At 42.1% G+C, this 103,176-nt stretch overlaps 3 protein-coding genes across 5 annotated transcripts in view; all 3 read right to left on the bottom strand.

The window, feature by feature from the left end:
• LOC142970076 (tropomyosin alpha-1 chain-like) overlaps positions 1-9,711 on the bottom strand; it is a 9,976-nt gene extending 265 nt beyond the window's left edge. The window contains exons 1-10 of one of the 3 annotated variants that reach the window (XM_076110239.1): positions 9,598-9,711; positions 9,096-9,221; positions 6,118-6,251; positions 4,900-5,017; positions 4,733-4,803; positions 4,516-4,591; positions 4,335-4,397; positions 4,038-4,107; positions 3,269-3,347; positions 1,606-1,627 (exon numbers count right to left, since the gene is read on the bottom strand). In XM_076110239.1, coding sequence (XP_075966354.1) covers positions 1,606-1,627; positions 3,269-3,347; positions 4,038-4,107; positions 4,335-4,397; positions 4,516-4,591; positions 4,733-4,803; positions 4,900-5,017; positions 6,118-6,251; positions 9,096-9,221; positions 9,598-9,711 — 873 coding nt within the window. Of the gene's footprint in view, positions 425-1,605; positions 1,628-2,318; positions 2,855-3,268; positions 3,348-4,037; positions 4,108-4,334; positions 4,398-4,515; positions 4,592-4,732; positions 4,804-4,899; positions 5,018-6,117; positions 6,252-9,095; positions 9,222-9,597 lie in introns of those variants that run through there. The other 2 variants (XM_076110238.1, XM_076110237.1) reach the window with 2 other exon arrangements.
• Positions 9,712-15,093: 5,382 nt separating this feature from the next.
• LOC142970058 (talin-2) lies at positions 15,094-74,756 on the bottom strand. Its single transcript, XM_076110208.1, has 57 exons — positions 74,711-74,756; positions 59,646-59,817; positions 59,002-59,099; positions 57,196-57,325; positions 56,699-56,851; positions 55,760-55,902; positions 55,369-55,496; positions 55,063-55,126; positions 54,800-54,904; positions 51,551-51,706; positions 50,543-50,644; positions 49,893-49,969; positions 47,954-48,134; positions 47,566-47,679; positions 47,208-47,316; positions 46,251-46,459; positions 45,381-45,479; positions 44,546-44,713; positions 43,651-43,785; positions 43,157-43,316; positions 41,423-41,589; positions 38,579-38,707; positions 37,814-37,927; positions 37,438-37,551; positions 36,850-36,984; positions 36,343-36,471; positions 36,033-36,135; positions 35,127-35,335; positions 34,716-34,835; positions 34,242-34,439; positions 33,976-34,115; positions 33,507-33,600; positions 33,319-33,408; positions 33,071-33,193; positions 32,842-32,985; positions 32,037-32,198; positions 31,611-31,751; positions 31,263-31,444; positions 29,834-29,966; positions 29,135-29,236; positions 28,624-28,794; positions 28,281-28,427; positions 26,807-26,908; positions 26,418-26,537; positions 25,995-26,141; positions 24,669-24,835; positions 23,597-23,780; positions 23,291-23,416; positions 21,738-21,854; positions 21,431-21,616; positions 21,164-21,271; positions 20,564-20,669; positions 19,791-19,915; positions 18,339-18,527; positions 18,064-18,246; positions 17,826-17,951; positions 15,094-17,181 (listed from the first exon to the last, which is right to left on the bottom strand). Exons 2-57 carry the CDS (start codon positions 59,779-59,781, stop codon positions 17,053-17,055), a joined length of 7,629 nt encoding a protein of 2,542 aa, XP_075966323.1. The 5' UTR covers positions 59,782-59,817; positions 74,711-74,756; the 3' UTR covers positions 15,094-17,052.
• A 22,609-nt stretch (positions 74,757-97,365) lies between these two features.
• ddx28 (DEAD (Asp-Glu-Ala-Asp) box polypeptide 28) lies at positions 97,366-100,159 on the bottom strand. The gene has a single exon (XM_076110236.1). The coding sequence runs from the start codon at positions 99,764-99,766 to the stop codon at positions 98,066-98,068; it is 1,701 nt and encodes a 566-aa protein (XP_075966351.1). The 5' UTR covers positions 99,767-100,159; the 3' UTR covers positions 97,366-98,065.
• Between the last annotated feature and the right edge of the window lie 3,017 nt (positions 100,160-103,176).

Genomic DNA, 103,176 nt, shown 5'->3' with positions numbered 1-103,176 from the left:
AATAAAAGTCCTTTTATATAACCGTGGCTTAATTTATGCTTTGATGACAACGATTATGTTCCAAAAAAATGCAAATTCTCCCAAAATATACATGTAAACTTTAAAGCTATGCAATGAATTATAACTGACCTTTGATCACAGTGTGTAATGCAAACAGTGTAGTTGAACTGGAGCTCACTGAAGCAGCGTGTGCTACCTTCTGTAGAGCTCGTTTCTTCAGGGTGAGAAGTTCAGAGGACACTTATAAACACAAGGCCAAACATTATCTGTAGCAGCCGTATATGGCAGCCATCCATAGCCAGAGTAGAGGAGGCAATGTGGGGGGGAGGAACAGAGCTCGGTCAAAAGTTAACCAGCTCCATAAGAGTCTGATCCAGCATCTGCTTTACGTTCAGGCTGTCTTCTTCAGCATGTGTGAGTTTATCTGTCAATACAGCATTGCATTGGTTAAAAATCATAAAAAAACAAACAGCCCAAAGATGCACAGGATATAAAAACAGAAAAAAAGCTATGGTCCAGGATAACAAACAGCGTAGTTAGCACTCATTAAGTACGTACACATTCTCAACTACAATACTGTAAGCCAACTCACTGTGAATAAGCTATAGACAGGGCTGTAGCTAGGTTTAGTACAAAAGAATGTCCCTTTGCCAGGATTTAAATGATGCTCATGACCGACAGTATCAAGCCCAAGCACCCTCTCCAACCACTTTCAGGTCAACCAAAAAATTTGAGCACCGATTTAACCCAAAATTGGAGACATCCTCCGTGGAAAAACCTCCCCCACTTCTGCCACAAATTATCTCCCTCCGCAACTATTGTTTTACCTCTCTTTATCATCATTATCACAGCTTTTATTCTTTCTTTATCATTTCAATTTGACTCTAAAGCCTAAAAGTCGTACCATTACATTGCATGATTTTTTCCATTTGGTTTTATTTAATAGGCACATTCTCCACATATACCCTCCAACCACATATGACTACAACATAATCTCCATCAACTAGTATGCTCATATTAACAGACAGGGTGTGACTTCTCTGGACATGTACAGTGGTCAGCACTGCATCCTTCCTGCATTAAACCAAAGCATACTCCCTCCTGCTGTGTTACTATTTAGACTTAAGTGAATTCAGAAAAACATGTCCTTTCAGTTTAGTGGGGGGGGGGATGTACAAGGAATTCTGGACCCCTTGCGGCATTTTATGAGCCTCCCCTCAGATGTCGGCCACGAGCATCCTCACCAACCTTCACCTCATGAGCAACAGCACCGTGCAGAGTTCAACTGAAGCGCTACAGCCCTGTCGATAACCGAGTAGTAAACATAAAATTCATTCTGCAACTTCTCATAGTTTGTCCGCCCTCCCACCTGTAGCCACAGTTTTAGCATGCAGAATGTGAAAAATCTCCCGTTTGTTGAACGCATTACTTGGTTGAAGCCATGTGTCATAGACACAGGTGTCTAATACCCTTTTTATATATCACAGCATTAGACAATGTGCCTGGACGGTTGAGATTCAGAAGAATGAAAGCGTACGAGAGCCCATTCCAGTTTACGCCTCGTTTAGGGCTACTCTCAGTTCATTGGTCAGGACTCGGTTTTTCTCAAGCTGCTTGTATAGATGGTCTGGACAATCAGAAAGCAGGTTAGAGAAAAGGGAAAGAGAAGGCAGGTTAGTACAGAAGACAAAGAGTTAGTGCTTTGAAGCTAAACACAGAACAAGTGTCCGTTTGTATTCAAGCTGTTGAACTGCCGACCTCGTGATCTTATGAAGCAAAGTTCCATACGACTAAATACTGAACCTGGACTGCCCACTTCATGAACACAGACTAAAGTAATAGCTTACTCTATTTGATATTCACAGTTCCGTACGGTCTCACAAGCAGTCACTAACTATCTGTCCTGGCTTCCCATGGCAACATCTCCTACTCATTGCTCCTTTTGTAGTCGCTGTAGCCTTTACTGAGAAGTTGGGTTTTTAACACAGTGATGTTGAGGATAGCCTGGAAGAAGCCTACATATAAAGACCAAAAGCGTAATCCACATTCAGAGTCAATGATTGTTGGTGCAGGGGCCGAGGCTAAGCCAATAGTACTGGACAAAACTATTTCTAAGAGGTATACTTATCTCACGTTAGAAATCCATTCCTTAAAAAAAGGAGAATGCAGACACTAAAGATCATTAAGCGCTTTAAGTCAGTACCTAATATGTTAAATCCCTGGTGGTGCAGTTGATCCTTTAGCCACTAAAGTGTGCTAAAGACACCAGGCTTTGGAAACACATTTTACTCCAAACTTGCCCAGAAAGCAGCCGCACAATGGGCCAACTAAACCGCTTATCAAAGCAGGTAACCGGTCACGACTGAAACAGCGGAAAACGGTCGTATTTCACGTGACCACTAGTATTTCACGTGAACACTAGTATTTCACAGGTAAGGAGAATGAATCAACACCCCAACTGCATCATAACAAAGAGTCCTCTCAAACAGAAAAGGGAACAGTAAATGTGAGAGGAGCTTCAGAGTTTATTCAAAAGCTACTCAACAGAACAAAGTAAAAGAGAGACAAATTAAGAAAAAGAAGAAGAAGAACATGGGACAAATAGAAATGAAGAAACAGCGCAAGAGAAAAAGGGAAAGGGCTGACGTAGCTGGAAGAATGTTTATTTTACAGAAAGCAACTCGGCTCAAAGGTCTGTGTGAAAGATGAACAAATGGATGGCAGCAGCTACAGCCCAATGTGCCCAGGAGTAGCGGGGCAGTAAGGAAACACAGACAGGAAGTTGGGCTGTGCTGCACAGGAGAGAGATGATGACGTTCAACCAGCTTCTTGAGTGAGGGGTGCAAAAGTTTAGCTGTGAAAGAAGAAACAAAGAACAAAAGTGTTGGAGGTATAAAAAAAATTTAAAAAGGGAGGTATGGAAGATAAATGACATGCAGAAAGAGGGAAAAAGGATGCAGAGCAGAAAGAAAATGAAGCTTATGAGGAAATGTGGCTAAGCTATGGAGAGACTAGCACCACTACTAAATGCAGTAGAAGCTAACCTAAAGGTTTGGGAAATCTAGCCTAAGAATCTAGTCAAAAACACCTTTAGTTCACGCACACATCAGGGTTAGGCAAGCAGTGAAATCCACCCATCTACAATAGAGCTGAATAACAACCACTGCACTCAAACATGCCACAAGAGGGAGCTATTGTATCTGGTAACCGTGGTTAGTGGTGTCCAGATCCAAGGCACAAAGCAGAAACAAGCAGTGTGGTGAATTACATGGAAGTCATGTCGTTGAGGGCGTGGTCCAGCTCCTCGCTGATGGCCTTGTACTTCAGTTTCTGGGCATACAGCTCATCTATTGTGTCGTAAGTATTTTTTTTGAAGGATTTGCAATAAAATCAGAAGACAAAAGAAACAAATAATAGAGTCAGAGAACAGAAGTCAAAAAGGACAACGCAAATAGAGAAACCGGAACAAAAGAAAAGGCAGGACAGAAATAGGAAGTGCACATGGAACAGCTGCTGATGTGTCCGATTCCTGAGGAGTCACTGAGAAACGGCATCACGTGCTCAATGACCCTGAGGAGGAGTGCTTGGGACACGCTGGCCTTCATCCGTCACTACACCAGAATGCCAAATGGCATTGTGGTGAGAAATGCTGTTGTCCACATGAATAATATCAGGCAGGCCTCTGTGGGGCGCCGCTTTGTTGCTTCCCTCCATGACAGACAACCCGACAGTGCAGCTATTTGTGCCGAGACCTATTTAACTGCCCAGATAAATAACCTCACACTGCACCAACCTTTACAAAAGAGGCACCGCTTCTGAGAGTATGCCTTTGAGAAATTACCAAAAAAAAAACAGAGTATATTTTATGATATTAGAAGAAAGCTCACTCAACAGGGAAACCTAATTAAGACGCAAGAAGGTTACTATTTTGGGCTGGCTTGTTCATCACAATTGTACTGTCACAGGCACCCCTACATTTTGTTAAAAAATAAATAACTTGTCCAAATGTCTAAAAATGAAGTTGAAAAGACTCATACCCTCCAGGTCATCAATGGTCTTCTCAAGCTTGGCGACCGATCTCTCAGCGAACTCGGCACGGGTCTCAGCCTGAGGAGAGGAATACAGTCAAACATTAGCAGCTCACATTAAGAGCACTTCAATATATATATATATATACATAGTCAGCATACTCCATTTAAGAAACTATTGATTCAACATTCAAATCACCACAGTTTGAAAGAAGCTTTCCAAAAACACCTATGAAAAAAACTACAGACGCAGGATGGATTGACTATTTTCTCGCTAGTGAATTATGCTAAATTAATTTAACTCGCCTCCTTCAACTTGTCTGTAAGAATCTTGATCTCCTCCTCGTACTTGTCCTCCTTCTGAGAGTACTGTGGTTGCACACAAAAAGGCCAGAGTCAGGCAAATATATACGAGATGATGTTAAACACATTTCCCGGGTTGATGCTGGGTTATTTGCAATGCTGCGTCTTGGGTCAGCCATCCTACCTTCTCTGCCTGGGCCTCCCGAGACTTCAGGTTGTTCTGCACCGTTTTCAGCTCGTCCTCTAGCTCAGAGCATTTGCTATTGGTTCATGGTTCGGTTGAACAAGTAGGATGATGCCACAAACAAAACAAAAAAGAAAAATCCTAAATTGAATTTGTCTGAAACGTTATTTAAAGTGTCAACTTGAAGGAAGAGAGGGAGGGAGAAGGAAGTAGTTACCTCTCAGACAGCTCAGCGCGCTCCTCTGTACGTTCCAAGTCACTCTCAATGATCACCAGCTTACGGGCCACCTGAAGGCACAGCGTACAGAGTTGAGATCAAGACAGATTTACATTTATTGCAAAAATGCAAAGTTCAGAGTGCAGTGAACAGCTGAGAAAACATGCCTCCTCGTATTTGCGGTCGGCCTCCTCTGCAATGTGTTTGGCCTCCTTCAGCTGGATCTCCTGCAGCTCCATCTTCTCCTCGTCCTTCATTGCCCTGTTCTCAATGACCTTCATGCCTCTGAATGAAAGAAAACAGTGTGGCGGGTAAGTCCTGGGCACCACAGGCTTAACAAAAGGCCAATATGATTTGATAATTCCCTCAGGAACGACCGACAAAGAGATGGGTATTTTATCTTAAAAGAACCCAGGAAGTTAAAGCAAATGGTTCCTACTGATGTCTCGTCTTGGTGAAGGACTACACAGACATTCACACACACATCGTATTACTACAAAAACGTATTTTTTTATCATTTATATTGTCTCGTATATTGGTCTCAAATACAGAATATAATTGTTTGTCTTTTTTCACCATCCACACTTGTTCTGTCTTTTTTTTCAGCTCGTCAGATATCTGTGGCGCACTTTGAACTGCACTTACCTGCATGAAAGGTGCTATAGAAATACAGTTGGATTGATTGAGAGCATGACACACACACACACACACACACACACACACACACACACACACACACACACACACACACACCTATGGCGAGGAGTGCGACTTCATTATCCTTGCTGTCGATACCAGCATCAGAATGCTAAAGGCCGCTTCCACTATTGCTCTGGAGTTATTTTGCATCAATATAAAAGACATTTGTAAACGCAACAACGACGATTCATTTTGCTATTTTGCAAAGAATCATCTAAACATAGTACTTTTCTATCCCTGTGTTTTAAGTTAGTACACACTTTACATCAGTGCAATGTGACTTCCAGCCACCAGTGGCAGCACTGAGCGAAATGTTAGGCATGGTACTCAAACAGCATGAGTCAGGTGCAATCTGTGATTTTTAGTACACTGAGGTTTAACAGCAACATCTCAGTGCTAAAGTACTAAAACTTGTTTCCCCATTTGTCTTGAAAGACAAATGGGCAGACCCAGACCTGATACTTTGTCCATTGAAGCGATTCAGTCAAAATCTAAATGTATTTTTTCATAAAGAGTATATTGCACCAAAACAAATATTACATTAGGTGATACAGGAATTATAAACCTTACAGAATATGAAGAGTACAGCTGTGCATTTCCTGTATAGTACCAAGGACTAAGCGAGGGTCTTATGAGTGGATTGTGTTGACCAATTTGAGTCTGATTTGCAGGTGCAAGGTACCCACCTCTCGCTCTCATCAGCAGCCTTCTCAGCCTCCTCCAGCTTGGTCAGTGCTGTGGCCAGACGCTCCTGAGCACGGTCCAACTCCTCCTCAACCAGCTGAATACGTCTGTTCAGGGAAGCTACATCACTCTCAGCCTAGGAGGGCACAACACCACAAAAACAGTCAGATCAAGTGCATGTGCATGGCCTAACGTCATGCATGTTTCAGGTGTTTTTGCAGGCTTACAACATCCAACCCACATCCCATGCTCTCCCAGGAAAGCTTGGGCTGGGTCAGGACTCAAGAGCCCAAGGGAGGGCTGCAGGATCTAATGTGCACATTATATTCGCAGGCAGAGGGGTGGATGCCATTTCTCTTCTTTTAATACAAATTTCAAACCTACCACACGTTAACAGTACCTTTACAGACAATTCTAGACTAATTTAGGCACCCTTCCTTCCCCATTTCCTGTGAAGTCTGCAATTTCCTGGGTCACTGTGATTTGGTTCTTTTTGTCCCATAAATAGCAACAAAACATGGCTACAATTCAATATTTTTGAAAAGGGGGAAAAGCAGCTCCCCTGTGTTCCAACTAGCTATCCTGCAGGAGTTTCACAAAGGACAGTATTTTATCTCGGAGGACCTGTGCTGCTGCTGCTGCTGCTGCTGCTGCAACGTTAGCCGGCTCGTTACAGGGCTGTTTATGTGTCCGGGACGTGCAGGGGTGGTGTCCCTTCATCCACCCGTCGTTTGCTCACATCCTACCGTGGGCTAATTTCAAGCATGTCCACCTGATACTTGACTGCATTCGAGCTTAAACCGTCGCTGTCTGGGCCTAGCAGCCACGCTTTTTTGACCAGATTTACGGCTAATGCCGTCTGCAGCCTGGAGACTAATTGCCTTAAATAATTAGGTGCGGCTTACTGATTCCCTCGCACTCCTCTCCTGGTTCAACTCCCGCTGTAATAACGCTGCCCGGTCCTCCGCCGCATCGGCCTGGTCCTGCAACGACTTGATTTTCTTCTTCACAGCTTCCAGAGAGCTCCCACCGGCCATTTCTGCTGCTTTTGTTCTTGTCGGGTCTCAGCTAAGCTAGTTGTCTCTCAGCTCTGTGCGGGCTGCCTCAATGCAGACACACACTCACACACAGACTGGGAGATGCGGCGCGTTTGATCCCTGCCCCCACCGCCTTTAATCAACCGCTGATGAGGATTGGGACGTGCCGCCAAACCCCGGAAGTACCCGATTTTACAAGCAAGGAATAAAAAAAATATTATCAAATAAATAAAACGTGAACAAATTGCAAGGATTTCCAATGTGTGTTGCTTTTCAATTAAATTCATGTCGTTTTTCTACTTTTTGTCAATTAGGCCAGAGGTCTTCAACAGGGGGTCCGCGACCCCTAGGGGGTCCGCGGAGGTACTGCAGGGGGTCCGCGAAAGTTTTGGGTTTTAGACAGTTAAAAATAAAATAAAAATGTTTAATTTTTTTTTTCCAAACATGAATCTGTCCATTATTTTAATAGTTCAGTATTGTATGAAAGATAACAGGTATGTTTATGCATGGCAGTGGCACTATAGGCCATCACTCATTTTCGTTTCCACATTTATGTTTAAAATAAAAACATCAATTTGAAGCTTGTATGCATGATTATCATGCAATTGACAGACAATGTTGATATTGGCATTGGTATCAGTTGACAAGGCCACCCTACTCACTGTACCTTCCACATGTTTAAAATAAAAACATGAATATATGAACCTGTGTATTATTTGAATAGCTTAGTATTGAATGCACAATAAAGAGGTATGTTTATACATGGCACGAGGCCCAGTTTAATATAAAACACAATTGTATACAATATATATAGTCGGGGGTCCCTGCTCCATCTCTCTATCAGTTTGGGGAACTGCGCTGTTGAATTGAGCTAACCCTATCAAAATCTCCACACAATAGACACTGAGTCAGTCATGGTCATGACCTAAATTACTATTGTAGCCTACTGTACATATAATTAATTGTCTAATTAACACAACATAAATCATATTGTTATTACTATTATTCATAGTATAATTGTTAATATTTTTATATTCCTCAGCTATTTGCCCTCTGTCCTACCGTCTTTGTGCTAATTAGACCACAAACACTTTTATTTTCTTACTATAAGCACAATAGTGTATTTCTCTCTGCTATGCAGACACAATAAACTTAACTTGCCATCCTACTGCATTCCAGTGTAGTTAAAAAATATATGTTTTATGTATTTATTGATTGCAACTGTATGTCCTGATTTAAGCTGTGACTCCATGGGATGTTTGGTGTATTGAGGAAGGGCACTTCTATTTTAATTCATCATCATGCTTCATATTGTAGTAGATGTATAGTAGTTCTAGTTTTAAGTCTATTCTCGTATCTGTGGTATGCATCTGTGTTTGTACTATTTAAGTTTAATTAATCGTAATCAATCAATCAATAAAGTATGTCTTTGTTATCTCAATAATATTGTAGTTGTGTTGTTTTTGTTGTTTTTGTTGTGGCAGATTGTGATGTAATCAATTAAGCGTAATTGGTGTAACATTAAACTCAGTCAATAAACAGGTAATTTCATCAGGGTTGGACATAACTGTAAAGTGCCAGCTGAAACTAGAACAACCACAAATCTGTCGAGGATTAGACATATGCTTGTAAAAGGCCCCACTGAAACCTTACACTGGACCTCAGAGTTGTCCAAATGGCTGTGAAATGCACCGGCCAGTTAGCTGTGACCTTACCAGATACAGCACAAGAGCTAAATTTAACTATCCATATTTTTATACAACCCATAGATCTAATATAATGAATCATTGCATAACTTAATCATTAGACAAAATCTGTATGGGGGCTGGTAATCTTAGTTTCCTAAAGGGGGCCCAAAGGGTGGTTCAAGGGCAAACCGTTAGGCAGTGGGTGACCCACTGGGGCTTCTCCACCAGTCAGTGGTACTGTCAGCCCATACTCACATCCATGGCTTTCTTCTCAGCGACCTCCAGTTTCTCCTGGGCATCCTTCAGGGCTTCAGAGTACTTGTCCAACTCATCCTCAGTTGACTTCAGCTTCTTCAGCAGTGCTATCAGGTCTTCATCGAGCTTGATTACAGAAAAACAGGAGGACAGTTACTAACTTGTAGACAGACGCCATTACTCTCATACTAAATCACGTGACATCTCATAGTGTCTGTGAATATTTGCTCTAAATAACAAACATAAATAAACATTATAGCTGAATCATAAGGAATCTAAGAGTAAATGTAAAACATTCCCTTTGTCAATTTCATGTAGCCCAAATAACGAAGTGCAACAATAAAAAAAACATGTATTATGATTTTCAAAACTGTATTTAATCCTATAAAGACATATATCAATCCTAAATCACAGGACACTGGCCATGCAGGAACCATGCAGCACCGTGCCATTGGTGCCTGTGCGTAAAAGCACCACTGCGGGTTCCACTTTGGGTGCCAACCTGTTTGCTCCTCTCCTCAGCTGCTTTCTTGTCTGACTCGGCCTGCTCAGCTCGGTCCAAGGCGGTCTCCTTGTCGAGCTTGAGCATCTGCATCTTCTTCTTGATGGCATCCATGGCTGCTTATTGTCGGTGGTGTCCGCGCACAACTAAGAAGAAACTGAATGGAAGGATCGGAGCGTCGGAACCGCACTGAACGCCCAGCTGGAGTGCGAGCTCTCCTGAGTTTGTAGTGAGTCAAATATGTCGTTTGGCCAGGCAGTTAATGGATACCCAATACAACTGCAGCTGTTTGTCAAAGCGGGACCTGTCTTTTTTTTCTGGATCTCCTCGGTGATTCGCTCTTCCAAGACATTTGACCACTGCTATGACTACACATGGGGTGTAGACGTCAGGAGCAGGAGGAGGGCACCCCGTCACACCAAGACTTTTCAGTCCACTCCTATGTCTAACACCCCCCAAGTGACAGGTATGAGCAGAGTGTGAAGAATCAAATGAGTAGTGGTTCCTCTGAGGGGAGAAACTTGCTGATATTAGTTATCGCCCAGGAAAATAACCCATAAACTGCAAATGAGAAGATGCAAATTAGAAATAATTGAATCATATGTATTACAATTTGTTATACTTTTAATTCCGTATTTGCCAAAATAAAGGATGTCAGACCTTAAATGAATGATGTACATTTCAACATTTCAACAGAGAATGCTACTAGAATTAATTGTATTAGAGCTATTCATGCATAACAAATATGTATGATTGGATAAGGCCCTGTGGAAGTTCCTCTTACAATACAGAAGCTTTGGCATTTCCACAGCCCCCCTCACTGTGCCTCTGTGATAGTTCACAGGGCCCCTGGCACAGCCGCAGCTGTCACACACAACCTGTGGCCTGGACGAGTAGATTGTTGAGTAATAATAGTTTACTGTCAACTACAGTAATTCATTTTTGTTCATGTTGGGGGGATTGGATCTTGACAAAGAAGAATCAAGTTCCAAATGTGGCTAAATATAAGTTAATGGGTGAAATGAAGATGTATGCTGCACGCACATTAACTAGTGTTATGTAAAACTTTAAGAACAGCAGTGTTTTATTGTCCATGAGGCATAAAAACCCACACTGACAGTATGTTGTTGTTTGGAGCCTTTAGTTTTAAGTATCCTTCCTTTCTTGCTTGTGTTTTGTTGAGTGCATATTTGTGTGATCCTCCAACTAGGAAAGCACCTGTTTGACCCATGGCCCTCACATCCACTCTGACACTTACAGAACCTGACTTTAACAAAAGGGGCATTAGTAGCTTTCTGTCAAATCAGATCATTGTGGTTCCTTTGTTAAGTAATTGGGAGAAAAATAGGAAAAAATAACAAGCAGCCTAAATGAAAAGTCATTCCACAATCAATCACACATAGAACTGGATAAATCTTGACTCAATAATGCATGTTCCTAGTTTGAACACCTGAGGAAGTTTTGATGGTGAATTTTTAACTTTTCTAAGGAATATTTCCTTCAGTTATTTGTCCCTTTTCTTCTGTTTTATTTACTCCATATATTGTATCTCTTTGGTGGTCCAGGCATGGACATGGAGCTTTTTTACGGCAGTCAGCTGTCACTGTGTTGTCATTCCGCCATGTGTTTTGTGGACTGTTAAGCAGCCACCAGGCATGCCAGTCATATACAGAGATCAGAGAGGCTGATGACGCAATCCATGTCACCCTAGCACACTGGATAGATAGAGAGATGAGCATCGACGCATTGTACCTGTCCAACAGTTAATGATTTACTCCGATTAAAGCTTAGGGTTTTGATTGTCTGTAAATAATTCTAAAATACTTGGGCTCAGAGTTATCAACAGTGCAGACAGAAGTCTTTTTAATGTAACTCACTTTGGGATTTTTATACTCTCTTCCCAGGGCCATGATACATGAACAACACGTTTTCGGTATTTTTGCCTGCAGCAAAAGACCAAGTGGTCATCTTCACAGTTTCTTTAGAGCCTTTTATCACATTGTTTTATTCAGGCTAAAGCCAATCCATAATCTAAAGTCTATTTAAATGATTCCCTTTTTTTAACTGACCATTTCCAGATTAAAAGTAAAATGGATGTATTGGCTACTAGGTCTGAAATGGCATTTTTCCTCATTGTTGCACACTATAGAGATCATTTCTTGAGTGTTGCTCTACTTGAAAAAGAGTTGACTTTCAAGTGATCTGTTCAACAAAAAGTTTCACTGTGATGGGTAGTATAATTGAACCTACCCTCAGTATTCCCTTAATTCCCATCATGCAGGAATGTCGCCCCATATGTCCCTTTGAAGAGCCACATGTGAAGTTCAAAGACCGTTGAAATTGTATTTAATGAGGTGACTATTGAATGTTGGTGGCCGTGTCTGCATTACTCATTTATTGTTGTGAACAACTCACATCGCAGCTCTTTTGTGAGTATTTTTAAAGGGGTTTAACAGTTTGCAGTTAGTGAAAGTAAAACCTTGATGCTGATGTGTCAAACCAAAAATGAAGGCCAGAGCTGTTTGAGTGGTTCATGATAGATGTGTTGAGACAGCTGGGTGAGCAGCTCCCAGACAAAAAATGTGAGTACTGTGATGATTTCATTGTTAATAATGTCTGACTGGAATGTCTCACTTACTCTTCAATAATTAAAAGTATCGAGGCGGAACAGTTTTGGTGTTCCACCCAATCCTTCTGAGTCAAACTTCACTTCTTGCATGTGATTCAACCCGATCAGGCTCATCAGAACGGTTCAGACACGAGGGGCTGATATGTGAGGTCATGTAAAAATATCAGTGTGATGAGTGGCTTTATCCACTGTGAACGCTTGTTACAGCGTGTCATTGATGTGTCATTTTACACCATCGGAGTAACACAGCCAACAACCTGATGTGACAATCTTTTTTTTATTGAAATTAAACTGTTAAAAATGAAGCAGCGACTTCGAGGCAATTGTGGCTGAGAAGGTACTCTTTGTGCCTGTGGCGCCTACAAGTCGGGGCAGGTCATCTTATATTGAATACAACTGTCTTTAGTGGATGAAGCCTATAACCTTGATATGTAGCACGCAGCAGTCATCAGTAACCATATCCGCTTTCTGACTTTTAATATAATTCGATTTAGGGCGTAAAAATAATTGATGAGCTATATCTTCTATCAGCTGCTTGTCCACATTAAATTCAATGCCCTCGTCCTTCTAGCCAGGGTTTTTGGCGTCTTCCCCTCAAGTCAATGTAACAGGGCCTCTTGTTAAAAGTCAGATCCAGCAGGAACTGGAAAATATTAAAAGCATTAGAGAGAGTTAGATGTCTGTCAGTAGGAGAGCGTATGCATTAGTAGCCTAAAGAAACTACTTTAGGTGAAAACATCAAAAAAGGATTCCAGATTTAAGAGCAGTGTTCAAAGCAGCTGTGCCACAGTAATTGACATTGCCGCCTCAAATTTTAGCGCCGGGCAAATTTAGCACGGCTCTCACTTCATACCGTGGATTGGATTTAGCTTCAGGTTTAGCACCGACACAGAAATACCATCATGTCCTGAGACACGTAAAGGGACCTTGTTCGCCTGCCATCTCTCCATTCTCTGTTATTCACCTGTTGTGGTTCTGCATCCCGTCAGTGCTGCTGCTGAGACACTGCAAGACGATGTAACAGAAACACATGGAGAGTCAGATCTATCTAGCAAACTCTTAAATCTCACTTTCTGTAAACTGTATTTCTCAAGATAAAGGTCTAAATAATGTTTTTTCTGGCGGAGAAGTGATTCCTTCAGGTCTGGGTGTTGATCCTCGATACATTTTGAGTACCAAGCAAAAGGAATATTTTGGGATCAAGGACTGAAAACTGAAGTGTCAAAAGTGGGATGGAGAATGAAGGATTCTTTGATCAGATATTTTCTGATGTAAATATTCTTAGTTAAGACTTTTATTGAGACCAAATCTTTTATTTAACACTCAAGCAAATGGATATACTTTGCTTAATGAGAAAAAAGGTAAAAGAAAGTCAAAATAAGTTTATTTTACTCAAAGAAAGGTATTTTTTGGTATAGTTTGTTTTTTTCGGTTTCCTAAAAGTAGTCAAATTTAGATACATCAAGTCTGAATAGCCAGGAATTAGCCTGCAAAATGACCAAAATGAGCACAATTTTAAATTGTCGAGTGTAAAACCTCACAAATTTAGACAGAAACCACGTTCAGGGTTGTAGCTACCATTGAGGACACGGGGGTCGTGTCCTCAATGGTAGCTACAACCCTGAACGTGGTTTCTGATATTTGAGCTTAGGAGGGAAGTGACTGTACTTCAAACTTATTTGGAGCACAGTCAAGCATGCTTCTTTGTTTTGTTTTGATTATATTTACTCGTATAAAAAGGTGGGATTTTTTGTGTGTTTTTATTTTTAAAGAATCTTAAAATGTTCCGGTTAGATGCAGTATTGGTAAAGTTATATTATTGGGGGGGGGGGGGGGGGGGGACTTAAGATATTTCCAAGTTAAAATTTACATTCAGACAATCAAAAGCATTACACCCCAAACACCCCAAACTGGAAGATCAGCAAAATGAGGGAACGCCGAGTACACATGGTGGAAAGCATGTTATGCAGGTCTCAAATTTGAAAACAAATGTGTTTTCATAAACCAGAGAGTAAGGATATGATAGCAAACTATAAATGATACCTGCTGTAAAATGCATGTACATATCTGGCTTTGCTCCACAAAAGAAATAACCACCAAAGTAAATTTGACACACAAAGTTACATTGAAATGCTTTATTTTCAGTGAATACAAAAAAATAGTTTTATTGAGGCCGGATAAATATTTATTATATTGTATGTTATCACTTATCTTTATTGTAGCAACTTCTTAATTTGATTCTGTTCTGAGGGGGAAAAAACGTACAGGACACTTCAATTACTCCACATCATTGAAATGCGGCACAACATGTTAACGGTGACAGATATATCAACATGTTCTTATCACATTCACCTTTCATAGAGGCTTAAAAGCACGAGGAGAAAAAGCCAATTCATAGAATATCAGTGACTTCATAACACACAATAAAGCAGTTGACAAACTAAAATCTCCAGTCTGTCGTAGTTTAGAAGCACTGTGGTACATGCCCATGGAATGCAGTACAAAAATGTGTCCATATATATAATATACATACTTATATATATATATATGCTGATGGTACATCTACAGCAACACATTTTGTTGACTGGTGGACAGTTCCTCTGTCATCCCCAAAAAGGCCTTACATGTGGCAGCGTTCAGCACTTAAAGGAACAGTACGTTAAGAAGTGAGACAATAAATGTTAGGAAACCCCGACGGACATGAACCTACATTCCCAAACAATCGACCAGCACCTTCGACTGACCGATGAGGTGAAGCGGTCACTCAAGCTGACCAGACACTGTATGGGCTACGGACTAAGGCACTAATAATAACACTACAGACTTGACTGATGAGTAGTGGACCCCATTCCCCCCCCCCCACACAAAATACAATGCCAGACAACACCTCTGAATTCAGACCCCAACTGTTAAAAAAAACTAACTGTAATGTGACGGTCTGTCTTGAGCCATTAGCTGTGGTATACGGTCTTGTATGTGGAGGTCAGAATCACTCAGTGCATCCTTCAAAAGGTAAACTCTGTCACTGTATCAACAAAGAGATGCATCTGAAGCACAAAGCCATGCATTTTCACAGCAGGACCTAATCTTACGATTTACTGTAGTTTAATATAGAAACACAGCCCATAAAGTAAGACGAGGGAACCAAACACTACAATCAAACTCGGTAAACAAAAGGTTCTTCTATTGCAGCAAGTAGTATATTCAGTATAGTCACACAAAGCACCCTGCAATTCACAGAGTGATGGAGCAAAAAAAAGGAGATGAACTGCAGTGATTAGTGTTGCAGTCACTTCACTTTCAATCCACTTATTTTAACAGCAATTCTAACCAGTTTTATTTGATACAATTAAGCTTATTGCCACATTTTTTTGTGCTGCTTTCTGAATTTACAGAATTGGGAGTTGAATGGAGTCAAATCAATCCCTGGCAGTGGTTGACAGTGGGATAGAAAATCACCAAGGGAAGGGCCAAAGTAAATCTGCAGGCAGTAGTAACCGCCAGACGAAGCACAGAAGTGGCACTGCACGGCACTCCATCGATTCAAGACGTCTGAGGCATTTACAGGTATTCTTCATTTGCAAGATGTTGTAGCCAATCAACCTGCCTGGTTACTCCAACCACATATTATATACTTAAAACAAGCACTCCATTATACAATATCATCTCCTATATTATTACTTGAAGTTTGCATGGTGTAAGGGAAACCAACGCTGCCTCCTAGAGCACCATCCATGTTATTGCATGATGATCAAATTCAGTTGACGGCGTTTGTAGGTCTCAATACCCTTAAGATGTATGAAGGATATCTGACCACAGGCTCTGCTAGTTGCGGTAAATAAGTGAGACCATTTCTGACCCCTCTTCGCTAAAAAACAACAACTACAGGAGTAATAAATATTCCTTCAACGGTAATATGTGGTCCTGTGTAGAAAAGCATTCACATGGTAAGGTAATGTAAAACATTCTACTCGAGTCTGAGCGGCTGCACACGATGACACCTATATTCAAGAGCTCAGACAAACATGTAGAATTTGTTGCACCTTAGAAAGACATTTTGCATGTAGAGCCCAACAATATTTGCATAAAAAAAATGAAACCAAAGACGCTTACATCACGGTCTACTTTAAAAGGCAGATTCCCCAAAAACAACTGTCTGTTATTGAAATTTACACTGTGGTCCAAGAAACACCAAATATGCGTCTTACCTTCCATATAGGGTTAATGACCACTGAATCAAAGTCAAGACACGTCACATGATTGAAACAGATATTAAGGTGCCAACATTGGAGCATAAAAGACAACATTCAAACAATATCAGAGTACCGAGCTGAAATCGTGGTGTTGCAGTGAAACGGCTATATCACATGAACGGCAATACAATCTTTTTTCTTCAGATTTAGAGCTGCAATTTGCGAAATAAAAAAAAGAAAAAAAAGGAACTGTAGCTTAAGGGCAAACATGAGAGCATGTGAGCTGTGCCGTTTGTCCAGAGCGTGTCACATTCTGGTTCAGATCGGATCAGTCAGAGTAGTTATGCTATACATCAGGACAATGAGCAGTTCTTCAGTCGTTTTTTTTTTTTTGAAAGTAGTCAGTTCCATACAGTAGTAATTCAAACATGCGAGTTTGAGATCTTTCCATGTGAGGTGGACTCACTGCAGACTCGGGCATTACTGGTTTGTAAAAACAGTCACAACATATGTGAAGTCGCTGTAGGCCACATAGCTGCTCAAGTGTGCCGTTAAAAAGGACACAACTCGCAACACAAACACAGATGTGCTCTTCACGCGGCTTAGAGCGTATGCAGATGCGAGTTTGAATATTTAGTTGTCGTCCTCTCGTAGTTCGCTGGGCAGGAACTTGTACTGCTGCTGCCTGATTTGAGCCAGTTTCTTTCGAGCTTCTTCCAGCTCTCTCTCCTTTCTCAGCATCTCCTCCTGCGCTGCAATGATCTAGACGGACAAAAACACATTTTAACTGCTACAGAACTCTGTAAAACATATTTTGAGACAGCAGCCTCATTTTCACTCAGCCCGCTTTTGGTTCACATAAGACACATACGCTTAAATATTAACAAATCTGTTTGATGAGTGTGTTTGTGTGCGTACGCACAGGTGTACTGAGCTTCAATTCCCACATTTCGAAAATCAAAAATACAGTCTTGGTATGAGTACTGGATGAAAGAAGATTAACAATTTTTTGAGGAGGAAGGAATTAATCTAGAAACTGAGTGCGTTTAAAAACTTGGTCTACATTGTTAAAGGCATTAAGTTAATGCAGCCAAATGTCAGTGCCCAGCTACGTGTGACAGTGTAGCAAAGAGAATTCAAGAATGTGATAATATTGTAATAACTACAGGAAACTATTTGAGCCTATATGTAAGTGAGGACAGACAGTATTTCTTACGTTTTGGATGTTTAAATAAAAGCAATCTAGTGCTAATATGTCCAAATCTTCACTTGTCAAAAATGATTAAATAAGTATAAAATTGCCAATTAACAAATGAACTATCACATGTGTGTATCACATGTTCCCCACTCAGGTTAGCAAGTGAAACCAACTTCCAAAAGCTCCCTCCACTGCTCTGCGTTCTTACCTGTGCTATTCCCCCCACGAACTTCGTCTTGACCACCACGTTGGCTTCATCTGCTTTGTCAAACGCTGCCTTCTGAGCGGCCCGCACCAAGTTGTCGGAGGCCTTCTTTACTGCATTCCCAGCAATCTGTGAGAGAAAGAGATCAGTTGAGAGCAGCTAACGGCAGCATAAAGAGACAGTGAACAACAACACTGAACCTGCTCCATGTCATGAGAACAAATTGGGAGTTGAGCTGCACCTGTAGTCTCCTCATGGCCTCGGAGTCCTGGTCAGCCTTCACCTTACAGGCCACCAGCAGCTGGGCGGTGGAGGCAGCCACCTGCTTGGCTGAAGAGATGAGCTTCTCCTCACTTGCATGGCCTTGCACGGAGGCGTTGGCTGCCTCACACAGGTTGCTGGTCGCTGCTGCTACCATACGTGCCTGGAAGAGAAAAGCAGAGACGGAAAATGTTGCTGGCAAAATTGTGCCTCAGATTGTAAACTGCAGAAAATGGCCCCTTACTGCAGACTTACAGCGGAGATGAGCCCCTGGGACCACTGTCCGTCGTCCACAGCGTTGGCAGGGATGAGGCCCACTTTGCCCTGAGCCACCAGCTCTCTCTGGGCAGCCGAGGCCGATTTGACCAAAGCGCTGGTCGCTGCAGCGATGGACTTGGCTGCCTCCAGGATCTGCTCCTCAAAGTTCAGCGTCTCGTCTGCTTGCTGAGGGTTAAGGAAAGAAATCAGTCGGACAGGATCCTTCAAGAGGCCGGAGTTTCCTACCTTCAGTACCACTGGGATTATAAGTGAAATACCAAGTCAAATCATCGCAGATCGCTCCCAAATGTAACTCTTTTCAACTTGGAGATGAAGAAAGTTACATCCGACTGATGATTTTTGGTGACTAAGAGAAACAAAAGATGTCTTTAAGCAGCCAGATACAAAGCATCTTTTTTTAACAGCTGATAAGGAGCTAGATGCAACCGAAGAAGAAACAAGGCTCTGCACGACGATTATCTGTCAGTGTTACACATCCGATCATACTCCGCCTGTTTAGAACACACACATTCACACCACAAGTCTGTAGACAGGGCGGGACACTGTAGGAATATGTTTGATATATAGTTGGAACGGAATAACAACCTAATATATCAAACATATCAGACAGAGCCCTGCAGAGAAGGCCTCCGGTGGTGGGGGCAGGCAGGGAAGGGTTAACTGGGAGCCAGAGGACATATACTGGGACAAGCTTTAGCAACAGCTAGCACAGGACGGATGATGGGAGGACGACGGGGAAACACGGCAGAAGGGAATATGGCTGAAGATAATATATAATGTATGAGTTGTCACGGATATCCAATAATGGGTAAAACTTGAATGTCCGTGATAGTTATGGAAAGTTCAAATGAAGAGATTCTGGTGAAGTTCTGATCTTAAATCCAGGTCAAGGAAAGTTTGATCGGAACATTTCAGAGGGAGGAGACGGCACAAGACACTGAGCAACATTCTGTAAATGTCAACAAAAACTAAATGTGTCATTTTGTTCCTGTGAAATCTCAAACTCCCAACATTGAAACTTGAATACAAACCACAAAAAAACAACAGAGATGTTTACTGAGAAGCAGAGAACATTGATGAAGGTATAAGGGGTCATGCTTCAAAGCATTGCTGCAAAGGAAATGTGTCTAATATAGATTATATACTTCTGTATTTTTACTTGAGCAAACTTTTGAATGCAGGACTTTTACTTGTATTGGAGTATTTTTACACTGTGGTATTAATACTCTCACTAAAAGATCTGATAACTTCTTCCACTACCGCCTACAACCTATATATTTATACTAAGCATTGTAATGAAAGCTTGCGTTTTATGAGTCATAACCTTTCACTTTTTTTCTACTGCTCTGCAACTCTTTCAGGACCAACTCTGTCTCTCCACACACCGACGACGTCACAGTGAGTTATGTCATGTGGTAACTAACCCACCTTGGGCTTGGCTCGGGGTTTGAGCTGCTCCAGCTTCTTAGCTGCTGCTTCAATGGACGCTGCCGCTCCGAGCAGCTCTGTCTCTGCAATCACTGTTGGATCCTCGGGGTCCACCCACTCTGAACCTAAGGCACGAAATGCACACACACACACACACACACACACACACACACACACAATTAAAAAAAAAAACAGGATTTTAAAAACGTACTTCTGGAAGCAGTGAGTCAAAAGATCCATGCCACACAACAACAACACCGTGATTACACACATCACTGCATCCCATGCATAGCTGATGGAGGCCACAGACTGCCGTTCACTGAAATGAAGATGGAGTGATTGATTTAAAATGAGATGAAACGAAAATGAAAACGAAGCGCGATGGTTTGAACTGACTCAATGTACTTGAGAAGCCTGAGAGCAGCTGGATTTCAAAAGGAGATTAAATGAATCAATGTTAGCGGAGAGGAGAGGAGGTGTCGAACAGCTCGCAACTGGTGAAATAAGTCACAGAACAAAAAAACAATCCGAACTTACCTCCATCTGTGGCAAGAAACAGAGGACAGGGGTATTACCAAAAGATTGTCTAAAAGGAATGTTTCGCTGTTATTTGGGAAATGAAAAGCTTATTCCCTTGTAGATGTAGTAGCCTCCTACTGGGGATTATAAACATGGCAGATTTTGTTGTAAGCTTCATTAGTAAAGAAATAAAAGTTATTTGAGTTCATCCCAAATAACACTGCCGAAGGTGTGTGAAGAGTGTGTGCCCTTACCTTTCATGGCCTCTGCAGTCTGGATGAGCTCTGTGACAGCTCCTGCCACTCGTTTGGAGCAAGCTGCCAACTGCTGCTTCTGATCTGCAGTAGGCCTCTGCAGAACCTACACACACACACACACACACAAAAACACACATTTAACAAACACTATTCTGCTTGAAAAAAGACGGAGACAACATTCTTCTGGTTGTGTGCAAACAATGAGGAATGGTCTCCACTGGATTAATAAAAGTAATGGCTTTTTTTTCCTTTCAGAGCTAAATTACATTTGATTTTTTTGACCCCTAAAACTCTATTAGACCCACAGTTGGCTCAAACCTTACAAACTCCATGTGGCCAAGTATCATTTAAAACCACAACACTTTACTAAAATTTAAATTAATGTCCAAGAAATCAAACTGGTCAATTTTTCTTCTATATTTGGGGAAAAACATTTATTTTTTAATGGTGAAAATCAGTCTAATGTATTTCGACATAAGCCATGATGAGAGCATCTTTCTACTCCTAAAACTGCCATTTGCCACAAACCTTCATCGTCTTACTTGTGAATGCAAACCACTAAATATCTCTCACTCTCCGTCTTCCTGACTGACTTACAAATAGCACTTGTTCCAGTAAATCGATGTATCCAGTTGTGCACTCTGATCCGAACATCAGCGCCCTGTTCTTCACCTCCTCGCTGACCTCTGGATGGTAGGCCGCTTGCTGAAAAACAGATTCAACAGGACTGTGTAACTTTCCTTTATATATATATGTGTGTATATATACACACATATATATAAAAGGAAAGTTATAGTAACAACATGACATTAAGTCATAAGACATGTATGAATCTGTCTACTAGTAAGGGAAACAAAAAAGAACCTTGCAGGTGGTGAGCATGTCTGAAATAGCCTTGCGGCTGAGGTTGGCTGTATGGATGACGTCCTCCTGCCGGCCAGAGTTCCCAGCAGCCACTGCTTTAGCGGTGGCCTTGGTGATGCCCTTAGTCATGCGAATGAACTCCTCAGGTGTGGTCGTCTTGTTGGGAGCATCCCTGGATTGAAACACCTGGGGATGACAAAGTGGGTGGGTGTCATTTGGCAGTATGCAAATTTGATTGGAGACACTGGCAAAAAAAAGAATATCCAGTAAAACTGAATTAATTTAAGTGCCCTCCACACATCCTCACCACCAATTCCTGTTTGATGCACTCGATTGTGGCCTCCAGTGCTCTGGTGCCCCGAGTGGCCTCGTCCTCTACAGCCTTGACCGTCTTCAGCAGGGACGTCACATTGGTCACCATCACCTGACGGACAAACAAGAGAACACAAAAAGTGAAAACTGATCAAATCGTCGTTCATACATAACATTTCAGAGCAATGGAGCACTAGAGTATGTTTATGCGTCATGATGACCAAACTATGAAAATGATTAGGTCATTTCTGTAATATTGAGGCTAACAATGAGAAAATATGAAACAATCAAACAAAAGATAGAGACAACTGACACCTCTACGTACCAACAAAGTCGTGTTTTACATTGCAACACAATAGGACAACTTACACTATACATGACTCACAATGGCTCCCCCTAAAATGACTAAACAAATGTTGCCTTACTTTGCATGATGGATATAACCTCCTACAGTTTTCTTCTGTGGTTGAAGACTATGAGGGTGTACAATATCAAACTCAACAGACAGGGGGCGCACAGAGCCCAAGCAGGAAAGCCCACAGCCATCAAGACAAGACGCTAAAAATCGTACAAATGGTTTACAAGATTCTTTTTCCCTTCGGGTCCTAAAATTGCATGCGAGGCATGTTATTATTATCTGAAAGACTCCATGACACACTGAGCAGCCACAGACTGACACGTTTTAAAACTTCTCAGCTCGAGGGGATAACGAGCAGTCAGCAGTGTGGCTTGGACACTGTACACTGCATGTAGGGGCAATTTATATGTTGATAGTATTTAGTTGTTCTACTCAGAAGAAGTATTGTGTAAATATTCTAGATGTTTGCTTCACTTAGATTAGATTTTTAGGATTAGAGTAGGCAGGTATAGGACCAACACATCATGGACAGTAGACTCTTTTGCATGCCTATACCACATACCCATGGTGCGTCAGTGGCCCTTTGATTTACATTCTTCTGCCAAATGGCCACTACACCGGAATATGTGTTGAAGTAAAGGATTCAGACTATTTATCTTTGATATAAATATCCCAGTTTCCTTTTATCCAGAACATTCATTTCCTGGCTATTTACATTACTGGGACGTGACTCGTGTGAACAGGTTTCATGATGACAGGAGAGGTGCTGTAGCTGATTAATGGCCCTGCCTGAGGAAGAGGAGGATGTCTGCTATGCATTCATACTATGGTTGTTCCAATACCAATACCAGTATCGGAAATGTCTCCTATTCAGCCTAAAATGCAAACTTTTTTGTATTGTTTTTAATGCACTGGTATCATTCGTACTTCGTATCGCCCAATACGGAAGTTCAGGGAATTGGAATGAGTATCAGGAAGGAAACAAATGGTATCGGAACATCTCCAAGTTCATCAATTTAGATGAGGATTTCTTGTTATAGTCTGTCATTGGAAAAAAAGGATTTTATATGCGTATTTCAGAAATACAACTAAACACAACACAGTCACCATATTTAACTATTCAAGCCCACTGGAGGCCTTTAAATTAGATGACACAGTTTCAGGACCTGCAGACTCCCCGGTCCCCTCACCTTGGCAGCGCTCTTCAGCTGGTACATAGATGGATCATCTGCTGCCTTGCCAGCGGCACACTTGGTGGCACTAATGAGCTCAGCCAGCGCCTTAGCCACATCTTTGACAGCATTTATGAGAACCACCTGGAGAAAAGGACACACCGGTACAGACGGACACCAATTTATTACAACTCAGCCGGGGAAAGAGAAGAGACTCTGAAAGGTTACTGCCATGAACCGCTCATTCTTCGATATCTCTGATAACAGGAGCAGTGAATAAAGGACAAACAGAAAACCGAGGGAAGAAAAACAAGATGGACTAACCTGTGTCTCAGGGTCATCAGCGCCAATACTGGCAGCTCCCAGTTTGACCACATCTGTGAGCTGGGTAATGGTTTTGGCAGAAGACTGGGCGGCCTGAGCCAACCTGTTCTGCCCGGAAGCCGCACCGGACACCAGCATCTTTGTGTCCTCTACCAGAGCTTTAGCCGTCTTCAAAATGTTTTCCCTGACAGAGAAAAATGAGGAGGCATAAAAAGAAAGGAGACAAAAGCCCAGATCTGAAAACTAAAAATGTAAATGTGTGTGACTCACAGTGATCAAAATGATGCACACTGGCCCTCTTTTCATATCAAAGACATTTGTACATCAAACGAGGTGCAAACACAAGGATAGGTAAGACAATGTCACAAGTCTGTTATTTCTCTGAAATTGACAGAAAATGTAGGAAGCTGCTGCAAAGTTTCTTCTTGATTTCTAAGTGAGCTGCGTGACATAATTTGATATAGAAAAGGGATTCCATTCCCTTTCATCCTGCCCCGGCAGGGCTTCTCTACATCTTTGCTTTCATGATTCTTCAGTGAGGTACAGTACAATTTCACTAACAATTATCTGTAAGGATCTAGGTTAATACATGTAATGTGCCAAGTCCTGTCTTGGATCATTAGATTTGTATCTTTTTGAACTAAAATTCATTTAAAAATAACAAGGCTGACTAAGTTTAACAACCTTTAGAAACTACATTATGGACACGTTAACTAAACCTTTGCGCGACAATATGGGATTTGTAGAATATAACAAAATTATTTCTGATTTATTTTAGCACGATGGGGATCCTGCCTCCAAGTGGAGTCTTTAGTCTAAGAGCAAGAAGAGTAAGCGATGTAACACTTCCTTCATCTTTCAAACCCTGAGGGTAATTTGTAGTTTCTAACTCCAGAGACTTCCTGCCTCCATGTTCACCAGCTAATATGTCATGCTGTCTGCTTCAGATGAAAGACAACCAGAGGGAAAATCTTAGTCTCCAGTCGTGTCTTGCACTTGTAGACTTAACTGATGTCTCACACAGTTGTATTTGGTATACAGGTATACAATCTGGGACATTTGCAGCTCTAACCTGTGATCAGCGAAGGACTCGTCATCCTCTGCATTGAGGGTGCCGGCGGAGGCAAACATGATGGTGGTGTCCAGATCGGCAATGATGCCAGACACTGCGCTGGCAGCTGTGATGCAGGCCTGAGTGCCTTTGTTGCCTGCCTGGAGGGCCGAGAGCACCAAGGATACCTGAGGACACACACGCATCACACCCTATAATCATACAGGTGTGCAGATATATCTTGACCTAAGGCAGAGAGTACAATTATAAATACTTAACGGTTTGAAAAGCAGCTGGAATAGTGTCTTCTCTATTTCGTACACAACCATTTCTTAAAATTAGTTTCTACTACCGTCGATTACTACTGTTAAGTAATAATGCTATTTTTTGGTCATTCAACTGAAAAGTCCAAAATACCAGTGGCAAATTTGCTGTGACAGCAAAACACCATGTCGGCGCAGAGCAATGCACAACATCACTCACTCGGGGAAATGAGAATGTGTTAAACTGTCTTCCAATCCATTTGTTTTCCTCACAGATGCCTGAGTGGCAGCAGAAATTGATTAACTGATGTTTGCGGAATGTAGCTACCTAAAAAAAAAAAGAAATGACTTGGCACTTGAATTTTTACATGAAATAAATGATGGCTTCAGAGAAGGATAGGAGATGAAAACAGAATGAGCATATTACGCAGGCAACGCTTTTCTTTTCTTTTTCAAGATGTTAAGCAAAAGAATAAACTCTTGCTTTATTGAGATTAGTATATATATATAAAGCAAAGTGATGGGGATTCCCTAGTACAAATACCTCTAGGTATAAGTTTGCATTCACATGCCACATCTTTACAATGTTGCTGAACTGCTTGGATATGATTGGTGCAATACTTAAGCATGAATTATTAAAAACAGTCTGCAGAGTAGTGTATTTTGCCAAGGACTATGAATTAAACAGTCAGCCTTTGAAGCTTAAGCATGCCGTTAGCAAATGGTCTCTTCCAAAATGCATTAATTCAGGAGGCATATGATGAAATGAATTATAGCCCTAAGCCTTTTATATTGTGGATACCATGAGAACAGAATCACTTGGTGAGAGAATAATGTGAAGAACAAATCAGTACCGAGCTAGTTTGTTGTGGTTCATACAAGGCCGAGCAGAAAAAGCTCCCGCACTGAATGATTTTGTATTAACATAATTAAGAACAGATAAAAGATAGAAAAGCGATATATTAAGTTAACGTAAGGGGCAACTTGGATAATCAATAGGATAAAAGACACAATTATATGCATTTAAAAAAAAATAAAAGACAACAAAATTCGAACCCAGATCTTTTCAATGATTGGGGAATACCTTCTCTGTGACTGCACGGGCACATTCAATGAGCTCTCGTTTGGTGAAACCGTCGGAGGGAGTGATCTGCAGAGCTCCAGCCTTCTGGACGAGGAAGATGCAGCCATGTCCGAGCTCCTGCACTCGGTTCTTGATCTGGAAACCAATCTGGTGGCAGAGAACACAGTACAATACAAATTCACTGAGCAATCCAGTTTGTAAGAGACAATTTAGATAAATAATAAAATCTTTACTGTGAATGTTTATACAGAAAATGTGTCTCAGCTCAACCATGATATCTTTCCTCAATGCTAATTGTTCACATACCATTTTTAAACATATGCAGCTGTATGTGTTAAAAAGATAAATATGCCACACTGATGTAGCAGAGCTGTATAACGGGGAGGACAATGAGTCACTGGGTGACATCCAGGCCATCCTCACCTCCTCTGGCTCAGCTGTGTGAGCAGCCAGTCGTCCCTGAACGGCCAGCTGGCTGTAGTCCACGGTCACCTGAGAGGCCAGGCCTCCCAGCTCGTCTGGACATGTCACTGATTTGGTCATCTGAGGGATTAACACAACACTCACTGTCAGTCAAAACTGGAACACACACATTCACTCCACTGCCCTAGACAGTACACAAAGGGGCTGCATGTACAATAGTAATATGCCTTTTTGTAAAGCGCTAAATGTGTTCCATATAAAGACAGTATATATATGAAAGAAAGCCGGTGGTGATGAATAAAATTTACATTTAATTTAACGCAGTCGACATTTCACCTAAGGCTGTCAGCGCATTAGACATTCAGATTTCAACAATCTTGAAGGCTTACCATTTCCTGAGCGGTGACAGCAATAGCCTTAGAGTGTTTCACCATACTGGTCTGGTAATCTACGAATGAGCCGTCAGGTTCAGGCGGTGTACCTTCATCCAGCTAAGGAATGACACACACACACACACACACACACACACACACACACACACACACACACACACACACACACACACACACACACACACACACACACACACACACACACACACACACACACACACACACACACACACACACACACACACACACACACACACACACACACACACACACACACACACACACACACACACACACATACACACACACACACACACACTTTCATTTTAGGCATGATTGGTTTGTCCTTCACAAAAGGTAAAAAACCTATTCAAACATGAAAACAATTAATCATTCAGCTCTTAAAATTGCAGTGACATGTTCAATCTAATCTACCCTTCAATTATAATAACTCTATTGGTGCGCAGGCATCAGTTCATCTGCAAACCAACATTAACGCAATTTTATATTCAAATAAACACTCATTATAAATTATCCACCAAATCCACTCTGTAATTACAGCGCGGAAATAAACTACAAAAACATTTGATCACCAGCTTGCATACATTCTGTTTCTGGCATTTCTGCTCAATTAGACAGCGCTCAGAGTCGTCTCAAAACTGAGGAGACGAGAGAGATGACGTCATGTGGCGGGGGAGCATGCTGGTGCCGAAATTAATCTACAATATCGCAAGTACACGCTTATCCCACCGAGTGAGATGACACCTTTGAATCTGCAGTCTTGACTAAGTGACTAAAAGTTCAACAGAAAAGCCTTTAAAACCACCTCCGCAGAGAGGGACCAATATGTAGATGGATTATCTAAGAGGATAATCTCCTTTTAATCAACTACTGACATGCACATGCCGAGTGACACGAGGATAAAACAAACACACACGCTCATCATGCAGATGGAAATTGAACCACCTTCATTAATTATTCATCACGTCCCACACAAAGGTAATGCAGAGATGCCGTTCCCTCTGGTGACCCACACCTGAGGCACTTTTCCACACCTGCGATAACTCTCACTCAGAGAGGCGAGGAGGGATGTAATTAGTTGATGCTATTCTGTCTGCACTTGTGATATAGGTGTTGTCTTGCCTCACACCTTATGCGTTTGCCAACAGTTTGGCTGTTAATTGGAAAGACTTTTTTTTTGGTGCCCGTGAGGTACTGAGGTTGTAATCAAGACGTTACACACAGGAACGAAGAAAGAAGAAGAAAAAAGAAAATCTTAATTAGAAAATGACGGTTACTTTCCTGCCAGTTTCCCTTTACTCGCTATCAACCTCTTACAGATTTAGTACACTTGTTTTCTCAACAGTATTTTATCCAGGGAAAAGAAATGGCTAATAGCCATTTTCCAGTGTGTTCCCTGACCCCAAGCATCAAACATCCTGTGAGACACACCGTGCCCAGCAGCACCCACCTTGGCCATGGCCTCTGCGATGGACTCCACCATTCCTCCCACCATGCCCACTTCACTGGCAGCGTCATTCAGTGTCACCATCATGTCATCAACCGCCTCCTTCATGAGCTGAGCTGCCTCATCTATGGCATCATGGGTATGTGATGCCTGTGAAGTGTCACACAAGGACATCTGCATGTTATATATTAGTAGGATTATTGTTATGAACCAAAACACCAAGGTAAATTTATTGTATGTGAAAACCTACTTGGCAATAAACCTGATACTGATTGAATAAGAATGCCCAGATAATCCCTCCAGGGGTGAAGCAGCCACATATTAAAACGAGCAGCAACAGCTATACCTTTGGGTTTCCTCCACCCTCCTTGGCAGCATAGAGCATCTGCAGGGCAGACTCAGCCAGGGTCTTAGTTTGGTCCAGGAAAGTCATCTGTTGCTGGTGGTCCCTCAGCTTGGATGTCACACCCACAGAGGCCATGATCAGCGGTTCAAAGTAACGGGCCAACTGGATCACCTGAGGCAAAGGGTGAACGTTTTTAATGAGGTCTGTGAGAACTCCTCAATTTTTGCTTTTTCAAATGGATGAAAAGTGTTACAGTAAGTCAACGAACAGCATCAATGATCATTTAAAGAGCGCATTTAGTCGATGGAACAAAAAAAGAAAAAAAAAAATCGGTATATAATACTATTTTGAGATATTATTAGAGATACTGCTGTGATAAAGATCAATACTAATTTTGTCCAACCAACCCACTGGAAATGTGTAGTACTGCTACCCACTTAAAAAAAGTATTAATGTGTTGCTCCACAGCTCCACTATTTAAGCAAAGTAATTAACCCCCTGCCCTATATACCTTATGTCCTAGTTGGGAAGCTTCGCCTCTAGCAGCGGTGGAAACGGGGTCAATTAAGTAGCCAATTTCCTGCACAGTGGACGTCAGTTGTTCTTGTAGCGCCTGAAGAGAGGAAATAAAAAGAAATTAGTTTTTGTCTTGCTTTTTATATGAGACAGAGGTACATTCAAATTATTCAGCTGCTAAAAAGCACTAGGCATAGAGCTAAAGAGAGAAACATTTTCCCTAAGCTACACTAGCTTCTAATATGCAAGCTTAAACTTTTTATGATGCAACAAAACTGGTCTGTGACCAGTTCTGCAATTAAATATATCAATCACCGGCAGAGGGGTATACGGATCCAGTGGGATCCAAACTGTACTGCAGGTCTGCTACTGAAGGATCAATAGAACACTGGCTTGCACTGCAAAAATGACATTAAATCCCTGATTTCTGTCTAATGAGGTGTCTGTGACCTAGAATGGACAGAAACCTAATTAAAACCACCAATATTAGATTCAAAATGTAACAGTGAGACACAAAAAGCAAGACTGGGACTAGAAAAAGAAACAATCTGACTGTAAAACTGACAGAGGCAAAGAAAGATAGATAGAGACAAACAACCAGACAAGGACAGACAAATAGAGACAAATGCAAACAGAGAAAGATAACGGTAGTTGTCTGAGGAAAATGTCAAGTTATTTTCTGACGCTTGCTTACCTCCAGTGAGATGTCGTCCCTGCTGGCTAGGTTCTGGCTGACTGCTGCCAGAGAGGCCTGCTCAATGTCCCGGATACATTTGTTAATGTTATCAATTGACGAGTCGCACTCCCGCTGGCCTGGGGCCTTGTCCCTGAGAATAAAATGGGAACAGGAGAAGAAGAGAATGAGAAAGCAATAAAATGGTTGGAAAAAGAAAAGAGAAAGAAGTTGACAAATAGGACAGAGACGGTGACAAAGAGAGGAAACGAATATATTGGAAGACAGGCAGAGAGAAAAGAAGTGCGAACGTTAACACAACTAACACTTGTTAAAACACAGACAGGATCCAGGATGTTTCTATAACATCTTCTCTACTGGCTCCCTCATCTCATTGCTGCTCAGGTCACACAGCTGAAATGTGGCCTGCAGGGTCTCATCACTTCACAGGGAGACCAAGCTGGGCAGCCAAATTAGCTCCGACGCCTCTGAGCGGTCTGGGGCACCGGCCCCATCGCCAGAATAAGTTTAGTTTAACATCCATCTCCATGCATGGCGGCACACTGACAGTAAAACCTCAAGGAAAACCGTACCTAATGAGACTAACAAAGATACGAGTCCATTCCTATTTGTGTACTTTGGCAATGCAGTTTATAACTAAATGTTATTACAAGGCCCGAGCCAAACTCCCAGTACTTCATTTGCAGTCTAAAAATAAAAGCTGCGATGAGGTCATCAGAATTCGAGAAAGCTAATGTGTAGATGCCAAGCAGAAAACTTAAAATTCACTGGGAATTAGATCCTCATGGGCATCACTTTTGTTCTGATCAAGGTCAGGTACAAAAGGTGTGAAAGTGGAGATTCAAAATTTAAGTCGTGGAAGTAAAAAAACAACCATTTGTCCCGCCATATTACAGTATTTGGGCGTACTTTGTTAAGGACGCTGCTTTAGTCTCAGAGGCATTTTATAGTGCAATGTATGAAAAATTGAATGAATCAAAACTTAATTATAATTTTCACCTCCCATAATCCTCTTTTGTGAGTACAGTGGTGTAAAGATGCCGTAAAGAATAAACTTTCTGAAATTTTGTCTGGTTGCTTGGCAAGACTCCAGGAAGTCACTGCTCACAGGCAGAGAAATAGTGCATCACATAACTACCCGTAAAAACAATGTTTGGGTACAAACCAAGCAAACAAGATGTAACGTTTAGCACGTCTAGAGGTGCTGGTAAGAAGATGTTTGTGCTAAGCTAAGCTAATCGGTTTCTGGCAGTAACTTCATATTTATTGACTGTGGTGATAAGAGTGGTAACAATTATATCATTCTAGAAATTTCCCAAAATGTCAAACTATTCCTTTTAACTTTGAGCTTCAGATACTGTATTTTGTCACCCATCCGTTTCTTCGGCACCCCCATTAGTTACATCACAATACATTTCTGCTCACTAACCGGATGGCTGTGATGAGACTCTTGATGGAGTCGGACACGGTGCGAGAGTGACCAGCCAGGACAGACCAGGTGGGCGGGTCTTTGGGGTTAATGACCAATGAGCGTGCAGTCTTGAGCAGGTAGGTGGAGCTGTCCAGCATGGAGCGTGCTGATCGGAGGATGGGCTCCTGTGCTGCGAAGCCCTACAGAAAAACAAAGCACACTTCAGCGAGAATATAGAAATATATGCATTCATTACAATATCCTGTTTCATTCAGTATATGCCTCTATTTGCTGTAAAACTATTCTAATAATACATGTAATAGCTGTGCATGAATACTGCAAACACGAATGTTCATGTGGGCATACCTCATGGCTGATTTGAGCTGGGACGCTGGCAAATTCTGGGTTTGAAGCAAATGCCGTCAGGTTTTCAACAGCCTCGATTAGCGGAGCCGTGGCGATTCCACACTTGCTCCTGTTCTCATCTGAGAAATCACCATCTAAAGCCTGGGCAGGGAGAGACAGATTATGAAGCTGCATGAAACAAATGTGAAAAAGTTGTCAAACCCAAGAGTCAAGAATTAAACAAGTCATTGACAGACGTTTGATAGAAATCATTTGTGGGAACAAATATGAATCCCAAATGTTTCAGCATCCACTCAACAGAGGATTCCCTAAAATCCTCCCACATCAATCACAAAGGACTGTCGAAGCTAAATCCATATCTATACTGTGGTGAGCCAATTAGGGGACGGAGCCAACCTTTTGACAAGACTGGAAAGGAAATCCTACCTTGATGGTTTTGACCAAGTTGGCAGTGCTGTTTGCCACCTCCTTGGCAGACTGGACAAAGTGCCTCTTGGCAACTGGGTTGGTCGTCCTGGAGGAGGCCAGACGACAGGCGTTGCACAAAGCCGAGGTGTGCTTCGCGACAATGGTGGCTGCAGAGAGCACCTGCCACATTATAAACAACAAGATGTTAAATTAGCTGAACTAGCATGGAGCTCCGCTAAAATTCTGGTATAGACTGGCAAGCTGGAAAGTGACTCATGTAAGAACGCTTCGGGGGGCATATAATGTTGTTGAAGAAAATAAAAGGTGATAATGAAGTAAACATTGAACTTTCAGACCTGCAGTGAGGGCGTCTGGCTACACAGTTGGACACTTCTGTAAGTATTTGCATAAAGGGCTATAAAAAGATGGCTGTGTCAGCTTCAATAACTCAGACTGTCGTAGGGTTCAGTAATATATGACAACATTTTCTTTTATTATTCCATTTAACACAAGAAGTGGGCCTCATTTAAGTGCAACATGTCCAAAGATGAGTCTATAATGACAGCATAAGGAAAGGATTGACACCAACATGATAGGAAATCTGCATGTACTAAAACAAACAATCATCACAGCCACATACTATTCTAAAGGTTCAACACTCATCCATGCAACGCTCTGACCCGATAATGAATCATACTGTGACACATCTCTGCAGAAAAGCAAAGACACCCATCTGATCATACTGCCAACACCTAACCCTGTTATAATGTAGATCAGACATTTGGATGATTGCTATAAGGAGAACATTGTTAAGTGCATGTACCTGGGAGGGACTACTGCCTGGGTCTACGAGATTCTGACAGGCCATCTGGATTGCCTGGTTGGCTTTGGCAAACTGGATGGGGTCAACCAACCCCTGGTGCCCTGCCTGACTGTTGGGATCAGACACACCCACCAGGTAAGAGGCCTGCGGAAGAAAAAGAACAAAACTACCGTCATCAGCATGTACCAGCATCGCCACTACCAAAGAAAAGGGCCATTTGAATCTGTACCTGTCCCGCAGCTTCAGTGAGGCCACACAGGGCTTTTGAGGCTGATCCCACACAGTCCCCAAATGCCGGCACATCTCCAGTCTTGCAGTTCTGAGAAATACCTGCCATAGACTCTCCCAGGACCTGGAGAGAACAAAGGGGCAGGACAGCGAAGAGAGAAGAAAGGGAGGAATGATTAGGATGCTAAGCTCTGTGTGTGCAGAGTGCTTATATGTTTGACCACTTGGCTGTTTGATTTGTAGGCCTACCTTGGAGTTCTCCATCACGCTCTCGATGCAGTCAAAGTAGGAGAGGTCACTGACCGGCTCGTTGGGATTGTCCAGCATTCCTCTGACAGCCTGGGAGATGAATGCCACATGAGACAATAAGTAGAAAAGGTCCTAAACTCAACATCACTCGTCCCCGTTTGATCACAAGGTTGAAAAGTTCCGTTTACCTCCAACTCTCTCAGGGCGTTGTCACACTCATTCTGGCCAGGAGCCTGCTGTGTACACAGTGTGATCAGCTGGTTAATGCTGTCAGTCACTGCTCTGAAACAAACGGACAAGCAGAACAACAATTTTAAAAAAACCTAACCACACCCTAGCCGTTGAAGTATGTATGGTAGAAAGTACTTGTGAGTGTGCAGGTTTTGACATGTGGGAGCATATTTACTGGAGGTTCATGTGCGTTAATAACGAAGCCTGTGATTGTATCCCATCTGTACGCCTGTGGTTGTGTGTGCAAGCTTAAGTAGTTCATAAGCAAATATTTTTAATGATTCATTTTCCCTATACACTAGGGAACTTTCCAATCAGGCTACATATTAACAATTTAAGCAGGGAATACCTAGCACTTCTAAGAAAATACTAGATAAAGGCATTAACAAAACTATTTGCAGGTGTGTATGTGGCTAGCTGTGGTACCTTGCAGCAGCAGCTAGCAGGTTTTTGGCATTGGCTGCTGCCGGGTCGACAGACAGACTTTTAGCTGCCAGCAGCAGCTTGCTAGAAGCCATGGAGATGTTCTTCAGGTTACCAATCACCTGCACCTGGTCATCCTTTTTCTAAAACAACACATAACATCATCAAATTCAATTGAATCGATTGCGTTTGAAGAGTGCTCATGCTGTCACAACTGACTGAAAAAAGGCGGGTAGAGCCCATTGCAAAAGACAAACAACAAGACAGACCTGAGTGTGCCCGGCCATCTCTATACCAGCATCCAGGAACTCATCAAAGTCTTCGCTGAACTTTCCAGAGGCCACCGCCAGCCGGCCGCTGGAGCCTCTGGAGGCATGGACCACCTCGCCTGCTGACTGGTTCAGGTCTGCTGCTGTTTGGTTCAGCTCACTCTGGGCCTCCTGAAATGACCTGGAAGCCAGAGGGAGCTGAACGGAGGACACAGAGAAGGAGTTCACGATGAAAGAGAGACAAAAAGCAGTTAAATAACATTTGCATATAGGAGTGAGAGCAACCACAATGGCCGTTTGTTGTGAACTGTGGATAAGCGCTCAGTGATTTAAGATAAAAACTGGAGTCAATTTCACTTTTAATGGATCATTCATCTCGATACATTCCTCAAGGGTCTTTTTGCTGTGCGGCACTTAAAGACACGCACGATGACTTTGCTGGCAGAGGTCTGGTGAGTCACAGAGGCAACTCACACTTTCAATCAGCAGCTTCTTGCTGGCCTCCCCGATGCTCTTGAGAGCCATGTCCACATCCTTCTGTCCAGGCAGACAGTTGACGCAGTTATTCAGGGAATGAGACACAGCCTTGGCCACCTGGAACGCACAGCAGGTTCACCGTAGACTGGTTAGAGGGATTAATCTACACGCAGCAGAATGATTGATATCAACATGCACTCACAATGTTGCGATTGTTGTATTTTTAACCACCTGCAGAATTGTCCATGCAGTGATATTTGAGGGTGTTCGCTTTAAGGCACTGGTGCTATAGTCTGACATAAAGACTGAGCCTTGCAGCCTGCAGCCTCAAGAGTCACACATAGTGTTAAAAAAGGATAGACACGAAGAATAGACTCCATTTCCCCGAGCAATTCCAAACCATCTCACCTGCGCCAGCCTCTGCTGACTCTCGCCGTCTCCGGGGCAAATCAGTGCCTGCTTGGCCTCGTGAATGAGAAGCGCCGAGCCCTCCATCACGCCACAAGCCGAGTCCAGCATGGCGGCAGCAGCCTGGGGGTCCGTGGTGGAGGCAGCGACACCGCGGGCCGCCTGGGCCAGTGTTCTCAGGACCTGAGCCGTCTCCCTGGCTGCTATTCCTACGCGCAGAATCACAGGTAACAGAAAGTACAGATACGACAGACAACTACTAAGGATCTTTTTATGACGAGATAATGTCACTACCATGAACTCATTTTTAAAGACTGTCATCCTGTTTGCATTGACAGTCTTAATTTGGTCACAGGCAGGAGCAACAAATGTCACATGAGAAATTTCTTCTCAGGTACTATGGAAAATAATGCTGTATTTCAACCAAGGAAACTACCACGGTTATGAAAAGTCCTTGAAAAAAATATTTGTACAACTGAGGAGAACAAACAGCTACAGGTTAAGGTGCTAAAAAGGGCCTTGGCCCACTGCTTCACTCAAAGTAGCCCATTTAGAGCACGATGTGAGATCAGGGCAAAAATATGAACAGACTTTTGACACTGTGTATTGGTAATTGGATAGTTTAGAGTAGTTCAAATAATGCAAAGTGATAATCCAAGGTACAGTGTATACTGCAAAGCAAAATATTCTGGTAGCTAAAAAAATGAACTTACTGTCAGAAAAATGCATGTGGCAGGATTTATATTTCCTATTAAATGCTCATGGTGGCTGTTGAGATTGTGCATGTTCAAAGTAAACGTATTTTGAGTCAAGAGATATGTTGGATGGAGGTGATTACGTGAGCTTTGCTCCCTCGGTTGAGGTTCAATATATTTTTGAAGAAGTCAGCGTGTCAGCAGTACCAACCTGTATAGTGTTCATTTCCTTGTGCAGCACAGGTGAGCAGTTGAGCCATGGAGGATCCAACCGACTTAGAGGTGCTGCCCAGATCTTGAGCACACTTCTCCAACTAAAGCAGAGGCAACGGAGGAAAATAAGACCGCAGCCTTATATGTAAGTAACAAAATATTAGGCTGCAAAGCCCATTGTGCCCCGCTTCAGGCATGAGTTGCCGTTAGTCAATATCTTTTGTGTAACTGGATTGAACTTAATGCGACGGACATTTTCTATGTTGGGTTTGGAGTCAATCTCACGGGTCTAAAATAACATCTCTTACTGATTCTCCTGGTAGTGGTTTCAGCTGGGCATTAACCGCAGCCAGCATGGCATCTTGCAGCTCACTTCTCAGGGTCTGGACGGCAGTGAGCGCAGAGTCGATCTCCATGGGGCCGCAGGCTTCATCAGCCTAGAACATAAAGGATGTACGCCGTCACTCACGATTCACATAGTTACATGGGATATTGCTTGTGTTTTGCACTTGTATTGATCCTTTGACAAAAAAAAACATATTTTGTTGTCAGTTTCAGCAAGTGATAAACTGTTACAAACAAAACAAAGACTTGCACTTGAGGAAAGTGCATCAAACTACTGTCACCGATCAACTGCTCAACTGCTCTGATGTGGAATAAGCAGCAAATGAAATCCCATTTTGACATTATTTTAGCCCATGCCATGATTTTAACCATGAAACGGGTGAATACGTTTGTTTTTGCATGTAACATACAGTGACTTTCTGAATGCGCTGCCACACAATGTGAATGCTTGTGTGTCTGTGTGTCTCTACCTTCTGTACAGACGTCCTCAGCTCAGCCAGGCAGGTGGCCAGGTTCTTGGCACACTGACCCAGTTGCATGGCTGCAGCCTGATCGGTCACGGTGGGAACAGAAGACTTGGCCGAGGTCACCATCTTACTACCAGGCTGCAGAACGGAAATGAAAAAGGAGGAAAAACATTGTTTGATGTTCGATAGAATTATATTTTCCCTCAGATTTAGGAACTGCCTAGAAAACTAAACATTGCATCAGGCAACAGCAAGGGACAAAGGTTTAATTATGTGTTGGTATTTGCGGAGACTCCGCGCTCATCCATCAGCTCTAAAAGTGCAACTGAGGCATAAATGCATAATCGCACCAGATCACTGCTGCTTTAACTGCCTGCTTGCACCAAAAAGAGGTTACTGGCCTATTTTCAATGGTTCCGCACATGACAGGAACACTATTTATACTTTGTTCAGCCTGGGTCTCGATGTGAGACTAAAGTTATTCAATTTCAGTATGTGGACGTAAAGTTTTACCAATCTCCCCTCCAACAAATCAGAGAAATGTGAATGACATATTGTGTGTGTGTGAGAGAGTGTGTGTGTGTACTGCACCTGTAAGAAGTTCTGGCTGGCAATGATAAGTGCTAGCTGTGCACTGAGGTCCTCTGGTTTCGCCTGACTGCCACGCACCCCCTGGACCAGTTGTGGGATGTGGTCCGCCACTGCCTATACACAACACAACACACATGCATATAAACAGGCTTAAATACAGTCAACATGGAGACTCAGTATAAAATCACTCTATTATACGATCAATCATCATGCAAGCAATTAGAACGCACACAATGCAAAGGCATTAAACAGCTGATTAGGTCAATTAGGATATAAAAAGAAATATTTTGAAGTAAGCATATTAAATATCTCACAAAAGGAGGAATGTAACAAACCAAAGCGTAAATAGCACCCGACTGTCATCATTGATTCTCACCTTACAGCTCTGCACCAGCTGCTGGTGAGCAGCAGTGTTCTTGTTGGAGGCAGCAGCGTTCTGAGCAGCAGCGATCGTCTGCGTGGCTGCAGCAGCAGCTTGCTTAGCAGCATTCTGAGGGACACAAAGAACCTTCAAATATCCACATGTACAATATGGTTGAACAGTAGCTCTCCAGTAGTGTAAATACAGCATAAATGAAGGTTGTATAAACCTTGTTTATTCAATACTAATAAATGATTGCAGTTAATAAAAATCCTAATATTACAACAACTAATAATCATGAAGTAAAATGTGCATACAGCTACACATTGTAACAAACTATAAAAGGACAAGGAACTTGTTGAGCATGTAATGCTGTGAAATTCATTAACTCTGTTAATATCCTAATATCCTTAATATCCTAGTTTGAAGAGAAATTGAGCCGTGAGTCAAATAACCCTGAGGCAAATGAGCCCCTTTCGATCCATTTTTATGATTACGCTTTTTCCTATTTCAGGACCATTTAAAAAGAGCAACAACAAATCTGAAACCATCTAACAACACTGACAAATGGCAAATGGCAAAAGACGTGCGGCTGAAATCAACATCAAATACTCGCAGCCAAGAAAAGTCTCCAGTTGTACTACTAGATGGTGATGTGTCATCTTAATATTTGGTCATTTAAAAATGGTGACATTTAGGATTGATCTTCAGATTCCTGTTCCCGAAGGAGCCATTTCTCTTCGGACAAAGCGTGGTAAAGGTTAAGCCGGCGTCACTGACCTCCAGTCTGTTAATTAGTTTCTTCTTAATGGCGTTCTGAGCAGCAGCGTTGGTGGCCACACGCAGCCCCTCCGCAGCCTCCCGCAGTCTTTGCTGCTGGTCCTCATTCTCTGGGTACGCCGCCGCGCCCTGAGAACACAAACACAGATCAGCAAATATACCACGAGGTTAGCAGCATGGGGGGAAAACAGCTGGTATAAGGGTGGGAAGACAAAAAAAATAAAGGCTGAGTGATCTGTTCACAACACTCCCTGACTTTCTACAATCTTTAAAAAGACAGTTTTTTAAAAGCATCATCATCAGCCTCATTATTTCTGAATGGACATGTTAGCACTCATCACCTACACCTAGTGAGACGAGCAGCAGACCCACACAAGTCATCTTAGAATATCCCATCAGTGTAGCCAGACCTTTGAACACGACGCAGAGTTCAATCACTGCACTCAAACTCAGCTACAGCTCATCTTCATCACTTCTTTGTCGAAGGCTAAACTGTCAATAGATGCCGTTTGTTCACATTAGCAAGCAGCTCTTTTCCTTTTCCTGTTTATGGAACCAGCGGTGCAAGTTAACTGGGTTCAGTGGAGACCAACATCAATCGGCACCTCCGTGAAAGCTTCGATTAGGTGCTGCTGCCATTAGGTTCATTAATTAGGAACTCTGTAGCTTCGCCTGCAGCTACTGTAGACAGAGAGGTGAGTGTGTGTGTGCAACTGAAAATCTGTCATTAAGGTAATGTTCAACCGCACAGATGCTAACACAAGTCACAAGAGACACAAATATCACTATGAACAAAGCACACAAGTGTACAAACATGAAAACTAATGTTTTTCCTGTTCATTTCTAGTAATTTCACAGTGGAAAATGTTTTTGTTTCAACATTTGACTTTGCGTAAATCACGGTATACGTTAGATGTTAGTGAGCAGCTTCAACCCAGTGTTTGCAGCTGCCTGTTGGCAACTACTGACACCATTTAAATGTAACAGCCAATTTGCATAATTATTAAAAAGTGCCGTTTCCAGAAGAAGTAACAAGATATCACATGCAAGAATTAATAATGGAGAACTAGCCTTCAAAAAGCTAGAATATATGTAATATAAGTGTCTAACATTACCTGACAGGCTTTAAAAAAAAGAAACCAAGCATGAACAGTCAGCTGTAAAAGATACAGGCCAAAAACTAAACTGCACAAGCTCAATCAATCAGTTACCAAGGCTACGGCTGGCTGAAGTGTGAGCCTCCATTGACACAGATAAATCTACAGATAAGTCTGTAGCTTCAAACTCGACCATCAAACCAGCTGGAGGGCGTCGTTTCATTTTCATGGTGGAAGTGGAGAGCTATATCAGAGTGTGATGGTGCAGACAGATAATGAGACTGATGCAGAGAGATAACAGACGGATAGTCTGGATGGATGAAGAGTTTGAGCTCTTAATAATGTTACGCTGGAAACTTGAGGTGTGAGAAGATCTTGAGGGAAAATTGAAAAGCTGTATGGATTCAATTTCAATTTAGTATTTATTGTGATTATTCATTTTGTACTCAGATGTCTTCATAGGCCAATAACTGACCATAAAAAGATTGCTGTTAAAACAAAAAGGATGAGGCCAGGCTGTGAATAAATCAATGCACTAAACAGGATTGTTTGATCCTGCTAATTAAAAATGTCCACTAACATGTTAAAACATGATATTCAATATGTTGCATAGCGCCAGCAAAGTGGTAGCTCTTTTATTTTGTCATCTTATTAAACGTTTAAAGCAACAACTTAGAGTTTTACAACTATGTTCATGTATATTTCAGATAAAAGAGAGAAAGAATTGTGGCTTAGAGAGCTCCAGGTTACCTTCAGTATCTAGCAACGGAGTGTAGCTAATAGTAATTCTATGACAATTATAGAAACTAAATTGAAACCAAAGAGTATCAGAGCGGTATTGAACCCAGGTTGGGAGTGTTGCAAAGCCCAAATATTTGTTGACCAATTCCTGATGCAACCTGCAGCTGCTACATAGAGAGTAAATCATTGTTTTAACTGGGATGAGATGAGAACACATTTTCTAATTCACAACTTAGTCTAACCAAGTCTAAATTCAGACAAATCTAATTTGAAAGGAAAAATTCTGCAAACCCATAAAACGCTCACTAATTGGATGTCTGCGGACTGACATGAGCATGTCTGCAGATGTTGACTTCAGCATCCAAAACCATTGGAAAAACCTTTTTTCACAAACACACCTTGGCAGTGGGGTGTGTCCAGATTAAAGATCTGTCCATGTCATATTTTTTCTATTGAAGAATGTTCATAAAGGTTGTCTTCCATTTATGAAACAACATCTTATCAACAAGACTAAGCAGAATCACTTCACAAACTTTCATCCGTGGTCTTTTTTCCATTTTGCACACAGACGCACACACACACACTTGTGGCCCAGCTTATTTCCCCTCTTCTGTCATTGAAAAGGTCACCCTGGACAAGAGACTAAAGCCCAGACATGTAGACTTTCATGTGGATTTTAGGAAATGCCACAACTGATTAAAACCAAAACTTTCCCCAAACATCCACCCAAAACATGTATTTGGGTGGACTGTTTTTGGTGACACTGAACGCCAAGTTACTCAAGTTACAGCAGCCCACTGCCTCGAAATGCTGAAGATGGGCTGAATGCAGAAGTCATATTGTATTTACAGTATCTCTTCAGTTGAGTAAATGTATTGCTTTTTGTTAACAAAAGCTGAGATATAAAGGCAAAACAGAGATTAACAGGCTGAGAAAAAAGTACCAGCGTCGCTGCTGGTATTAAACTTAATAAATACGACATGCTTCGTATCTCACACGCCGTTACCTTTGCTGCCTCCACCATCCTTGCTGTGGCGTCAGCCAGCAATTTAGCAGCCGCCAGCAACTTCTTAGAATTGTCGACGTCCACCTCGGCCTCAGCGTCAGACCTCATGGCATTCACCAGGTCCGAGGTGGCCTGAGCCAACACCCGAGCCTGACGGACCATCTCGCCTGAGACGAGATGAGAGACGACAGAGGAAGTGTAGAGGCGAGGGGGAAGGGGAGAGAGAGGGAGGAGAGAAGTGGATTAATGGATGAGTCATACTAAAGAAATGCAAGCGTGTTAATACATTACTATTTTAAATAAACTGCGTAGCTCTGTTCTTTTGCTGAAAATCCTCCCGAGTTCATTGTCATGAACAATTTGGACAAAAAAAAAAAAAAAATCTGAATTTCTCAAAGCGCTTGCAATAATAACTGTGCATGATGACCGCTTTCTTGTGCGTGAGTTGGAGCGAATGATGCAATGCTGGCAAATCTTAGTGGAGCAGATAAATATTTCAACAAACTGCACTGATTTATAATTTGACACCATTTTATTTCTATCAGTAAGAGAAACTTGAAGGTAAAATTACTGATAGTAAGTTAACTCATGTTGTGACTGTTTAAAGACGTCAACAATAGAGAGCTGTTGAACAGAAAGTTCAACGTCATAAAAAAAGCTCCTGATGGGAGAAAACAAGAGACAAACATCTTTCACTCAGCTCGGTGGGGTTGAATCTCGAAAACATCTCTCTCTGATCGGATGTGCATCATGTTTTAACACCTGTAGGTGACGTGTGAAGACACAATTAGATGCAACTGTTCCACCAGCCCTGGTGTTTTTTCGATTCTAAAAATATTCTTGAAATCAGACTAATGAGAGAAGACAATGGTGACGCAGACCTGGCACACCGCACAAGCTATTTGGCGATAATTCATGTGAGAGCATCAGCTGATCTGCCAACAGACGGACTCACTCTGCTTTTTTCTCCCGTTGTTACGTTACCTGACATATTTGACACCAGTTCAAAAGTGATATTTGCCAACCAGCTGCACGTATTCCGGCCTCAGCGGAGCAAACAGCAATTCTAGTTGTCTATCAAGCGAATCGAATCGGCTAAGCTGACCGCTGGCCCGGGACATTCTCTGTGAATCTCTCTCTATCCATCCGTCTTTCTCTGCCGTCAGACTTGCTAACATCCCTGTCAGCCTCTCTCTGGGGCTTCACCGTCGCTGACAGCGGTCCTTTCAAACCCACCATCATGCCAGTTTTTTGAGGAGAAGATGGAATGAATGATTCATAGTAAGACATCTACTCCAAAAGCAGAGACTTTAGAGCTGTGGAAAGCAAGTTTATATTAGATTAGATGATTTTTCATCACCTATTTAACATTATATATTTGGCTAAGAAGGGTTTTTAGACTGAATTTCAAAGCATAACAAGAGCTCACAAAAACTGTGTCAAATATAAAACCTGGCTGAAAGTGTCTGGCTGTGGGTTGTTCTGTCCTGCTTATGACAGTTTAAACCATGATTGCTTTTTAAATCAAAAACTAAAAGGTCAATTAATTAACCTGTTCCTTAACCTAGATGGTGTACAAAATAAAAGTGTGATTATTTCAACATACTTAAGCCTTTTTCTATATTTCATTTCATTAATCATATTTGAAAAAGCGTTCCCACAATGGCTGACTGTGGATACACAATTAAGATTCCTTCATTTTCATCCCCGATCAATATCTTCTCTTGGTCTCACCTGCGTCTCCCATGGAGGTGAAGATGCTCTCAGTGACGGTCATGATGGTGTCTGTGGCCTGGTCATAGCGCCCGATGGGCTCCCCCCTTGAGGTGTACTGCCGAACATGCTGCAGGAGATCTCCCAGAGACTGACTCACCACGCTGGCTGCTGCGCTCACCTTCAACACGGACGATGCACATCATTAACGTTAGTGCTGCTGTGTCTCTAAAGCTGCATTATTCCCTGCTTCTTATTCCAACAGGTTGAGGACAAGCACACTGGACTCATTATCTTCATTGCTTCTTAAGCTGGGTGTTAGTACAGAAACGGAATACCTTAAATAAATAAATAAATGTTTTAAATAGGAAAAACAAGAAACTAGTCAACTCATTTGTTGCCAATTAGGATTTTCTGGCTCAAACTTGGGGTGTATCTTCCTCGACAAAACAAGAAATGCTACATGGAACGATGGAGTTCAGTGCATCGTTGGTGTGAACTTCGATCAAGCTGACCTGTTTGAGGAGCTCGCCATCTTCTGTAGCCGAGAGGCAGGCCTGGACGCAGCTTTCCACCGAGCGATCCACCAGCTTCCCGGCTTCGATTAACTGCTCCTGGCAAACCGGTGAACTGATGGTGGGACTCACCACCTACAACAACAAGGCGAAAAGTGAGGGGAAAAGAAGTGATGGTGAGGCAGGAAAGAAGATAAATGAGACTTTGTCTCAGTTTAAATGGTAAAAAGAAATAATGCCCAAAAGTTATCTCCATCTAGCTTCCCCAATGCGACTCAAACGGAAACGGCAAATGTATTGTAAATTGGAGGAAAACCCAGTGCTACAGTCTTTAAATCATTAAATTATGTTTGACAGAGAACAGCAGTAACAGCAAAGGGAGAGGAGAAAACTATTGGAAAAGGATTCAGCAGACGGTTCTCATGATATTACTGAGAGGTGAGGATTTGTTTAGTGAATGCAACTCTTCTGATTAAGAGCCGCGAGGGCATTTAAACTAATTAGACGCTTGTGGGTTGTTCAATTAAAGACGTTCAAATACAATGTGGGCACAGGGTCTATAATGGTACCTTGGTGCATCCTGATATATTCACTCTCCAAATTGTTTTTAACCTGCAGATAAATTGGAGTTTATTTAATTATTTGAGGAATCTTTATTTCCCAAATCTCACTGCACATTCTACTTATGAGAAAAGCTAACAAAGCAAATGGGGAGTTATTGTCATCCAACTGCAACGGTAATATTTAAATCCGAGACAGATCTTACGTAACATTACACCACTCAAGCATTTGCATAATATCCACTGAATTTACTTTTTGGGAATTGAGCTCATATCATGCAAATACTGATGTGATGCCAGTCCTTCAGTACAATGAGTCAAACACTTTCTTGTACCTTGGCACACGCCACCAGCTGGGAGGTGGACAGGGCACACTGGGTGGCAGCAGCAATGACCCGGTTCTGAAGCACGGTGTCCTCGGCAACCTGGGCAACGTTCTTGGCCTTCAGCACCATCATGGCTGCAGCGTTGGCCACTGCCTTGGCCAGATTCATCAGGATGTCCTACAACAAGGGGCGGCAAAGATGAAAAACAAACGCACAAACTATCTCATCGGCAAGCCGCACAGTCTGTCCTATAAAATGTTTCTCTCGTTCTCATAAACAGTTGACTAATATTGTGGCACAGGCATCTGGATAGTGCAGATACAGGTTAAAGAATAATTCCTTATAGCTCTGTGTCACAGGATTGTGTCTGTAGCGTGTAACTGCGCTAAAAGAGAGCAGAAATATCTAACTCCTCATTTCATTTCTAACAGGAAGTGTTTACTAATTGTACTATATATACACTCAACAATCTAATATAATAAACACTTACCAGCTGTACATATGTACAACTCATCATTAATAAATGAATGTAAAAGAATGTGGTTGCGTGTCAGGCAGGATGTAAGATAGGTTCTAGATTTGATCCATGTGTAACCGTCGGCTAACATTGTATTACAATAACAATCGCGATTCAGCCAAGTATGAGCTCCATGAAAGAAAAACACAAGCTTGGCAGCAAGATAAGCATTCAATTCACCAAAGCTAAAATACAATCATAGTGCCTCCATATTCCCCTGGTTACAATGTGTTTTTGATTAACTGAGGACTGAGCTTTCTTTGATTATTACACAGAGTGTGCGGATGATGATAATGATGATGATAAATGGACCGGGTGCAGCGTTACCTGGAACCTCTCGTCTGTCTCGCTCTCTCCAATCTGGCGCAGGAGGTCTCCACTGGCCTGGCCGATGCTGCCTGCTGCTGTCAACACAGTCTGTCTGGGCTGCGCACACACGCACGCACGCACACACACACACACACACACACAGAAAACCATCAGGATGTGAAACTGCATTTGGATGCCTGGTTGGAAACTGCATCATCTTTCTTCTTGAGGTATAGCTCCTTAGTAACATGTAACGGGTTTTAATGCGTTACATGCTGCATCGAAAACAACATCAGTGCCATTTGAGTACTGCACACTGCACACGACCTGGACAATTAAATTAGCCGAAGCCGGCCAGCAGCGGAGGATGATAATGTGATTAGGTGTAGTTTGGAGGAGCAGGACAGACACTGCATCATAGAGAGGTGATACATTGTCTCAGAGTAGAGCTGCTACACGGCAAATTTGATTAACTGTTTTGATTGTCTGATTTGATTTGGATAGAAAAAAACAAACGCATCAAAATCTGTCATTTCAAGGAACACAATAGTGAAAAGTTTGCTTGGCTAAAATCCAGAGTCAGACTTTACTTTCACACATTCTTCCTGTGTCTTTTTATCTGCCCTCTCTATCAGAGTGTCCCTCCTCCTTCTCCATTTGGTTTGGCTTTCACATGTCAACGTCTACACTAATATCTCCCATTCTGTCCTTCAGACTCTATTTGACATGTTGGAAAGGAAGAAAATCCTTAACGGCTAATTTCAGAAGCAAAATGAAGAGAAACAGACAATATGGTAATACTTATACAATACTAAAATGTACGGTATAATAATAGACTGACAATGTTCATGGCATCATTATCTCATGGTCTGGGGTTCCTTAGCTCACCTCTCCAGAAGCCGGCTCCACAGCCTTCAGCAGGTCAGACACGGCCCCTGCGAGTGTCCTGGCAGCCCTCATCAGGTCATTCCCTCCGCCCACGTCGTCCTCCATCAGTGCAGCCAGCAGCTTCACACCCTTTGACATTTCTGTCAGGTTGGAGGAGATGGTGGTGATGGCGCAGCCCACGGCGGTGTAGTCTGTGTCAGTCGGATCGCCTGAGTACGGAGCGAGAGGACAGATTAATAAGGGCCATCAGATAAATAGAGTCCTAGAGAAGTGAATAAAACTAAGCTTGTCCAGACCCAAACAGAGAGAAATGGAACTGCAGTGGGTCTTCTTAAGATTCACAGACTATTGCCGAACCAAGAGGCAGAATGTATGTCTTTAACTGAGATTAGAGACTGCAGAAACACATACATCTATTTTAGCAAAGAAAAATAAGCAGGACAACGGACAGAAATGAGGGACACATTGCTATCACTCTAAAGCACAGATCAAATGAAAAGACAACAACCAATCCACCAATTTCAACCGGGAATGGCTCAGAGCCAATACACACCTTCACCAGGCCTTATTAAACCAAACCACAGCAGGATACGGGGGATCTATTAGACTTTATACAGGATCTACAATGATGTTAATGAACACCAGACAGATGGAAAGGATCGGCTTTAAAGTCACTAATTGGCCAGACAATTTGAGCTCTGCAGAAAATAGCACCCCTAAAATGTACTTGTAAAACTGTGGGCGTGTCTTAACACTTTTACTGGTTTCATTAAGCATTCCTGAAAAGCCTCTAAAAAAAAAAAAAAAAAAATCCCACAATGGCTAGTATGCACAGATATACAATGTGGCCTAGTATCAACACATTGACATTTAATATCCAGGGAATTGCAGTAAATTCAAGCCTTGGTAGCAGACAAAACAGAGCACAATCTGCTGAGTCATGCCAGTGCCACTGACCAGCAGTGAGGTTGACAACAGAGGCTGTTCCTGCAGTGATGGCGTCGACCTGGGAGTGGATCTCATGTTTCGACTCATCCATCTTGTTCTGGATCCACACCTTGGATGCCTAGGTACACAGAGAGAGAGAGACCACACCAAAAGTCATTAATACGCATGCATAAAATGCACCTAAACATGGCCGTCAGTCTGCAGACAGAATCATTATTCCTCATCGTCTGTCACTATGCTTTAGTTTTATGGCTGTTTCACTGAAAGCATGCATTGAAAGTGATATATTACCATACTATGTGTATAGAGAATGAGTATCTAGGGTTTCTTATTAACTGTAGGCACATGTGTGTGCCCTGTACAGTACCATGTCTTGTCCCAGTGGCGGCAGGTTGTCGACCTCCCCGAGGTCAATCTGGGCTTTCTGCACAGCTTGCATACTGGTGTTGATGGTTCCCATCAGAGCCTGCTGGGCTGAACTCTACACATAAGGTAGACAAGACAGGTTCATTTCTCACAGAATTCAGCCTATTGGGGTGTTTCAAGAAGCCGTGCTGAGGGAAGATGATTGCCCCCCCTTGTGAATCTAATTGTTTGCATGTTAATTTACCAAATTATAACAAATGATGATACACCCGTTTAGTTGTGCCACCTAAAACAAACCCATTTGAGTGGCATACACCTTTAAAAAGGACTTCATCTGTGGGTGAAAACTTCACAAACATCAGACTGAGAGCCATTTTTGCTGTTCTTACAAGAGGTGGCATGTGTCCACGGTGCATCTGACCCATTGTGATCTGCTGTTGAGCAGATGGCATGGTGCCCATGCTGAGCGACTCTGTGCCAATGGAGCCGGAGCGGATCACCCCTGGCAGTGCCACCGAGCCATGCTCCACCCGGCCCACGCGATTAAACTGCTGCTGAAGGATGGTGGACCTGCAGGCACAAAAACAGGAAGTCAATGCAAAATCTAGCAATGTTAAGGGATGATCACTTGTCTTTAAAACACCATCTTTTTTTTTCTACATTCCTAAGCTTGTCCAAAGCAAAGATTAAAATAATTTAATTTAATTTACTATTCATCTACCTGCCTTAAGTTACTGCTCTCTGTCTTTGTACGGCAGTATTGGCAGAATCATTAATATTTTGTTTTAGTGAAAACAGGCCTGGTCCTTATTCATGTCTATTTTCAGCTGAACATCACAGACCTTATTTCCACCAATATTCACTTTGCGCTGCCTCATTTGAATGACACTCTTATCCGTTTGCACCTCTCTTCTCACCTTTGCATCATGCATGCATGCTTCGCTAAGGCACTGAGGAGTGTACCATGCTATTGTATTCCACTTGTCTTTCCATGGCCATGTAAGTAGAGCCCATTTCGATAACCAAGCAAACAAACTAAATGAAAAAGCAAATACGTACTCCAACAAGAACACAAAAAGGGAAAAAAGCCGCTAAAAAGAAGAGAAAACAAGAGCATGTTTCTAGTTTTCACTGTGTGTGAGTGTGTTCATCGGAGAGATTAAACACCAAGCAACGTGGTTGTGTTCGTTTGTGACAGTGTGCCGCTTATACAAAGCAGACCGATGCTGCAGAGTCTTCCCACTGATGTGTTTTTCTGGAAGACAAAGCTTTGTTTTGTTTTCCCTCATATCGGGCCTTCTAGAGTTTGACTCGCTACATGTTTGCAGTATTAAAGACTTTTGCCTTCGGCCCTGCGCACAATCCCAGGTTTAAAAAAAAGAAAAGTAGAAAAAAATACCATAACAATTGCAGCAAATTCACAGTTTGAAGCAGGAAAGCAATATCAATTGAGGCTAGACAGGGAAAGGGGCTTCAGGTACGCATTGAGAGTCCACTGTGAATAAATGAGCTAATACACATCTAGTCAGGAAATGCTCAGAATGGGCCTTTGCTCGTCCAGTGCTGCAAAACTTCCTCACATCACGATTATCTCTCAGGATAAAAGTCGAGCTGAGGAGGCACTCATGTGGTGAAATGAGGTCCTGGAAGATGGATGCGTGGTGTGTGGTCGAGGGCGGCGGTGAGAAGGAAATTGAAAAAGCACCCAGACTAATATTGTGTTTTGATAGAATATGCAATAACTATGCAATAATAAATTGAGCTCATGGACAAACCATTATCATACCTCAGTTTATACTGGACTATAAAACTACTGGAGGGAATGAGATCACATGGGAACTACTGGAAGGATTCATCTATACAACTATAAGTTTGGTGTGAAGCAGCTTTATCTCCATTTTCTTGCTTCTGTAAAGCTTCGTCTCTACAAGTAGCAGCAGCTCTCTGAGGCTGTATTCAGGCACATTGTTGCTTTGAGCTAAATGCTAGCGTTTGCATGCTAATATGCTTACAATAACACAGTGAAATGCTGATTTTTAGCCATTATGTTTATTATCCCAGTTTAGTGGGTTAGCATGCTAGTATTTGCTAGTTAGCCCTTAACACAGTACAGATAAGTGTTGAAAGGAATGTATAGTTTTGCAGGTCATGAACCAAAACATTGGACAAAATGAGTTATTATTACACTTCATTCCTTGGAGAACACAAATGTTAAGACCATATTAATGTCAATTCATCCAAGAGTTGCTGATTCCACAGACTCATATTCACTGTGGAAAAAAAAAAGAAATCCTAAACACTTTTACTAGTTATTACTAATTTACTTACTTTTTCGGGGACACAGATTCCTCGAGCATGGTCGACTCCTCATCGCCTTCTAATCCAAAGCGGTCCTTGCTTTGCTTCTGCAGCAGTGAGAGAAGTAAACTACATTTTAGTTTCAAAAGGAGCTCACAGTGATTTTCAAAAAGTAATCCCGAGGCCATCTTCAATGTCAGATTTAGTGTAACATTAAAAAAAAAAAAAAAAAACCTGGGCCCAGATTGGTCTCAGATTGACACATTTATATCTATTTTTAGGCTTTGGAAACACCAGATAAAAGTCATTTAAACTTAAATGTCATATGAAATAAACCCGATGAAAGCAAAACAGTGCGCCAGAGCTTATTCAAGTAGTGCTACCCTTTCGACAGGTGTGCAGAGATATCTTTTCAGTATATTGAAGGCATTAGGCGAAGAAACTCACAATTTGTGTCAACCGTCTTATCTCAGGAAAGAGAGAATGGAGACCCAAATATGGAGGCGGGGATTTGAGTTCTTTCAAGTGTCCCTTCAACACATGAGCCCAGCTGTGCTGTATTTCTGTTTATTTAACTGTAACTGTACGACACAGAAGCCTGAACACATCACGCATCAACAGATCTGAGACTTCATCGATTCAAAATGACTCATCGGTGTCTCCAGAGATAAGTGTCTCACCTTTTTGAGGATGATATCGATGTAACCGGCAATGAGCTGAGAGATCTGTTCCCCTTCAGTGGTCTGCACCGAGTAATAGCTCTCCTGGTACTCCCCAAAGTCCTACACACACACACACACACACACACACACACACACACAATTTAGTCTAATTTTAAACATGCATTTTATACGAGGCTGCAGGGAAAGTAACCACTGTAGTGCGTGTACTGAAGATTAAAGTGAATCCATGTAGCCAGCTAGTTGCAGATAAATACTACACATTGTGTTTGGTGACATCAAACTGATTGCAACATACAGAGAGTGGGATTAACCCAGGAGGCATGTTGGAGCAAATGTCATGTAGGGAAACCGAGCAGAAAAAATAAATCTGGAAGACGTTTTTTAGTAAAAATCTTTACACCTCTTATGGGCACACTTTCAATCAATGTGGGGACCCCGTCTAATTCACGACGGATCGGAATCTATGACTCCTTCAACATGTGAACGACAAATCAAATCCATTTTGAATTCTAGTGTCACAAAAAACACACAGCCTCAACCACAAAACACTCTGCTGAATTAACAGCAACCGGAGAGAGTGTGTGTTAATTTAATAGAGACGGTTCATCTACCAGATCTGCAAGATTAAATCCAAGTTGCTCATTGACTCCGGGTGCGGACACAAAGGAGGGATATTGACAGGGAAGACAAAAGAGTCGGTTCAATAACTGAAGTGCGCGAGGGAATGAAAGGACGGGCAGACTGAGCACTACAGTGATTGTTTTATGGCCACTGCAGTGAACAGTTGGGTTCAGTGAGCCTGTCCTTCTTATTTACTACATGGGATTTATGCTCCGTGTGGACAGAATGAATAAAAGATAAAACGGCTGAGAGAACAAAGGCAGCCGTACCGAAAACCTTGTGAATTCTTGTGAAACAATATCCGGAGCCTCTGTGATGAATCCTAGTGCAACATGGTTCAGGGTCCAGTAAGATGCTGTAGGTTTGTTTGTATGCGTGTCTTACCAGGGTGAAGCTCTTGGGTGATGCTGCCCACCTCTTCACAGTGGTGAGTGGCCACTCCTGAACCACGTCTTTGGTCTTCTCCTCCACTCTCAACACGGACTCTTTGGTGATCCCCAGGAGCCGCGGCACCAGCTTGTTCTTACTCTTCATCTTTTCCTGTAAGAAAACACCATTTTGTTTTCAATCCTTCCAAATGTTTAAGACACTTAAACAAATCTCTTGACAGTTACATCATTTTGCAACCATTGTTGGATGACTGACAACATGTCATCGAGGGATGGCTGCTCACAGACAAGAAGCGGTATCGAGCGCCAACATGGTGTCAAATAACCATCTTAAGCTTTGGTTAGAGATGTGATAGTTTCTCTCATACAGAGTTTAGTAACTGATGAGTTTAACAAAGCGCTGTGTACACTCAAACACAAGTGAGTTGCCTTTTCTTGTCAGTTAAAAGAGATCTGCTTTTTTAAGGAAACTTTTGTATTTTCTTTTTTTGTACTTTTATCACTCCTGCACTTCCGGAAATTCAAACAGTTTGACAAGATCTCACGACTGGATTTTTCTGAATTGAATTTGCAAAAAAAACAAAAAACTAAACATTTGCTCCTTTTAGATGAAGTAAACTATATTTAATTTTTCATTGCTTTCATTTTTAAGAGATTTTGAGTTTCCATAAGCTTTTAATCCACACTTTGCATTCCATTATATATTACATTTTTGATGTTTTTACCATTTTAACATTCACTATCACTTATCAGTTATCATAACCCTGCATACTTCTTCTTCTGCCACATTTTTGCCAAAAAACCTTGCAGCATTGCTAACACACACACACACACACACACACACACACACACACACACACACACACACACACACACACACAGGCCTCTGACAATGAACGACAGGCCTCTATGAGTGCCGATACTGACATTAATACTAGTACTGCTGAATTAGCCCATATACTGTAACACTTCCTGCAGTAGTAGTAGGACCATCTTTACCCACCAGAGTGATACAAGTACTCTCAGTTGGACTGCCGGCGACATATGCAGTGCTCCCGTACATCCACATGTTTCAACTGAGGCTGTGTGCGCGTTAATGTCAGTTTGTCTCATCTTGTCTGTATTTAAAACTGCAACATGTAAACCTCTGATTTTCATTGCCTTATGTATGCAGTACACTTTGTGCACCAGACTTCCCTCTCTTTGGACGACGTTGCATAAATAAAAGTAGAATTAATAAAAACCAACAAGACACACCAACCCCCATGATGCAAACAAACCATTTTAAATGTCACCTATATTCCCTTCAGCAAACAACTCATTTCCATTTTCCCAGGCCTGCTGAGGGTATTACCTGAATAAAATTTAGAGAAGAGGACAGATTAACAGTTCAAGCGAATTTAAATGTATAGGCTTGCAGCTTGAAACTCTAATTCTGCTGTCAGACTGCTCTGCCAAGATGGGTATTCATCTGTCTAACCAGTTAAAAGAAGAAAAAAATAACTTTCCCCACTTAGTAATTAAAGCATTATGTCTTAATCATGTCTTTATCTGCCTGTCAAAAACTCTCAACCTCCCCCTGTATTCACTAAACCTCTAATGTCATACTTCAGTCGCTCTCTGAGCCGGCAGAACAGCTGACTTATTTTCCTTTCCCTTGCATGGAAAGAGAAAGTGTTTCTTTAGGAGCTGCAGTCGGTGAGCAGATGGACAGACCGCGATGGGCTGTGACGTGAGGGCAAAGAGGTGAGTTGTGTAAAAAGTCCTGGAGGGCCTGTAAACCCTCTGGGGCCTCCAGGGGTTATGGGTTAGGTACTATAGGCTGCATTTTTTCCAGGTGTTATTTTTAAGATGTTTCTGCTCCACTGGATTACTCTCAAGAATGACGGAAACGGCAAAAGGTGGGCAGATAAGATGTCAAACGGATCAAGGGGAACACAGATCCAAAGCCAGGAGGTGGGACACGGTTTAGGATTTGTGGGTTTTTACGCTTAATAGCAATAAAAGGCAAAGTAGAGTGTGGACTTGCAGGACTGTGGAATGTGTGAGCTACTGAAAATGAGGATTTGATGAGGTGAGCTCCAACCTAATAGAAAGTTTGTGTTTTTTTATACTTCATCTCTACTCTTATCCCCTGGTGCTGAAAGCTACTGATGAAAAGCCAGGAACTGTCTGGCAGAGAGTCAGTAACAGCAGCACAAGAGACTGTTTTTTTTTTTTTTTTTTCAAAGCAATTGCCAGAAATTATCTCATTTTCTACGAGAGCTCAGGGATGAAGTCAGAACAGGTGACAATTGGAAAGCAATTTTTTTTGACGCAGACAGGGAAGTTTCCCACGACTTAATGCAGGATGTCCTCTCGGTGAGAAATGATGCGACAGGAAGAAAATAAATCTGCAAATTGCTCGTTTCGGCAGCCATCTCCCTGGCAGTTGACTTATTTGGTAGAGTAAGTGGCCCAGGTTTGCCTGTGCAATGTCTCCCCCTTCTCCCTCATTCACCCCACTTCCTTCCCACTTGCTCTGAAATAATCTTTAGTGGCACACTCGGCTGCACAGTCATCATTTGGTTTCCTTCCAGTAGCACGCTGAACTCCCCGCAGACGAGGTTCAACCGGTGTGTATTTGTATGTGTGTGTGTGTGTGTGTGTGTGTGAGTAAGAACAGCGAGGAGATGTATAAGATGTATGAGGGATCATTTATGGCATGCAAATACCAAACGGTTCCTTTTTAACAATTTGGTCAGAATAGCTATGTAAAAACAATGGATATGAGTTTAACTCACTTTAGAAAGGGTCGACAAATGTTACATTTGTCGATGAAAATACTTTCAAATCATTAAAAATGTATATATATATATATATATATATATATATATATATATATATATATTTGAGTAAGGCATTTTCCCTATTGGTTTGGGCGACATGAGAAGCTTTGAAAGTTCAGGTGGACACGGACAATTTCCCCACCTGCTGGGTTCTGCCTTCAACCTTTTTATCCAGTTAACAGCAAACCCAGAGAACAGATTTCACACTCGGGACATAAAAGGCTCCGACTACATTTCAACCACCTCCAAAAGCTGCTTCCCCTTTTTAGATAATCACTTTTTTTATTTTTTGAAACAGGATAAAAGAACTCCAGGCTAGAGGATCTTTTCAGTGAATACAATTGTGCAGTGGAACTTCATTAAAATGGTGAATTTTTGTGAAGTCCTAGAAATAAACATTATGTGTTACAACTCACCTTGACCAGGAAGAAGGAGACGCCATACGTCCTAAGAGACCTTGCCAGTTTGACATATTTCACTTTTGCTTCAATCTCTGTCATTTCTCCACAGTCTTTGTGATCCTGCAGGTTGGAATACACATGTATTATGTAATATATATATATATATATATATACACACACATGTATTCAGCATCTGAACAATAGCTGCACAATTGTCAAATGTGTTGAATGCAAAAATCAATATGTGCATTTTTTAAAAAGGGACAATATGACCACACCTGGAATATTTTCTTCTCAGCTCCTCTTTGCTTGATGTATTCTTTGGGTAAAAACTCCTTCAAGCTAAGATAGAAATGAAACACAGTAGAAGATGAAATTTATACAAAAACATAATTCTGCCTCAGCCTTAAAACTCTAAAGAAATATCAATTTCATAAACCCTTGAACCCTTGAATTCATAATACGAATACAAATGTTTGGTGAAAGGTCGACTTTTCAAATCAAATGAGTTCTAATATTTTGCAAATAAAAAGATATATTTTCTTTAAAATGTCAAATTATTCAGTATGGATAAACGTTCTTACTCTAAGAATCCAGGTTTGTGTTTATGTTCTATGTGAGGTCCAAACTGGATGTGGGCCTGAATGCCTCCGAACTCGCAAGCCTTGTCAAATGATACGGGGTGAGAACCGTTTAGGATGTCGTCTCGAGCCTGAAAGAAAGAAATGTTTTCATTAATTGGGTAAAAAGGTAAAACAAACTGAACCGAGAAAGCCTTATTTTAGCGCTTTGAGTCAAGTATCTGTATCTGGTTATTATCACACACGTCTTTAATATTCAGATATCCGTCACTGCACAGTTTGGTAGCTACGTGTCACCATTAGGTGATGATGGAGAAATGGATGGTACTGTATTTCTCCTGGTTTGTAGTTACATTCTCCTCTGGTGGTAAACATGCTAGAGTGAGGGTCAGACCTGCACATAAAGAAGATTGAGTTGGACGGGGTCTCGGGAGTCCACGTTCTGGTCGGAGTAGAAGAACTTGCGTCTGAGCAGGAGGGTCTCGTTCTCGTCCACCCCCTGCTCTCTGAACGTTCTGCTGTGGTCCAGCCAGTTCACTGACAACACAAAATACAGCCGTGGGGATCAGATTATAAAAATAAATAAAAATCTAGATATGAATATCAGATTGTTTTTTTTACATTAATTCAATCTACGTGGTTACAGAGAAAAGAAAGGATTTAAAAGCAAAGAGATAAGAGAGATCCCTGTATGTTTGGGTATGAGTTCTGTGGGTTCTAAGAATTATCTTTATTATCTGGATTACACGAGTATCAACTCCGAGCCATTTCCATTAGTCCTCCATTCATCATATTTTACTCTCCCACCGATTGCCTGGCTACTGAGTTTGCCCTGTTGGCCAGCTCTCTGAAAAGTCAAAGATGTTTCAAAACCTTACACAGTGTAATGTGATGTGCGGATGTGTCTAATGAGCGGAACAGTAACACTATGCTCCAGTGGCGCCAGTCAGCATTTACAGATATCTGTAGACTGATCAAAGGAAAGGCTAGTTGTTTTTATATGCCACATTTCACCATCAAGGCAATTGAAAGAGCTTTACATAAAACATCAAATAATACACTTTAATACACTTTCTTTAAACTAGTTCTTGCAGTAGAAAATGCCACATATTTCTAAAAGTATCCTTTAGTCCACTTTGGCAAAAGGCTGAATTCAATGTGGAATGTAGTGGTGTAAATGAGAAAGCGTCCGGGCTGATCACAATGTAGATTCATGCATCGGGGATCGACCCATCAGGGCATGCCAACAAGTGTTTAACAATAACACTTTAAGCTAAATAAATGGCCGCCATCAACTACACCGCCGGGTCAAATGTAATTCCACTGAACTCACAGTCATCGTCTGTGTGCAGTTTGGCTTTCAGCTTCTCCATTTTTCTCTCGTCTCTCAGCAGCGTCCTGTCTTTCTTCAGCGTACCCATCCCGTCCTCCTTCTTCTCCTCCACCGTCTCCTGGATCAGAGAGTACTCCTCATAGTTTGTGATGCCTGGAATCAAAAGAGGAAAAAAGAAAATATCATCCACCATATCTCCCAGAATCCCTTTGGATACATGTTTCATTTAACAGGATTATTTTCATAAAGCTTTTGTGTTTTACATTCACGTTTGTATATGTTTGCAAAAGCTCTTGTACAACAAATGCAATTAAAATGTCCTCGTGGTAGAGCGATCAATCTGCATGCCTTGCATACACAGGGTTAAGAAGACACAGAATTTGAATGCATAAGTCTTTAGACTTATTAAACAGCAAGCAACACTTTTAATAAATGTGAAACCTGTACAGCACACTCCCAAAGCATGGAGAAAAGGGCTAGTAAAAGAAACGCTGTACCTATTCTACTGCATATAGTCACAAGCAGCTCTCCCACTGTTTTGGAGTCGTCCACCATGATGGTTTTCACGGCCCCGTCCAACATTTTGATTTTCTGGGGCCTCTGCTTCTTCTTGTATTCAAGGATGTCCTGCTCAAAGACAAAAGGTAGAGAGAAGAGAACCAAAAAAAATTGAGAGAGGAATGCAGGAGCTGAATGTAAGAGAGAGAGAGAGAAAGAGAGAGCGAGAGAGCGAGAAAGTACCCGCTGAGAAAATGATCAAATGCATCCAAGTTGCGTGGAGAGAGGGAAGAATATAGGCCAGAAAACCTTATTTAACGGCTGCCTATCACAGCCCGCTGCTCCCTTCCAATCACAACAATGAGGAGAGATTTGGTTCAGAATAATTGGTCACAGTCATGCCTTCTACCTGGGTTGCCTTTGGTGGATTTGAAGAACAGAAACCATTTAGAGCTGCAAAACCAAACCCACAGATGTACTGAGAGGCAGAACTACACGACAAACCAGAAGCGCTCAAGCGTTTGGCAGCGGGGTTCCAAGACTAGCAAAGGATCGACAGCTGGCTGGAGCACGTCTTTAAAGTCCCTTTTAAAAAGCATCCTCTGATGTGCTAAATTGTTTTCTTAATATCCAATTTCATTCTGTGCTTTTATTCTCTCATTCTGCTTCACTATTTGTGTACTGCTGAGGCCATGCATTATACTGTACACTGTCTTTGTTCCCACTTGTAGTTGATTAATTAAGTATTTTTCAATTTATAGAGATATTGTTTTAAATTTCTCCATCATAAAGCACTTTGTCAATGATCTATTCAAATAAAGACAATCACATTGTGCTATATCTCAGTTAGCAGTCGACCATTAGAACATCTGGAATCGTGTATTAAGGTTACTAAAACAACAAGATATGAAGAACGTTTATGTGTGTGTGCCATAAGACCATGGTATGCCATGGTAATCAACGTCCAAATCAGTATTCCAATACATTGTGGGGTTCTTTTTGTGTTTGTTTTTTTGAAATCCCAAACAGCACATGAAATAAGGAATAGTATTTCCTCATAATTCATAAATCATCAACATTAATTATTGTGATTCTCAGACGGATAGTGTGGTTATTGTGTGTGTGTGTGTGTGTGTGTGTGTGTTGTCCCGGGTGCTGAAACACAGCGGACGAGATTGATAGACAGACAGACAATAGTAGTAAAGTAAAGTACTATATAATTTAATAATGACCTTAAGTTTGAGTAAAGTGTGTTAGCTTGTGTTGTTGTCGTTGTCCCCCCCCCCCCCCCCTCCTCCCACTGCTGTTTTAATGCCAGCGCTTACCGGAGCTCTAGCCCAACCTGCCACGAGTAGGGCTGGGCGATATGGAGAAAATGAAATATCACAATACTTTTGGCCAAATACCTTGGTATCCATATTGCGATGATATTATAGGGTTGACAATTGGTGCTTTCCCAAAATACTACACAATGCATTTTTTGATAAATAATCATCAGTAATTCGGATATAATGACTAAGTGTGTAAAGGTAAATAGTAGAACAGCTAAATTGCATCTCTTTACTGTAATGCAGCCTATAAAAACGAGGAAAAGACAACACTTGTGTCATATTACGACCTAAGACGATATTATGAGCCAGTCTTTGGCTTTTGGTGAGGCAAACGCTGTAACCTACAGCCTACAGTCCAACCCCCCGTCGAAGCTTTGAATATTGTCATATATTTCTGACTGGAGCTTCCAAGCCCCCAAAAATAATATTCGGGACAGCCCTCGTGTGTTGGGTTAAACAGGTGGATATATTTACCCCATTACGGAGCATGTAGTAGTCCAGCGTCCTTCCAGACTCCAGCCAGATGCCTTTTCTGGAGTCTTCATCAGACAGAAACAGACCATAGTCTGAAGCTGGAACAGTGAGGAGAAACATTAGCAATTTAGAGACTGTTGTGATGGAAGTAAGCCCTTGTACCACCATCAGCAAATGGGAATGATGATGCTGTCCGGTGGAACAGTAAAGTCGGACCCTGCCACCTCCTTATGATCACCTGTATACGTTACAGAAGTAGTGAAAGATGGCAAGCTATGACTGACTGGGGCCCAACCTGTGGTGTCTCTGCAAAGTCACATTAACACTTTATGACTCTACGGTCGCCTAAATAGACAAAATGTCAAGTAACCTGATCCCAGCATTAGTTTATCATACAATAGTATTACATTAATTAATGATATACATTTTCCTCTTAACTGTAGTGCTTAGTTTTGGAGATAACGCTCCGTTATAGTGGGAATATATTATATGAATAATAACTATAATAATAATAATAATTCTGATTTTTAGCTTTGAAAACTTGTAACTAATCATAACGCAAACACATTGTTCCTCATCTTTCATTATTCTTTGCATCCCTTCTACAGTTTGAACCTCATCTAGTGTCAGTTCATCATTCTCACCCTGTCCAGTCTGAGCCTCGGGGACCCGCTCTCTGATTATCCTGCAGGCGTCATAGACGGCTGTGGAGGGCTCAAACTGCATCGTCTTCACAACATTGCACTGGCGAACGCAGATTTTCAGCGACAGCACCACCATCTTGGCAGGCGGTGTGGGTGGCGGCTGCAGCTACACCTGCGCAAAACGAGGAGGACAGAGAGGGGAAGGACAGAGCAGCAGGTTGAGTTTATTGCAAGTTCAGGAGGTCCTAAACGTAAGCACAGTGATGAAACTCATCGACTGTGATGAATGAGCCAGATGTTGGAGAATGATTTTCCTGTTGTTAAAGAGAGGGCGCATACACACTCTGATACACATTTCTCTTGTGAATGGGATAATTGTGATTTTCAAATGTGAATATAGTGTATGAATGTACATTAATCCAGTGTGGCATCGCTGCTATGCTTAATAAAACGGGTAACGTCTTCTTTTTTTTTTTTAAACTAAAGCTGTTTTTCTCTTCACACATCTGCGCTTTCTTGTATTAGGTTTGCAGTAATCTCACACACACACACACACACACACACACACACACACACACACACACACACACACACACACACACACACACACACACACACACACACACACACACACACACACACACGCACACACACACACACACACACACACACACACACACACACACAATAGAATTTTATGAAAGTGAAGAAAGTGCTAATTTGTGCACAGCGAGGCCATTGTTATGCTTCATAAAACAAAAGAGCCGACAACTAATTTATCACTTTTTGAAAACGGCCCATCTGGTCCCTGCTGGAGACAAAGAAAAGACACTGAATATTCTGAGCAAGAGACTTTTAAAAAAGGTAAAACAAAGCAACAAATCTACCCACAACAACTCTCCACAATCGACACTTCTGAAATCCATTTCATTTCCAGTGACAAAAACATCAACAAGACTCGAGATGATGACGTGCGTTCAGAGGCAGCAAAGCAATTTCCAGCTTGTCATCTTCTGAAGTTAAAGTCAGTTTTGGTCCCACACTGTTGGCATACTCCATATTCTATTACCACACATAAAGCTAACCACAAAAGTATACTGAACAACACAACTGAATGTTGAGCTGTCAGCTTGCTACAACATCTGTTCATGGTTACATAATGGCCATGTCTCACTGCATTAAATAGGCCTATCACAACAAGTGTATTAATGGAAAACTATACTTAAAAATGTTATAATCTTGTATTTGTATGTTAATAATGTATCAAATTATAACGTGAAAACATCCAACCGTGTGAAAGAGGTCGCTTGTAGTGATGAAGTTAAAGAAAATGATCAGCTGAATCTGCACCAAATGGCAGATTTATACAGTTAGCAACAAGCTGGTGGACATAGAAGTAGCATTTAGCAGCTAAAGAGCCAGATATTTCCCCCAAAGATTTGGAGGAGACCAAAAACGGAGCTAAAAGAGTGAATGTTGTACTTAGATTCACCAGGTGGCCAGGAACACAACTCCAAATAAATGATGCTTCTCTGTAACTGCTGGATGTGTAAATAATTAACCGTTTGCCAACAAGTTCACCAGTGGTGGTTTGTCAACGCTGTGTTCGCAACTCGTTTCTGTTGCTCCCAAGTAGCCAAAAAATATGATTTGACCCTGCTGTAGTTGACAGAGATTAAATTCAGGAACAAGAAGAAGAAAGCCTGAAACCCCTAACAGAGCCCCTCCTGTCTGGAATAGACGGGAACACAAGGCCCCTCTGTGTGGGGTCAAAGATGAGGGGTCAGTCCGGGCCATGGCTGAAGTACACAGGCAGACCCTCATCTGCTCCGCCAGCTTCTGACCCTGACTCAGACGTTCAGAATCTGGTTCCTATGTGAGATGTGTTCACATACAGAAGTGAAGGTGTTTGTCTGGCACACAATGTTGACACTCCTCCGCAGTATCTCGAAGCCAACTGTGGCAATAGCACAACTACACATCTAAGATGCAAACTAAGTTAAGAGTTAAGCATTTATCTCTACCATGAAAGACGAATAGATACAATATCAATATATCAAAAAAACATGTTAAGCCTTTCAAAGATGCCTCTGTAGCATGGTAGCTCTGTAACATGTTTAATATCAGCCTTGATTGGTGCACTAGGTTTTAGTGTAGCCTGTTAAATTGCTTCAGTTATTGCTCTAGGGCTCCGTCTCAATCAGTCAACCGCTTCAAAAGAACCTCCTGTTGATCGCGGGTTGGACCACAGCCAAACACGTTTGACTGAACTTCAAGGACAGACACCTTTCTCATACAGATGTGACCCATTATTCTAGTGTTCAACCTGACTGGTCACAAGGTAAAATGTCTCACAGAAGCAGGATGAAGACAGAAAAATCTCTCGGTGATGTCCTTAAAAGACCAGCACAAGAACTAATTCGGTGAATGAAAGCAACAAAAGGTGGGTGATTAGAGGTGATTTACAAGTATAGGAACGCATTTTTTAAAATACTACAAATCGTCCTATGAATCCACAAAGCATCACCATCTGGTTTAGGGTCACAGTTATGTTTTTCCCCTTTTTCTGTTTTGATTTGATCACAGACTGGAGCCTCGGTGGTCTGGATTTTACCTTTGGGTCTGTATTAGTTTGCCTCCGCAAATAGACCAACCACAGAAATGATGCGTTATTGCTCTTTTAGACTGTAATTGCTGCAGCATCAGTCTCCACAAGTCAGCAAGAAGACGTAAAAAAAAGATAAGAGGAAGCAATGGGGACACAACACGATAAACTAACAAGATGGTGAAATGGTTATCAGTGGAACCGGCAGCGGGCTCGGCAGGACTTCAAAGTATGAACTGTAGAGAAAGCTTATTTATGGCCGTGGAATTTCAACTGCAGGAATCACTTTAGGATTTCAACATTACGCTACATCACGGTTCAATATCTCTAACTTTGCTGCAAAACGCAGGCATCCTGTGGTGCCTATTCATCTCACCGTAATTGTTTTTGTAATGTGAAACTAGCAGATCTACAAGTTTATTAATATTGGACTTGTTTTCTTGCAACCGTGTCCTCCCATAGCGTCCATGTTAGCCTCTTCCTTAATATCAATGGATTTGAAGCATGCTAAAAGATCGTCATCATTGGGTGGTGCAGCTGACAATGCAGCGTCTGCAGACTGTGAATAGGAGCATGTTATTGACATGTACCAGTTCTGTCATTGTTCAAATTGAAAGTTATTTTTTTCAAATCATGTTTTTGTCACCCATTCAGAATCTTTTCAATGACACAATATACAGCACGATGGCATACCGAAGAGCAAAAAGAAACCTTGTACTGCACACAAACATGACCTGGCCATTTGCTTTGCCCTGAATAGACATACGGTAGCTTTCTTTTTCATGCCTTGCATTTTAGTTTGATCGCATATAGTACAAATCTTTCAGTAAAAATGCACTTTTGGACTATATGCTTTAAAGCCTTTTTAAGGAGAAAGAATACCATAATAAATGTTCGGTATTAATCGATACAGATACAGATAACCAATTAGACCACGAGCCCCAGCTCAGGGCCCGACAGGCTGTTCTGCTCCTGCGCCCAATTTGACCAAATTAGTTTCAAAAGGTGCATGCTGCACAGTAGTGGGGATTAAAACTGACATGGCGTAAGAACAATGGTTGTACAAAAATAAGTGTACAAAAATGACTTCCATCTCTTTTTCAGTCTTCGCAGTAATACCAAAATTGATGATGTCACACAGCATGGTTGATTCATCCTCCCTTAAACCACGATGAGCCCTGATGCAAATCCTCTGTCAACTATCATTTCTACCACTGCACACAAACACCACTTTTGAAATAAGGACTGATTTGTTCATAAACAAACACAGCTGAAAACACTTTCAACTCATTTAACACCAAACTTTTAAACTGATTTGACACAAATCACGCCACACAAAACAAATTATGACAATAAAGCCAATTTAAAAAGAAATGGAGGTAAAGCTCTCCTTCATCAAGACAAAGCAGAGTCTTCATCGAACCCGGATTACCACCAAAGCGTCCCAGCATGCATTTTCCCTTCCCTGCGATGAGAAAGGATTTTCCAAGATCAAATGTGATGGTAAAGCCCCCAAAACACTTGAGCACAACCAACTCATTAGGCTGCTACCAAATCCAGTGTGGGAATATGGCTCCAGTGTGCAAACAGCAGTAACAAACCCACCCTAGTAATCATCAGGTATGGGACTAATAACAAACCGCTCCTTCCATGTAAAAAAAAGAAAGAAAAATGAATGGAGAAAAGACGGTGTGACAAAATCACAATAATTGCATATCTCTATATATAAACTATTTTTAAAGGAGCAGGACATGCTATAAAAGTATCATTTTAACCAAACAATATCTATTAGGATACTGTTAAAGTACATCAGAGTCAGCACAATAAGCACCTCCATTAAAAAAAGGATCTGTGCGCAATTCTTATATTATAGGAAACGAAAAAAAACATGGATGCTATGGCAATCTGGACCAAAGTGGTCCCATTTTAGCCATGGTTAATAATGATAATACAAAACAGTAATAATGGTACTCAAATCCTATTTTGGGGGAAATGGTCAATGGAAAAAGGTCTTTAATCCAATGACTGAATATATATATATGCACCAGGATTGGATAAATGAGCTATTTATATATATTATACATATCTACTATATATAAATAGCTCAATTATCCAATCCTGGTGCATTTTATGGACTTTTCAGGTCAATTTAGTTAATAATCTGATAACATTACAGATGCAGGAGCACATGACGTTTTCGCAGTAGACTTTACTATTAAACACAGCAAGGAACAAAAAGCAAGCAGAACTACTACACGATAGGTATTTCTACATGAGAACAAGCAGAGCTGCATTTTGAGAAATGACTCCAGCAGTGGCGTTTCACCTCCAGCAACCTGCTCCATCGGTCCCGTCTCCATCTCTCTCTCCATGCTGGTAAATCCATCTGGATGCAGGCCCATCTGTTTGCCTATATGCTTTATTTACCTGCCTGCTGTATCTGACTGCATGGCCCGTTCACCAGGGCGCCGTCAGTCTGCAGCTTAATCCATCTACTTTACTCGCATACCTGTCAGCTTAGATTTATGTTGATTATGCTGATATGATTTTATGTTTATATCTATCTTCTTATATTTTGTCCTTTAATCTAAAGCACTTTCAATTTCAGATGTAATGAAATGTGCTGTATAAATAAATTACCATCGTCATTACTATAAATGCCAAACAAGAGAGGAGCAGTGATATCCTTTTGCAGTCATCATTCATAGAAGAAATCAATCCAATTGTAATGTCTAAAATTGAAAAATTCAACAAAAGTAAACCCTTTGAGAAGAGAAAAAGGACCCGCTGACCTTGCACACTGAACCACCAATGCATGGAAAAACAACACCCACACACACACACACACACCACAAATCTATAATCATTAATACGCTGTGCACTCCCACACTGTAACACATGAGCACAAAGCATCTCTCCCCCTCCTGACTTTAAACCAAACCTCACCAGTTACACCTCCACGCCTTTGATCTACTGCAGGCTCACATAACAAAGAATATGCAAACAGCACCACTCTGCTGTAAGCAACATTCTTCATGTGGTTTACACCACTGACAGCCGGAGCTCATTCAGGGCCAATTAAATCATAGTGGACTGGCCTTCTGCTAAATAATTTATAGGGATTTTCAGGAATATACGATTATGCATGGTGTCCAGACTTCATACAATATACATTCATCACTTAGGTCACATGATGACAACTGAGCAAACGCCATGATAGTCACCAGAGAATGAACTGTAACAACATTGATCCACAGACTTTTCATCTAGCGGCATCATCCAGTCAAACTTTCTAATTTGTAATTTTCAATACTTTGATTTATGAATAAATACCTGCAAAACGTATCGACGTTCTCGTCAGCCTCCGATATACTTTGTGTTATGTGATAATTAACTAAACTCAGCATGCTAACATGCTAAACTGAAAATAATGAGCATCATCAACATGCTTGTGAGCATGGTTGCATAGGGACATTATGACATCATAGCACTACTGTGCCTAAGTACAGACTCACAGAGCTGCTAGCATGGCTGTAGTCCTGCTTACCTCAGCGTATGTTGCTGACAGCGTACAGCTAAAAGTTTCCGGGCGGTACTCGCACTTGTAAAACTTTAATCTGCGTACCGTGTATTATTCTGTGTGCGGCAGCGTGCACCAGGCCGTGACGGTTCGGCATGAATACACGAATCGTTACAGACCTAATAAGAGCCCTAATGGCGATCATGAAAGGAGTCGGCTGCATTCAAGCCGCCGTGCCCTGAAGGTGCTTTTTAGACTTGTATCATATTGATCCCACAACAAAAGGCCTACACTGGAGATGTACATCTACCTGCCAAAGACATTGTGGTGGAAAAGTGATACAACAGAGCGGCCTGGGGCAGAAGTGGAGTACCCTGGATGTGTAAGTATGTAAAAAGACAAGCAGATCGCAAAATTCATTGGAAAGGATTGAGAAATTTCACCATTTGAAATGAAAGTTCGACTGGGCCTTACTTGAGAATCTAGAGGACCTAAAAAGACTGTTCCTTTGTGTCAGTTTGAGGCTGTAGCCCCATTCTACTGGAGCAGAAGTGTTGACAGATTTCAAACAATGTGATCTGCTGGTATAGTTTGTGTTAAGCATTGTAGTTTTGGGGCTGGGCTTTGACACAGATGCAGTAAATACAGACAGCAGTGGAGCGTGGAGCTATTGTTCAATAGATCAATGAGGTAGAGCAGCGCCTGCTGGGAATGCCCAGGCCCTATTACAGTAACATGGCCTCTAATCCAATAATAGAACAGCCCACAAGTGAAACAGGCCAATCCTAGGGGAGTTCTGGACCAGGGAACGTATCAAATATTCGTCCAGAGCATGTCGGTTACCTAGTTTCGACACCAGGGCCAAACTGGGCTAACACGGGCACCGTAATTAGTCCATCTGCTTTCTTTGGTTTAACACTGATTAGCTTTTCTGATTCTGTCTGCTGCAACATATGTATAGTATCTGCTCTGTAAATCACCTTTCCTGTGAACACCAAAATAGAGAGATATAAATGATATACACTGAAGACCTTTTTCCTATCTTTTAATAGTAACACAAAGCATATTGTTCCCGACTTAAAGCAATGCCACTTGGACCTGCAATGGAGTACACAGCACAGCACAATACAACCTCATCATATGACAGCGGCTTTCAATCCGACACCACACATGGCCTCGGGAGATGCAGCGAGGACGATGCTGGAAAGTCAATTGTGTTGTTTTCAGAAATACTTCCAACTGCACAGAAACCTTATTTCAAAAGCTATAAACACATGATAGAGCCGACGCCAGGATGAAACATTTACTAAAAACTAACAAGCTAAATGAAAATTATTTGTGGCTAACAAGTGCATGGGGGGGGGGGCTAATTTGCCCCTGGAGCATGTTGCACATTATGATCCATCTATTTTATATGCACTGCTACTGAATAATAATTAGACTGTGATGCACCACTTTGTCAGGCTTCATTGTTGCTATATTGAGCGGGTATAGTTGAGGTATCTGTGTAAAAAGACCAATTAATTCCAATCAAAATCCATTTAATAAATACAGAATCATCACGATCAGCGTGATGCAAATAAATCTGTTCGATGCTTTCACACCGATTTAACTCAAGACTGGAATTCGTGCTACGCACCACTAGAAAACGGTCTCAACCGGTCTTGTTTCACTTTCTGTACAAAGCAGTTGTCCTAATTAACGATGTTTATTATGTACCGGTATTTCACGCACGCACACACACACACACACACACACACACACACACACACACACACACACACACACACACACACACACACACACACACACACACACACACACACACACACACACACACACACACACACACACACACACACACACACACACACACACACACACACACACACTCGATGGCTAGCGTAAGCCAATACTCAAGCAATACTACAAAACTGTTTCAGATGATCAGTGTTAAAAAGGAGAGCCCTGTAAAATGGTATTTAATAAGCATTTGATGACATACAAGTCATAAAATACTGAGGCTAAAGCGGCTTGTTCCTAGCACTGTCGCCATTTGTAAAAAATAAAATAAAAATATGTTTCACTTTTACCCCCCAAAATATGGCTTTTAGGATGAGGAATAATGTGGCGAAAGTTAGCTCGTGATAGCCTCCATGTAAAGCCGGGTTACTTACTACTGCAGGTACAATAGCAAAATGGACATGCTAACGTTTGCAGCTCACACACAGTTTAATCAATTCCTTACACGCGTGTCCTTGTATACAATTTTTTTTAAAGTCACTACACTCGAGAGAATATCGCTCTTATTAGAGCCCCATTCACAGCCGAAAGTTTGCTTTCCACTTCTAGTCATCTCTGTTGGCCTTTCAAGTGTTAGAATATCTTTAAATCAGTGTCGTCTAAGCTTCACAGACACCCTCCCATATACAGATAGGGAGGGTTGGAAGTCTGGACTTTTATTCCATGATGAATCGCCTTCAAACAGTTTTCCAGAGCAGGTCAACCTTTTCTTTATCATAACCTCTAAACTGCAAATAAACCAGATTTTTAATCACCACCGTCTTCATTTCCATGCAAACACAGTGAACACAGTGTGACCAACACATTAGAGACTCTCTCCGACTACTCATCAAGCAGAAATGGAACTGATCTAAAGCATACATCTTAGTCAGAAGTGAGCCGGCACAGTTCAGAATGAGGTCATCACCATCCAGCAGGCTGAGCGGGGCGGCGGTGACTCGGAGGTGAGAAGAGTACGCTGGGTAAATATCGCCCGGCCTCATTCGTAGGCTGATTGAATGTAGAAAGTCTTTGAGTTCTGGCAAAGAGTATATTACGTAGACAGTCTACAGGAGTTCATTTGGAAGTACACGCCTGCAAGAGGTTTTAAACTCTAATACTACTCTAATATTTATGATATGTTGATTTACTCTGTTACTATCAGAGTCAAATCTGCTGATCATTGAAGAGAAACTGCACCGTTTCAGTCAGCAAGATGGTTCTGATAATTGCTTGTTGGGAGCGAGGGGGGGGGGGGGGGCAGAACTGTGTCTATAAATCAATTTTTATCCATTTCCTTAATTGGCATGAGGCTGGAGTGAGGTAGAAAAAAATCTGGTTCCTGGAGACAATAAAAACTAGTTCCTATTATATATCTTTTCTACAGCATCAGAACTGTTGAGAAAAATTGAAATAATAGGTTTCACTTACATGCCAGAGGGAATAAAAATATATTTACAGCTAACAGCTCCAGTTTAATTGCTTCACTATATGGCATCAGGCAGTTCTGACACATGTGTGTCATGTCAGGTCTAATGCACGGGGATACATAGACCTCTACTACACCCCTCTACATGAAAAGGAAGCTACATGAGAAATAAGCCTGTTAGCATAATTATCCACTTGGTTGGTGGTGGTGTCAGGTGACTGACTGCATACCTCCTGAGTGACAGACACTACCTGCGTGTGTGTGTGTGTGTGTGTGTGTGTGTGTGTGTGTGTGTGTGTGTGTGTGTGTGTGTGTGTGTGTGTGTGTGTGTGTGTGTGTGAGAGAGCGAGACAGCCTGGCTAATGTTTCAGGCAGGCAGGTGATGCGTCTCTGTCGGCGGCAGCACCAACGCAGGTGTCGCGTTTCATGCAGAGGAGAGGAGAGGCAAACAGTTGCCCAACACTCCCACAAATCCAACACAGAGCTTGTTGCTAAAGCCTCGTTCAACATAATACAGTCAGGGATCAAATAAAAAATGTTTTAACCGTAGTTGCCAATCTGGCAACTAGGCATCAGCTTTTGTTTGCCGAAACTGAAACTATGGTTGCCATTATAAGTCACCTTTTATTTTGAGTAGTTAAGATACCGTGCAGTTATACGTCGGCTTAATAATGAAAATAAAAGGAACTTTATTAAAGTAAGCAAACTAAATGATTTGTAGTTTGTGTTTTATCTGATACTTTACAGAATTTGAAAGTTAACTTGTCCGCCCTCAATTTTCCTGCTTGCTGTCCCCATTTCTTATGGGATAAAAAAAAGTGGTTGAAACTGCCTAGAATTGGTTGCCAATTTCTCAAAATGGTTGCCAATAGCGTATAGAGTCGCACTAACGTGGTCATTTAATGTTATTAGCAGGCTGTTGTTTTTATGAGGCCATAAAAAAAAGGTGGAAAAGATCAATTCAGCCTCTTCAAGGAATCAATTTGAAATCTGAAGCCATACCACAGATATCTCCGCCCCCCCATCTTTCGGCACATACCAAATATCAACTTTGACTATTAAACAAGGGGGGGAGGGGGCTGTACGAGAGGACGCATGTATGAGCCACCATTCAAGAGTTAATCTTGCGTTACAACTCACTCCTACATTTCAGTATTGTTTTCCACTTAGAGTATAGATCCGGCCTTTAGCATCGCTCCGACTACTCTCTCGCCACTTGAGGATGTGTTCAAAAACTGGTTGCCATGGATACAGAGGCTGGTTGTGGCCGGACTAATATCTGATCTGTTGTAAGGCATAGAAATGATAAGAGTGTAACTGACATTTGTTTCTAGATATATGTGAGGATTAAAGCTCTTGCTGGCTGATATGTTATGCTTATGTATTCAGCATCTTTAAAAATTGTCTATTTTTGTGGCAAAGATTAAAAAAGATCAAATTATTCAGTGTTTGCCTGTGAAGTTTGTTCTTGTAGGGTAAAAAAAGAAGTGGAGGTTGTAGTCGGACCATAATGGTGCATTATGAGCTCCATGAAATCATAGATTAATGACTTTCTTTTGTTTGGATTTTGTAGCGCCTGAAATAGTGACTGAATCAATGCTCCACTCTTTAACCGCAGTGGTAGCGACTAATACGCCTGGTCACATTTATTGAACAGAATTTTAGAGGCCTCATTGCAATAAACATTCAGGCCAGACTGTTTCAATCACACATAAGCACTCAAACTCATTCTAAGGGAGAAGAAATCTCAAGGGGAGCCCCATGGTTTTTTTAAATTGTACATGGTATGGCCCCGCCTCCACTTAGTGATTTTATTAAACAAAGCACTCAAAGCAGCAGACTCACTAGATCTGCTTCAAGAGGTGATTGTGTCATTCCACATAGGTCAAGCTCGTTTAGTAAATCTACATTCTCTGTGAAGGCAGCTCACTCGTGGAATGCTCTGCCACCACACATACGCACACAAAACACGTACAAAACATTCAAACATAACTTCAAGAAATGGCTTGTTGCCAATCAGGTGTGCAAGCATTGATGTGCCGTCTGTCCTGCCTGCTTGTTTCGCCTATATGTGCATTTGTCTTGTTCAGTGTTGCTATTTTCCATTTTTTGATGTGTATGTTATGTGCTTCAGTGTTATATATGTGCTTGTCCTGTAGGTGGGTCTGTTCTGCGTGACGCATGCTGAAACCTGTTATGTCTGCTCTGCTTTAATGTTGTACACTTTTCTTTTGCTGTGTATTGGTTTTGTCTATACGTTGCTGTCTGTTTCTCTATGAATTTTAATTCCGTTTCAATTTGAGATTTTGTTATTTTAGGCTGCCTTGAAACATCTGGCCGGGGACAGCAGATGGAAATTAGCCTCTCTGGCTAACTCTGGCTCACTTACAGTGCAACTGTTGATTAGTGTGCATTGTCCCTGAAAAACTAAATAAATAAAATAAAAATAAAATGGTGGCCGTCTAAATTTGAATACCAGGGAGGCCAACGGGTTCCTGGACATTAAAGGCCTGATCTATTTGGCAGCGATGCAACTGGGATTACACAACCCTCTCAATGGGACGGCCACCCTGCCTGAAAAAAAAAAAAAAAACGTGATTCGCTGCGACGGTGCCAGCCAGCTGCTGTGGCGATGGCCTCGGTCACCCCGACCAGGAGGCATGATTACCAGTAAAATGTCTGTCAGTGGAAGGAATGCAGTGATGGAAGATTCAGAGTATAAGATGTGGTCAAGAGCTCGTCATGTTCCAGGCCTGGTAAGAGCCACCGAGACCAGTTCTCATGAAATGAACTAACGGCAAGTAGGCTGAATGATTAGTCACATCGCAGCACTGAGGCTCACTTCTCATGCAAAAAAAGAGCTTCTTTAGGGAACACTTGACAGACCAACAACATCCTCGAAGACCATAAACAGTCAGCACGGAGAGCGGTTCTGATAAATGGACCTTTATTGACTGCAGGTAAAAGTGCTGACAAATGACGCTGCTGTGTTGACTCAGTACCTCCACAACATGTGGTCATAGTAAGATGTAACCGCGGCCTTTACAGCCACCATAGTGACTAAAGTCGGTGTAAACTATCAAACACAGATGATTCCTTAGGAGTAGAGAGGGTGAAGTCACAGTTCAGCACCCTGCCGCTAAGCATAGTTACGGATCTGGTTTTATATACAGTTTTAAATGTTGCCTGTGACACCAGTTAAGACTACACACAGTACAAAATATGCATGATTAAAATGTGCAATGATCCGTTACACTGATCGTTATCCTCTAGCAGCCTCCTCGGAGTTTGAATCTGGGTGCAGTTCCAGTCTGCAGAGAAGTGCTGCAGAGAGGATCCTGGCTGGGGCCCGCTGGCCCGGGGTCCAGAGGAACACGCTCTGTGAGGAACGTCTAAACATGAGATCGGTCAGGCTGGGAACGGACCTCTTTAGCCATCTTCAGCAATGACATTTCTCTCGTTATAGAGAACATGGCCTAGCAGTTTAGTTGCACTTAAAAAGGTCTGTACAATTAAGTGATCGAGTCGGCAAGAGAGCCGCTGACAGTACATTACCGCCCAGAGCAAAACATCCAATTACAACAGTACCATGTGGAAAAGTTGGGTTGTTTAAAATGTAATAAACCTACTTGCATAGTAATTATACTTGCCATAACTAGAGAAACAAACATGTGCCAGTTCCAATTAAACGTTTTATTCTACTTGGCTAAGGAAATAAACCAATAATTACGCCTGCAACAATTACAAAAAAGACATACATTAGTGTATTAGTTACACAATTAGGTCTGCAGCTGCCCAATCAATAGCAGAGCTCTGAGTCATTTATAAATGTCAAAAAATAAAATGAGGCGCTACAGCATGTGTGACTGTAATCTAATCCTTCCAAAATGGGTAAATTATAGAAAGCTGGTTTACTGCCAGGTCAGATCTAATGATGCAAAAATCTTAACTACAAAGTAAAGCAGACAGTCCACTATGCTCCCAAAGCACACTGTGGATTATTCATTGATGAAGAAAAGCAAACGGAAAGGTGGCAGATGTCTTGTGTGCATTTAAAAGTAATCCAGGAAAGATGCGTATGAAATATGGAAAACACGTAGAGAACAGGAAAACGTGTATTTGAACCAAACATTTTTGCTGAAGTATGCTTTTAAAACCAAGAATGGTAAAATGATATAAAAACACAGAGTGCTCGGTTTCAAACACGCTGCAGGACACAGATGTGTTTTCTGCCCTGTGCCTTCCAGAACCCCTGCAGCAATGCTAAACGCTGTCACAGTTAAAGGAGCTCTTCTCACACATCGAAGGATTAACCAGAGGATCGCAATTCTACTACCTCCAAAGAACAATATCTAACCTGTAGTCTGTATTGTATTTCAGCTTTGGACTCAACACACATTTGATTAAGTCGAGATCTGGCTGTTTATTGAGGCATGGCAAGAGACAAATCAACATTTCAGCTCATTAATCTTTGGAAAAGTAAAATGCAGAGAAACCGTAAAGCTCATTTGGGGAGCGGAGCATGGTCACAGAGAGAGGCTGGCCACCAGATGCTGCCAGGTACTCTAATTGCCCTCTGGAAGCAGCTCATTGAGTCAGCTTGAAAATGTACATTATAGTATACCGTCATGGCATTTTGCAACATTCCTTTTAGATAATTAATTGCAGTCAAAGTAATTAGCAAGTGCTTTTGTGTCCACATGAAGAGATCACATGTTAATCAATCCAGTGCACCTGGCAAGCTGCTTTAGAACAATCGGTAAGTCCAGAAAATGACACGACTTTGCTGGAATGGAGCCTTTAAAACCAGGAAAAGACAACGCTTATGCCATATTACGAAGTCCAAAATCGAAGTCGATATCTAGTCTAATATTACGATAACGCTATCATATTGATATATTGCCCTGCCCTATAACCCAGTCTGTCTGGGCCACCGAAACGTATCACAGCATTGCTGGGTAAACACAAAAGGAGAAGAAGTAGATGGTTTATAGTTTTAACTGTGGTGTAAGTACATACAGCATAATGCAACACCCTGCTTTCACTGCCTTTGTGCGATTGTGTAAGCAAAAAGAGCAAATCAGAAAGACAAGAAAAAGGGGAAACAAACGGACAAAATATCAAACTATAAGTGCGAGAAAATACAGAGAAACTGTAGCTGATTTCTCTGCTGCTCTTAACTGCAGCAGCAAAGAGCCTGCAGGGCAACAAAACATGAAGAAAGATTGCAGCTTTTTCTCTTTAACAGTATCAGCTGGACACTCCTGATCCTGATCCTGAAGTCTTGCCATGACAAACAGAGGGACAGAGCAGTCACGTGGAACTGTACACCAACACTGACATTGATAAACATCTCCTGTATCGCAGTATCTGTTACAGGCCGTACTTAATGTAACCCAACTACTAAGATGTGTGTATTAGAATCTCTATGAGGTGGGCCACAGTAACATAGCATCACTACAAGAACAGGTGCTGGCAGATGGGAAGATTTAATTGGCTCCAAGTCTCGGTCAACACATCATAACATTCAAAGTGCAATGTTTCTATTACAATGAATCAAATGTGTGCTTTCACGGTTTAATTCAATTCCGTGAATTGCCAAATTTCATATTTTGAGCTACTTCCTTTCATGCGTAGTAAGTGGTGCTGCACACCATCTGTAGTGCTGAGAAAACACACACACACACACACACACAATGTCGTAGCATCCTCTTTTATCAGCTTCTTACCTTATTGCTGAGGAAAATGCAGCCTTGGATGTCTGCTGATCTTCACAGCTGAAAAGACAAAACGGTGGAGTTGTGTGAGACAAAAGGTACAGAATATACATGTATAGGTTTATTTATTTATATATATATATATATATATATATATATATATATATATATATATATAAAGAGAATTACAATCCTTCCTGTAAATACAAATGTCAGCCATGGATCCCACATAGAAGTGTTCGTGCCACACAGAGATCTCTAATAGCACAAAATGCTCAGCCCTTTATGTGTAGATATTTGTAATAGGCTGTGCCGTATGCGGCAGCACATGAGGATAACTTTGGGCAAAACAAAATGAAGATGTGTACATTAATTAGAATCTAGCTGCCAAGAATAAGGAGACTATTACAGCAGGTTACTGTACTGTGCAAATTTAAAAAAAAAACATTAAAAGGATATTATCACAGTTCAGTTGCTTTTCAAATAAACTGAAAATCTTACACGATATCTTTATTGTCACATAAATGAATAAATCAAATTAGCCACAGCTTCTGTAACATACAGTTTAGTAGGAATACAAATGATTAAAATGGTAAAATGTCACATGATTGCGTCGTTAGATAAATAATTCCACATAGTCTACATTGAACATTTCTGACTTGTTATTGGTGAACCTGAATCAGATGTCCTACTTGGTGGAGGTCAAGGCAAATATTTAAATCAGAGATTTTCTATAAAGAGATTTGTACAGCATTGTTATCAAGGCCGCTCGGGGCATTTTTAGTCGATCGTATTGACTTCATTCAGCTCACTCAAATACACACCGTGCTGTTCCTATGATGAAAAACAGGGTCTCTTGCACTCCAGGTGAGGCAGCTTTCAAAAAGACCCCACTGTGCTCGAAAAGACCTCAACCTGCCCAGGCCACACACACACACACTGGTGTAACAACTACAGAGCAGCATGAACAAATAAACAGCTGTCAGCAATTTGATTAAATGTTTTCCAAACGACGGCATTCATCAGGGAGCGATACGAGGGCCAAGATTGGTCCCTTTGCATCTCACATTGAAAGGGCTGCTGCTGGTTGCTTCATGTTATCAGACAAATTGGACAAATTGGAAGCAGTAAATAACTCAAGTAATGTTTTGGAAACTGTCAATATCAAGAATAACTATACGTTGCAGTAACGATGACGATTAGTCATCATTATGGACAATAGTTAAATAGTTTAAACCTTTTAAAAACGTACACTAATTATTTAAACTTCTGAAAGCATTTAACAATTTTAACAGTGACACGAAGCGCTTCGAACTTTTAGCTTTGGGATTTTGACTCCTGCCCATTAACTGACAGCTGTGGCTCGTTATACTAACGAGCTGCAAGCTACACGTCTGTTATCAGCTGACTTGTTTAGAGAGAGACCCGCCACTCTGTGGTAAAGATGCAGTCCACTCTCTTCTCTTTAAAACATGAAAATAACAGAGTGGCACATTCTTCCTTTACAAAACCACCTTTGACTGCAGGAGATAGCATTGTCATTATGAATTATTTTCATGGCAGACATTTCGACGCATTAATGGAATGTAGCCATCACTAACGTTATTAATTCCACCTGCGCTTCTCCTAATTTAACAAGCCAAAATGGGTGCCATGAAAAGGACCTAAAGTCGACAAAATGGTCACCAAATAATCCTGTCACATGTTATTTGTTGTGTACATTCTTAATGCGTGTTATAGCTATTTAAAAGCATGGCACTTGCAATCTTTCAAATTGTGATTTTGTTTTAAATCATTTAGTCCTCTATAAATCTAGCTCACCATCGTCTACTTCTACATGCTAGTAAGAAGAAAGTCCACAACAACAAGTCTGTAACACAACAGTGACAATGCCACATTCAATGCAGTCAGTTCCCTATATGTGCTATTTTGCTGCTGTTTGTAAATGTTCTGGACTAGAATAATCCATAGCAGGACGACTAGAATATTTCACAGTATGTAGTGTGGGTTATCACTACACCGGTCCAGGCTGGACAGTATAATGCCGTGGTTGCAGCCGCTCCACTGACTGGAGACTGATGTGAGACACTCTGAAGGTGGATCATTGGAGGGTAAAGCAGCACACTGCAGGCTCTCGCTGTCGTGCGGGTCCTCTCTGCCTCGGGATGTTATGCACGCAATGCAGTCACACAAACACACTCAACCTGATGCTGACGTGTCAGCCATGCAAACCGAGACACAGGTACAGCGTCACATTTGTTTACTATTAAGCATTTTTCATAGGAAAGCAGAGCAGCCACATCTTAACTCATCAATGAATCCATCCAAGAGCAATGTGGCTGAAAGCATTGTCGGACTCGAGACATTTTTCAGACTTGTAGTCTTCAGATCCAACCAATGTTGCCTCGAGTGACATCACTTAAGGCAGAACTGCGATTTCAAGTAATCCGTTTGCTCAAACTGGCAACGTAACAGGATCTGTGATCAAGTGTTACTTTTGAATGTCAAATGTTACTTAAACTCTACAATGTTTATACTCCATAATAAGTGTTTTTTTAAAAAGGTGCCAAGTAACAGGCTCTCATATTCTAAAACAAATAAAAACTTTCTCACAGATCAAACAACGAATAGGAAAGGAATCTCTGCTGCATGGCGCTAAAAATAGTGTGACAAAGGAGATATGCAAAGCCTTTTGCCTCAAAGAAAATAAATGTGAGCACCCAAATTAAACAAAACACGCTTGAGGAGAAAGAAACCTTATCTCACACAACTTATAAGAAATTTGCATTCCTAATTGTCTTCTCTGGGCCTGAGGGAGATTGCTTTGAGGAAAATTCAACATTTAAGAAACACCAACTATGGGTGTGAGACATCTCAGATACCAGTAGTTACTTAGGGCTTCAAAAAACTTTCAGTACATCTTGTTATTCAACTCTTGTCAAATCTGTCAACACCATACAAAAATGGCAGGAAGTAAGCCTGGTGAAAAGTTGAATGAGAGGTAGAACTCTGGTCCCCTGGGGTTTCCAGAGATGGGGCACAGGAGCACATCGCCACTGGCAGTCTTAAGAAGCACAATATGCCAGCGGAGACTTCATTGTTCTGTCCCTCCTGCAGTTTCATTAATCACACACTGCAGAGGAGGACAGGGTGGGGACAGGTCAGACAATATGGTGCCTGCCTGAGAAACACCTCGCTCCAGCCCCAAAAATGAGGCTTTAATAAAGCTGCCCACTACGACTTCTCAACATCTCGCACCATCAACACAGCTGGATTTCACACAGGTCAAAGCGGCAGCTTGTGTTATTGAGCAAAGGTGTGTGTGTGTGTGTGTGTGTGTGAGGAAGTGAGTGTGTGCAGGAGAATAAAACAAAGCATAGCCAAAAAGCTCCATCATAATTTAATAGATTTTCTTTTAATCTTGCGATGGGATCCCACCGATCGCAGCGTCAAAATCGGCCCTTCCCCACTTCCTACTCCCCTACTTCCGGCGCCCTTGCTGGGACCACGCCCATTTTCGAACTCTGCCTTCATCTTGATCTCAACTACACACCTGCAATGTTTCGTGACTGCATCTTGCACGGTTGTGACGCCATCACAGTGACAAAATCTTGCAAAAACACCTTGCAAAGTCCTCAAAACCGCTTCTGTGGTAGTTCCCGCTACAGTAAGTCTCTCCAGGACCACCTTGTTTATTATGACAACAAGCATAAAATTCAAACTGATGCACTAATGAGAGGCAGTCCGGTATGTCATGGTAAACAGACAGCATTTATCTCTATCTTACCGGAAAAAGAGCTTTACAACTTTCTCCTATTCACCCATTCTATACACATCCATACACCAGGGGGGGGGGGGGGGGGGGGGCAGAGCGGCCTTGCAAGGCGCTGGCCTGCTTTGCTCGAGGACACTTCGACATGCAGACAACAGGAGCGGAGGATGGAACCGCCAACCTTGTGATGAAAGTACGACCCGCTCATGTACCTTGGCTAAATACCTTGAAATAACATTCTGTTTTCAAGTACATGGCAGCTAATAATCATAAACATTAGCATCAAGGACATTACAATCATCTACACATCTTACCTCCATCCCCTTCACTACACTGCATCAATGAAACCCAACGATGAAGCCTAAAAAACCCTAAAATGCAAAGACAGAGTGACCCTTTCTGTGCCGTAAACAACTCATCTAAACCACAAGAGGGACTGAACAATTCAGCTTTTACAGAGATGCGGGGTGATATTTGAGGAGCAATAACAAAAGAGGAAAACACAGTGAGGATGAAGCTGCTGCTTTCCAATAGTTTTTTTACAAGGGATTCAAAGTCCTTAATCATGGCAGATATCACAGATCGCTGACCAAAGCCCACACACTAAATGTCTGCCGTCTTCCGACAATCTCTTGGATAAGAAGCAGACCCAGATATGCAATTAGCTAAATGGATCCATGGGATCTGGGTTTAATAAATACAGGGTGGGGGGGTTACTTCCTTGTGTGGTAGGGGACTCATTACCCACCGCCCTCTCACTGGGAGTCACCTGTCTAGAATTGCACTTTTCATATTGAGCTTATTAGCCTCTAGAAAAATTTGACTTACAGAAAAGTAGAGATGGAAAAGCCACCCATGCAACACTACTAATTAATGTGCAAAACACCCAGGTAAAATGCTAATTAAAAATACTTCTATTATAAGTGAGCAACCATTCCTATTGTCTACCACCTGTGTGTAGCAGATAACCATTCAGTGCAAATATCAGCTACAATTGCACTAAAGTCACAGAGAGAGAGAGAGTTAATGACACCAGTTTTCAGCAGAATCCAGCAGTGCTCCGCTCCCAATAACAAGCTTTATAAACTCCATCTTTATAAACACAAACCATCTGCTCTTGCTGTGTTTGTGTGCATACGAATAAGCAATGTACTTTCAACAGCAATGCAGACAGTGGGGAGTCCTGCAATGATACAATCCTACCATCATCCAGAACGAGGGCTTTCTACCCAAAAGGAAATCTTTCACTGACCTTTAAAAAAGGGAATATATACGTTTTCCTGTTACAAAAGAAAATGTGTCATTTGATCAATACCTAATGGCTGCTGTGGAAAAAGGCATCTACCCATGCAGCTGCTGAAACAAAGATGTGCAAGGCTTAAAAGCAACTTGTCTTTCCAGAAGCAATATCCTGGACTCTCTGGTTTATCCACAGATCTGGTCTCCAACACCACCAACATCACCACCAACACCTTTGATTTGAACTATTTTTACGTAAACTGTATGTAACCGTCTGTGGTTACTAAATGGCCGCAATCCAGTTAATTGTGTGTAATTGTTTGTCCCCAAGAGGTTTTCCAAGACGCAATCGCGCAGACAGTGATGTTATGAATGAGAGCAGTAGCTGCTGAACAAAGTGATCCGAAAAATTGTGACAAAAAAAAAATGAAAAGATAGATTTGCAGGAAAACATCTGCTGATGGAAAAGTTCAAGACAACTATTGCCACAGTGACATTAAATAAAGGGTGAAAAATGTGGATGAGGCAACTTTAAAAGAAAAAAAAAGGAATTCATGCAGCCCTAATTTTCATTACCGAATAATCTGCACTCTGCACTCACAATAATAATGTACCTGTAAGCCTACACGTAACAGTGCATGGGTCCGCTATGAATGAAGACCTAACATGATCTACAAATACGTGAATAACTACAGTAAATATTCCCCGAGGGGGGGAGTTGAGGACATCTGGAGAACAGCTGTTGCTTTGCATCACATGCAAGCAGACACACATTGACACAAGCGTCCACACACACAGCTGTTGCATAGCCTCCCCAGTAGAGGTTAAGGGGTCAGGAGCCCTGTGTCCAGACGCACCATTTAATCTGGTCTAGGTATAGACAATCTATGGAAATCAATCACCCCGCAGCCACATTTACACACACACACACACACACACACACACACACACACACACACACACACACACACACACACACACACACACACACACACACACACACACACACACACACACACACACACACACACACACACACGACGGAGCCCCTCTGGTCTCTCTTCTATACAAGGCAACTATTCGACCCTCTCTTGGGAGGGCAGAGATTCCCAATGATTAGTCCTGCCCTCCCAGAGAAGGGGAGGGGGGGGTAGCTACAAATTCAATTACACAGACCTTCGTCCCTCTTCAAGCCGACTCCCAGTTCCATGAATGGAATCAAACCCATCCAGCCAAGTTGGGGGTGGGAGTAGAGAGGCAACAATGTGTTTACATTTGGTTTACACTAGTTTTTTTTAAGCTTGTGAGAGGGCCCCAGTATGCGTGTGCATGCGACTGTGTGTGTCCTATTGCCCTTTGGCTTAACACTGTAAACTAATATGAGACAAAAGGAATTGTAAGGATTCCATAGGCTCTCTGACAAACATATAAAACGTGTTTCTTTTAAGTTTGCTAGAAGAGTCTGCTGTCAAGTGACATTAGAGCAGAACATCAGCGCTGGAATTCGGTACGAAATATGTTTTTTTTTCTCTGTATTTTCACACCACAATGTTAAGAAAGACGGGCAAAGGCATAAACCCTGAGTGCTAAAATCCAGTGGAATGGGAAGCAACAGAGACTGGGTCTGCAAAAGGAGGCACAAAATTGCAAATGAGGGGATTATCTGAGCTGTTCCTTATAGCCTTAAAATGAATTCCCATACCATTTCAAGTGATAGCTTTCTGAAGCCTACATTCTGCAGTAATAGTCTAAGGAAATTGCATTCACAATGTCCCTCTCCTCTGTAGCAGTAAATGAAATGATGGCAAGTCTGCCCCGCGTACCATCCAGCAGCCACAATAAAAACTGAGAATGGCAAAAGCATACTCCTAGCCGACAATTAAACTGAAACAAAAAGGCTGCATTTATGGAGGAAAATGAAATTTACTGATCGTAAAACAATTCATTAACTATTGTAAGAGTATAAAGTTAGCATGAACACCATTATCAGGACACATTAGCAAGATTTTGAGGCAATTCTACTCACCATTAAGGCCAGCACTTCCAGTCTAAATGTTTTACTTTGGCACATCACCCATTTCCCTTTTGTTACTCAGTAATCAGCACTCGTCCCCAGGAGAAATGCTGCCCTGGAGAATCCCCTTAAAATGTTTGACCCTGAAAGGCGGGTCATGTCAGAACGCTCATTTGCTCTTCCACCATCTTAAAAGCTGAACAGAGCAACCCTTCACAGAAACATAGAGCAATACGGTCATCATGGGCGAGGATGAAACGCATGCAAGGACCGGGTTAAACGACACCCAACACCACAGCATTCTATTGCACACTCAAACCGGGTTCAAGCCAATCCCCTCTTTATTGCCTGACCAAAATATAAATCTCCAAATCCGTCAAATTGAAACAATAACTTTGATTAATGGTTGCCAACCCTGAACAAGGTTTCCAGGGAAGCCTACTGAGGTTAGCACATCGTCCAATGTTTCAGTTGGGCTGTACTGGTTGTGGAGACACCAGCTGCCGAGCAGTGAGGGCATAGCAGAGCAGCTCGAGTCAAATCCCACTTTCACGCTCCACGGTAGAGGATGATAAATACTATGCTCTGGTTACACCGCCTGGTCACTTTGCATGAACCACAAAACACCACCTGGAGCTGACCTGGAGCTGAGATCTCAATATGGATGTGAAATCAAATCATAGTGCAACTAGGAGTTGGCTTCAATGTTCCTGTTGCACATTGTCAGTTGGGTCTGTATGTGCTAATAATGTTACAGTGGAACACGGTTAAGCCACGGATGTCTTTATATACCCCATTACTGCTGATAAAGGCCCAACACCGAAAAGAGTGCTGCGTGACTAAAAATGGCTTCCCGGCTAATGAGAACGCTGCATAAGTTACTTTAGAGAAGATCTGTAACCGACTAGATTAGAGGGAAATGTTCTGCACATTTTTAGCCACAATAGGTTTCCTCTTATGCTGGACGTCACATATGGGCTGCTGATGTCTTCACTCTTGAAGTCATCCTAACAAACGAGCCATAAAAGCGCATAGGCAGTCACAGTGGCGAGTCATTTACAAGATACAATAAATCATCAAAGCCCAGTCTCACTCTGGCGGTCCTGGAGATTAGGTCGGGCCGGGCCTCTTCATGAGCTACCAACCTAATCTCCCTTTGCATCTCATCTGCAGAGATATGGGAGTCCTCTAATCCGCTCATTGGGTGGACAGCTGCAAGCAGACGTTTAACTGCCTGCTACTGTAGCTGCAGCCGCTTTGGCCTCCAAAACCCAATTTAGTCTACAGCTATATATGGATTGACATACATTTTAACTAGGATAAGCACTGCTCTGCCATTCCTTTTCTTATTATATTAGCATCTTTTCGAAGTTGAGGTTCCTTTAATGAATGAATGCCTTTTTAAAGTGTGACACTTCGCTAACCCTTTTGAAAAGCCAACTGCAATTCCAGGGAAAGTTGATGTGATAACAACCCCGGGTAGGTAAGCCAACCGGCAAGCAGGAGAACCAATTAAAAGCCGGCTGGGCAGAGAAGAAGAAAAACATGACACGGGAGGTAACCTGCCTTGCAGGGCTGTGGCTGCCTATTGTAAAGAGAACAATCTAGCGACTCCAAGCTAGCTTTTTTCCTTGCTGTCTGCAAAGTGAAAGCCTGGCCCCTTGCTTGTCAATTCTATTGTTAGGAGCAGGCCGGAGCCGCTCCCCATTCACCTCATACACATTAAATACTCTGCATTGTTTGGGGAGCCAAATGGCAATGGCAGGCACACATGCCTTGAGAATGTGCACACACAGCTTCTTTTAGATCCCTTCTTATAACGACTAAGAGCTTGGAGATACCGTAAAATATGCCATGGTTGCAGCTAATTCGTAATGCTCTAAATCTAAATAAACGGTGTAAAAACGCACAGATCCAGAAGGAGCCAATGGTGCACACAGTGGAGGCACCATTGTAGGGTCTATTCAAGAATCAAAATAGCCTAATTTATGCGGCCATGAAGCATGATGTCAAATTCATGTTCAACAGTTTCTATATTGTCGTCTGTCAAACCATTATGACTGCAGACGAATTCCCCCACTGTGAAACTGCTTGACCCCTCCGTTTTCAGCTTATAGCCTATAACATGAATGTCAATCATTCTGATTCTAATCCGACTAGTCCTCTCACATGAATCATGTACCCAAACACACTTCGTATTTATGGAAACTCCCTGCTGAAATCACGTCTTGGTTGGACATTTTAATGACTTAAAACTGGTTAATGGGCTCGGTTACATGGCAAATCATCTGAGTCAAAACACCTTTTCACAACTGCAGACGGTCTGATTAGTCTAATAATTTAATGGAGCCTACGTAAGTGTGATTGAGAGAAACAGAATGTAAGTTGCAGTACTCACAGTGTGAGGGAATTAAAGTGAAAATACTATTTTTGTTGATTTCATCGTACTTAGCCATTTGAACTGCACATAAGCTCAAGCCAATTAGTTCTAATCATGTGTCCCTGGAGGCAAGTGACAGAGATTCTAAACGAAGGTCAGGTGACCTATCTCCTGTCGTCACAAATCATGCACGAGAAGAACATTTTTGAGATACCCAGATGAACGCAATGAGAAAAATTCAAATTGTCAAGCAGGTAGTGTGTATAATCTGTCCATCAATGCACCGCCCTTCATCCATTTACCAGATGTGTGCGAGTGCAGAAGCAAGGCAACCTGTGTCATTTCATTCCTGCGACTGGGTTGCAGCTGAGGTGTTGACATGCTTGCTCGCCGAGGGGTTGAAGGGAGAACTCGCTGGGTGGTGAAAGAGAGATAGTTGTGAGAGAAACTAGGAGAGAGGTAGATTTGGGAGGCAGAAAAAGTGAGTGGGATAAAGATGGAACACATGCTGGATTGAGCTGAGGTTTGGGGGGCGAGGCTGCTACTGTTTCTTGCTAGGTCAGCAAACTGGGGCCGATTCCAGGACGGCTTATCTTTCAGCAGGAATACCACAATTGCACCAAAGGCATGGGCGGGAGGGAAGGAGGAGGCCAGCGCTATGCTGCAGAATGCTGGGATTACTACAGTGAAGATGATGAACCTCAACTCTAAAGAATTACATTCCTAAGTGGTGGGGGGGAGGGGGCTTAACACCAACAAATGCCTAAAATGCCCCCCCCCCCAAAGAGTGACAATTAACATTTTTTAGAAAGCTCTGCTTTGTGTTTAAGCTTTGTATACACATCTCACAATGAGCCGAAAGACCCAAAACAGCCGCGGGGTCCAGCTGAGCAACCCCTTTCACATTTGAGTAGTGCTGTGATCTATAATGAATGGAGAAATATGGAAAAATATTGACCTCCTTATCCAACTCTCACCTTTGATATGTGTAAACTTGCCTCTTCACACCCATGAGCACAACATGCAAAGTGCCACCTTTGCATCCACTGCCGTATAAACGGAAAAGCAAGTGTGCTTCTTCAAAAGCGCAGCCTGCTTTAACACAGCTCTGTGGGGTCGAGGGAAGTTGTGGAATGCGTGGCAGTCCAAAGCACACGGGGATGCCGGGTTGCTCAGGTCTGCTCCCACAGCTGCATGAAAGTAAAAGGCTTGGCAGCACAGTTAGCAGAACTCCAAATCGGGGAACAAGCTGCACTTGACATCAAGGAAAACAGATCAAAAACAAAAATCCCTTTTCCCATCTGCCACTTGTAAATGGCATTTCAATCCACCAATCTACCAACGCATGTTGCCAATTCAAAATCAGCACTGAGTCTCTGAGTCTCTGCATGAACATTCCCTGAAGAGCAGCCAGCAATAAATTTCCAACCTGGTGTTTGCCTACCAGCCGTACAAAACACAGATAATCTTGTTGCACGTTGAAAGGATGCCTGACTTTAAGAGTACAAGTAACAAACAGGGAACGGAGTCCTCCAAAAGGAGAGACATCATTAAATCATGTTGTCGAGGAGGTGAAGGGGTGGGTGGGGATGCCCTCCCCAAGTAATTTCTCCGAGGGTGTGCACTGCACCGGGGAGATAAGTAACCCAACTGAACACAAGGCTGGCATTCTACCCCGAGTCCAAAAGACAAAAACGCCGGAATCTTTCTGAAGAGAGGAATCTGACAATGCAGCATTTGTCTCGTAGCCAGCTGGAGAACAAGCTCCCCATAGACACGTTGATATGAAACACTGTGCGCACCAACTTTAAACTCAGAAGATGACTATAAACACTCTTATTTCAAATTGGCACCGCAGAAAAGTCCGATATTGGATTATCTCAATGGAATTCAAACAGACAGAACTGATTATGCAAAGGTTTGCAGACAGCGGCCTCGGAAAATGAGCGAAAAAAAGTACTTATGAAGCATCAAATCCCATGCTTTTTATTAATCCATAACAAAGAAAAAAACACCAACAAGTTGAAGATAAAGCCTCGTTCAACAGCATGCAGTTCATGCAGAGAGCATTAAACGAACAGTCTAAGTAGTAGCAAACTGTGCAGCCAGGCTAATTATACAAAGCCCGGCAACTGAATCTGAGCATTGTAACTTATGACTTAGCACCTATTGCCGTCCACCGCCCAAACGACAACTGTAATAACCCTAAGCCTCGTTAATGACTTCATATAACGTGTTTTCCACAGACAGATGGTTTAAAACGTGGGAGGGACCTTGGACAGATTAAGCCCCATGGTAAAAGAAGCTAATAAAACAAATGATCTCCTCACCACCTTCACATCAAATCCATTGGAGACATGACACAGGAGCACTTGACTTTTAATACTGTTTACAAATGGGTTATAAAAGCCCAACACACAGGTAGCCCCTTGAACAGCCATCTGACGGCAAAGCGACACGCAACGGTACACTCGAGCAACCATCTAAACCGAGAGGCTCCAATGTCTAATCAGCTCTTTTCGGCGTAAGAAAAACATAAAATCTAAATCGTAAAATGTCATGTTAGCAGGCCTTGTTAGGTTTCATTACCTAAAGTACACTGAAAATACAACCAAGACACACCTCCTACTATTGCGTTACTACAAGTCAATAGCAGCAGGTGGATGACCTTTCTCCAACAATCTCCACCGCTCATAACTCTACTGACTGTGTCCACCAGACAGAGTCAGTGGGAGGCAGCTAATGTAACCACTGTATCCTCGAGGTTAGCCGCATTAGCGCACGCTGCCCATAGCACGGCGCACAGATAAAAGTCTATTTTCGGCCCCTTGATTAACACCGAGCTTTCCACATGTAATGTAAGCCAGCTGTCACGCTCATAACGCTGCAATGTTTACAGCTCCACATATCAGAGTACACCGTGTTTGAGTGGTGTTTCGTCTTCTTCATTCTGTCCCCATTTTCTACTCAGAGAGGCCTGGCAGCACTCCCGCATACTCTCCCTTAACTAATAAACAAAGAATGGGTTTCCCTTATATAGCTCTATTCAAACTCTACAACCTCCGCAAGCAACATCAGAGGCTTGCAGGGGAGGTGGGAAGTGCAAGCAAGTCTCTTCCAGACGGAGAGATTTCGGCCAAGGGCAAGGAGCAAGTATGATTGTGTAACGGCCACTTTAAGGGCTCCTTCTGGTGCCATCCAGGCTGGATAGGTTTGAGACACATCCACCACAAAACTATCTAAAAAATATATTTTAAAAAAGCAAAGTGTCACACATCAAGAAAATTAAACTGACAAATCACATTTTGTTGTTGCGGGCCTAAAATACAGGAGATTTGACAAACGAGGCTCATCCTGCCAGTTCAAAGTGTGTGTTTTTCAATTGCTTGTGGTCAAGTGTCACTATGTGGTAATACAATATATGACAAAAGAGAGAACAAAAGGAATAGCATAAAGGAGCAAAATAAAGGAGCAAAATGAAAAAAACTGAATTATTTTGTCTTCTCCATCAGTTAACGAACAAAAGAAAAACTACAGTTAGTAGGCTGCAGAAGATTTAAAGACTGCAGCAACCGATGGACATCTTTACATATCAAGACTCCGCTTCTTTAAGTCAAAAATCTAATTGTGATCCTAAAACACAAAGTCAAATCGAATCATGGATTTGGAGGATGGTGACACGCTGCATTACTAACTTATGTGATTTGACTCCATGGCCAAATGACATAAAAACTCGAAACTCTCTAACTCATTTTGGGGCGTGGCACCTGGTTGTTTAAATGTCAGGTGACATTTCTTGGGATAAATGATGAGCCAAAAATACAAATTTATTTTTTGGGAAAATTGACTGACGGACCGTTTCATACAGCATACATTCTGCCAAATACCCCGAATTACAACAATCTGTTCATCGCACTCACGCATCCAGAATACTGTTTTTCTTTTCTATTCTGCAACACTGGGAGCATTTGCGCCCCTCTGCCAGCAGCGTGGCCTTATACAGCGGGGTCTCCATGCAATACATTTGTAGCAAGAATTTTTCCTTTTGAGAAAACCAAGAATAGATGCCCCAGGCTGCAGGAGGGCTGAGGAGGAGCGAACGGGTGGGATACATTTCCAGCACTCCCAGAATGTTCAATTAGCCCCGCTCGACGAAGCTCCACAGTCACTTCCTGGGGAATTCCAGCGCAGGATTATTTTTCCCACACAGGGACGAAAATAAATTTGATGAGCGATACAAATGTTGCAATTTTGTCAACAAAACACAAACATGTCGAGTAATGAGAACACCGTTTGTGATGGACGTAACGGATACAGTTTCACCCCCGACTGCTGAGTGACCTTCAAAGCAAACAGAGAAAAGTTAGACGCAGTCACGCTTGCCCTCATCTTTAAAATACAAGGATGGGGACAAAGCTTTAATTGGCAGAATCATTAAAGCTGCATGCCCTCATCCACTTATTTTAATTCTGGTTGCAGAGCCAATTGATATCCTGTCTTGCCAAATGCCAATCCTTATTTTTCTCCTCTCACAATATCTACAGTGTAGATACGAGTTTGGACTGCACACGTTTTGTACAAAGAGGCAACTTGCATGTTTAATGTTTTCTGACTCCTCTGCAGTACTTGGGAGTGACGCATGACAAAACGCTTCGGATAAGATACCAAAAATAACCACAACAAGTAGCATTTGTCATCACGTAGTCCACTGAGTGAATCCAAAAGACACTTTGCTCAGGAGCACTTGGAGAGAGTTACATTGTTCATTTCCAAGCTGCAGACTCTCTGACTTGGCCTGAAGGGAAGCAAAATAGCAACCTCTATGCAATGGGCATGCTTCTGTAATATTTAGGCTACTACTGCATCTCCTGGTTACTTTGGCAAGATCAAAAGGCCCCCAAGCAGAAGGAGAATTTTCTTTTAATTGCTCAACGTAACATAAGTATTAATAGGGAAGCGAAATGCGAAAATGACAGGGTCTCATATAGTAAAACAGTGCTTGGCCGCACGGTGTTTCTTACAAAGCAGCCGGTCTACACTCTGTTGGCAGTGCACTGTGCTTTATGAGCAGCAGACACCTGATTAGCTTACATTTCTGCCCTGGTGACTAAGAGGCATGAGCCTTGAGGTGGCAACCATGGCAGCAGGGATTTCTGCCAGAGATGCACTCCAGTAATAGCTGAAGAGCTCATCTGCGACCTGAAACACATTTCAGAGCAGATCCATTTTCAGCCATGGGGGTCGAGATGACGATACACTTTGGTTGAAAACTCCTGGAATTACAAACTGGGGGGTTTTGAAGTGAACATGGTTGCGTTTTTTTTGTAACTTCGTGTCCTGACTTCTCTGTGAAATTATGTAAACAGTAAGCTCAGATCACAACTAACCAAAGCCACATGTTACAGCCGTCCCATAGGGAAAAGATGAAACAATAGACAGTTTCGTAATTTACAAATCTTTCACCAAAGGTAAACAAAATCCACACCACCAATGGTATTTTAGCACACTCGTGCAATATTTGAATACTAGTAAGGAAAGAGATAGACAGATCCAACAACCAACAGTTCTGGGACGCTAATAAAGACACTTTGCTATTCATTTCAAAAAGGTCCAAACATAACCTGGACTTCACTTCTTTTCACCTCGGGGATCTTTCAAGTTTCATATCATATTCCACCTGGTGTTGTCTCCTGGAGCAGATACATAACATGGTGCTACAGACACAACTCTTAAGTCCTCTTGAAGCACGTAAGCATGATGCGTATATTCCACACAAGGAACATCATGTTTTGAGCGGGACATTTTAGCACTGACAGACAATCCCTGCATTGAGAATATAGGTTCTGATCATTCAGGTGAGGAGCATTCAACAACTCAGTGTGGCTAAAATGTTGAATTCTCCGCTGCTAAGTCACCAAACGCCAAAGTTAACTTTGTTTTCATACAAGCTACATACAACTATCAAACAGCGTCAATCCATTACAATAGATAAACACAATGTGGTCGTGAATATTGTCATGCTCTTCTACTGAGGTAACGGTTCAAATGAACGACTCCATTCAAAATGCCTGCTAAGTAGTGGGCAGCATGAGTTTTCATCCCTCATCACTATGACAACCAAACTGGTCCCTGCTGCTCCAGACTGCTCAGCAGGAACCGAAATTTTGTGTTTTTAAACCAGATGGGGGGGGGGGGGGGGGGGGGGGTCCACTGACTCACGTCACAGCACACACAGAACCACATAGGCAGACTGCTTCAGGACACCATGGCTGCTCAGACAGACCGCTCCTCCTGAAATGCACTCCATGTTTAATTATAGACCCAAACACACACAGCCAACATTTCCTATCTTTGAGTCATACCGAGTATTTAAAACCAATCAATTAGCAAAGGCAGAAATAGTTCTTGGTGTTACTGGCAGGCAACCACTGTACTGGCTTACATTTGTGATGCAAAGCACATTGCATGGTGCAGGCTCACCAGAACTTAGTGGGAGGTGGGAAAAAACAGAAAGAAGATGGGATGTGCCAAAAAAAGACATTCATCCAACAATGACCAGCCTTCAGAAGATACACTCCACAACATTACCATGAACAAAAAAAAGACCTCGGTTGCTTCACTGCTTATGGGCGGGACGGACAGAATCTCATCATAAATGTCTACGGTCTTTTAAAACCAACGCACTGATCTCTTAATTGACAGTCATGTGTTGTTGCTCTCCCTGCTGCATTGGTTTTGCGTGAGATTTCAATTTTGACCTTCACAAAAAGAAAGTTTTGCTCAAAGCAGTGAATGTTTTGTCAACCACCTGCCCTTTCGTTAATTATAACCCTTACTCCTAATATTAGTTTGTGGCTAGGACAAGGGAGCGTGGGAAGTGATCCAACGCTTTTTCTGTCTGAAACTAAAAAAAGCACTGAAGGGTCAAGCGCAGGGGCCCTCTTCCTCACAGGAAGCCCTGCTTGGAATCTTGTGGTTCGACTGTTTAAGGTTACGCATGCCGCGCTTTGGTCACAACGAAGTGTGAAATTCTGTGATATTGTTAACTTGAACTAGAGCAGACATTCCTCCGCCTCCATTCAGACCTTTTTATTATCCCCCACCCTCACACTGCCAAACTCCACGCATTGAGCACATCACCTCAACACAGCGTTCCCAAAATGTGTGTTAGCTACGATTTACAAGGTATTAGACTATGCAAACTGCAGTTAGCTAGAAATACTGCCACTCAACTGTGATATGAAACGTTACAGTTATACTCCTGACATGCACGCAGAGGGAGAGTGACGTCATTCTCTGCTCAGGTAGACATTACTCCACTATATCTTTACATAATTACAACCATAGTCGTTCGCTGTCATTTTAATCTCCACAATGTTAAACACAGTTCCTTTAAGATTTCAGTCCGAGTCGATTTGGCAACAAGCGTGGTTACCGTAGTAACAGCAAGTGGTGGTTAATACTACAGCAGCTACTCGGTCACAAAAACAACAGAAGAGCAACTGGTTTATCCGTGTACAGTGCAACCAAACAGACTCACATTGTAGGCATGTGCAGGTAGGCAAATTAAATCAGAGCATGAATGGCGGACTCCGCCACTCACATTGAAAACTACTGCAGGCCTAAAGAAATGACAGCCGTAAGCAAAGAGTATCAAAAATGGGGTTTGAGTTCATGAAAGTCTTAAAGATAACACGCATGTGTGCATCAAGGGATGAAGAGCAATGGTTTCCTGATTCATAATAATTGTTATCACATTTTTCCCACCATTACCAAGGGTGAGGAAGGTATGGCATTGAAACTCATTCCACATGATGGGAATACAATTTCAACAAGATTTCAACCCTGCATGGCTTATACTTCATCATTGAGAAGGCAAGTGTGCTCATTCCAGAGGGCACGTCATAGATGGACATGGTTAGAGTCACAAAAGGAGGAGAAAGGAGGTAGAGCCGCTCATTAGGTGCCAGAAATCCAAAGCTAATAGACATGCTTCGAAATATGAAAGCTGCAAAGCATGCCAGCCTGGCGAAACCTATTCACTACATTCTCGTGATTAAAGAAAACTTTAATGTCCGTCTTCAACTCAAAATCAAGAGCAGCTCCATTCTGGCATACTACAGTTGGGGTCACGCTTGCATGATGTCATCATTTAGCCTTTTTAAAAACGTACCCTGCCAATAAATTTACAATATCTGACAAACATGCAGCCTAAATGTTCTAAGGGTTGTCTTTGTTTAATTACATACAACCATTATCAGTCAAAGGAACTAACCTATGGCAATTACGTGTGCTCTTCGGTTGCCAATTTGGCAGCTGATGCCTAGTTACAAACCTGGCAACCCCTTCCAAACATTTGTTTCAGGCTCCGAGAGCCATAAAAATAACAAGGAATGAGTTCCAGGTGACCAGCTGAGAGCTGCACTGAGAAACGAGCAGAGCAGGCACTGATTCTTCACCCGTTTACTGCTGTATTAACAGCATCTAATGTTTATTTCAGAACAAGAGAAGTCAAAGAGATGTAATTTAACCAGACTTTTCTCTGTACAGCTTAAATTCTGTCCCCTACACTTCCTTCCACCTGCATGAAAAAAAAGCCTCGTCATCACAAGTTTTTGCATAAAATAGGCACACAGATCACAAGATTAGTGTTTTCTTTCTCTTCCACCAGCCCTCACCGTCTCTTACAGATAACATGTCACGTGCCTGCTGACTGTACCTCCTGTACGCAGCAGAGCTACCTGGCTGAGCATGAGCAGCAACCGGTTGGCCCCCTCTTGAGATTAAATTGTCATTATGGGTTGCTTATTACTTCCTCTCTGTGGTCACCGTTGACAGCGAAGGCCTGTTTTCATGCAGAACAAAGGGACGGATCAATAAATTTGCCATGTGCTGCTGACGAGTAACCCCTCCCATGCCGGAGGAGATGATCGGGCTTGAAGGTCTTTACAGGCCAGCAGCACATGGCCATCGAAAGTCGCCCACAGCTGTAGACCAAGCTGCAGGACTTTGGGAATCAGGCAATTGTTTTGCGTTAGTATCTTCATGTTAGATGTTTCAATGGCAACAGGGCAAGGGGTTACGCTGTAGGTTACGCTGGAACAGTAATTTACAGATTGGTTTTAAGTTCTTCAACTGATGCAAAGAATAGTTGCTTTGAGCAGACTCAGGTATACATTGCTGAAGATTCACACGGCCTCTACTTCCCTGCAACTAATTTCAGCACTAAATAACTGAACAGCTACTCAGTAAAGACTGTAATTGTTGATCACTCTGCTTCAAGAAGATTGGTTTCAAACTACTATTAGCATAATGGCCGCCATAAACACGTTCTACAAAAAGGTCAGTGCAGTCGCTAACATAATGAAAGAGCTTTCGGTTGCTGCTTTTATGTCAGGAAAGCCAGATAGAGTTTGGTCCGTCTAATAAATGATTGGTGCCGTCGCTGGTGGCAGAGCCGCATACTAAGCAGCAGCAGCCGATGGTGACGGTTAACCATGAGGCTAGAGAAAATGACATTTTCACCGAGATGAAACGGAAGCAACAACTGACCAGCGGAGAAGAAACAGGGGCCTGGCTCATTAGACAAGAGCTGCCATTTTGAAAGGACACATTTTAACATAGGGCAACTTGAGGGGATTGGATGACATTCTCGTGGCGCCGCAATTTTCTTCACACCTTTATTAACTATAGATTTTTTGGAGAAAATCTATTTAATAGCTGCCAACCATTCCCACAAGAAATTCTGTCCTGACACTCAAACGGACCCCAACACACAGACGGGTGTTAGACATGCCTAGAGGATGTGTAACAAACCAGTCAGAGGACGGCTCTCGTTCCTGAGGCATTACACACACATTGGAGCCGCCTGCAGCCTATAAGGTCATGTGTCTTATCCTGACAAGCCGAGGTCTATGCAGCCAAAGGGGGAGTGTGTTTGTGTGTGCACACCCGATGGGAGGTTTCAGGCGACGATTTACTTTTGCCCATTAAACTGCCAAAGAAACTGACTTGCGCATCAAACATCACAGCAACATCTCTGGCTTCATCACCAGTGGCCCCATCTCATATGACCCGTCACCTATACCCGGCTCTCAGTCCCACACAGGGCGCCGGCTGCCTTGCTGAAATTCAATGCCTTTTTGGAGAATGGAGTTTATTGATCCTTGAGCACAAACAAGTGATCATTCTACTCAATTGCCTGGCGAATAGGGGGACACATTTTTTAAATATCATGAGATTCCCTGCAGTAATGTAACAACAGATACAGCATGTGAATGGCAGGCTAATCAGAGCCTTGTCTTTCTATGAAGGGGTGTGGCAGCGGAGCCAACACGGGCAGCCATCCACCACAAGCCATGCAACACAACCTGGAAGGATAGCTGCTGCTGCAGAGGAGCCATACATTATGCTACATCCCCCCCCCCCCCCCATGCCGCTCTGCTCTCATTGTCACCATGACCGTGGCAACCACATGCATCGAAAACATGCTGGAATCAACGCGCACGGTATATTTTTAACGGTGTGGTGAAGCTATAGCGCGTGTGGGTTTTCCTTTCACGAGCTGTGCTCTTTCACACGGTCAGCCACGCGCGTTACACAGGTGGCCGCCCTTTAATGTGCGCGTGTCAGACATGGCATTCCTGACGACATGTATCATTCAAACAAAAGTTGGAAACTGTGGCATTAGTGGCGGCTTGAATGGCATGGTAACGTAAACATGGCGGAGGCTGGCTTTCCCCTGGAGAGTGCAATGTTAACCAGCCCCTCCGTGAACTCCTCGTGCCTCTGTGACTCTGCACACCCACCACACAGCCAAGCCTTCCGTTGTCCACGCGCTGAATCCTGCGGCTTCAAAAAAACAACAACACAACGGCGTTGCCAAAGAAATAAATACAATTCCTCACCGGGTGACCCCCTGCAGCGCCCCGGCCCCCGTGGTCTGTAAAGTCGCCAAAAAACCCAACCCCCGATGCCACTGTAGAAGTCTACCAGTGAAGGCTCCACAAGTTTGTGTTGATTCTAACGAGCATCGCAGCCTCTGAAACACAATTTAGGATTTTCAGCAGCGATCCATTCAAAAGTCCGGAGGAACCGAAATGTAAAGCGCTCACAGAGGCTCCCATCCAGCGCGCTGGGGACTCACGCTGGGCTCTCACACACACGCACACACACACACACAGCGTGTGGGGTTTTATTATAAAGCTTTGGTCGGAGAGAAGGTCAGACGGATCGCTCCGTCTGCTGCGGGCGAGATGGGCAACAGAATAAGCCGATTACAGGGTTGTAAACCTACCTTCGGGTCCGCTACTGGGGCATTCCGAGCAAGGCAGCCCTGAGAAGATGCACATTAGCCGACAGTCCCGCTTCTCAGCAGCAGAATTTCCTCTGCGTTGAGGGAAATTTTCAAGTGGCTGGACAGTGTGTGAGCAGCGGCACTATGTGTGTGTAAATGGGGAGGGAGGGGGGACACAATCCTACGGTGGGGCAAAGAGGAAATGCGTCATTATTAATGGACCGAACGCTTTGTAGTCCATCTATACACACCCCTGTTGTCCACGGAGACTACAAATAGGGGGAATTAAGTGATATTTATTTATATTTTTAAAAATATATAAATATCGTGTGGTACAGGATCATTTTTTATTATTATTGGTTGCTCCAGATTATCATGTTGTGTCTGGGTAATAAGTAAATTCCCTTAAGTATTGGTCTCAAGCCATAAAGGAAGAAAGAAAGGAGAATTCCCTGTGAAAGGCATCCAAACATCACCACCTGCTCAAACATGGGCCGACCCAGTGTTTGTTTTACTGTAGGCTGGGTAGTGAGAACCAGTGACCTCAAACCAGCCAACTGTATGCTTCTCCCTGGCTTTGTCCAACCAACCGGGATCCCATTATCCAAGAGTATCTAAAGGGATACTCCAGCACTTTAGTATTGAGCTAACACAAAAGTACCCTGCTTGGAATATATATATATATATATATAGGCTAGTGTAACTAGTTTGATTAGTTACAAATTCTCAAAGTCTTAGTCCTGAATGAAATAGCCTCCTAGTGTCAAAGTCTACACATACATCTTTATGCACAGTGAAGGTTAAATAGCCAAGTCAACAAACAAGAAGAAAAGCACTTCCCGAGCCACAGATTAGTAACAACTGTTTTCACATGCTGTAAAGTATTCCTTGTTTTGACTAATCCAATCATGAGTGAAATGGGTGGAGTGGCCCTTTAAGTTCAAGCGCTAAAATTATTTCAGCCATGAAATACTTAATGCTGGGCCCAGCAACTCCCTGGAAGAACGACATTTGATAGAGATTATTATCTTTGCAGGGGTCGGTTGAGGTGAAGCAGGACAAAAATATAAACTGAGGCATAGGAGGCATTTGCTCCACATGCTATAAATGGATACTGGGTCCTTGTTGTCAGGGTACAGTTGGCTGAAATGTGAACCTAAGGTGGAGCAAAGCTTAAGATGCTGACCCGAGCCGGAGCAGGACAATCTTAGCTGGATTCCAGACATTCTGATGGAAGCCCCTTGTTACTGTCAGAGCCATTAACACGTCTGTCCTTCTGTCTGCTTCTATAATCTATACTTCCAGAAACACTCCATCATCAGGTATGTCACATGACCGAGTGACTAACAGCCTTTTCAAATTAAGAGCCGTTTCCAGGCAGAAATGTCAATTTGGAAGTCTTTGTCATGTGGCAATAATTCATGTTAAAAACTACAAAAGTTGCCAAAAACAACACCTACCAAAACCATAAAGTCATGGTCAAAGGAGAAGTTGTTACCTTCGATACAAGATCCCAAAGATTTTCATGTTGACACTTTTGCAGTTTCCTTTCAACAAGCACACGCAGGCATGAATCCCTTTTCAAGTAAACCAGACCTACCACTTCAACAGAAGAGAGGTCAGGTGTTCAACTTCACGATTAATGATTAGTGCTGTAACTCCATGAGGTGTTTCTGTACTGATAACATGAAAAGGTACTGGACCCACAAAACATTACTACTACACTATACTATACATATTACTTCCAGTATGTCAGTAAGCATGTGCAAAGTCAATTGTATTGAGCACAAAATCAGTATACATGTTTTGACATATGAACAGTGCAGCCAATTTACATAAGTCAAAATCAGACAAATGCCACCACCTAGTGGCTAAAGACATGCAGTACAAATTACAGAAAAAACTACTACTACTAGGAATTGTGGGGAGAGTGGATCTCCAGAAAATTCAGGATTTTTCGACATGACAATATCAATATTTTTATTGACACATTTTTACAAGTCTTAAAGGTTTTAGGAGACAGATCAGACCAAATATAATGTGTTTGTGCATGCTTTGTTGCAATGTTGGAGACATTATTTCAACACCATTCTGTGTGTTATACTTGGTTAAATGTAGTAAAGAAGCAAACAGGTTGTATTAGAAAAAGTATACATCAATGACAAGCTTTCCAGTCATCACATTACTTTGTTACAGTTTCACTGATAATTACTTTACGCTCACTAACCAGGTCAATTACGTTTTTCAGTATTTGGGAGGAGAAGCTGATGTCATTGTTGCACAAAAACATTTTTGCACCTTTGATAGTTAGGCTAAAGAAAGTCATGTTCTTGCTATAAAGAAAATGGTCCAAAGATCACACTCCTCTCTAAATTGCCCAATTAAATAAATAAGAGGAAAATATGTGAATGGATTTTACTTTGAAGTCCAAGCATTTAACAACAATACTGCATCAGTTCATTTAACATTATGTAGAAAGTATATTCACTCTAAATAAGAAACTGCTGAGGAGATTAATCTGCACAAACATTTTCATCAGGAAAGATAGGCTATAAAAACATTTTGTGACATTAAGCACATATTTTCAAGTCAAAGTGGCCAAAGAAAAACAACGTTTTCTACATTTAGAGTTTGTCATCCCAACGCAACACATACACACAGAGGAACTACTCCGCTGCCTCTACTTCTTTGGGTTTCGGCTCACGTATTTCAGACTCCATCCCCGGCAAACTAGTTCTCCTCCGTGCAGCCGTCTCAATCTTCTGCACTAGCTCCACGTCCCACGGATGAGTGACAAAGCTGAGCACCTCCCCGTCCACCACCCCTCCCGCCCTGCCCACCCTCCCTGCCCTGTGGATGTAGTCCGTGTGGGATTCAGGAGAGTCGTAGTTGACCACCAAGCGCACTCCGGATGTGTCCAGGCCACGTGAAGCGATGTCTGTGCATATCAACACATCTACCAGTCCGGGCTTCTGAAACGAGCGGAAGATTCCCGCGCGCACGGCAGCGGGCATCTCCCCTTGCAGACGCGCGTGCCGCACCCCCATCTCATCCAGCGAGTACCCCAGCCAGTTGACGGTGGCAGACTTGTTGCAGAACACCAGAGCAGCGCCCCCTCCTTTCTCCCGATGGAGCAACTTCAGGGCTTGGTGGAGCTCCAGGACCTTGTCCTCGCCCTTTACCTTCAGGAACGTCTGCTTGACGTGTGGCATGAGGAAGTGCAGCATCTTGCTCTTGATGACCACCATGCTGCCGAGGTCGGTCACCTGGCTGAGCACTTCCCCGACGCCCCCAGGAAAGGTGGCCCCCACCACCAGCAGCTGGGCTTTGTGGCCCGGGCCTCGCGTCTCCTTGGGGTCCCTGGCGATGCGTGTGTGGAGCAGGATGTTCTCCAGCATGTCCGAGAAGCTGGGGTCGAACATGGTGTCCGCCTCGTCTACCACGAAGAAGCTCAGCTCGCTCAAGTCCGCGCAGCGTCTACGCAGGGCCTTGACCAGAGCACCCGGTGTGGCCACTAAAATATCTGGATGACCCCTCTTAAAGACCGTCTTGATGTGTCCCACACCCCGCCCCCCACCCACAGTACTCGTCACCAAACCTAAGGGATCGCACAAAGTCCTGGACACAGCCGCCACTTGCTCAGCTAGCTCTCTGGAAGGCACGAGAACCACGGCACGAGTCTTTTGTGCGCCCTCAGCAGCGTGCATCTCCGACTCCTTATCGGCCTGCAGTCTGTGAAGAACAGGCAGGAGGTAACTCAGTGTTTTTCCGCTGCCCGTCTCCGCAGCACAGAGGACGTTGTGACCCTTCATCACCTTTGGGATGGTCTGCAGCTGTACAGTGGTAGGATGGGTGATGTTGACACTGTCCAAAGCTTCCACCAGCTCCTTGCAGATGTGGAGGTTGTTAAAAGTCACCGATGCTTTCTTTTCGACATCCTCATTTTCAGCAACAAAGGGCGCAACAGTCTTGATGTTGTTGATGGTGAAATAGTCACCGAAGGATTTGTTATGCTTCCATCCTTTAGAGCAAAGACTGAGCTGCTCGAACTTCCCAAGGGTGAATCCCACAGACTGGTTCAGATCAGGGTTCTTGCCCTGGATCAGGAGCTTGCCAGCTTTGATGGTGTTGATTTTGTTTTGGCCTCGAGTCTGTTTTACATTTTCAACGCGCCTCTGCATGGAGCGCGGAATACGAATAACTGTCTCCTCTGGCGTGGCTGCTGTTCGACAATAACGAGTCTGACTAACACACCGATGAACACGACAGCAGGCAGACACTTTAATGAACTCACGACAGTAAATTCCACTTGAGCAGAGAGCTCGCGACACAGCCGAAGCCAAATAGCCGACCTTCACAGAGTGCATTTTGGTGTTTAACTCGCTTGTCAGCAGCCAAGAGTCAGCTGACGAGAATAAAAACGCAAATAAACGACTGGACGATGAAGACGAGGCCAGTTTAGTGTACTGTGAATCTAAAAAGTCACTTTACATGTTCAAAAAACACTGTAAATCTGTTAGTATCCTGATCATCTTGACAGCAGTGTCGCCATGCTTTCTTGGCGAATGTTGATGACGTCAAGTAGGCGGGGAGTGATGACGTACATAGAAACACAACACAACAGTTCTCCTTTTCACATTTTATTCAAAATCGGCAGCAAATACAAAAATACAAATAAATAAACATAAATGGGAAAAAATGCAAGAGTCCATGACAATTATACAAACAAAAATTGAGAAAAGTAAAAAGCCAGATAATTAATTAATTAGTATTAATATTAATTCAACAAAATAAATAAACCTATAAATGCTGCAAAAATGTTTCGAAAAAGTTTCAAAAGCCTTTTTGTTCACAACAATATTCACATATAGGCTTGGTTAATAATATTGGTCACTTCTCAAGGTATAATATTTCATATAGATTAATATCTTTGGCATTAAGAAATTATTACATATAGTAGTTTTAAATTGAAAACCTCTTTAGTTCTAATACTTCAAAAGCGCTAACATAACGCATGGTTTAATGAGAATGTTGAAAACAAAATATTTTTTATAGCTTATCTCCTGATGAAAATCTTTTTGCAGATTAATCTCCTCAGCAGTTGCTTATTTAGACTGAACATACTTATTACACAATGTTCAATGAACTGATGCAGTATTGTTGATAAAAAATGCTTGGACTTCAAATCCATTCACATATTTTTCTCTCCTTTATTTATTTAATTGGGCAATTTGGAAAAGAGGCCCTGTCTCTCTCTCCAGTTGCCTGCTAGGAATGTTTTCAGTCATTTGTGTTGGTCCACACATTGTAACTTCCCAACAATAGCATTTATATCCAGCAGAGAAAACAGCTGTCTGCATCAGCAGTGCTGTCACATGTAGCATTGATCATCTATCAGCTAACCTTCCCATCTGCTGAATGAATTGGCTTGCTGATTGATTTACTGCAGCTTTAGAACATCACACACACTTTCAGTAATAGACTCTCTGTCACGTGTTGGACAAACCAATGCTGTGGAACCCCGATGAACTGCAGGGGGTCTTCTTATAAAGGAAGAGAGAACTGAGCTGCACCTTTACTGGTTATTTCCATATAAATTAAATTATTTATTTCATGAACCTTATTTCAAAGTAAACATTAAAATGAGCTCCCACGGTCACACTGTGTACCGTTTTTTAATGTACTGGGCTTGTGATTGCCTGACAGGAGGTCCGACTCACTCATCACACTACGTCAATATTCAGTTTTACAGACTGAACAAAAGAGGGCAGCATTAATCAACCAGGAAGATTTGAAGTAACCTGAAATCCTGATCAGACCTATAATGGCAAGTTTACGCAATTTTTGTTGTTTTAAAAGAAATAAAACACATTGTTTGTCTAAGATTAATTATTCATTCATATATTTATCATATCTTTCACTAATCCACTCTGCTGCTTAATCATAACATACTGTAGTATATCAATCACAGATCAATTAAGACATCAAATAACAAATCATTTACAGAAATTACAGATTTTTTTTTTACTTTTCAAATGTTAGAGAATAAAATACTTTGTATACAAAACAGTGTAATAGCCAAAGTGAGCCTTCTATTCCTTATCAGCTGACATTCTGATACAGGACTTCATGCAATTTGATATTTGTTGATATTTAGTGAACATCGCGCCTGTGTTGCATTGCATTTCTGCAGTGTATGCAAACCCCAATCCTTGAAAGAATGACACCTCTCAAACAGGACCAGTGTGGGGGCAGATGCTGTTTTTTTTCCCTTCATAACTTTCTCTATAAGAACATAATATCACAAACCACATCCACAGCCGCCCACACAATTTTTTTTCTTTATCTTCTCCCTTCAAAGGTCATCTGCGAAGATAAGACACGCCGGTAACCTGAATTAGACTCGGGTGGGTCTGGAGACAAGTTTGCTGCACACGAGAAAGTGCAGTCAAGTCACGTGACTGCCAAATAATATTAATATGATAATTTAATAAGAATATATTTGTGACAAATCTGAATGCAGACAGTGAAATTATGAATTGTTTAGATTAATGTGGATACATGTGGCGCTATGGTTATTATAATTGAAAAAGCTAAATCTTTAATGTGATTGTATCATTTTCAGGATAATCCCAGTTAAATTAGTTTTTCTATTGAAAGTCAATCTCAGAGCAGCCTTGGTTATAACAATCATAGTCGCCTCTTTGAAAAGTATAACTGAATACAGACTGGAATTGGTTGGTACTTAGTGTGTGACATTACTGATTTATGCAATAATCATGTGTGACTAAATGACAGTAACTGTTGCTCAAAGTATAGTCCTTAAAGATAACTACTATTCTTGTTTTTAGGTTTCCTAACAAGCAATATTATTGATTTATCACTTATTTAAGTAAAGTAACTTTACATCTGTTCATAGAACACTTTTATACCTGGGTGCTGTCTAAAACGGCAGGATAATGTTAAATTTATACAGTTTGAAGAGGAAACAAAAAATGCGACAGCTTTTGGTGTATATTTGGAACTCAAGAGGACTTTGATTGCAATAACACCAGCCCTTACAGTATTACAATAAGACCAACATATATATTTTGGGAGAGAATTGCTTCAGAGGTTGGCAAAGAAGATAAAAGGGTTGAACCTTGTGCTTTTGCTTGGAAATAAAGACCACAGGAAATGTGATATTGATGCTTTCAAATGCATTTGTGAGTGGAGCGCCTTTTCTTTACGCCCACGTGCATCTAGCATAGGTATATACAATGTGGCTGTCAGAAAAAAAAGAAGCTGTTGTCTGCTGTGCATGCAATTTGTGTCGAGGATGGATTGATTTACATCAAAATGTGCTCTTGCGGAACCTTTTTGGATTCTTGACAAATTATCTTTGGTGCTTTCTACTCTGCCTGTTCAGCTTGAAGAACATACAAAGTTCATTTGATATTTACACAAAGAATATATATGTACTCATTTGTTGTTTTTATTGCAAGTTTATCATAAAAGCCCTAAAATATTATTCTTATTTCATTAATCTATAATATAATTAATAGTAGCAGTAAAACACATAATAAAAACTTACAATGTTATGACTTTGCTTATCAGTGTTGCAATAACCTTTGATGAAACAGTAAAAACTTGCTTGATAGAGGCAGATATTCTTAATCAGCCGCAAATGTGTGTGTGTATGTGTGTGTGTGTGTGTGTGTGTGTGTGTGTGTGTGTGTGTGTGTGTGTGTGTGTGTGCATAGTACAGGGAGAGGGCATCACAATAACAATTTGATCA

The sequence above is a fragment of the Anarhichas minor genome, unplaced genomic scaffold, assembly GCF_050575085.1.
Source record: "Anarhichas minor isolate MPS153535 unplaced genomic scaffold, ASM5057508v1 ptg000042l, whole genome shotgun sequence".
In the NCBI taxonomy this organism is placed as follows: domain Eukaryota; kingdom Metazoa; phylum Chordata; class Actinopteri; order Perciformes; family Anarhichadidae; genus Anarhichas; species Anarhichas minor.
The sequence above is the reverse complement of the archived record's forward strand: the minus strand, read 5'-3'. Positions and strand labels throughout refer to the sequence as shown.

Bases quoted from the DNA above. Each gene is read 5' to 3' on its own strand.
- LOC142970058 (XM_076110208.1), bottom strand. From the start codon at position 59,781: ATGGTGGTGCTGTCGCTGAAAATCTGCGTTCGCCAGTGCAATGTTGTG. The intron at 18,528-19,790 runs GTGGGTTAGTTA...CTTAACCCTCAG, and splicing joins AACCCCGAGCCAAGCCCAAG to CAAGCAGACGAGACGCTGAA. The intron at 18,247-18,338 runs GTAAGTCTGCAG...TTTCTCTTCCAG, and splicing joins CCCAGGGGCTCATCTCCGCT to GCACGTATGGTAGCAGCAGC.
- ddx28 (XM_076110236.1), bottom strand. From the start codon at position 99,766: ATGCACTCTGTGAAGGTCGGCTATTTGGCTTCGGCTGTGTCGCGAGCT.